Source organism: Notamacropus eugenii, chromosome 6, assembly GCF_028372415.1.
Source record: "Notamacropus eugenii isolate mMacEug1 chromosome 6, mMacEug1.pri_v2, whole genome shotgun sequence".
In the NCBI taxonomy this organism is placed as follows: Eukaryota; Metazoa; Chordata; class Mammalia; order Diprotodontia; family Macropodidae; genus Notamacropus; species Notamacropus eugenii.
The window spans coordinates 299,595,530-299,717,425 of record NC_092877.1 but is presented as its reverse complement, the minus strand read 5'-3'; the positions used below and the strand labels follow the sequence as shown (position 1 = coordinate 299,717,425).

The 121,896-nt window shown below is 37.4% G+C and overlaps 1 protein-coding gene across 5 annotated transcripts; it reads right to left on the bottom strand.

The window, feature by feature from the left end:
- Positions 1 to 865: 865 nt before the first annotated feature.
- ABI2 (abl interactor 2) lies at positions 866 to 115,526 on the bottom strand. Of its 5 annotated transcripts, none has more exons than XM_072617350.1 (11): positions 115,087 to 115,526; positions 77,964 to 78,131; positions 63,890 to 64,066; positions 49,614 to 49,711; positions 45,748 to 45,894; positions 44,833 to 44,957; positions 42,722 to 42,904; positions 38,594 to 38,752; positions 13,864 to 13,950; positions 7,684 to 7,857; positions 866 to 2,184 (listed from the first exon to the last, which is right to left on the bottom strand). In XM_072617350.1, exons 1-11 carry the CDS (start codon positions 115,201 to 115,203, stop codon positions 2,009 to 2,011), a joined length of 1,611 nt encoding a protein of 536 aa, XP_072473451.1. In that variant the 5' UTR covers positions 115,204 to 115,526; the 3' UTR covers positions 866 to 2,008. The 5 variants fall into 5 exon arrangements, with proteins under 5 accessions (XP_072473451.1, XP_072473448.1, XP_072473452.1 ...); XM_072617347.1 differs by having other exon boundaries at positions 44,833 to 44,954; positions 115,087 to 115,385; XM_072617351.1 differs by lacking the exon at positions 115,087 to 115,526 and adding an exon at positions 101,156 to 101,377.
- Between the last annotated feature and the right edge of the window lie 6,370 nt (positions 115,527 to 121,896).

Genomic DNA, 121,896 nt, shown 5'->3' with positions numbered 1-121,896 from the left:
ACCCCCAAAAAAACCCTAGGCACATCAATCCACTTCAGGCAGTTAAAGGGAGTCTTAACTTATCTTAGAGTCAACCACAGATTGGTTCTAAAAAGGAAATAAAAAGCTCAAAGAGATACCCAGTGCTAATGTTGTTGAGAAAAAAAGATTTTTGGTCAAGTTTGCTTAATGAGAGTGCTCAGGCACACGTGAGTAAGCTGGTGAGCACTAATATAGGACTCCCAGCTGTTAGAAGACCTGAAAACAGGGTCACTAAATGACTGGAAAAGAGGCAGGGGGGAGTCTGTGGTTTGTTTGATAAAAGAATTGTATAGCTGGACCTCAGTGAAAATTTTAAAGAAGCCTTGTGGGCAAAGCTTCATGCTAACAGCCTGCACATTTGTCAATCAAGTCCACCGAACCTTGCTGTTTAGTCAGCACAAGACCTCTCAACACCGCACACACCAACGTAGCCTGGCCTAACTCAGTTTTGGCTGAGTATCTAGAATGTGGGTGGATAGAATATGATGAACTGAACTAGTCCATTTACTAGAATCATTTCTTATTCAGGACTGTATCCTACCCTACAATGATTTTGGGTCTTTGGAGATATTTCTTAAAATAACTCAGTAGAAAAAGGAAGGTTAAAGATCTAGAAGCTGAAGTTATATTTGTCATGCAGACATAAGAGTTAAGAATTTCTGCTACAATCCTGTTGAAGTTCCACTAGAAGATTTAGCCCACACAACTAGCAGCACCAGTACTTGACCTACTAAGCTTATTCCACTACTACAATTTTAACCTTAGATAAATCTAAGGTGAAAAAATATTTTCGTAGGAACAGGTACCTTATTTTCCAATTGAGAACAAGAGATTCAAGGGTTTTGTTATTAATTCTTTTTTGTTTTTTTCAATTTTTCTATGAATATAAGGGGAAAGCAGCTTAGACAATGGTACAGGTAAAGCTGGTCTTTAATGATCACAGAGAGTTAGCAATCCTTTAATTTCCACTGTGGAGACTTGCCAACAGATCTAAATACTGCTTGTTCTTTCCAAATAAGACTAATAAGATGTTTCTACATGCTGAAAAATTAAAAGAAACATCTGCTCTGAAGTCATTTTTTTCTCCTCAAAGGTTAATACTTAGTACAAAGTTTTCACCTGGACTGCTAATGAGAACATACGTCATTCAAATGTTAACTTAAAATCTTCAGGCTTGATCCTCAAAACCTTAAGGAAATATAATCTCCATTTCACTATACCCTGTGCTATGACTGACCCTTGTTACAAGTAGTGTGGATGTATAAGCCATAGGTGGCTATGTAGTTTTAATCAGAATGCTAAAGTACATTTGTGGCACCAGTTAGCTAGTCTTAGAAGTCCCTACACACTTTCTAAACTCCACCATCTAAATGATTTAGGCCAACAGTTATAATGAGATAAAAGTCAGTTTTCCATTCCCTTGCTTCAGCCATGGAGTGCTAAGAGACTGCAAATTCTAACTGAATTTAATAAGTAACCAACAACCTGGAAAGCTTTTTATGTGAACTTTCATATACATTCTCTAGATGTTTCATCTTCAGGTGGAAGAAAAAGATGTTCACTGGGTCATACAGTTAACATCATGGTGTTATTATCTTGGCATTCCTAATGCCAAGCACTAAAGCAAGGGAGAAAAACTCTGGGTTAGAAAGGATCCCTGAGAAAGATCCTAGATTCCACCTCAGTCTTATTTCGACTTTGTTTGAGTTATAGATCATTTCATTTTCTACACACCCCAAGATGAATGTCAGCTTATTTACTTCAAAGAGCTCAGCACAACCACCACTAACCATCAGAGGATCCATCTGTTCATCGTTAGGTCACTACTTGCTTTTTTATATTTTTTAAGCCAAAACACATACGTAGTTTTATTACAATTATCCTTATCCTTCATCCATGAGTTCACATGAGTGTATTCCCCAGAGCCTTGTGTAAATCTGGAAAGTCCCTAATCATTCCTTTTGATGCGGTACAACAGCATCAATCTTCACTCAGAATAATGCATGATGGACTCCACATAATTCCCTGGGAAGAGTCCAGTCACTCCGTTCATGACTCCCTCATACCAACCATCATCGTTCTTCTTGATGACATATATGATAGCTCCTTCCTGAAATGAGAGCTCATCCTCTTTGTCTTTTGTGTAATCATAAATCGCAACAACTAGAAAAAAAATGAAAATATGAAATATATAGGAAGAAAAAAACCACGATTGGACAGGTCAACATAAGGACTCTCTAAGTCACTCAAATAATACAGTAATGTTCTAAAAGTAAATAAAAAACATTCTGCCTGTGTCAATTATAGACTTATCTTACCCAAAATGGCAGACTTCACATTTTAACCAGAAGAAACTTAAAATTTCCCAAAGGTCTTCCTGGTTCCAAATTCTCTGGTTATTAGGGCCATTACAATGACATCATAAACATGCCCTAATTACAGTAAGTCAGTCAATAAGCATTTATTAAGTGGCTATTCCGGGACACTGTACTAAGCAAAAAGAAGCAAAAGACAGCCCCTGCCTCCCAAGAGCTCATAATCTAATTACCGAGGATACGTTATACTTTTTTTTTTTAGATTGAAGTGAATTAGAAAACTGTCATTCTTTCAAATCCACCTGAAGAGTCTTCTACATCATCCTGTGGGATGCAAACATTACTCTCTATTACCCAACTTTCTCATGACCTTACCTCAACATCTCTGGAAGTTTTAATAAAAAATTTTCCTCAGTTGCAACATGCATCTGTACTGTGTCATCTTATAAAGGGTTAAGTTTAATTATAAAACCTCAGGCTTCTCAGGAAAATCAGAAATGAACAATAAGTGTTTAAAAGCCCCCTTTCCTCTATGGCTTGTTATGTTGTAGAATATTAGCACTAGTTTATTTGATGAAAAATTTCAAGTTTCTGGTCCATTTGAGCAAAATCTAAATGGTTCTCAATTAAGTTCTGAAATTATTTGTACTGCAGTAGAAGGAGGAGATAAATAATAGTAATATTTTATCTGTCAGTCTATAAGCATTTTAAAGCACTGCTAGGCACTGTGCCACATGCTGAAAATACAGAAACAAAAAGAATACTGCCCTTACCCTCAAGGAGCTCACAACCCATCAGGGAAGACAAAATGCCAATATACTATACAAGTATACACGAAACACACACAAGATATGTGCAGAAATTTCTTTTTAAAAAAATACATTTTGCATTTATATAAACTCCTTTGGGACAGGAATTTAATTTTTTTAATTAAGTTTTTATTGATGGTTTTTGTTTTTACACTGTCAGTAAGCATTTATTTATTAAGTACCCACTTTGTGTCAGGTACTGTGCTAGTCTTGAGAGATATAAAGGCAGTCCCTGCTCTCAAGATCTGCTCACAGTCAAATGGAGGTGACACAAAAATACACACATACACAAATGATATATACAAGTTAAATGGGAGATAATTAACAGAGGGAAGGCACTAGAATTAAGTGAGGATCAGAAAAGGTTTCTCATAAAACATGGAATTTTAGTTGGGATTTGAAGGAAATCTGAAAGTGGAGATGAGGAAGGAGAGAATTAGAGGGATGAGGGATAGTCGATAAAAACTTCAGTCAGGAGATGGGAGCACCTTGCTCAAGGAATATTGAAGAAGCCAATGTCATTGGATCTCAGAGCATGTGAAAGGGGGTGAGGGGAGAACGAGGTGTAATTAGACTGTAAACACAATCAAGGACTAGGTTGTAAAAGGTTTTGAATGTCAAACAGGATTTTAAGTTTAACCCTCAAGGTGGAAGGGGGAGAGGAGGGAGGAAGAAAGAGGGATATGGTCAGATCTTCACTATAGGATGATTAATATGATGACAGATGAGTGGAAGATGGACTAGAGTAGGGAGAAAATTGACGACCACGCCAGAAAGCCATCACATATAACAAATACATTTTTAAAAGAAACAGAAAAAATTGGCAAAGGATCAATACCTCAACAAAGTCTGAAAATGTGTACAGTGTTTGATACTTGTGGACCTTTCACCTCTGAAGTCAGATGGGAGGTCTTCTCGTATCTCTTCTTGGACCAGGCTTATTCTTGTAATTCTGCAGTGTTCACTTGGCTCTTTTGTATTGGTGGCTGTTTGTTTCCATTTTACACTGTTGAGGTCATTCTGCTTAGTTTTCTTGGCTCAGCTTACTTTGCTTTGTAGCAATTCATGTGAATGTTTCTGTATTGATCATCTCTGTCCTTTCTTACAGCAGAGTAATATGCCAGCACATTCATGTGCCACAATCTGTTTGGTCATTTGCCAATCAATAGACATCTACTTCTTTTCCAAAACTTTGATGCCTCAAAAAAAAAATGCTGCTATACTTCAGTGTATGTGAGGACTTTTTTCTTTCTTTCAAAGTTGCCCCTTTGGGTTATAAGCCTAGTAACAGAATCCCTGAATCAAAGGGCACGGACATTTTCATCATTTTATTTGCATAATTCTTTCCTGCTTTCTAGAAGGGGTTCTCTACCATGTCACAGCTCCATTGACGATGTAGAACAAGAGTCTTACGCTGATTACATCCATCTTTTCTCATCTTGGGCAGAAACTGTTCCATTTTTACCTTTTTCACCAGGGCTCAGCAAAGTGCCAAGAAAGAGTACTAATTTAATAAGTGTTTACTGAATGGATGAGAGGCTCCATACTGGCAGCAAGCACTGTTGGCAGGATGTATTTCCCTATTTTGTGCCTTGCTTGTTACTATTGATCATGGAACAATACCTTGTTGGGTTCTATCAAGGAATTTCAAAATGTTCTTAATATACGCGTAGTAAACCCTAAGTTAGAGGAGAGCCTTCCAAGTCACACTTTGCTCTATTGAATCAAAATTAAATCGGGGTAAAAATCTGCCTTTAAGTATGGAAACATGAAAAACCAATTTTTAAAAAAACTGTAAGAAAAGGTAACGAAAACATTATCCATTTTTCATTTGTTGAAAGCAATGGATAACAGGGAAGTGAGCATTTTTAGGAAGCAATTAATGTATATTGTATGTATACAATAATGTATATTCTTTTCAACTAGTTAACTGAATAATCAAGATTTACCTTCTTTGAAATCTATTTGTATGTTTTATATTTTATTCAGAGTAATAATGAAAAAGAAAAAAGATAAGATCATTATACTTCTCCCTGTATAATCTAACTTCCAACTTCATCATCCTCATTGAAACTGCTATCTCCAGGGTTACCAGAGAACTTTTAGCTGCCAAATCCAGTGACCTTTTCTCAATCCTCATTTTCCTTAATGTCTCTGCAGCCTGCCACTGTTGATCACTCTCTCCTCAATACTCTCCTCTTTCTAGGTTTTCAGAATACCATTCTCTCCTGGTTCTCCTCTGACTATTCTTTCTCAGTCTCCTTTGCTGGATCCTCTTGCAGATCACTCTGTTGAACTATATAGGTGGCCCTCAGAGTTGATCCTGTTCTCTTCTCCCTCTACACTACTTCACTTGATGATCTCACCAGCTGCCATGGATGTAGTTACAATCTCTGTTCTGATGATTCTTATATCTATCTTTCTTGCCTTAAACTATTGGCTGACCTCCATCTCCACCTCACATGTCCAGCTAACTTCCTTTCAGACATGTCAAACTGGATGACCAGTGGACAACTCAACATGTCCTGAAGTGAACTCATTGTCTTTCCCTCTAAATGCTTCCCCTCTCTTAACTTAGTAGTTACTGTACAGGGCGACACCATCCTGCCATCCCTTTTTCAGGCTCACAACCTAGAAGTCATCCTGTACTCCTCACTATCTTTCACTCCTCATATCCAATCTGCCGCCTAGACCTACTGATTTCATATTTGTAACATTTCTCCAGTATTCCACACTTCTCTCCTCTGACCCTGCAGTATGGGGCCTCATCACCTCATGCTTGGATGAGTGCAGTAATCTGCTGGTGGGTCTGCCTGCCTCAAGTTTCTCCCTACTGCAGTCCATCCTCCATTCAATTTAGCCACCAAAGTGATTTTCCCAAAGTGCAGGTCTGATCATGTCATATTCTACTCCCTTTCCCATAAACTCCATTACCTTCCTATTACCTCCAGGATTGAGCACAAAATGCTCTGTTTGGCATTCAAAGCTCTTTCCTAACTTTCCAATCTTCTTATACCTTACTCCTAACATCTGCATAAAAGACTAATTTACAGAGAACACACCAGGAAAATATTCACACGGAGGTCAGAAGACACATACAAAGCTCTCTCTTAAGAATTCTGGAATCAAGTGTGAGACATGGGAGAAGCTGTCACAGACCTGCCCAGTATGGCACACCTTCATCAAAGAAGGCTTTGTGCTCTATGAGCAAAGCAGAATTGTGATAGCTAAAAAAACAAAAAAATCCAGGAGATGCACAAATTCAAACATATCCACTCCAAATGTTCATACAGACTATTTGTGCCTAACCTGGGGTAAAGTCTTCCAAGCTTATATTGGTCTAATCCACCACAGTAGGATGTACTGTACTTGGACTCTGACATAGTGATGTCATTTTGGTCTGCTTCAAGAATGAAGGACAACCGACACCTTGCTTCCCAACACATGTACTCTTCCATCCAGATATTGGCCATTTCTTGGATCTGGGTATTTTCACTGTCCCCCCATGCCTGAAATATTCTCCCTCTTCCAGTCTACCTGCCAATCTCCTTTAAGTCTCGACTACAATTCCATCTTTTACTGAAAGCCTTTCCCAACTCTTCTTAACTCTACTTCCTTCTCTCTGTTAATCACTTCCTATTTATCCTACATATAGCTTGTTTTTTATATATTGGCTTGCGTTGCCCACCCCATGAGACCGTAAACTCCTTGAGAGCAGGGACTGTCTTTTGCCTCTTTTTGTAATGCCAATGTTGAGCACATGCCCAGGACATCATAGGTTTACTGACTGACTGATTAATCACTTTGGGAGCAGTTGAGAGATTTGCTTTGTCTGAACATGAGGATACAATCATCTTCCCTGAGACTGCTTTTCTTTCAAGAATCTTTTTTTTGCCCCTGAGCTGAATACTCTCAAAGATATTTATTAGTCATGCTTCCTTGATGGGCAATGTCTCATTAGTTCTTAATTTTCTTATTGATTTCCTTGCTTTTACATTATTTTCATTTCACCTTATTGTTCTGCCTCATATATAGGCAATGATGAACTTTTCCTTAAAAATGCTCATAAATTTACCTTTCAGGTGAACTGTGTTACATGTTTCTTTCTTGGGAGAAATGTTTTTATAGCAATCCTTATTCATAAATATCCTGATTCACTATACTACAAAATAATTCTTTAGAAGCTTAAATGGTAAAAGCAACTTTAAAAAATATTTAAATATTCATGGGAAAAACAGAAGTATAATGTCCTTGTCTTAGATAAAACTAATTACTATTAGGTAAAAGGTGGTATTATATGAAAGATAGATATGCACCTCAATGAAAGATGACCAGAATTTTCAACCTATAGCCTGATAGTGCTTTTTAAGATCACATAAATCTTTAAAACTGACAAGACAATTTGAAGAAGATAACATAAATAGAATTTTACTTGGAAGCAGACTCAAGTTGTCTAATGGGAAGTTGCTTTTAGTATCAATAAAGCTTCATTTCTGTTCAGAATTAATTTCTTTCTCCGCATGTCACTTTATATTTACCTTTTTCTAAATAGGTCCTTGGTGCCCAGGGAGGGTCCTCTTCAGCATAGGGATCGCTGTACTCTACCACAGCTGCCTCCTCCTCCTCATAATCTTCTGGTGGGGGAGGTGGAGGTGGGGACTCATCAAACACTGGTTCTTCTGCAGGAGGTGGAGGGGGAGGAGTGTCTGAAACTAATAAATCATCAAGATGATCACAAAAATATACAACATACAGATCTGGGATGCCTCTCATTCTAATATTGTACTATCGCAGAATTCAAAACTCATTTGGAAATGGATATTACTTTAAAAAAATCAGTTAAGTTAGAAAGAAAAAAGATAGCCCACCAAAATTTTAGTGTCCCAATCTTCAAGTCTGATGTTCTTAACAGAGCAACCTGGGTTCTAAAAGGACCTTCAGATTTACCCAAGCTAATCCTTGCCTGATGCATAAATTCTGCTGATATTATCCTTTGGTAAGTGGTTAATCAGCCCACTCCATTTCAGACAGATCTAACGGACAGAAAGGTCATACGTATAAAGAGGTGTTATATACCTCTTGGGAACTGCTGCCCATGGAGAACTGTTCCTTATTTCCCCACCCCACACCCAGGATACAAAGAACAAATCAAAGCCCTCTTCCATGTTCAAATATTTGAAGACAACTACAACTGTCCTTCCAAGTCTTTTCACCAGGGTATCTTTATGTCAGGGTTTTAAGCTCCCTTGACATCCTTGGACCAACCTCTTCTGAATGTCTTCTAGCTTATCAATGCTTCCATTAAGATATGACACCTGTAACTCACTACAATATTCCAGATGTGATCTGTCTAGGTCACTGTACAACAAACTATTACTTCTCTTAAATATTAAACATGCAGTTTTATTGATGAAATCTTATTTTGTGGTGGAGGCAGGGAGGAATGGGAAGGGACCAAATGGAACATCACATTTTTGACTCATTTTGATCTTGCAGTCAACTAAAAATTCCAAGTCTTTTTTAAATGAACTGATCTCTAGCCACCACTTTCTTAATTCTAAACTTGTACAGTTTATTTTTTTTAACCTGGGTTAAGGACTTTACATATCCTCATCAAATTTTGTCTTTTTAGATACAGTCATCCTTCAAATTAAGAATTTGTAAAGAATTTAATCAAGTCATATGACTAAAGAGTTATAAAATATACTGGCTATTCCTCTAGATTTTTTCATCTGCAAATTTCATAAGCATTCTTTCATCCAAGCCCCTGAAAAATATCAAACATAAAGAAATTACAAATAGACCTGTAGCATACCACTAATAACACATTCCTCCAAGTTGAAACCAACTTCTGAAAGGAGGCAGTGTGGTACGGTAGAAAGAACACTGGCTCTAGAGTCCAAGAACACTGATTCAAATACCATCCTTGATGCTTATTACCTGTGTGACCTGAGACAAAGCACTTAACCTTTCTGGGCCTCAAGGCTTCTCATAAGTAAAATGAGAGGTTTGGACTAAGATCTGAAATCCTTTCCAGCTCTACACCCTGCCTTTGGGTATACTCAAGTCTACTAATTCTGAATCTTCTTAATTAGGTTAATCATTTAATCCATACTTCTCTAATCTGTCTATAAGGACATAAGGAGAGATTTTGTCAACTACCAGACAATATTCTTAGTATCTACTTCAATAGTAACACTGTCAAAAGAGAAATTCAGGTTTTTCTGTCATGATATGTTTTAATGAAGCTGGCTTCCAGAGATCATCACATGGCTACAAGTGCTTACAGCCATCCATTTAATGATCAGTTCTGGAATTCTTCTTTCTTCACTCCAAGCAAAACAGTCCATATCTGGCAGAATTTTTTTGCCCCATTTTGAAGACCCCAATTATCTAGTACTTTTTCTCTTTTCCATGATTCCTTAAAGATCAATGACCTTAGAGATTAAACATGTGAATTCTTAAGGGCCTGGGATTTAATTCATTCAGGAGAGGGGACCTGAACTACATTGGTGAGCAAGTACCTAGTGTAAGGTACACTGTTTCTTTTAAGATCTGTTCATAAGGATCAGTCAGATAAAAAAAGGACAGAAAAAAATGTTTTGAGAAAAAATATTATATTAGTTGTCAAAGGACATAAGGTATTGATCACCATTATGAATATTTTCATGCCTAATGAGTATGTTTTAATATGCACAGATAAAATCTTTGTATGAAACAGCTTTCAACTGATATTTTGGACAGTTTTGTCTTAGGGTGTGGATTTAAGGACTTGGGTTTCTATGTCAACAAGGTAAAATGATACCTTGTGTTAAATGTTGCAAAGAGGCAGAACAGGATCTTTTACTTATTAAAAAACAAGAGATATGTGAAGAAAAACAGCTTTTTAAGGGTACCAAAAAGATAAACAAGATTTGTACCTCCATGCTTTATGATGCTTTAAGACTAACGGGCAAAACTAAGAAAATGTAAGATCGTATCAACACTTGGAGACTACAAGCGAGGTCTCATTTTTAAAGGACTGTCTATTTGATCAAAATTATGTGGGGAGTTGTGACCTTTTAAGTAAAAGATGAATCCCTGGAAGTCAAGAGGCTCTCAGCTCTCATTAAAAGTATTGAGAGGGGTACTAGAAGACAAGAGGCATCTAATCCATAAAGACAGCAGCAAGAAAGGAAGTGGAACATAGTAAGAGTTAAAGATAGTGGGGCACTTAGAGGCAGTTTAATGAGAAAAGACAGAACAGTGCCTGCTTGATCAAGGAGAGAACTGAGCTCTAGGGATAATTACTGCCCTCTTCAACACCATCTAGAGCTGAAGAGGCAGAACTACCTAGGAGGGCTTGTTGCCCTTTGATCTGACCTCTGCCTTAAGAAGGAAAAGCCAATGTTATGGAATCCTTGTGAACTGGTTAAAAGAGTGAATCTGAATTGTGCTCCTGTGAGCTCAGTTCTAATTAGATAGCGCAGCAGATAGTGCAAGAAAGGGTAGGTGAATGACTGGCTAGGGTGGGCTTTATAGCTAAGATATAGACAGTCTGATGAGCTTGGTAGTTGGTTTTATTTAAAATAGGGAATTGTACTGTAAGGTCCCTTCCACCTCTCTACCTAGGAAACTATGTCACCTGATTTGGACCTTGTATTAAGAAAACAAAGATTTCAATAGTTAAAGACAGGGTGCAATAAATTTCAGGCACAGGATGGAGGTAGGAGGGCAAAACAGTGATTCCAGTTTGGCTGAAGCAGAATTTAAAAGAGGCGTAGTGGGAAATTAAGACTGGAACCTATACATGTATGTATAAATAAACATGTGCAAGAACGTGTATGGGTGTGTGGGTATGTGTGATTGGTTCCTTTTCTTTATCAGGATAAATTGTGATTTTTGAGTTAAGATTATCCTTCTTGAACTTTCTCCCCTCTTAGTGTCTCCAGCCATAGCATCATAAATCCTTCCTCCAAACTCCCTGAAACATGTACTTTTTAAGTCAAAAGTATATGTCTATTTTCAACATTCCTCTCCTTAGATCATGCATTCTAAAATAATATGGTGACTTTTTCCCAATGTTCCTATCCTTTCTATTCCCCTATCATCTACAAGGAATACTGATCAAATTTATTGATGACAGTGCAGAGATGGGTGGCTAATATGCTACACAAGAGTTATGGTTCAAAAGATCTTCACAGTTCAAAAGATCTTCGCGGTTCAAAAGATCTTCACAGGCTAGGGTCAAATCTAATAAAATTAATTTAAGAAAGATAAATACAAAGTCTAACAATGTTGGTTCAAAAAATGCACTTCTGGAGTACATTTTTGGGGAGGCATGGTTAAACAGCATTTCAGCTGAAAAAAAATCAAGAGCTTTAATGAAATACAAACTCAAGGAGTCAAAGGTGGTATGGCAGCCAAGAAAGTTAATGCAATCTTATGCAGCATTTAGATAATATATAGATGTTTTACATATACATAGATAGATAGATATAGATAAATAATATAAAAATAATATATAGATAGGTAATATAAAATTCTCCCTTTGGTTTTTAAGGCCTCCATAACCTAGTCCTACCCTACCTTTCTAATCCTGTCACATAGTATACCCCACTCAACTCCCTTATTCTTCAATTAAGTGACAGTGGACACCTGGCACGTCACTATAGGACTTCTCTCCCTTTCCACCATGCCATGTCCCCTTGTAGGGCACCTTCCCTGTACCTCCCCTTCCCATTTGCTTTTCAACTTCAATTTGTGTGTTATCTTTCCCCATTAAGCTCCTTGAAGAGAGGAGTATTTGGGGTGGGGGGTGGGGGATAAATCTAGGGCTTAACAAAATCCCTGGCAAGTAATAGATGTTTAATACATATCTGCAGACTAACTGGTCTTCCTGCTGCTTTTTTAACCCAAAACTCCATTTCTGAACTCTGCACATTTTCACTGACTGTCCCCCAGGCCTAGCACACTCCCACTTTACATCCCCATCTTGGCTTCCCTCAAGTCTCAGATGAAGTTCCACCTTCTACAAGAAACTTTTCCTAGTCTTCATCTTAGTGCCTTGCCTCCAAGATGATCTCCAGCCTGTTTTCTGCTCTCTTCCCCATACCTATTAGACTATGAGCTCCTTCAGGACAAGGGCTATCTTTTGGCTTTCTTTGTATCCCCGGCACTTAGCACAATGTCTAGCACACAGCAGGAAGTAAATAAATGCTAACTGGCTGACTGCAAGTTAATCTAGGATCTAAATTTTCTTAAGAAGACACTAATTTCAAGTGCTTCCTTAGCACAATGCCTGGCACATAGCAGGCAATAAACATTTACTGAGAGACTGATTTCTACATCTGTGAATAAGGTTAAATTCAAAGGTGAAGAAACATAAGTTTATTAGCAGCCCTTCTTCGGACCAAAAGTACATGAGATACTGTTAGAATCTCAGTGAACTTCTTCACTTATTTCTTGGTTGTGAAAGTAGAGAGAGGCCTACTGATGACTTCAAAAGATTTGAAGAGGATAATCTGTGACTATATAGTGTTACTAATTTGCTCTCTAACCTATTCCCATATGGATCAATTTATTTTTTACTATGCAATATTTACAAAACTGTAAAGCTACTCCTCGGTGAAAAAAAAGGGGTTTTTTTTTGAGAACCAAAGCATCTCAAGCTCAATAATTCCAAAATATACTTAATTTCTTTCCCCAAAACCCATCCCTTTCCCTAATTTCAATGTGTTTGCTGGGGCCATGACCAGTCTTCCAATCACCTAGGTTTATAGTCATACCCCACTTTCCCAGTCAACTGATGAATCATGCAGATTTTTACCTCCATGAGATCTCACATGGTTTTTCCCTCCACTTACATAACCATCACCCAAGTTCAGACCCAAATCATCTCTTAGTTGCACTATCCAAATAGCCTGTTAAATGGCCTCCATGCATTCAGCCTCCCCAATTCATCTTTCAGCTGTAGTTGCCAAATTAATATTTCTAAAGCACAGGAATGACCATGTCACTCCCCAACTCAAGAGGCTCCAGGGGCTCTTACTGCTTCTAGAAGGAAATAAAAAACTTCTCTCTTTAGCATTTAAAGCTCCACACCACCATTACAGGTTGGTTACATATTTCTCCATGGCACATTTCTCATACATAAGAGTCATTCTCCTGCCCCTAATTCTGCATAGACTATTCTGCAGGCCTGAGATGCTCCTCCTTTTCATCTCAGCAACTTAGGGCCCCTACATCCATGATAACTTAGCTCCAGAGACAGCTTCAAGAAGTCATTCCCGATTTTCTCAGATTTTTTTATAATACTTCCCCCTGCCCATAACAATTCAAGCTCTCTGAGGGTAGAGACTGTCTTGTTTTGTCCTTGTATACCGGTGCCTAGCAGAGTGACCAGCACATATAAGGAGATTATACATTTCTTGTTCAATTCAATTACTCAGATGTTTGGCCAAAATTATCAATATGACAACAAGTGAAACAAACAAAATTTTAAAATACATACACTTTAAAAACTCAAGAAATCTAGTAACAGTTTTAAGGATTTAGTAACAGTTTTAAGGGATGAACGCCATCTCCTCTGAACAAAGACCACAAAAAAGATATTTAATATGATTCACAAAAAAAGGGGAGAAAGGCCCAATACACAGCAATTAGAAAAGGTCAGTAGGTGACATACAAACACCTTTCATACCTATAATCTGATCAACAGCATAAAGAAGTAAACTTACTATTTTCTTGGACTCTGGCCACAAATCCCATTAAAGGCAACTGAGGAGTTACCTGTAGGATGGATGGAGGAGGAGGAGCAAGAGATGCTGAAAAAAAAAAAAGGAGGGGAGGAAGGTGGGGCTCATTATATTAAAAATAAAAGATAATACAATAAAATTAATGGATAAGGACAAGATGCCACCCACTGTTTAGAAATACTTGGTAAGATGTCATGTGGGCCCTTGGAGAAAGGAAAAAACAAAACCAAACCCCAGGTGGTCTTTTAAAAACTTCAATATTTCAAGGAAGTTGAAGTGTGGAGCCTATGAACTTGGTCTGAGCAGTCCTCCAAGAATAGACACAGAGTCCATCACAAGGTCCATACTCACAACCTTTACAATTTGTTAAAACCTGTCACATCTTGCCCTCCAATATCATATGCTTTAGTACCCAAGATTACCACCATGTCATCATGAGACATCAGAGTAGGGTATTAAAGGAGATTTTTAGACATAGACTTTTAAAATTAAAGTAAAATTCATTTATCATAATGCATTTACCATGAAGGTTTCAACTAGTGTTTATCACTTATTGATAACTCCACACCAAAAGCTACACATAATTTCTTAAATCAAGCATTTCTCTACATTGCTATAAACAGATTAAGACTTTTTTTTGCAGGTGTATGTACATATCAACTTACAGTTCAAATTCTAAGGCTTACAATTATCATAGTTAAAGAAAGGCGTGAAATGATACTGTAGTCTACCACGACATTTTTTTTGTTTTCACTCCCATATTATTAGACAAACAGGTGGATTAAACCATCCTAAGCCTTAATAAGCTACTGCAGAACCAAACCCGTTACTCCTCATACTATAAACTTTTTTTTTCCAGGAAGTCTAATTTCCTGACTTTTCCCCGCATCTATAGCACTAATTCCTGGCTCTATTCCTTCACTCATGCTATTCCCCAATCACCCTCTCCCTTCCATCCCCACTTAAGACCTGGTTATTCTTCAAATTCCACCTCCTCTACAAAGATTTCCCTGTCAACTATCTATTATTAGAGATAAAGGGGAGCCAAAGAAGGGCTAAAGGAGAGCAGTCACACTTAATGCACTGCTGGTGGAGCTGTGAAATGATCTAATCATTCTAGAAAGAAATCTGGAATGACCTCCCAAAACACTCAACTCTTGATCTTATGATCCCACTGTATCACTACTAGGCCAGAGGGACAGAGAGTAGGGAGGAGCTGGAGTGTCCAAACACATCAAAGAAAAAGAGAAAGGACTAATTGGCATAAAAATTACAGCAGCAAAGAATTAGAAACAAAGTGGTTAGCTATCAATTGAGAAATGGCACAACAAATCGTGGCATGTGTCTGTAATGGAATAATGTTGTACTGACAATAGCGACACCGAAACCCCGGCAGGGTTCGCACGGTGAAGCCAAGTGAGTAGACGCAGGAGATCAGTTTATGTAATGTTGACAACGCTGCCAAGAAAGACAATGGTGAACAATTTAAAAATGATTATGAATGCGATGGACCAATTACAGCTTGACATTATTATCGATTGTGGAGCCCACTTTTAGGTGCACAAGTGACGGACTGGAAGTGAGGAGTGAAACACAAATGTTCAGACAAGGCCAATCTGTGATTTGTTTTCCTTAACTGTACTTATTTATAACTAGGGAAGGTTCTGAGGTGGGGCAAAAGCAATGCAGGAGATTCAGGGGATACTTACAGGAAAAAGGAAGAAACAAGAAATGTCAATAAACCATTTTAAAAACAAAGAAAAAGCCAAAAGAAAGTTTAGAAAGGGATACAAGCAAAACAGTATTGGAACTACCATGATAAAATTCATGCATACTTTTTATTAAAAGCTGGAAGAGAGTCACAGTATTTCATTTACATTCCTCTTTCTATTCTTTGTAGGAGGAAATGTTTATCTTTATTGATCTTAAAAAGTTTGTAATAAGTTGAAAATTTTTTATATAAATAAAAGAGGCTCTGAAAACGATGTAGTCTAATGTACTCAATCCATGTGAACAAACCAAGGCCTGAAGAAGTCTGACAGCTTGCCCAAAAGGCCAGAGTTAATGATAGTCAAAATTCACCCTCGGTCGTTCCTGACTGAAATAATAAGTTATTATTTGTAACATACACTTTGGTACTTGATTGCATTCAATTGATCATTTTACTATATGTTATTCTCAATAATTTCACATGGATTTTTTTCAAAGAAAAAAATTTTTAAATAAACCTTCTTAAGGACAGGAACTATTTTTCTCTGATTTTCTTTTGGTACTGAAAAGTACTTAAACACATAAATGTTCCAATAATAAATGCCAAGTAGGCTAAGACTACTCAAGAAAGATGTTCTCATTCTAAAAGCACAGAAATAGAAGGGGGGCAGCAGTTTGTTAAGACATACAGGAACCCAGATCCCCCATAAATATACCCTGAAAAGCTCTAAAAACATACCAGAAGGAACAAAGATGAAGAAAATTAGAAAAAAACCCTGATCGTCAATTCTGTCTACTCCAGGGCTATATAAAATGATTGCAAGGACCCTGTGGAAAAATCTGAGGAGGGTTAACCAGGAGGGACAGAAGATAAGGTCCACAAACAGCTTCAGGAAATAGGGCCAGACCCGTGCTAAGCCCAGGGTCCAAGCAGACCACATTATATTAACCTGAACCCACACCCAGGTCCAAGGCACAATAAGAACCAAAGAGGAAGAAAGGACCAGCGTGACTCCTAGAAAATAAAGAAGCTATGGTCTTACAGGAGACCTGTTATGAGTACAATCAACACCATTTGGGGGGCGGGGGGCCTGTCAAGGGTCACAGCCAGGGACAAAGCCAATTCTGGGTTTGAAAGACTACTGTAAAAAGAAAAAAGAAAAGGAGCCCAATAAGGAATAGAGATCAAAACATAAGTCTGAAACAAAACACTGGAATTCCTGAAGAAGGCAACTAGTTACAGTCCCCAAATCCAGTCCCAAGCAAGACTCACCCATGCTTTCCAAGACTGTGAGGAGCATAGTCTGATCTAAAAATAAAGCTCCAATCCAGAAGCTAAGGCTGAAAACAAGAGAACACAGAGGAAAATGCCAAACACTATGGAGAAATACTACCAACTAAAAGAAGCCCAAGAGGTAAACACAAAGAGAGTAAATCCACAAGTAAAACCTCAAAGAAAAGACTATCCTGACCACAAAGACCACAAGAGTACCTGTATAAAATGAAACCGGAAATACAAAATGTAATATTAAAGGAAATGTCTTCTCAGGAAGAAAGAATGACAAGGAGAGTTAATATCCTAGAAGAGACAGTGATAAATGTACACAAGGATGGAACTCTCTGAAAATTATAAGTGACCAGAGGGCAATGATTCCATAAAATAAGAACTATTTTTTTAAACCAAAAGACTGGAAAAATGAAAATTAGTATATATCATATCAAAAGTAGTTGATCAGGAAAACGATTCAAAAAGGAAGAATCCCCAAATCACCAGATGACCTAAAAATCATGAACAAAATTTGAAAAGCTTGAATATGTTATTTCAAGAAATCATTTTAAAAAACTATCAGAACTAAAGGGCAAAGTAAAAACAGAAAAGCATCTACCTCCTGCAAATCCAAAATAAAAACTCCCAGGAATATCATACCCCAAATCCAAAGTGTGTATGCAAAAAAAAAAAAAAAAATGCTTCAAGCAACCAAAAAAGGAAAAAATTCAAGTACTGAGAAACCAAAGTCATAGTCACAAAAGACTTGACAGTTGTCACAATAAAGAGATAAGCTTAGAATATAATATTCCACAAAGCAATAAAGGCTTACAAACAAGAATAATCCATCCAGCAAAACAAACATAATCTTGGGGGGGGGGGGAGGAAGAGAGAGAATGAATCTTTAATGAAAGAGGGTTTTCCAAATATTCTCGAACAAAAAATGTCAAAATGCAGGAAATGCAAGTGCAGAAGTATTCAATATAAACAAACACCCAGCTACTGGGATACACAATCACATTCAGAAAAAACTGGACAGTGTTGAGGGCCAGGGTGGAGTGCAGTTGACAAGATCAGGAAAGACCTTCGGGGAAACTGTTCTTTGAGACGGTGCTCATTATCATCCAGAATGGCTCTCCATGCCCCCCAGAGGTTGCTGTCTCCCTGAGACAAACGTGAGAATTAGAGAAAACAAGGGATATGTAAAATAGATGTCCTCTAGGCTAACAGTCTTTAAAAACAATAAGACTGGCCAAATCACTGGGACAGGAGATCAGCAGACTGTCACGTAGACTTGAAGTTTCTATCTATATATACCCTAATCCTTGGATCAATAAACAGAATTGGTCTATCTTTTCCTGCCTCCCGTGTCTCTTTTCTTCACCACATCACCGAGCCGTGTATGGACGCGGGCCATCTGCTACAGGACAGCAGCATAAAAGAAATTAAATTTAGATCGATATTTCACATCTCTTACAAAGAAAAAAACAACCCATCAGGTTTTTGTATAATAAATTCTACATTACTTTCAAAAAAGACAAGCAAAGCTTCCCTGTGCTCTTTGTACATTTTCAGAAACTTTTAAATACCCTCTCTTGGGAAGCATCAGTACTGGCAGCTCTCCCCTCCCTTGATCCCTCCCTCACAATTAACCAAGTCAGAGAAAGTGGGGGAAATACTCGTGACAAATAAGCATGGTAAAGCACAATGAAGCCAAGATAGTGGCCATGTCCAGAAATGTATATCTGGGCATCTTCTATCTATCACTTCTGTGAAGAAGCAAATAACACGCCTCCTAAGTCTGCTGGAGACATGGCTACTCATTGCTATGATCAGACTTCATGTCTTTCAAAGCAGTTTTTCTTTACAACCTGTTGTCGTCCTATAAATTGTTCTCTTGGTTGTTCCCATTTCTTACTACTTGTGATTCTGTGAAGTAATATTTCCATCATTTCTTAGAACAGAATTAAGAGTTCATTACATTTGTACACTACAATTTGTTTAGTCATTGTTCAATTATTTTAGAGGCATTCTAGGGCATTTCCTTAGATTCTAGTTCCTTTGTTTTCCTTTTTTCTCCCCTTTTAATCATTTTCAGGATCAAGAAGTTTGTTTTGCTTGTGACTATTATCCCACTATTATACTCCCTCTTAAATATTTCTTCCTTATTCCCTGTTTCCCTGTTAAGTTCGACATATTTCTACAACAAATTGCCAATCTCTTCAATCCTCCATCTTTTTCATATGGAGTATGGGGAAGAAAAGTGGAATAATACCACAAGAAATGATAATAAATTAATGTTGACAGCTTATAATCTACAGATTGATCATACAAATGCTTACTGTAGTAGCAATAATAAGCATCCTTCATTACTTGAGGAAGTATGGGTAGTTAGGCCATGGATCATTATGAAGTGAATTTAAGTACCCCTAGTACTTGTTTCTAGGTACTCAATACCTAGTACTCATGTAGCGTTCCAGGACCAGACACAGGATTTGAACTCAGGTCTTTCAACTCTAGCACCATCTCTGCTCTACCCTGTGGTAAGAGTCACTTAATGCCAAGTTTCTTAACCTCCATTTTGTGAGTTTCCCCAGGACTCATTAACTAGCCACTACATCACACGAGATCATCTTAATAGATAATGGTTTTGCCTCAACTCTTCCATGTGGGTCTGAATCTTAATGATGCCTAGCAGACCAAATCTGTCTCCTTGCTTTAGGATCTCTAGTTTTTCCTCTATGTCTGTTGTACACGACTTTGTGCATTGATGTACAGTTGTCAAGAGGCCCCAGGCTTAACGATTTCCTCCTTTCTTAGATTGTTATTCTTGGGAGCTTACTACTGCTTCTACTGCTATTCTTCCTATGTGATCAATACTCTTTATGGAATATAGCTTGTAGGGTAAAATACGTCTCCGTCCCCTCTCTTTTTTCTTTCTAGTTTAAAGTCTTTTTGATAAAATTGATGAGAAACCAGAAAAATACATTTTTCACAGCCCTGGTTAGATGCACACCCCTAGCATTCTTATATTTTTAGTTATGATCAAAAAATTGAAACCCTACTCTCAAATAAATTTTCTTAACTGCCTTTTTATTTCCCAAATATGCCCATAAACAGCAATGATGAAAACAATGTGCCTCAGTGGTCTTGGCTTTGGCCAAGGCTTCATCATAGTTGTCACTGCTTTAGAAGTTCCTTCTGGCAGTTTCATCTGTATCCATGTGAGTCACCATAAGGTGCTAATAATCATTCCTTTTAAAAAGTCTAGGAATGCTTTCTGTGCTGTCCTAGATGTATGCCTAGAAAAGACGAGAGATCTCTCTACTATTGTTCTGAGGACAACAAATGTGATCAAACTGACAACTTGCTGCTTCTGTCCTCAAAGTAGGGAGCTGCCAATCATTCCTACTCTCCTCTTGTTCCTGTGATCTTAACTAGATGATTTCCCTTTTGACAGCACCTACGTATCTACTGCATCATTCACTGGAAAACAGACAGCTGCTTCTTCCTCCTCAAAACATCCAAATCCCTCTACCCACCAAGGACTTAATGAGGCCCATGAATGCATGACCATTCTCTTTCTTCTGTTTGTGTTTTGTTTATTCTTTCTTGGTTTCAGGTAAAGAAATATAAGTGACTATGACCTTGTAAACTTTGAAAGGTCAAAAGACTCACTAGAAGTCCAATGTTGGGAGCCCAAGGCAGAGAAAGCTGTAGCTGGAAGCAGAGCCAACAAAGAACCATATACATAACTGAGATTCAGTTTCATGTACAATATTCTTTCTGTTCTATTACATATATGTGTGTGTGCATGTATATAGAAACATTCATTGCATTTAGCATTTGCTAAGTTTATAATTTTTTAAGAATGAAAAAAAGAATGAATTGTGGTGCTGCATTAGGAGTGAAAAGATCTGAATTTGAATTTCATCTAGGTTATCTGCTACCTATATCCTCAGGTAACTCACTTAGATCTTCAGTTTCCTTATCTTTAAACTGAGAAGTTTGGGCAAAGTGACCTCTTAAGATTCTTCCACCACAAAATCTATCATAGGTACTGTGGGTTCAGAAGGCAATTGTGGGCAATAGAAGCAGCACTATACCATTCACATGCATAAAATTACACATAGATATGTTAAATTTATAAAAATTTATTATATTTTAACTAGAACTTACATATGAATATGTATATGTTACAATATAAATTGATTACCTCCATTTCCTTTTTTTTAAACATTCTGATGCTTCATGCTTTTACAATGTACCTTCCTAATACATACTGTCACAGAATGCTCCCTTATAACAAAAAAAGTCACACAAATTCAATTTGGTAATGGTGCTAGATACAATATCTCACATCATCCCAGCAGCCAATACCTTTCCATCAAGAAGAAAGAAATCCGTTTCATTGTGTCCTCAGGAAATAAAATTGTTCACTATATTAAATCAGATTTCTGCATTGTTTTCATTCACATTATTTAAGTCACTGTATTTTGTACTCATTTTGATTTCTTTATCCTGCAACAATTCATTTAAGTCTATCCACATTTCTCTGAATTCCACTTTATACACATATAGCAATTTGTTCAATTATTCCCCAAGCAATGGGCATGCATTTTGTTTAGTTTTTTGCAGCTATGAAAACTGTAGCTACAGTTATTTTTATATATATGAGCCCTTTCTCTCACTGAGCCCCTGGAGACATATTATCAATAGTATCAACAGTATCAATCCAGAAAGATTATGAACAAATAGTGACTATATTTTTTTTCTTTTCTTATGTAACTCCAAATCATTTTCCAGAATGGTTGAACTAAACAACTGCCCCAACAAATGGTATATTAATAATATTTGTCTTCCAACAGCTCCATCCAATTTTAACTACTATCTTTCATCATCCTTACCAGGTTTATGAGTATGAAGTTTCATACCTGTTTAAGTTTTTTTAAATCTCTGCTAAATATCAGAAGTTATGCTACTATGTTATAATCTAACATTGAAAGACTACTGTCACTCATAATTTTATTTATTAGTGAGATTTAATATATTTTCACCCAGAATTAATAAAAAGTCTAACAAATATCACTGACTTAACATGTCGGTCTATGCTGAGTCAACATTTCAAAAACTGCCTTTTGGAAAATAGCAACATCACAGACTGAACTCATTTTTCCCCACAATAAAAAGAAATTTTAAAATGTAAAGGTAACACAATCAGATATTTAATGAAATAAATACTTCAAATACTTTCTATTCTTTGGACCAAGTATTTGGTCATTTCAAAAGAAAACACATACATAAGCTGAACACAATCTACTTAGGTAAGTGAATTTGCTGAACTTGCAAGATGGCTGGAAACACCCAATGGCAATGATCATAAGCAAATTACCACAGCTCCAGTGTTTCTAAAATTTTCTACTATAGTTATACAGTTGAGGGAAGGATATGATAGGAAAAAAATTAGATTCTTAAACTGGGACTTTGGCTTCCATAACTGTGTGCTCTTTGGTGGCACTGAAGCTGATGTTTTTTTCTCTTTCTTTTAAAAGTTCAAATGGTCTGGAAGCCAAGATGGTGGAGTGATCAGTAAATGCCCCACCCCTCCCCTTGTTGACCTTGAAAAACTCAGAGAACATTTCCCCAGGAAAAATCTTGCAACAGTGGGATCAAAGGGGTAAACAGTCTCTTAGCCCATAAGGCTAGGAAAATCACAAAGCGGGGAACCCTCTTGCTGGGGCTGAAGAGGAACAGTGCAGGACTGGAGCTGTCACAGATAGCCCCACCTCAGTGAAGCAGGAGGAGATCCTGAGATCCTAAGCCCCAGTAGGGTGGGGCCCACAATCATCAACACTAGGACTCCAGGCGTGCCTCAGCACAGCCAGGGGAATAGGGAAGACACTAGAGCAAACAGGGTTCACCAACCACTGAGTCTGCCTGTGCTCAAGAGAGGAGACCTCCTGTGGCCAGAACACCTCTCCTGCACATCTCATGCAGAGAGCTCCAAGGTAACTCTGGGGAAACTCAAACAATTCACCTGGCCTCTGCTTTGGCACATCAGCCAGCTCAGCACGAGGTAAGCTACAGCATTCTAGCTTCTAGCTGAAAGAACCAGAAGCCACAATACACAAAGGCTCAAGTTCTAAGCACAACCATAGAAAGAGTCCCCTGTGCCCCAGAAGCAGAAATCCACTTTAAAAGACAGGAAAAGGGTTATCATCATGAGCAAGAAGTAAACCAGAAAAAATAAGACCACAGAATCTTTCTATGGGGACAAGGACCAAAACACGAATACCAAAGAGGTCAGCATTAAGACTGTACTCCCATCTGAAACTTCAGAAGGGAATATGAACTGGTCACAAGCCCAAAGGGCATCTTGGAAGAGCTCAAGAAGGATTTTAAAAGTCAAATTGGGGAAGTAGAAGAAAAACTGGCCAATGATTTTAAAAATATGAAAAAAGAAATCACGGAAGAATTTAAAAGGAAAATTGGACTAATGAAAAAGGAAGCACAAAACCTAATTGGGAAGTACAAAAACTAACTGGAGAAAATAAATGCTTAAAAGGACAAATGGAAAAGGAGATGCAAAATTTAACTCAAGAAAACAATTTGAAATAAATTAGAATTGGGCAAGTAGAAAATAATGACTCAATGAGACATCAAGAATCAGTCAAACAGAATCTAAAGAATGAAAAGATAGAAAAAAATGTAAAATATCTAATTGGAAAAACAACTGACCTGAAAAATAGATCCAGGAAAGAAAAACCTAAGAATTGTTGGTCTACCAGAAAGCCATGATGAAAAAAGAGCCTGGACAGTATCTTCCAAGAAATCATCAAGGAAAACTCCCCTGAAATCCTAGATCCAGAGGGAAAAATAGTCAAGAGAATCCATCCATCACCTCCTGAAAGGGATCCCAAACTGAAAACACCAAGGAATATCACTGCCCAATGCTAGAACTGTCAAGTGAAGGAGAAAATACTGCAGGCAGCCAGAAAGAAACAATTCAAATATCAAGGAGCTACAGTCAGGATAACACAGGACCTTGCAGTTTCTACATTAAAAGATCAGAGGGATTGGAATACGATATTCTGTAAGGCAAAGGAGCTGGGACTACAACCAAGGATCAATTATCCAGAAAAATTGAGCGTAATAGTTCAGGCAAGGAGATGGACATTCAATGAAATAAAGAATTACCAGACCTTCCTGATGAAAAGACCAGAGCTCAACAGAAAATTCAATCTTCCAACGCAAGTCTCAAGAGAAGCACAAAAAGGTAAACAGGGAGGGGAAAAAAAACCCTTGTTATTCAATATGGGCAAACTGCTTACATCCCTATGAGGGAAAATGATACTTGTTAATCTTGAGAATTGTATGTCTATTATGATATATAAAAGGGATAAACATAGAGGGAGTGGGTATAAAGTAAATGATGTGATAATAAAAATGTGATTCAAGGGTACAAAGCGATTGTAACAGAAGAGGTAAATTATATCACAGGAAGAGGCACAAAAATATATTACAGTAGAGGGAAAGAGAGGAGGGAGATGAGCATTGTTTGATTTTTACTCTCATATGATTTGGTTCAATGAGGGAACAACAAACTCAGTTAAGTACAGAAATCGAACTAGCTTTATAGGTAGTAGGAAGCGAAAGGGAAAAAAAAGGGAGGGGAGGCTAAAAGGGAGGGAAGAAGTAGTATGGGAAACAGGGAGTAAAAGGAAGGGGGAGTTGAAAGAAGGGAGGGATGACTGAGGGAGGCAGTGGTCAAAAAGTAAAACTCTACTGTGGAGGGGAAGGGAGAAGGGAGAACTGAAAGTTCAAAGGCACACTACTTATCATTGGAGTACTCATAAGGTAGGGAGACCAAGACAGACAGACAAATAAACAAATGAATAAACATCACAAACTCACAGTAGTAAGGACGCAAGAAGCAAGGCCCTCCAATTTTAAACCCAAAGATCAGCTCAAAGCAAGTAAAACAAAGAAGCCACATGATACTATGTGAAGAGTACTGGAATCTGAAAAGATCTCTATGCAAATCTGACCTGTGGCACTTGATGTGTGCATGACAAAAAACAAGTCAGAAATTGTTGAGCCATCTGTGGCTTCCCATCTGTGAAGTAGCATTACCTGCAATATCTACATTAATACAACAGCTATAATTATGATTATTTTTTGAGCTGGGGCAAGAGGCAGGAAAGATACCCTTAATTGGAGAAGGACGATAAAGGAGAAGATAGATCCTAGAACAGGGGCTCAGGAAGAACAAACTCCTGCAGATCAAAGGTAGTGTACAATACAAGGAAACTGAATTTGAAATTAAAGGACCTAGGTTAAAACCTGACTGTTCCCAACTGTGTAATTGTGGGCAAATCATTTCTCAAGGCTGATTGCTTTTGTTCATTTTTCAGTTGTATCTGACTCTTTGTGACCTTTTTTCACAGATAACACACTGGAGGCAGTGTATGGAGGCTGAATTCCAGCCTCTAACAGGTTCACTCTTGATCTAGTTGGAGAAGCAGGCAACTTCAGAGGGGTTAATAAACAAGCTTTATTCTGTTCTAGTCTTCTGAAAGAGCTGGGGGAGAACCAGCTTGTACAGCATTCCCTAATCACCCTTCTTACAAGGGCCAGCAAGAAAGGGGGGGGGGGGGAGGGGCAGGGGAACTGCCCCTACATCTCAATGGGGTCAACTGAAACAGGAACACTTGTGCACCCCCCAAAATCCCCTCAAGTCTCAATGGAAACCAGTTGAGGCACGCAGAGATTCCCTGTGCTTTTTCCCCATATGGGTTTTTCCTCTATGTTTTCCCCCATGGATTCCCCTATAGATTCCCCATTCAGTAACCAATGCCCTCCAGCTTTAGAACCTCAAAGAAGGCATCTTGCCAACATTAAGCCCACAGATTAACTAAAGCAATATTGTCATTCTGCACAAGGGTAATAAATATCCCATTAGGTCACGCCTTATCTCATAGCACAGCCTCAGTAGGACTGTCTTTCACTATAATTCTGGGAATTACTATCTAGAATCCCTGAAATCATTCTGGGAGTTATTATCTAAAACCTGGACATTGCCATGGCAATGGATCCAGATAAACAAAACTCTAACAAGATAACAAAATTATCCTTACGTACAACCCCATCCCCCAGTGGAGTTTTCTTGGCAAAGACATGAGAAGTCCACCAACTCCTTCTCCAGATCATTTTATAGATGAAGAAACTGAGACAAATAGGGTTAAGTGATTTGCCCAGAATCACATTGCTACTAAGTGCCTGAGGTCAGATTTGAACTCAAAAACATGAGTCTTCCTGACTCTGTGCCACCAAACTGCCCCACAATACTTCTGCCTCATTTCTAAAATGAAGGGCTTAGCCTAGATAGCTCCTAAGATCCTGCCCCAGCTCTAATCTATGATCTTATGAACTTGTAGTTCCTAATGCAATCCAAAAGGGATTCCTTAAGTCCCTAGGCACTAGGGATACAGAAACAAAAACAAAACAATCTCTACCTTCAAGTAGTATACATTCTGTTGGGGGAAACAACATGTACATAAAAAATTACCAATAAAAAACATACAAGGGGGCAGAGCCAAGATCGCAGAGTAGAAAGACGCATATACTCTAGCTTCCCACACAGCCCACAAAATACCTGTAAAAAATGACTCTCAACAAATTCTAGAGCAGCAGAAGCCACAGAACAACAGAGTGAAAGAGGTTTCCAGCGAAAGATAACCTGGAAGGCCAACAGGAAAGGTCTATCTCAAAGAGCGGAGCCCAGCCCTGGCCACGCAGCACTGGGAGGATCAGGGCCTGAACAGACTTCCAGGGCAGAATTCCCAGCAGAGAGGGTTCCCAGATCCTTCAACCCACAAGTCACAAAGAAAGCTCCAAAGGTCAGTGTGGGAGGCCTTTCCCAACTGGGTGAGAGGGGAACAGGGTTCCTCCAGCACTGGCCTCAGGTGGCGGCAGCAGCAGCAGCAGGTGGTGGGCAGCTACGCAGAAGCAGCCTGGGTCAGTTGTCCAAGCAGTTCAGCTTAAAGCCTCTAGCAGAACTGAGCAGCTGATCTGAACCTCAGCCCTCAGTGGTGGCCCCGCCCACACCCAAAACCCCTGGAGGAGTTGAGAAGCTAATCTGAATCTCAGCCTTGAGCAAGGCACTGGGGAGAGGAGGAACACTCCTCTTGACAAAGGATTCACAAGTCCAGTAACTGGCTGGGAAAATGCCCCAAAAACGGAAAAAAAATAGGACCACAGAAGGTTACTTTCTTGGTGAACAGGTGTCTCCTTCCATCCTTTCAGATGAGGAAAAACAAGGCATACTATCAGAGGAAGTCAAGGTCTCTGTCTCCAGTATCTCCAAAATGAATATGAAATGGACTCAGGCCATAGAAGAGCTTAAAAAGCATGTAAGTAACCTGGTAAGAATAACCAAAAAAACGCTGAGGAACGTAACACCTTTAAAAAAGAGGCTAACTCAACTGGAAAAAGAGGTCCAAAAAGCCAATAAGAAGGAGGAGGCTTTAAAAAGCAGAGTTAGCCAAATGGAAGAGAAGGTTCAAAAGCTCATTGAACAAAATAGTTCTTTAAAAGAGAGAATCCAGTTCAGGAAAGCTAATGACTATGAGATAAACCAAGCAGTTAGAAAACAAAATCAAAAGTTTGAAAAAATAGAAGATAATGTGAAACATCTCATTGGAAAAATAACTGACCTGGAAAATAGATCCAGGAGAGAAAATTTAAAAATTATGGGACTACCTGAAAGCCATGATCAAAAAAAGAGCCTAGACACTATCCTTCATGAAATTATCAAGGAAAACTGCCCTGATATTCTAGAACCAGAGGGCAAAATAAATATTGAAAAAATCCACCGATCACCTCCTAAAAGAGAAACTCCTAGGAATATTGTGGCCAAATTTCAGAGTTCCCAGGTCAAGGAGAAAATATTGCAAGTAGCTAGAAGGAAACAATTCGAGTACTATGGAAATACAATCAGGATAACACAGGATCTGGCAGTTTCTACATTAAAGGATAGAAGGGCTTGGAATAGGATATTCCAGAAGTCAAAGGAACTGGGATTAAAACCAAGAATCACCTACCCAGCAAAACTGAGTATAATACTTCAGGGGAATAAATGGTCATTCAATAATATAGAGAACTTTCAAGTATTCCTGATGAAAAGACCAGAACTAAGAGAAAATTTGACTTTCAAAAACAAGAATCAAGAGAAGCATGAAAAGGTAAACAGGAAAGAGAAATCATAAAGGACTTTCTAAAGCTGAACTGTTTACATTCTTACATAGAAAGATAATACTTGTAACTCTTGCGATTTTTCTCAGTATTTGGGTAGGTAGAGGGATTATACACATATGAAGTTTTCAACAGGATTTTCCCTGTAAAAAAAAAAAAAGTCCATGTTTTTAACTACAATATTCTTCTGAATGATGCTACATGATTCTAAGTCATGTTATGTAACAGTCTGTAAAATTAAATTTCTATGTCATACAAAGGGCAGGAAGAAGATGCTCAGTGGAATAGACTATTACTAATGAAAAACTGCACAGAAGTGAAATAAAGACATCATCAAAGAGATACTTGACCAGAACAGGAGATAAACTCATTGTGCAGTGAGAGATCAGTTAATTAATCAGTAAACATTTGTTAAAAGTTTACTATTTTCCAGACACTATGCTATCCCTGCTCGGGATACAAAAAGAGGCAAAAGTCAGGCCCTGGCCTCCAAGAGCTTACAATCGATTGGGGGAAACAACCTACAAACAAATATATACAGAGCAAGCTCTATACGAATAAAGAGTAAATAATTAATGAAGGGAAGGCACTGGAATTAAGAGGGGCTGGGAAAGGCTTCCAATAAAAGATGAGATTTTAGTTGGGACTTAAAGGAAGTCAGGGACGTCAGTAATCTGAGTGGAGAGAGAGCATCTGAATGATGGAGACCCCAGAAAGAATGCCCAGAGTCAAGAGATGGAGACTTGTTTGTGGAAGAACTAGGAGGCGAGCATTACTGGAACAAAGAGTATGTTTTAGGGAAGAAAATGTAAAAAGACTAGAAAAGTAAAAGGGGGCTAATTTATGAATGGCTCCAAGCAATATATTTTGTATTTGATCCTGGAAGCAACAGGGAGCCACTGGAGTTTACTGAGTAGGAGGGTGACATCATCTGAACTGGAAAAATCACTAACTTAAGAGAGGGCAAGCATTTAGAGGGAAAGACAATGAGTTCACTTCAGGACATGTTGAGTTGTCCACTGGTCATCCAGTTTGACATGTCTGAAAGGAAGTTAGCTGGACATGTGAGGTGGAGATGGAGGTCAGCCAATAGTTTAAGGCAAGAAAGACAGATTTAAGAATCATCAGAACAGAGATTGTAACTACATCCATGGCAGCTGGTGAGATCATCAAGTGAAGTAGTATAGAGGGAGAAGAGAACAGGATCAACTCTGAGGGCCACCTATAGTTAGACAGAGTGATCTGCAAGAGGATCCAGCAAAGGAGACTGAGAAAGAATAGTCAGAGGAGAACCAGGAGAGAATGGTATTCTGAAAACCTAGAAAGAGGAGAGTATTGAGGAGAGAGTGATCAACAGTGTCAGGCTGCAGAGACATTAAGGAAAATGAGGATTGAGAAAAGGTCATTGGATTTGGCAGCTAAAAGATCTTCAGTAACTCTAGAGAAAGCAATTTCAGTAAAAAGGCAGACTGTAAAGGGTTAGGAAGAGAATGGGAAGTGAGAAAAAAGAAGCACCTAGTATAGATGGCTTTATTTTAGCTACAAAGGGCAGAAGAGATATAGGACAATAGTTAGTGGGGATGAAAGAATCAAGTGAGAGTTTTTTCAGGACAGGGGTAACATAGACATGTTTAAAGGCAATAGGGAAGAAGCCAGCTAACAGAGATTCAAAATACGTGAAAGAGTGGGAAAGACAGAGGAGGCAATTTGTTGGAGGAGATGAGATGGAATGGCATCATTAGAACAAGTAGAGAGAAGGGTTAGCCTTAGTAATGAGTAAGGCCACTTTATCATGTGAGACAGGGGTGAAGGAAAAGAGAGAGGCAAAGTCCTCAACTGAAGAAGTGGAAGGAGAGAGAGCCATGAAATGTTTGAAAAAGGATGAAAAGGTATGGAAGAGGTGCTTTAGAGCGGGAGATTGAGTTGATGAGGCAGGTTTAAAAAAGAGCAGCAATAAAAGCTCAGTTGAGGTTATATAACATAAATATGTAATGGACCCAGTCAGAAGGATTGAATTATTTTCTCCACCTTCGTTCAGCAATACATGTGTAGAAGGGAAGATGGAAAAGATCCAAGGCCAAGGTTTGGTTGAACATAATCAGTGATAAAAGAAAGAGGTGAGGGATTCAAAAGAGGACAGTGTAGAGCTGAACTGGTTCACCAAAGAGTCAAGATGATGTATTGTTAATGTATTTTTTGTTTTAGTATAAACAAGTGCCTCAGACTGAATAATGTGATTAAAGAACATATCCAATGGGCCTGGGAAGATTTGTAGGAAGGCCCACACCTTTTGTTAATGAGGCACTGGTTCTCAAGGGTTGTGATGCCCTCTGACTCTGAAAAATGTATAACGACTCTGAGGTAAGGTTTTACTTTGGAGTTTACTGATTAGAAGGGTTTGTTTAGCCAGATAAGACTCTGGAAAGCTGCTAAGCAGCTCCTCAGCTTTGAAAACCCAGATGCTGGTGCTTCTCTCTCTCCTAACTATGTATGTATGGTCAGACAGTTTAATCTGTCTGTTGATCTGAGATGTATGTATTGCTTATGTCAGGAAGCTGGAAACACTGTGAGCTAATCTGTATTTCTCTGAATTTTCTCTGAAGTTCAGGGTGCTGACTTTTTCCCCTGAAGTAAGTCAATGATACATATGCTTGATTAAAGTGATTGCTGACCCCTCAAAAGTTTCTTTCCTTTTAGAAATGCAGATCTAAGAACCTGTGATAGCAGGTATGTAGGGGTGCTGGCTTTTACAGATAAGGGGAAGAGAGTAGCTAGTGTCTGAGAGAGAAGTGAAGGGTCAGAGGATTGGAGGTCATAGTGAAGAGGAAGAGTAGGGAATATATAAAAGGCAGAGGGAGAGATGAAAAGGTAATAGTCTATATGGTCAGATAAGGAGATTTCAGAATTCATCAACACAGAGATGGTACAGTTGTGGGTATTGGCAAAAACTAAGTATGACCATCCATCCCTGTGGCTGAGGTTTTGTGCAGAAGTAGCTCAAGGGAGTTAAGGAGGTTGAAGAACTGACTGAATAGGTCATTTTAAGGAGAACCAATATGTATACTGAAGTATTCTAGTCTAAGGGCAGGCATTGGGGAGGACAGAAATATTGTGAGCTAGGTATTTAACTTACTGAGGAAGGAAGGGCAGGCATTGGGGAGGACAGAAATATTGTGAGCTAGGTATTTAACTTACTGAAGAAGGAAGGGGGGGATTGGAGGTGGGAGTGAGATTGCAGACAATAGCAACTAGGATTTTGATTAGGTGGTGGATATGAATAGCATGAATCTCAAAGGAAGAGAGGTTTCTGAGGGGTGGAGGAAGGGAAAGAATCTGGAAGTGGAAAAGGAGAGCAAGGGAGCAACTTTCCTGTCTCAACCAGTAAGAAGAGGAGAATGAGTGAAGGTGCATTCAAGACTGGAAAGGGAAGCCAAGGAGGCTGTCATCAGGGTTTCATCAAGACTGTGTGAGTAGGTTTCAGAAAGAGTTCAGTTAGGAGTGTGAGAGGAAGGAGGAATAAGTGGGAAAGGAAAAAATTTAAGATGAAGAGAAGTTGTTGCCTATGGAAAAGAAATTCCAAAAGGCATAGTGGAAGGAATGGGTGGAATTAGGATAAAATTTTGGGAATAAGAATGAGAAATCAGGTGGTAGGGGGTATGTAATGGAATTTGGATGATGATATATAATTCACAATTACTGGGAAGTGAAGAGTATGACCAGGTCTGAGAATGTTCATAATTAACCTTCTACCTTCAAAAAACAGGGATAACAGAGAAACTACATGGCTACACTGTATGCATGTGATATGAAGAGATCTAGAAAAGGAGGGTCCTTTTACCCCTAACATTGGGTGAACTCTAAATGAATGATTTACAGATGACATAGGCAAGAGTTAACCAGATAAGAAGATATGAATGAGTTTACTGAGTACCTACATCAAGTAGGTCCACAGATCCATTTAAGTATCAACAGAATTTAATTATCAGTGACAATCTCTCAAATCTTATGTCCAGTACAAGCTTTTCTAACACTGGTATCTATTCTTATTCACACCCATGTGGCAAGGTAAGGATGAAAGCAAATAAAGAGAATTACATAAGGTCTTTGGCAGGGATAGCCTTGGAAACAATAAGCTTCTGACCTTCCCAAATAAGGCCCTTCTTGGTGCTACTGAATATTTAATTGTGGCTCTGTTCACAGCATTCCTTCCAGTAAATTGTTTTTTAAAATATCCTCATCACTGTTCCAACAAAAATTGGATATTGCAGAACTAAATATCTTCCTCATGTTGCATTTTCAAAATATCTCCAAAGAGTGTGCTAAGCAATATCATAGCAATATGTTGTTGTCCTTATGGCTCCCAGGGTTTGCCTTAATTTGGCAACCCCATAAATCTTAAGCTATCAATTGGCTTTTCTTAATCAGCAGCCATTTTTGGCTGGGTTCCAACCTGCAGGATATGATCAGGAGAGACATATCTGAAACTGCTTTTTTGAAATCTGTTATCAGATGTTTGTGAAAGTATAGGTACTATTTCCTATTAAATAAAACTAAGTAAGGTATATCAGGAGCAAGGTAAGCTATGATTCATAAGGATATTCTAGGGCAAATAAGCTTAATTTATTTATAGCAAAGATATATCAGTCTTATATATAGCCCCTTAGTCACAGAATAACCTAGAGAGAGGGGTAATGGGTTTTTTGAAACAGCAGTTAGAAAACCTGTTTTTTAAAAATTATTGTGTTTGCAAAGCTGTACTTTACTTTCCTTAAAAATAAAAAAAATTATTCAAATTTTCTACGAAGAAGGGCAAAAGTCAACTGGAAGAAAAAGTACAGAAAATTAACTGGATTTACCAAAGCTACATATGAATTAAGCCATTATCTCAGTTCCAAAAACAGAATGAATCATGTACATAATCACAAAACTAGAGCTGGAGACCACAGAGGTCATCCAGCCTGACTCATTTTACAGATAACTGAAGTTCAGAAAGATTAAATGATTTGTCAAAGATCAAATAGCTATTACGGGGCAGAGTCAAAATTTGAACATAGCTCCTTTAACTCCAAATCCAGTACTCTTCCTAATATGCCATGTTTTCCTGCCCCCAATCCCTCTTCTTGTTAAAATGGTGGAGGATGATGGGTCTGGAATATGTCCTCTCCCTTGTGGCTGCTTTTTAATTTGTATTTAACCTCATTATTTCTATCATTTCTATAATTTATTCTTTAACACACAATTTTATTAAAATATCATTTAGCTTCAAATTACTTTTTAATTCTTTAAGGATCTCTTATTAATTACAATTTTTATTACATTTCAATCGTAAATTATTTATTACTTCTGCTTTTCTACATCTCTGAAATGGTCTTCAAATCACAATCATCAATTTTTGTAGATATGCCATGTATAGTTTGAGAGATACATAAATTCTTTTCTATTCACATTTAGGAAACCAAAGAAATCTAACAAATTTTATTTTCTAAAGTTCTATTCTAACTGCTTTCTTGCTTATATTTTGATTAGATTTGTCTAGGTCAGAAAGGGATTATAAGATCTCATACTATTACATTTTTTTCTATCTATTTCTCCCTCCAATTTCATTAATTTTTCTTTTTAAGCACATGTAGATGCTATCCTATTAGGTAAATTATGTATTGATATTGATACATTTATGGTGCTTTAAGCAGCATGTAATTTCCCTGCTTATTTCTTCTTATTATGTCTATATTTACCATAGCGTTTTCTGAAATCATGACTGCTAATTGTTTTAAAAAGAAATTCGGCTGAAGCATAATGGATTTGACTGCAGTCCTTTATTTTAATTCTAAGTCAATCTTTATTGTGTGTGCTTCTTGTAAACAACTTATCAGTAAATTGTTTTCTATTCTATTTTGCTATCCTATTCTCTTTTATGGAAGAGTTAAATCCATTCGTATTCAGGATTGTAATTCTTTAACACGAACTTCTCTCTATCCTATTCCTCTTGAACTTTTCACCTCTCTTTAGACCAATTAAAGTTTTTCACCTCTTCCTTTCTTTTCTAATCACCCTTTAATGTTTCCCTCTAATATTTAAATTTATTTTGCTAATGATTATTATTTTATTTACCTACCCTATGATCCCTCTCACGCCCCCTGTGTTCCTGTCCCCTCCCATTTCTTTTGAGCTTAATGCTATTTCTAAACTAAAATTTCTACATGTGAGGAGATGTGTGAGTGTAATTGTGTGCAATCTTCTTTTATCTAGTCAGATGAAAGTGAGGTTCAAAGGATGCCCATTCCCCCTACCCCTCCCTCCATTAGTACATGCTCTGATCTTATGCACCTCTATGATAGTGATTTCATCTCCCCTTCCTCCTTTCTTCTCCAGTATAAGCCCCTATTTCTCCCATTCTTATCTTCTCCTAAGATGATCAAAACATAACAAAACCACTCATAAGTCCTCTGTAATTCTGTCTTTGTTTATGACCTTAAAAAATTAGGATCCCAACATGACATTTGTTTCTTATTCCCCCCTATTAATATGTAAACAATTTATTCCCACATATTTTCTTCCAATTAAACAAATGTGTGTGCCTTTCTTTTTTTCCCTTGAAACATGCACTTCTATTTCAAAATAGCTATTTAGTACTGGATTTTTCATTAGAATGATGAGGAATCCTCTAATTCAAGAGTCATTTTTTAAAAATGATACCTATATTTACCAATAGCTTATCTTTGCTGTAAGTCTTTATCTTTTGCTTTTGGAATACTATATTCCAAGTTCTCCTCTTCTTTAATGTAATAGCTACTAAGTCTTGTGATCCTTCCTGAGGCTCCTTCACAGGTAAATTCTTTTTGGCTGCTTTTAGTAATTTTCTTTGACCTGGAAACTCTGGATTTTGGCTATGATGTTTCTTGGAACTTTCATTTTGGAGTTTTTTAAAAGACATGACTGGTGGAGTCCTATTTCACTTTGCCTTCTGGTCCTAAGAGTGCTGGCAGTTTTCATTTATAATTTCTTGAAATATGGTATTCAGACATTTTCCGGTCATGTTTTTCAGATACCAGTTCAAAACAGCTTCACTCCTTGGATTCAATTCTATCATCATCATGTTCCAAAGAAAAGCTTTTCTCTAAGAAACTCTCATCTTGGAAACTGCATCAGCTTTGCTCCACATGCCTCCATCTCCTCTGGGTACTATGTCCTTCTAATTGGAGATCTGGAGGGCAAAGCAAAAAACTCCCATATCCTAACAAGGGCTCAGAGCCCAACCACTCCCAGCAATGGCACCTGGATTCAACTTCACCATCATCATGCCCCTAAGCCAGGCACCTTCTCTCTCTTTCTCTCTCTTGCTTTTCAGCCTCCTTTTGTGTGCTACCTTCCTTTATTATATTGTAAGCTTGATGGAAGCTGGAACTGTCTTTTTCTTATTTGTATCCCCATCACCTAGCATAGTGTCTAGCACACAACAGGTACTTAATAAATGTTTAGTGAAATGAACTGAAACTGAATGGCTCAATAATTCAGATTATATATCACCTGTTTTCCTGGCAGGTTGTTTTTAATATACTTTTTAGATTTTCTTTTTCTTTTTTCAACTTTTTATTTTGTTTTAATATTTACTGATGCTTTACTAAGTAGTTTTCTAAGTGGCCTATTCTAATTTTCAGGGCATTTAGTTCTTAGATGAAGTTATTTACCATCAGTTCTAAGATATCACTTCTCCTTGTTATTCTTTTCTACCTGGCTACTGCATTTTGTAGGGAACCTCTGCTGAGAAGGAACACCAGACCAAGCTGTGCTGCAGTAGGTAGCCAGGGCAAGAAGGAACCAGCACACGCTGGCTGCACCCAAGGACCCAGAAGCCCACATGTGGCCTCAAGGCCACTGGTTTCCCACCCATGGCCAAGGGGAAGCCAGCAAAGTTATAAGAAAAACAAATCATCTGAAGAACAGATCAAAAACAGACAACACAAGAAGAATCAGACTACCTGAAAGCTGTGATCAAAAAAATAATCTTGAGACAATAATACAAGAAATAATTCAAGAAAATTGTCTTGAAGCATTAGAACAAGAGAGGAAAGTAGAAATAGAAAAAAGTCCACCAATCAGCACCTGAAAAAGATCCTATGAGGCAAGGGCAAAAGCAGTGAGGCAGGGACTCTGCTGGCTATGGGCACTTACAGGAGGCTGGAGATCTTGGTTTGGGTTGAAGGTCATAAAGGAGAACTGAAAGAGGATATGAGGCCAGAGGCAACCCCCTCCCCATTCTCCAAGGCAAGAAGTGATTACAAAAATTAACCAATTACCAGAAAAAAAAAAAAAAAGCACAGGCAAAGGAGAAAAGACTGGGGTTCATCAGTGAAGCAAAGAAACCCTCTTCTACTCTAATGTCAAATGGTCACCTGCCTAAAAAGAACTCATAGAAGAACTTCAAAAAGACTTTAAAAATCAAATGAGAGACTGATGAAAAACTTTTAAAAATAAGAATAGAAGAAAAGTAAGATTATGAAAAGATAGTTAACCAACTAGGAAAGGAGATCCAGAATCTTAAGGAAGAAATTGACTCCTTGAAAATTAGAATTGGGCCCCTTAATAAAAGGATTTGTTCTGTAAAACTTGAACTTAGTCAAAACGCTAAGAAGGCCAGCCACATGGGGCCTAAGGCCACAGATTTCTCCACCCCTGGGCAAGGGGAAGCCAACAAAGTATAAGAAAAACAACTGATCTGGAGAACAGATCAAGAAGAGAAAACATAAGAAGAATGAGACTACCTGAAAGCTATGTTCAAAGAAATAATTAAAGAAAATTGTCTTGAAGCATTAAAACAAGAGGGAAAAGTACAAATAGGAAAAATTCACTGATCACCACCTGAAAGAGATCCTGTGAGGAAAACCCACAAGAATATTATAGTCAAATTCTGAAAACCCCAGCTCAAGGACAAACTATTAAAAACAACAAGAAAAAACAATTCAAATAGGGTGGTGTCACAATCAGAATCACACAAGACCTAGCAGTAGCAACACTAAAAGACCACAGGTCTTGGAACACTATATATTGAGAAGCAAAAGAACTGCAACTCTGGTCAAAAATATCATCCCCAGCAAAGTTAAGCCTAATCCTGAATGAAAAAAAAAAAAAGGACATTTAATTAATTGTCAGACTTTCAGGATTTTGTTTTAAAAAAAACCCTGAATTTAATAGAAGGTTTAACACGTAAGAGCCAAGAGAACCATAAGGTACATACCAAAGACCAATTACAAGGGACTCAATAAGGACAGACTGTTTACCTTTTATGTATGAAAATTTTAAATGTATGTCTAAGATTATTAGTAGTAGTTGGATAGTAGACCTGTGCATGATATGGCTTCAAAAAGTAAAATAGTTCAGGAACAGCTAAAAAGAGCAATTATCTTAATACAAATGAAGTGTGAGAGGAAGAATCAATACAGAAGAATTAGATGAGGGAGAAAGGTTATTAGTTCTGGAAAATTACTTTCATCCGGAACAGTTCAAAAGGAAATAACATATACACATCGAGAAAAGGATAAAAGTCTTACATTTAGAAAGAAATAAAACACCAAGAGGATAGGGAGAGGGGAGAGGATAGGGGAAGAATCTCTAGAGGGGAGGGTGAGGAAATAGGTTAAAGGGGAATGTGGAAGGGTATTTAGATTTGTGGGAATGGGAGGATAAGGAAGGGATCTTGGGGGGGTAGGTTAAGTAACAGGAGGGCAGGGTAGCAAGTAGAAGTAAAGTAGAGGAATCAGGAGGGATCAGAAATAAGATATATGCACAAACACAAAAACAAAGATTGGGAGTAGAATCTCTTAGGGAAAGTATATTTTATATATGTGTGTGCATATGTATACGTGTGTATATATATATATATACATATATATATACACACATATATATATATCAATGCTTAATTGTAGTGGGGGGAGGGAAGAGGAAGGACTGAAAAAGAACAAAATACAAAATGTACAGCAGAAAACAAAAGAAAACCTACAAGGAAGCAAAGAAAAAATGGACAGCTTTCAATAAATACCATGTGCAGTACTTAATATATAGGCTTTCTGGAAATGGAAATTTGTTGCTATATATTTTGAATCCTTTCTTAGATTCTGCTGTACACATGACTTCTTTTCTTATTTTATATTTAAGTTTTAATATTTTCAAGTTTATGTTTCTTTTCCTTTTATTATGTATTTGTTTTAGCATTCAAGTCTAATATAAAAAAAGATTAAAAAAATTCATGGGAACTGCTTAAAACATTACTTAAAATACTAAATTCCCTCTACTGTATTAAGATTATGATTCAATTCTAAACAAGTGAACCACACATTTCATAACATCACATTACATAAAACAAGGTACTCCAATATTTAAAGCTATCAATTTAAGCAAAGCCTACTGAAAAGAATATAAGTACTTAAAAAGCAGATCAAGTTTCTTAAGTTAAATTGTAAAGAACCTTGAGGATAATCTTACCTGGGTTCTGGCTATAAAAAGGTCCTCCATTCACCTGGTTCTGAAGGCTTGTCTGTGAGGTTATGGAAGGAGGACGTCTATAGGGCAAAGAGCCTCCTATTGTTGGGGGAGTATGCCGAGAAGCAGGTCTGTTCATGCTGTAGAACTGAACAGGGTGACCTGGTTTGGGGGTAAGCAATAATCTGTTAATGGGAAATACTAAAACCTTGATTAAATAAAAAAATTTGAGTAACAAAACTACTTAAAGAAGATGGCAGTGTTAAAATTTAATCAGAGTATTTCAAAAAGTTTAATATTTAGACACGCTGAATGCAAGTTGCTCAGTAATGATAAATAACAATGTAATTGTTACTCTACTTTTATTATTGGCACCTAGGTGATCCAATGAATAGAGTGCTGGCCCTCAAAGTCAAAAGGACACTAAGTTCTAATCTGGCCTCTGACACTTACTAACTGAATCTAGGTGAGTAACTTAACCCTGATTGCCTCTGTAAAATGAGCTAGAGAAAGAAATGGCAAACCACACCAGTATCTTTGCCAAGAAAACCCTTAATAGGGTCACAAAAAGTAAGACCAGACTAATCAACTAAACAACAAACTTTCATTATCAAGTTAGAAAAGCAGGCAAGTAAAAAAATAGCTAAATTTAATAAATTTATTATTTACTCCCAAATGTTTTACTAAATTATGTGTTACATCAGGTTAATATGTTCTTCTCCTACCCATGCCATTTCAAATTTATAAATTGTCAACTAAGTATCCAAAATTGCAAAGGAACAAATGGGAAATTTATGAAATCTCTGACTAAAAATCCAAGAGGAACAGGAAATATATATTGTAGCTAATTCAAAAAGGTGAGAGTGATAATTAGGGTGAAAAAAGCACAATCTGTTATGAGAGAAAATAGAATAAGACATTTCAAAAAAATGATAAAATTAAATCATCAGATGAAAATCAAAAGATTTATTATTTAAGTAAATAAATTAATCATTAGAATTAAATTTTGTTAGAGCATTATGAAAAGACTGAAGAGATTCCTATAAAAAGTAATCGAGAACTAGATGCTCACACAGTATAAAGAAAAGAAACTAGAGATCTGGAGTCCAACAATGTGTTTTCAAAATCCTGTCTCCACCATTTAATGTGCGACCCTGGGCAAGTCATATAGCCTCTCTAGGCCTACATTCCCTCAACTGTAAAATATGAGGTTGGATTATATGGACTCTGAAGTCCCTTCCCATTCTAGTAAGAAGAGACTCAGAGCTGCACAGATCTTTTATCAGTTCTCTTAGTCTTAACTCTCTCCTTTGAAAGATATGCATAATGTAGCCTAAAGAGTAAAGTGACTAGTCCAAGGCCATTCAGCCACAGACAAGTCAGAATTTCAAGGCCAGCACCTCTAACTGTAGCTCCTACACTTTATGCCACGGCATCAAGTGGCCTCCCACAGGTTTCTCTGAAGCCCCTTCCATTTCTCAAAGTCTGTAATTCATGGTTGATTCAAACGAAGAAACTCAAATGCACAAAATTCACTGATATTCTCTCTCTCTCTCTCTCTCACACACACACACACACACACACACACACTCACAAATAAGATGTATCATACACCAAATTCAACATCAAAACTAAACCAAAGGTTTTTTTTTAGTCTATGTTTTCTTTTACAATATAACTAATATGGAAATGTACTGTATGACCACACTTGCATAACCTATTTTTTGGCAATTTGGCAATTGCTTGCCTTCTCAATGAAGAGGGTGGGGTAGAAGAGAGACAATTTCGAACTCAAAAATGTTTAAAAACAAATTGAAAATTGGGGGAAAATAAAATACTAAGTAATTTTTTAAAATACTAAACCAAACCAAACCATCATCACCATCAACAAGTTTTATTCTATTTTATTTTTTACCAGCCAAATTCAATAGGAGATTTTATTTCCTCCTTCATTTTGGGGGGCTCCAGGAGAAGAGGGGAGACAAAACTGAGTAGAACCTTTTTTTAGGCAATTCTATTCAGAACTTCCTAAAAGGAAAAACAAATGTATACTATTCTTTACAATGTCTTGTTTCTTACAAATGAAATTACACCTTTTTTACATCATTAACAAGCGTTTTTGTTTCAATCAACAACTTAACTGGAATCTCAGAGTTTCATAGATGAAAGGGACCTCTGAGACAGCTATTGCAAACAGCACCAGAGAAGAATCTTTTCTATAGTATACCTGGCAACTGATTATCTAACCCACAGGTTCCCAAAGTATGTTCCTGGGATCCCTTAAGATTCCTGAAACCTATTTAGGGAGTGGGAATGGTCAAAACTAATTTCAAAATAATACTAAGATACTATTTGCCTACTAAACTACAACAATGCTAAAGTATTGCCTACTCTTCCCTTTTAAAACTTGTTAGTTTTAATTTCTCGTACATCAAATAGCCACAGATAACAACTCACATAGATAAAAGCTCTTTGGGATTCTCAGTGATTTTTAAGAGTTAAACGGGGTTCTAAGACCAAAAAGGTTTAATAAGTGCTGATTCAGCAGTTTCAGTAAGAACTAATAATTAGAGAAATAAAAATTAAAATAATTCTGAGGTAGCACCTCACACTCATCAGATTGGCTAAGATGACAGAACGCGAAATGACAAATACTGAGGGGAAGTGGGAAAACAGGGTAACGCATTGTTGGTAGATCTGTGAACTAGTCTAACCATTCTGGAGAACAATTTGGAACCATGCCCAAAGGGCTAAAAACTGTGCATTCTTCTCTGACCCAGCAATAGTGATACTAGGTCTTTACCCGAAAGAGATGAAATAAAAAGGAACAAGATATGTTTATGTATGTATGTATGTATGTATGTATGTATGTATGTATGTATGTATACACATATATGTATATATATCAGCTCTTTTTGTGGTGACAAAAAAATTGGAAACTGAGGGGGTGGCCATCAACTGGGGAATGGCTAAGCTAGTTTGTGGTATATGATTGTGATGGAATATCACTGTGCAATAACACAAGACAAAGGAGATAGTTTCAGCAAAATCTGGAAAGATTTATATGAACTGATGCAAAGTGAAGTGAGCAGAACCAGGAGAACAATGTACACATTAACAGCAATACTGTAAGAATAATCACTTGTGAAAGCTTAGCAACTTTGATCAATACAATGATCCAAAACAATGCCAAAGGATTTGTGAGGAAAAATGTTATCTGCTTCCAGAGAAAGAACTGATGGATTCTGAGTGCAGATTGAAACGTATTTTTTTCCTCTCTATTTTTCTTGCTTTCTTTTTTGGCAACACTTCATATGTATAATGGGCACTATACTTCTTGTCTTCTCAATGAATGGGACAGTGGGAGCAAAGATGGAAAGATTTTGGAACTGAAAATTTTCTTTAAATTTCAAACAAAAAATAAAAGACCTACAACAAAGAAATAATGAGATTTCCTTATTTTCCTATAATATAGACAAAAAAGCCCCTCAACACCTCTATGCCATTTAGTGTTATTACAAATAGTCTAAAACTCTCAAAAATCAATTTGTTGACTGGAACAAAAATCTTTATTGTTCAAGTTATAATCCAGCTGAGACATTGCTATATCTACAATAAAAATTCTAATGTGTAAGTTTATTAATTATTTAAAATATATGTGTAGTTTTCTGAACTGCTCAATACCATTTATAACTATAGGAATGATATTTTTTAATCTATAGTCTAAGAAACCAAAACTAATAAAAAAGGGTAAGTTCAAAGTAAAAAGGAATTCCAAGACAAATATATACAACACTTTTCTGAATTTCAGATAGACATGGTCTAAAGCCTCACAAGTTACAATCCTCTGGTTCCATGATACAAACTTTACCATGTGTGATAAGAAAATTTAATGAATATTCAAAAACAAGAGTCAAACTATACTCGCTTTAATTTTATTAAATATCACTAGTTATTTGTTAATGTATTAGTTTGTCATTGTTTTTTAATAAAGTGCTACCCCTCAATGGGAAAATTAGTTTTTCCTTCTCAATCTCTAGCTAGTTTCAAAACCCAATAGAATATTATGCCTTCGTAGCAACAGTAGTCTGAAAATAGGGTTCATCTGCCCCTGAAAGAGCAGACACTCACCTGTAGGTGGAGTGGAAGAAACAACAGAGGGAGTTGGAGAAGTGAAGCCATCAGCAAGGGGCTGAGCGCCTGCAGCAGCACCATCTGGGGCAGTGGAAGAGGGGACAGCAGCAGGAGCCAGAGGGGCAGGGGCAGGGGCAGAAGTGGCAGGAAGGGGAGGAGTGCCAGCTGAGCCAGCAGGGGCTAGGCAGAAAGAGGAGGAAGACGAAGCATTAATAACGTCGTCACTGTAGCCAAGATTAGAAAAAAAGCCTTTTGAGTTGTTAGTGTTAGGTATTCAGGCTTCATTACAAACCAAATGAACACAAAAGTTGGAAAAAAGCAGCTCATGTTAAAGGATTGTTACATGTGCAGCAAATAAGGTACTACTACAGACATAAATCCGTAAAGAAAAAAATAACTTACTTAATGCCCTTTTTACTTGAAAAATACAGAGAAAGATAGGAAGAGGGGGAGAATGAGGAAAAAAGAAGGGGGGGAGAAAGAGAGAGGAGAAGGAAACAGAGATAGAGAAAGAGAGAGAGAAAAGGAGGGAAGGAGAGAAAGGGAATAATAGGATTAAGATAGATTTTTTTTTGGTAATTATCGGAGCTAAAAACAATTTCTTTTTCTGAACCCCAGATTGTAACATTCCATAGATAACTTAGTTTCAATGACTAATAAAAACATTGTAGAACAGAAGTACATAATGCCAAGTTAAAAAAAAAAACAAACCATGAAATTCTTCTTTCTACCTCTATATCGTAAGATTACATTTGATCATGCTAATGCAATAAACTACAATAAATGGCCTGTCTGTGTCACCCCAGTGTCAGTAAACTCCAGTTTTATCCTCCAGGACAAATACAAAATGCTCTACTTGGCGTTCATAGCCCTCCACAACCAAGCTCCCTGCTCCCTTTCCAGTCTTCTTACACAGCTCTCCCCAACACATAGCTGAGCATTCTCTCTGGCTGTCCTCCATTATGTGAAATGCTCCGTCTCCACTCTGTCTACTGACCTCCCTGGCTTCCTTTAAGTCCCAGCTAAAACCCATGTTCTACAGGAAGCTTTCCCCAACCTCTCTTAACTCTAGTGCTGTCCCTCCCCTTCATTATTTCCTATTTCCTCTATACATAAGCTTGCTTGTACTTATCTGTTTGCTTGTCTCTCCCATTAAGACTGTGAACTTCTTGAGGGCAGGGGCTGTCTTTGGACTCTTTTTGTGTCCCCAGTGCTTAGCATTGTGTCTGGGACAGTAAACAATTAATAATAAATAACTAAGTAAATGTTTGACACTGGCACCCACTCATACTGCTTTTGTTCCATGCAATGTATACACATATAAAGTAAACATGTAATATTCACAAAATGAATACAAGGTAGTCTGAGGAAGGAATACACTAGCTGCTAAAGGGGATCAGGAGAGAGGGAAAAGAGGAAGGAAGAAAGGAAGAGAGGAGGACAGGAAGGAAGTGAAGGAAGATGAGAAGGGGGAGAAAAAGAAGGGAAGTCAGGAGGATAGGAGAAAAGGAGGGTGGGAAGCGGAGAAGGAAGAAAAAATAATCCATTTGGCATATTTTTTTGGTTCAGAGAAGATGGGATACTTCTCATAAAAGCTCAGTTTCACAGGTCAAACAAATAAACAGCCCAAAGTTTCTTCCTATCTACGCTGTGATGATCCAACTGTCAATAGGTTATGCACTAAAGAGTTTTGTTTTGTTTTTCGCAACAAAGGTAATATATTTACACTGACAGACTCAGTTGTAACTGTGCCTAATATCAGTCTTTTCCAAGGTAAATAACTTGGATTAGAGATGCCATCTATAACCATGGAACAGAGCAAAGGCAGCTAACCACCTCCTTACAGAGATGATACCTAAAGCCTTCGTCTCATCAGCACTCAGGTAGCAGAAGAAGAAACGCACTTTCTAACCAATATCACTAGATGCCCAAAACCACAGCAAAAGAGGGAAAAAAAAGAGAGAGAGTATATATGTCAATACCACTTGTTAATTTTTTTCCCTGAAAATTTTTTTCCAGTATTTATTCAGGCCTGGTAAACAGTCCTACATAAGAAGAGAGTAATTAAGGCTTCAAAAAGGAAGAAATACAATGAATTCTGGGTTTACCTGGAAAGACACTGGGAGGAGATGGAGTAGGGACAGCTATCGGAACCCCCACACTCCCACTTCCACTGTTCTCACGGCTGCTGCTTCGGCTACTGGGGTGGCTCCCTCCACTACTACCACTGCTGCTAAAGAAATAAGGCCCACCAGAACATTAACATTGATGGAAAATAATAGTTCATCAGAATTTCCCAGAATATAGTAAGTTTCTGAAATATATAGAGCTACTGGAAAAAAAAAAGAGGTAAGACCTTCAATCTTTTTAACATCAATGGTGCAGTTTTACAAATACAGGAAAAGGGGAAAAAAATCTAGGTTCAAGACAATTCCATTGTTCCTGATACTTTGTTTTAAAAGTCATGCCAAAAAAAATCGGACAATGTTTAGGTTGTCAACAAGATTCAATTTTAGAAATATACAGACATAACATTAGCTTTGTTATGTTAAATGTCATTAATACCTTTCCCAAAAAAACCTCCATTTACAATGAAAATGTACTTCCTTAATATATCTGATTTAACTTTAATACACACTCATGCCGTGGTGTGCTAGCCCACACTTAAGTTTTTACCAAGTACAGTTTTTCATCTGTAAAGTTCCACCAAAAAACTTGAAAAATTTTCAACAGTTAAACTTTTTGGTTCACAATATTTTCTCAAGTCACCTAAGCTAAGCTTCCCTCTGCACATTTAAACCTTATAGAAGTTGATAGTTCATTATCTGTTCTTATATGACTTCCTGATTCCTCAAGGTTGTATCAGAACATCAGAAGAGGAAGGTGAGAGCAGATGTAGTTTAGTAAGAGTAAAGTAAGGAAAGGGGATTTGGTACTTTGGAATAAGAAAGATTTAACTGAAGTTATTTGAACAGATTATGGTACTATGGCCACCACATTTTGTGCTGAGGTAGAGAAAATACCTGTAAGTTCGATTTCTTTGATTCACAGAAGCTGTCCTCACAGGGCTCTGCTGCGAGGGAGCCATATTACGTGTTGGGCTAGGTACGTAATCATTTGGTACCACTGGAGGACGCACTGGCTCCAGTGTGCGATAGGGGGAGTGACGCCTACAAAAAGAAGAGCGTATGTATTGCGTAATTAGGCAAATTTAGGCATAACAAATTCAAAGATAGAGTTGCCAATAGTGAAGTACAAATTGTAATTAGATAGGAAAATGTGTGTTTTTACATCATCCAATCACCTCTTCTTCAGGTATCCCTCGCCTCCCACCTATTAAGACATTTAAATGGGTATGGTTTTATGCTTTTTAAGTATTATTTGTGTACAACTCTATTTCCCTCAGCTAATGTAGCTTTCCTTGCATAGTTTACAAGAGTACTCACTACTTTACTTCGAAATAGGCTCAAAAAAAATGCCCCATTTCTTATTCCCATGTCCTCTACTTTTTATTTGAAAACGCAAAATGCTCTCTAAATATTAAATCAAGCTCTTACAAATGCCCCAAAGAATAGGCTGTTGTTATTCTTCATGCCCTCCCCCATACTATAGGTGTTCAAAAGTCAGTGCATAACTAGTACTAGGTTCTGAAACCCAATGATGCCCATGCTGAGTGCTCAAGGAACCAATTTCCATATAGCCCATTTCCTTTTTAAAAAAAGGAATATATGCAAGTGATATGCAATTGTAAACATGAAAAGAAAATTCATATTTTAATACTTAATATTTCTTTTGCTCTTCTATTTTTACAAACTTATTTGACTTTATTACCTTTCTTCTCTGACCACTGGTTATCCATTTATCCCTTCCTTCATTTGGGGGTAAGAGGTAAGCTCTTAAACATTATCCTTCATTTCTTAAGCCTCTTCCTCATTTCCTCTGAGCTAGTAACATAGAAATGAGACTAGATTCTGTTAACATACCTTTTCTTGTTTTCCCTCAAAATTCCCTGTAAAAGAACAGGGTTAGAGGGCCACAGGACACAAAATGAGAATAGGATGATATGAAGTAAAAAAAGTAGCTCATTAGTTCTCTCTTTTAAATGTCCTGAAATTCAAAATGATATAAGGAGATACAGATGATATTCTAACAATGAAAAATTAGAATCTTAGGATGCAAGTTCTAAAGAAAATCCCTCCCCTTGGGGTACTAATACTCTTCTTCCTAATTTACCTTTTACTTAAATGAATCTAAAATAATTCATGAGATGATGTCTTATTTTTATCATTCTATTGGGTCTACCTACTGACTGGCTGGTACAAATCTGCCAAATCCTGGGATGTTATTTATGTTCCTTCCTTTTCTACCGCTTTCCCCCTTTTCTCTTGAGGATAGGTATGCCACCACTTAAGAAATACCCTTTCTATTATACCATGATGCCTTCCAAATTTGAGGCACAGTATCACCAAAACAATTATTTGCTTTGCAAAAAAACTACAGGGTTCCTTTTAAGTATCAGTTTGGCTAATGCATTTAGGTTTTTGTGCACAATGTCTACAATTAAATATTTTATTCCTTTCATTTGGGAAACAGCAAGTGCAAAGGGAGACTGAAACTGAACTGTTAGGGTCACAAACTCAAAATCACTTGGAAATGAAGACATCATCTCTGGAATTACAATGTAAATATATAATGAAAAGTAGGTATGTTAATTTAGATACAACTTTTCAGAAACAGGTTGATTACATAAAACAAGTTACTGAAAAGGGAGAAGAAATTACAGAGAGAAAAGTTACTAGTGATGATGGATGTCATTCAGAGTCTGCCATATAAAAGTACATTCTTTAAACCCTCTTCAAGTAAGAATAACCCCAGATCCCACATTAGGCCAACAAGCCAATCCTTTTCTCCCAACCTGTATACTCCCTTCCAAAAATCAACTGCAGATGTTGGGAAGAGAAGGTCAATCAAATTGCCTTGCTTTGTTTCATCTAAGAAAAGTAGAGGTGAGGGCAGAGGAGTGACAAAATTAATATTGTAAAAGGAGGAGCAGACAGAAAAACAAAAATAGGGGAGCAGGGGGGGAAGAGAGAATAACGGTACTGTGTCAAGGAGAAGACAGTGCTAACACTGTCACCAAATGCCTCTTTGGAGCACTAATTTGAAGCTCCAGGCACCCCTCAGAATTTCAAAAAAATAAAACAAAAACAAATTTTAGAAAAACGTGTGTGTGTGTGTGTGTGTGTGTGTGTGTGTGTGTGTGTTACACACACACATGTAAAATTCTTTCTTAAAGTATGAAGGCAGTGGATGAATTTTATTCTATTAGAAACCAAAGGGGTTTGTAGTAGTTTATATGATTTTTCTAACAAAAAATTTTATTTAAAAAAAGTAAGAGCTTTTATGCACTTTACAGCATCTCTTAAAGGACATAAAAATATTTCATTTGAGGAAATTGTTAAGTCAGTAAATAATTACTCAAGTCCCTGACCAGCTGTGTTTTCTCTTACTGTAATAGCTGCTTACATTTAGACAGGGCATTACACCTTACAAAGCCCAGTTTTGTTTTCCTTCTCTATTCCTCTCTGCAGTTCAGTTGCAGGTTCTAACTTTCAGCCCTTTTCTCCCCTAATCTGGCTAGAATTCCCTTGTCCATCCCCCATTACCTTCTTTGCTAATACTAGCTATACCTAGTTTTTACTTCCGTTTCTCCCAGGGAGACTAACAACCCTCTCCTCCCACTTTAATACATTCTCTTTCCTGTTTTTTCTGTTATATCAGTACACTCTTTTCTCCATCATTCTTTCTCATATCTAACCTCAAGAGTCTCATCTGTTCTCAACTGTTCCAAAGTAGTTAATTCGGGGTTTTTTTTTGGTGAGGGGGCCAAAAACAAAATTGCACCTTAGTCATTAAGCACAATGTATAATGCCAATCTCAGACTTCAAAATGCTATGGTTTTTTTATATTTAAAAAAAATCCAATTTGTCATTAGAATGTGTCGAAAAAGTTAATAGGTCAAATAATACCCCCATTTTACAGATGAAAAAACCGAATCACTGACTACCCAATAATTATGAATGAGTGAAAGAGCTAAGATTATATAACCCTGGTGTCCTCCCTCCCAAGTTCTATTATACTCATTGGAACACAATAAATGCATTATCACAGTAAGCCAAGTTTTCATTATGATGTTCAAGTAGTAACAGGAGTTCTTAACCTAGGGTGGGTGAACTTTGTTTATTTTTAATATCCTGATAATTGTATTCAAATGAATACAGTTATCAAAATATTGATTTGCTTCATAACACTATTTTATTTTATGGATTCAAAAAAATTATTCTGAGAAGGGGTCCAAAGGCTTCACCAGATTGCCAAAAGTATCCTTAATACAAAAAAAGGTTAAGAACCCCTAAAGTAGAAGAATGGCAAATTTCTCCCTGAATGGGCTATTTTTTTTGAAGTCTTAGCTAATCAAAAGTGCAATATGTGTACAGGTTTAAGTTAACAGAAAAATTTGGGTTGTGTAAAGTTTTGGTTTTTTTCCACTAAATATTGTAAGCTCAAATCAAATATAGTAAGAAAGATTCCACAAGCCTGATAAAAAGTTTCCATCAAAATTCCAATGTAGTTTATGTAATAAACTTAAGTCTATGCTAGTATTTTGCCTGCAGTTTAAAAATGGATAGCAAAGAATAGTAGGAGAGTGCTTTTATTATCATCAAAATCTGTTTTCTGAGAAAGGCAACTATAGGACAGAAAAAAATCAGGGAGGAATTTTTCTTCTTCAGGTTCCATATCATAAGAATCACATTCAAATAGGTACTGTTTTATTTTCACATATCACTTGAACTACATGCTGTTTTATAATCATAAATTCTATACTCACCCAAGTGTTCCTTTGCCTGACATTGGTGGGCTGGGTGGTTTCTGAGTAGGTGGTGTTGTACGAGGCAGCCCACCCATCTTCATATTCTGTGTACTCACCTACATAAAAGAGTGAGCAAAACTCAACTTGTAAGCAGTGAAATATGTGGCACCTATGAAAAATGTTGTTGTACAATTTAGGGGAATAGGGGAAGGACCAATAAGAAAAAAAATCAGAGAGGCCATGCACTTCATATGCAGTTTCTACTCTGCTATTATTCTAGAGTTGCACTCAAAGGACTCTTCCTTATTTGGGGTTTTCAAATGACCAATTACGTATATAAAGACTGTATTTGCCATTAGGCCATCACACCAACAACAGATCACTGGCAAGACACATCTGACATATCATGCAAATAGATTCAAGAGGGACTGATTAGATCAAAATATTGTCCTTGAAACAGGATAACAATTTGAATAAATATTTAAGCAGTTGCTTATTTTTAAAATAATAAAAAATAAGATACATTCCCCCAAATAAAATATACAGTGGCCTACATACATACTCTACTATACCTGATAAAATCTAAATTGTAATGGCATTATAAATTATACAGTGTAATTTAGTATTCGGATAATAAATAAGTCAAGTTTGCATCACCAAAAATTAAATGCCTATCAAATGACCTTATTAGAGTTCACTAATAAGAAAACTTTTGAAAACTTAGCTGTGACACAAAGTAGTTTATTTTCAAAATAGCTGGACCAGGACTTGAAGTGTATTGTGTTAAAAATCAACAGTAAGTTCCTCTCTGGCTACCATTCCTAAAGGAGAAATTCCAAGCTTGGAGGCACAGAACCCAGCCAAAGTCTGCATAAGGCCCCAATCCCTATTCCAGCCCTCATTGAACATTCAAGTACAGGAGGAGGCAGGCTATCTGGAAGCACTAGGTTCCATCACAACTAAATATACAGCCCCCAAAACTTGAACACCTGGTCACAGGTTTGAAATAAAAGGTACATGGCCACTGTAAACATGATTCAAGTATAATACCAAGTTCTTTGCTACAACTTGATGAGATTCTATATAGTCTGTATCTAAGGTAGTATGGTATCTGTATCTATGGTAGTATCTGAAAGTAACTACTAAACATTCCTTCTAGAGAGAATATACACACAATGATATTTTGTATAGCTATCACCTAAAAATAACCAAGGAAGCATATTGCCTTTCTAACCAGATTATGTATCCATGTTCAGTTTGTCCTTGCAAAGAATATCTGAAGTGCAAACGACAAGATAATAAATTATAACAATGGAATCTATTTCAGCATAAAATTTATCAGAGTTACTGCTAAAGATGAAAAGGAAAAGGAAAACAGATCCAAAAACTGTGTAGACTATTAGATCTGATGTTAAATATAACCTTGGTGTAGATAAAAAAATCTTAATGTGCTAATGCTACTTGTGCTCACTTTTCTTTTGGAAGTCAATTCTATTTCACAAATATATAAAGCACATATATTTTATTAAAAACAAAATATTTTTCACACATGAATGAAACAGTGAACAAGTTGTGGGGGATGTTAACACAGTCTTCAAAGGTAAATAATACCTTTCAAGATTTTAAAAAATAAAGTTATAATTCTTTATGGTGGTTGCTGCCTTAAAAACAAAGGTAAAATGGAAGATATTTTAGGTATTAATAAAATAAACTAAATCTTGCTCTTCCCCTCATTAGTAATTGGAGGGTATAATAAACCATATCATTGAACTCTTAAGTACTATGAAACAGTATATCCATACTGGAAGAAAATTATAAGTTAAAATTACCGAATTTAAATTTTCATTTTGTCATTTACTTTTATTTTACTGTTGTATTCTTTAATGAAGTCCTTTAAGCTCAACTTTAAGCAACATGAAACCCAAAGTTACTATAAAGAGATGAGGAATAAAAAGAGAAACACTAAACTACATCCATTTCATAGGAGCTGGGAGAAAAAGGAGCAGGGAGAGAATAAAATGAGTGAAAAAGGCATTTTATTCTATATACGGGGCATCTGAAACAATTTTTCCAGGTTGAAATTTTTCTTTATTTGGTTTTTAGAAACTAATGTGTTTCTTTAAATTGCAGTATCTTCTATACATCACTTATCAAACTTGAATAAGTTACTTACCTGTCTGAGTTGTCCAAAAGGAATTAATAATAAATCATTTCATAAAGTTAAATTTGGTATTTATGCTTACACATGTCAAATTTAATAAGTTATAAGATTTCCAGAATGTTTGGCTGCTTCCAAGAGTTTAGTTCATATACATGTGATGATTAATAAAATTTACAAATGAGGAATTCAAGCAAAATTCCCAATTCAATCTGAATTTTATGCATTACCCAATGATAGCCACCTTTATGTCAAACTAAAATAGATTCCAAATTTAATCAATAAATCAAATAGAAGTTTTGGAAATACTAACTTTTAAACACGCAATACAGAACACAGGTAGAAACCAAATATTGCTTTTTAAAAGTCAGATTAAAAAAAAGTAAATAAGGGATGATATTCATGTAATTTGAATGGAAAATGCCTATGCCTTTTATCCAATACTTGAGTTAACCCACAGTTACAATACAGAGGAAGTTGTTGTTCACCACGTTGTGAGATGCCTGAAGTGCCTTACACCTAACCAGAGGATGAAATTGGGTGGATGTATGCTTGGAAAAAGAAGGGAGCAGGCAAGTGGAAAAGAGAGAATAATTGAGTAAGAAGAAAGAATAGTTAGTGAAGATTTGAAAGAAGAGCAGCCATATGAGAAAGTGAAACAGATGTTATGAACTTAGAAAACAATGGGACAGCTAAATAGAGAAGCAATGAGAGAGAATGACAGTAAGAACTTAGAAGAAAAGAGAGCTGTTCATTCATATTTATAAGAATAAGAGCCATTCCCCAGTGGAATATATCTAGAAGCATTGATGGATCAAAGAACATACATACACATAGGTAGTTCTGAAGGAAAAAAAAAATCTAAGCTATAAATGGTTATCTGAAAAAATGCTCTAAATCACTAATAGAGAAATGCAAACTAAACAATTTTGAGTTACCACTTCACACCCATCAGGTTGGCAAAGCTGACAAAAAAAAAGGAAATGACAAATGACAGCAGGGCTCTGGGAAAACAGGTAGAATAATGCAAGATTTGGGCGACTGTGGACTGATTTAATCATTCTGGAAAGCAATTTGGAACTGTGCTCAAAAGCTATTAAACTGTGCATACTCTTTGATCCCGCAATATTGCTAACAGGTTTATACCCCAAGGAGATCAAAGGAAGAAAAAAAGGACTCATATGTACAAAAATATTTAAAACAGCTTTTTGTGGTGGCAAAGAAATGGAAACTGAGGGGGTACCCATGAATTGTGGAATGCCTGAACAAGTTATGGTACATGAATGTGAAGAAATACTATTGCGCTATTAAGAAATGATGAAGGTTCAGAAAAACTTGGGAAGACTTATATGACTGAAGCAAAATGAAGTGAGCAGAACCAGGAAAACAATTTATCTAATAACAAAAATACTATAAAAGACAAACACCTGAAAGACTCAGAAACTCAGACCAACATAACTGAACCAACCAAGGTTCCAAGGACTAATAATGAAACATGCTATATACACTTTTAGAGACAGAGGTGATGGTCTCAGATAGCATACTAAAGGGAAGAGATGGCTAATACAAGAATTTGCTTTGCTTTACTTCATATTTTTAATGGGTTTTGTTTTTCTTGTTTCTTCAACAAGGAAGAAAAGGCTGGAGAGAAAGAATTCAAAACTGAAAATAAAATCAAAATTAACTTTAAAAATGAATTACATTTAACCCTTTATTTAATGAACATACTCTGAGAAATTTCATTGATCCCCTCACAATCTGCTTCTGTCATTAAGTGGATCAATTTTGCTAAGAGTTGTTGCTCAAAAGCAATGCAAGACCTAAGAGCATTAAGGCATAATTAAGACTGTAATAAGTAAGAAATGCTTCTAGTGGCCTGAATACATTCTGTCTCTTCCCAGTCAAATTAAAATATTGTTCTCATTCATTCTCTTATCATCCTTCATCAAGGTACTCACACCACCCTCTTACCCAGGAAGACACACACAGATGGCTGGAAGAGGGAATAGGCTTCCCCAGCAAGACAGTCAGATCAGAAGGGAACAGCCCTGACACATTTCAGCAGTAAAATAACTAAGGACACTCTAAGAAAAAGAGTTCCTTGATAATACAGCAGCTATTTTTGTGGTGGCCAAAAACTGAAAATCGAGGGGATGCCCATCAACTGGGGAATGGCTGAACAAGTTGTGGTATATGAACATAATGGAATACTATTGTGATATGAGAAATGCTGAACAGGAAGGAAGACTTCAAAGAAGCCTGGAAAGACTTATATGAACTGATGCTGAGTGAAAGGAGCAGAACCAGGAGAACTTTGTACATAGCAACCACCACAGTGTGCAAGGAATTTTTCTGGTAGACCTAGTACTTCATTGAAATGTTTAGACTTAAAAAATTTCCAAAGTACTCTTGAGGCAAAATGACTTCCATATTCAGAGAAAGAACTACAGAACTGTATCGCAGATAGAAACAGATCATTTTCTTTTGTATTATGTTTTGTTTTATGGTTTCTTCCATTCATTTTAATTCTTCTAAGCAACATGCATTTAATAGAAATGTAGTGTAGAACCTATACAAGACTGTGCAGTCTCAAGGAGGGAGAGAGGAGGAAGAGGTAATAAGGAGGAGGGAGCGGAAAAAAATCTAAGATATATAGAAGTGATTGTCAAACACTGAAAAAAAATAAAATTTAATTTTAAAAAAAGAAAGCAAAAAAAAAAAGTTCCTTAACAAGGGATCAGTCCCACGGAGATCAAAAGACCACAGGGGACACACTCAAGCCCACCAGTGCTCTAAGTACAAACACACCAAGAGAGGAAGCCAGCAACAAGAGCATCAAATATTATGAAGAAATATTCTGTGTCAAGGAATGCCCAAAAGGTAAACTTAATAATAAAAGAGCAACTTCAGAACAACTACCAGTATAGCCTCAGAGAAAAAATGGTTTGGACACAAGGACTACAAGACTATGTAGAAGAAATAAAATTATAAGTGAAAAAAAAGAAGTAAGAACTGGAAGAAAAATAAATAGCTTAGAATAGAGGATAAGAAACCTATAGTGAATTCCCTAAAAATCAGAACTCAATATCAATAATTCCCTGAGACAACAAGAAATAGTAGAATAAAGTCAAAAGACTGAAAAAATAGGAGAAAAATAAGGTACCTCTTAAAAAACAACTTACTTGGAAAAATAGGCCAAGGAGTAATTTAGGAAGAAGCTAAAATAATAATGAAGTATTTACATTTTACTAAGATAAGCAGAGAAAAATATTCCTTCACAATTGTAATATCCTCAAGGGTCACAAACAAACTAGGAGTGGCTTTTTGCTTCAGTTGTAATGTTCCTAAGAGAGCAAAGAAAATGGAAGAGAAAAGGAACAGACCAGAGAATAAAAAAGAAAGCAAGGAGTATAATTTACTCTTTTCAAACAATGTATATTAAAAGTACAAAAATATGGAGGGAGCAAAATCACATGATCCTCATTACTACCCACTTCTTAAAAGAGAAAAACCAAATTGCCATCATAAAAATATGAAAAAGGTGAATTTACAAGTGAGAAGGAAATCATTAGAAATTATTTTGGTCAGCTCTGTGCCAACAAAACTGATAACAAATGAGATGTATGAGTGAATACTTATAAAAATATAAGACAACTAAAATTTTTTTAAATAGCATAGTTTTTAAAAGGCCAATCTCAGAAATTAAATGAGTCATCAATGAACTCCCAAACCAAAAAGATGCAGGACCAGACAGATTTACATGTTAAATCTACCAAATATGCAAAGAAAAAGTCAATTCCAATATTCAATTGTTCACAAGGGGGGATCCTTCAAAATTGATTAATGATACATGTACACATACAGAAGAGAGAGACAAAACAGAGAAAAGTAACTAATCATCCCAATGAACATCACATTAAAATACTGAATAAAATATATCACAAAGAGACCCAGTAACATATTAAAAAGATTATAGACTATGATCAGATTGGCATTTTATTAATAATGAATGGTTGGTTCAATATGAGGAAAAATGATAAACACAAAGGACTAATAACAAATACAACTAAATATAATAACAAAAACAACAAAACTGCATGCTATATAAAAATGTAGAAAAAATTTTGATAAAAAAACACACGCATCTATTAAAAAAAAAACACTAAGTCGCATAGGAATGAATGCATTTTCATTAGCAGAGTAAATATTATTTATACATAACCAAGAATGAGAATTATATATAATATAGAAATCATTCCAGAGAGATCAAGGGTAAAGGAAAGATGCCCATTATCATCACTATTATTTGATATAGTTCTAGAAATGGCAGTCATTAAGACAAGAAAATAAGCATAAGCATAAGCCAAGGAGGAAAATCAATGCTTTTTGCAGATGATGTGACAGTCTACTTAGAGAACACTAAAGAATGAACTAAAATTAACTGAAACTATAACATCTACAGAGTCACAAGATAAAAGGTAATCCTGTATAAAGATAAAAAACTAAATGTATATTATCAAAAAAAGGCAACAGGAAGAAATGGAAAAAGATATTTCAATTAAAATAACTAAAGAATGTATAAAATACTTGGGAGCTCACTTACCAAGATAAGCACAAGAATTACATGACTACAACCTCAAAATACTCTTTACAGTTCAAAAAAAAAAATCAGACCCAAATAATTGGAGGGATATTACTCATAGCTAGGGCAAACTAATATAATAAAAATAATTATCATTCCTAAATTAATTTATAGATTCATTTCTATACCAATAAAGCTATGAAAGAATCACTATAAAAAACTAGATAAAAACAACTAAATTCATCTAGAGGCACATCAGATCAAGAATTTCAAAGTAAATCATGAAAACAAACAGAAAGAAAAAGAGCCTAACAGTACAAGATCTCTACAAAGTAATAAGTCTCAAAACTATTTGAACTGGTTTAAAAATGGAAAAGTTGATTAGAATAGCAGATTGGATATACAAGATCCACAAGCAAAGGAATAAAGTAGTATAATAAACCTAATGACTTTAACTAGGGGGCTAAGGACTCAGTAGTCAATAAAAACTAAGAAAACTGCAAAGTATTCTGGCAGAAATTTTTATTCCATAAAACATACCAGAATAAGCTCACAATGTATACAAGACAGAGATATAAAAGGTTATATCACAAACAAGACAGAAATGCAGGGAAGAAGCTATCTTTCACAACTATGAACAGGGGAAGAGTTCTTAACCAAACAAGAGGTGGAGAGGTTCAGAAGAGATAAAATGGGCAATCTGGACTACATAAACCTGAAAAGTTTCTGAGCAAACAAAATCAATTGAGTTAAAAATGAAAGGAAAATTAACTAGAAAAACAGCTTCGTAGAAAGTTTCTATGACAGACAATCAAATAAGATATTTGTACTTCATAAACCTTAAAGAAATATGTAAATGCTAGCTATTATTATTACTATCATCATCACATCCAAGATATATAAGGAATTTATTCACATACATGGAAACAAAAATTAATCCCTAATAAACAAATGGTCAGGGGATAAGTTCTCAAAAAAAGAAATCCCAGTTATCTACAGCTATAAAACACTAATACTTAAAGACATTAAATCAAGTCTGAGGTACTTCACACCCATCAAACTGGTAAAGGTTACAAAAAAGGGAAACAACTACTGGGGTGAAAAACAGGCAATTAGCATTGTTGATGGGGCTATAAACCGATCCAACAATTTTGGGAAAAAATTTGGAGCTATGTTCCCCAAATTTACTAACTTATACAGGCCTTCTGACTCAATGATACCACTACTAGGCCTATTCCCCAAAGAGATCAAACAAAGAGGACAAAAATATTCAAAGCAATACTTTGTTGTTGTGTAGAGGACTGAAACCAAAGGGGGTGTCATATGAATGTAACAGAATATTATTTTAAGTTATGAAATGACTAATTGAATAGATTAAGAAAACGGCAGAGATTTATATGAATTAATGATGAAGTGAAGTGAACAGGAAAATACTTTATAAAATGACCGTATTATAAAAGAAAAACAATTTCCAAAGACCTAAGAATTCTGCAGTTACCAACTACAACTCCAGAGAACAGATGATGAAATATGTTGGTACTTCCTGAAAGAAAGGTGAAAGACTAGAAATGCAACAAGTCATAAATTTTTTGAGATGGCCAATATGCAGGTTTGTTTTGTTCGATGATATTTATTTGTTGTAAGGGAGGAAAACAAACAAGTGTTCCTCAGCATCCTGAAGACGCGGCAACAAAACCTTGACAAGTCAGAAGTCTCAATCTGCCTATGGTTTGCATTTCTAATTCTTATTTTGAGAACTGGTCACTCTGTATATTATTCACATATTTCTCTTAGTGGAGAGGTTGTATGTTAGAGAGGAGGTAGAGCAGGAATACAATACTGACTATAACTGACAATAACTAGTTGGGGACCACCAAGAAGTCACAGAAAATCACTAATCTGAATTCCCTAGTTATAAAATGGGAATATTTATAACTATAGTAACCATCTCTTAAGGTAGGTACAAATCAAATAAGTTCCTCCATGTTCAATATTTTGCAAGTATTAAAGTAATATGTAAATATATGCTATTATCATATTCTCTGTATACTGTTCAAGATGCCATAACTCAATATAGCACCCTGCACTAAAACTGTAGACTGTCTTCATGAGTTACAGTAGACAGTAAGTGATGAGTTAAATTGCTCTTCCAATGGCATACAGTCCATCCCATATGTCATGTCATTCTAGCTTAGCCACCAGAGTTTGCACTCCACTGGAATAGGCTTCAAGAGCCCTGGGTTGCTTCCATGCTATGATAAGCAAAACTCAAAATAAAATTTTACTCTATGACAGAGGTGTCAGATTCAGAGTCTGAACCAGACCATAGTATAACTGGAAAATGTTTAACCAAAACAAAACAATGAAACAAAGATGATAAAAATAAATGGTTTTCTAAGTCAATATGCTGCCCATAGGGAACCTTTCTATTTGAGCTTGACACCACTGGTCTAGGCCATGTCCTTTATAATCTTAGAAATCCAAGCTGATCAAGGTAAACCAAAATTCATAACACAGAAATGTATATAAAGTCTTTATCTCAAAACCGTAATACAGTAACAGCCTTCCTGAAAATTAGAAAAGACTAAAAAGAAGTCAAAGACTCCATTTGACAACAAGAAATAACAAAACAAAGTCAAATGATTGAAGAAATGTAAGAAAATGTAAGACATCTTACATCAAAAACAACTAACCTGGAAGAGACAGAGATCATTTAAGAATCACTAGATTATCTTAAACTCATGACCAAAAAAGAAAGTTTTATATATATATATATCACATTTCAAGAAGTCTTAAAAGAAGACTGCTGAGATCTCTTAGAACCAGAGGTCAAAGTGAAAACAGAAAGAATTCACTGGTTACCTTCTTAAAGAAAGTTCAAAGTAAAAACTCCTAGGAGTGTGACAACCTTCACAGCTTCCAGTTCAAAGACAAAGATACTTCAAGTAGTTAGAAAATTTTGATAATCTTAAAAGGAAAAATGAAAAAGTAGGGGAAAGGTTATACTAAGTAATAGATGCAGAATAGAAAAGTAGGCACACATCTCACATAATGGTGGGGCAAAAGTGTGTGTTCGTCCTTCATCACCAAAGAAGACCATGCCATCAGCGAAATAATGACATGACTTGCACTTGACTTTGTTTTGAGTGAGGGAGGGCAGTGCAGGTCACCAGCCTCACTCCTCCTCCAGAGCCATCTGAATCCAGTGACCAGATTTTCATCAGAATGACTGGAGATGACCACAGATGAGGCAATTGGGGTTAAGTGACTTGCCCAAGGTCACACAGCTAGTGCGTGTCAAGGGTCTGAGTTGAGATTTGAACTCAGGTCCTCCTGCCTCCTGCACTGGTGCTCTATCCACTGCACCACCTAGCTGCTCCTGGGGCAAAAGTAGAAGTTTATTCAAACACAGAACGGATAAAGGGAGAAGGTAACACTTGAACAGACAGGAAAATAATTTATATTTTAAGACAACATTGTAAAAACACACAATTCTGAAAGATTTAACAACTCTTATCAACACAGTGATCAGACATAATTTCAGAAGACCCCTGATTTAGAATCATGATAAAGAATGAGATAAGCATTTTTGGACACATTTTGGAAATGTGCTTTGTTTGACTACGTTTGTTGCTAGATTTTTGTTGTTGTTGTTTATCTCCCCTGCTCCACACTCCCCTAAATCTATAACCCCAGAGAGGGAAAGAGGGCAGATGTCTGTTAACTGAAAAAGAAAAGTTTTAATTGATGGGAAAATTGAAAGGCAAGGAGGAGTCTTTACATCTAAAAAAAAAGAAAGATTTGATATAGTGGGATTTCAGACTATGTATTGAGATCTGTATGACATAATATAAATAATACCAAAGAGAATTCTCTTGTTGGAGCTCAAATAAAAAAATCAGGTAGTCAGATAAAACAGAAATTTGGATCAAGGGGATGAGAGGAGAAAATATGAATTAAGCTGCACTATTCTATTTATAAAATAAGGTTTACTTTCAAAGAAAACTAAAGTTGTTTTTCCTTACTTTTAAACAACAACAAAAAAAAGATCTGCCATTTATCTGTAATGGAGTATATTTTTTTCTTTGGCTTACATAAAGTGGTAAAACTTAATTGAACTTGCACAAAGATTTCTTTAAAATTACATCATTCTACTAAATAATAAAAGTTTTCGCACCAAATTCTAAGAACATGAAAGCTCAGGATTAAAACAGATCAGTCTTATAAAGTTAAAAGTATTAAGAGCATTCTTGTAGCAGCATTTTAGGGGTTATAATTCATTTTCCTGTCTACTGTATTATCAACTAAAAATAATTTTATAAATTCATGGAACAAAAAATACAGAAGGAGAGACAGGAAAGGATAAAATGGAGTTAAGTGGGGGGGAAATGAAGAAGAGGAGTGAAAATAATGTTTTATCGAGATCCTACTGTACAATTTCTTCAACTCATCTGAAATTTCTTTCCAAAAAAAAAAAAAATCTAAGTACTGAAATACTATTGAAACAAATTACAAAAGAAACCATTTTCTCAATCTACATTTTGTTCAAAATTTTTAGCACCGTGTGACATTACAACATATTTACAACTTTTTACATTTTACATATCATGATTTTCAATGTTCAGAAAGTTCCATTAAAATAAACTTTATTGAAATTAAGGAAATATAACTATTGTATACCTTAATGGAAAGGAAGGTAGTATTTCCCCCCCAAAAAACTGATACTGCAACTTCAAAAAAAACACAAAAATCTTGAATCACTTCAGTTTCATAAAATGTAAACATCTGAATATTTCACATTCATTAACAATAAATAGTGGAACACAGTTGAAAAATATATAAAGCACACCGTATATAGGATAAAAAGAATATTACACAGGGGGAGAAATAAAACAAGGTAACAGATCTCTACTGCAATGGTTAGTCCTACTGCAAATTCAAGGAAAACATCTTCATTTTGTTAACATTCAATTAGCTTAATTTTTCAAAGGCATATTTTAGAAAGTTTTATTTGTTGTAATTAAATGAATCATTATGAAATACCTACTCATCCAAAAAAATGTCATAGTCTTGCTTACTACCCTGAAGACAGGATATAAAAGACATGATAAAGAACAAGTGATTTCTTTAAAGGATCAGTGATGTATCTTTACTCCCCATATGTAACATTCTGTATAAGAATAAAGAATGGATATCCAGCCCTGGAATCTCTTACCTTAAATCTAAGCAACCACTTAATGCATAAATGGAGCAAATAAAAGAGGTAAGGAAAAAAAGCATTGAAAGGTTAGTTGGAACTTCAGGATATGAAGAGAAAGGAAAAAAAGAAAGAAAAACAAAGTTAAGCATTCAGCATTAACAAAATAATGTTTCAATAGATCATAGAAAGAGTGGTTTAAAGCAGAATGTGTCATGAACAGGAGATTTTAAAAGATGAAACGATTTAAAAGACACTGCTTCATTCAAAACTTAAAAGTACTTAAGTACATACAAGTCCCCACACTAATAGGCTCACAAGTGAAAAATCTGGAGTCCTATAGCACTAACACTTTATTTTGAGAATTAAAACAAGAAATGAAAAGAAATCACACCTTATTCGCTGAAATTGTGAAGCACAAATTCATTACTTTATGTTCTGTGTCTTTTCATTATTAAAATTAAACAGTACCCCAGGTACTTTTACTTGCTTCTTGTCCTTGATAAATCACAAAAGTTTTTCCAAGCTAGATTAAATTTTCCTTATTAATTACCTTTCCAAAAACTGAAATTGCCTGGTTTGCATATGGTTTAGCAAATGTTCTTCATAGAACAACCTAAATATACTCAGGTCTACCTCAAAGCAAAATACCAGATAATTACAGTAAATTAAAATATTTCTAGAGTTATGAAAGTTTTAATATTTGTTTGTTTATTGGGGAGAACAGGAGGTAAGGGGGAATGGTCTCCCTATTCACCCAAACTAGCAGTGAATCATCTACTCATGGACCCATTCTACCACTGATCAGCCTGGGAACTTTAACCTGCTCTGTTTTTCCAATTCACCCCTCTCCTTAGGCACCATCATCACCTCTTAATATTGGGGACTCACCATATTGATTTTGGACTTAACACATGACATTCATGTTACATTTTCACTTTCTGATTCAAACTAAATGGGAAAAGATTTCATTTAATTTCTAACTAGAATGGTATTCATTTTTGTCCAATTACTAACAAAGATTGCATAAATTATATTTATTCATAGTTGCATGAATTGCATATACAATCCTAAGTTTTTATAAAATTAACATGTAATCAAAGTGTTTAAGTGACTATGTTAAGCACTGTGCTTTAAGAAAACAAAGATGGAAGTCACAGAATTGTCTTTTTCTTTTATTTAATCAATGGCTGTATCTATAGCAAGTTCAGAACAAAATGTCCTCATTTTCTTTCACTTTCTTAGCATTCAACTAATTTAATTTCAGTCATATTTTAGAAGGTTATATTTCATGGTGTAATTAAATGAATTATTGTAAAATGGCCACTCACTCAAAAACCTGACATTGTCTGGTCTACTACCTTGAAGGCAAGATATAAAAAAAACTGATTTTTTTAAAGAATCAAAGCATAATAATCCTTCACTCCCCATAAGTAACATTCTATATGAAAATAAAGAATGGCTATTCAGCCTTGGAATCTTATCTTAAATCTTTACACTCTGAACCATTTATACAAAACATCTTTTTAAAAACCTTAAAATTGACAAATTTTTAGTATAAACTTCCAACACAGAGGGTCCCTAGTGGCTAACAGAGTGTACCCTGCATAAGGATGTCACTTAATAAAAATGTATTAAGTGAAACTTGTTGATGGCAGGGACCATGTCTTATATTTCTTTTAATTCTGTACTCCATCCTTATCCTCTATGTTCTCTATGTCTAGACTGGGCTTTGCATAATATGGGAGCTCAAGTATTTGCTGAATGAATAAACCTATATATAAAACACGAAGCTTAATATTTTTTAAATGCCTTTATGGCTTTAAGTCAAAATTAGCATAAAAGCAATTGCAATAATTTATCTACCACATGTACACAATTTTTTTTAAAAGCCTTGGTGCCTAAAAATTATTTTGAAAAAAATTCAAAGTGATCTTTCATCTAAAATTTTTTTTAAACAAATGAAGTCAGAAACTTGGCTAACATTTTCAAATTGGAATAAATATGTCAATCATAATGAATAATTTGTATACTCATTAATTTAAATTCTACAATAGGAAGACTAAGATATTCATATACCACATCACATGAGTTATTATCATAATAGGTTAAAGAAATGCAATTTATGAAAAGAAGACCAATTTTTAATTTGAGAATTTAGGTAACCTTAAAGGACACGCACCAATTAGAAGAAGATGGGCAAAATAAGTAAATTAGCAGCAGGAAAGGAATTTCTATAGCTTTAGCAGGATCAGAACCTGTTAGTATACTATAAGAGGTAAAGAACATAATATTATACGATCAAACTGTTCAGTTTCTGAAACTTTCTCAATATTTTTGACAAACATGGTACATACCTTTACTCCATGCCCAATATCATCTAAAATTGTATAGTCAATAGGTTTTCTAATGTAACGAACTGGTCGTTCTAGGTTGGCTGGAGCAATAATTTTATGGGTTCTGGAAGTATTTTTGTTGGTAGTCAAAATACCAATTTCTCTCCTTGCAACTTTCTCTTTATGAATATCGACTGTCTGTAAAATACAATGTGAACAAAACAAAAAAAAAATCTTTTGTATGTGTGTGCATATAAATACGTATACATAGCCACAAATATAAAATATATTTATACAAAGATTTTATACCAAATGTGAATGTGATAATTTGCTTTGTATCTATATTATGCCCCTCCCCAAATCTTCATGTTGTAAAGGCATCATCATATATAGGTACTGAATTATGCCTATTTTAGGATTAGTCAGAAAATTCTTTTAAACTGTGAGAATAATTTTTCTCCACTTAATAGTCACCAATATACACTAAGGTAGCAAAGGTCAAACATCACAAAACTTTTAGTCAAATTATAGCAAATTCCCAATATATTTCCTACTACTGATAAAATGCCCATTTACTAATAAAATTAATCTAATGTAAGGAGAAAATGTCTATATTCTACTTCTATTTAAAGATGTATTTTAGTTCAACAGATTCCTATTTTTTTAACATAACATTAGTTTAATAATTTCACTCAAGTATACTGAATACTTCATCTACTTGTTTCATTTATGAGACATTTACATTATACTTAGTATGGTACAGAACACATGTTTTTTAAAAGAGTTCTTTCTACAAAGATTTAATTTGCTGAATTTCTATGGATGGAATGAAAGTATTTCTAGAAAAATGATAGGTACTATTATGTCCACCCTTTTCATCCATTAAATCTGATTCTTTTACCAAGTTACGTTTACACACTTTCTCCTCTGCTGTGATGGCCTCTAATCCGATTCCACTTCCTCAGTTGCCATCGCCACTACCACCATAATCCACTGAAACAAATCAAGATGCCCCACCTCCTCAGGGAAATACATAAGAACACTAAATCTTCAATCTGGAACAAGAAGGGCCTTTACAGATCACCTAGTTCAAACCCTTCATTTTACAGGTAAAGGAGCTGAAAGCTAATGACTTACTTGTCCAAGGTCTCAAAGGCATTAAGTGGTGGTCAGTGTTATAATTCAGGTCCTATGACTCCAAAATCAGCACTTACCTTCTAAAACTAACTGAAAATATTATGGTATTTTTTCACAATACAAACCTCCCACATTTTTCATTTATTCACAACTTTATAAATAAACATCTTCCTTACATATATAGCTTACACTGCTGACATGCCTGTCATATATGTCAGGCCTTTGTGAATTCTTAATCAGAAATTGCATTTACTTAATTCACTTTTATCATAGCACCAAATTTAGACAGAGACTTAAAAGTGCTTTTATGATGATAATTATGATGATTTGGTCCACGTTCAGAAAAATGAAAAGAAAATGTTGGGCACCTTGAGCTATTTTGCCTTACTGCTTTCACATTCATATATTATGAATTCACATATATATACATATATATATTATTAAACTATTGGAAGTTTAAAGTTTTTGTTCAAATTTAGGTTTCTAAAATGCTAAAGGGTTATTTTTAACCTGTAAAGAAAACAGCTTTTTTTTAATATTCCCCAATGCTGCATTTTTATGCTTGCCCCAAGATGTTACTCTAAACATTAAAGAAGAAAGGTTTTACTGGGAATACCTCCATTCACCACCATCATTACCTCCAAAAAACAAAAGGAAATAAAACATTCAGAAACATTAAAGCAGGCTTTTTAATAATGAAACATTTAAAATGTCTGGATTTTTCTTAGTAAATTCTCAGAAAAGCAACTTACTAACATATCGTTACCACTTTACAGAAAAAGGTCTTGACATAAAAAAATGTAACCATATACTAGAAAGAAAACATAAAGTGACCATAGTCATATTATTAAGCAGCCCTCCAAAGAGAGCATAAATGTTTGTCATTCAGAGGTTAAATTGTAGCAATAACATCAAAATCCAAATAAGATCAAGCCCACTCCCTGCTCAATTCTCTATATACATAGGAATTTCAAAGCTAGTAAACGTCCAGACCACCCAACATGAATGTATATTTGAAAATCAAAGATTAATAAGCTTCCACTTTAATACTTAAGCATTTAATCATTTGGGGGAGTTTATTTACTTTTAAAGGTAAAAATATAGTCTTTAAAGTTTACATTTGGTTAAAAAAGGCCAGTTGTTCAGCAGAAGAGAAGCTAGAGAGCAATGATACCAGAATACATTTAAGACTCTCCAACCCTGAAGCAGTTGAGGAATATTTGATAATCAGCAGCTTTTGCTGAATTAGCTAATTAGAACCATTTCATTTAATCATCAGAAATGGAATTTTTTTCCAAGAAAAATCTTACTTATTTCAACTACTCCCCCAAAGATGATGATGATGATGATAATGACGACGACAACAAAAACTAGCATTTATATAATGCCTACTATGTGTCAGGCACTGTGCTAAGAGCTGAACAAATAATTCATTTAATTCTCACAACTCTGGGAGGCAAGTAATATTACCATCCCCATTTTACAGTTGAGGAAAATAAGACAAACAGATGTTAAGTGACTTGCCCAGATTCATATCACCCAAATTAAATACCAAAATTAAATTTAAAAAAATAAGCGTAAAATTGCTGCTCTAAAAGAAGAAATAAACTTCTAAAATAATTATGTCCAATTGGTCTATGTAAAATCTAGAAGGGACAAGTATTAAATACAGATTGAACCTCTCAGTAAATTGTCTATGGACAGTTTCTGCAAATGTAAATCTTCCGCAAATAATTCCTAGTTGATCTACCTTATTCATACCATTATAGATAGAAGATAAAGATAGAAAAGATAAATAGTTACACTAACTTAAAACTAACATTTTATCTTCATAATACTAGATCATGGATATTATTTGGTCCAATATAAATGATCAAACAGCAATAAGTTCATGTTATTATTTTAATCATATTTAAATGTACTTCTTTTAAGAATTTATCATTTTATAAAATTAGAAGAACCATTCCATTCAACCTACAAATATTTTATAAACGAAAAAAATACCATTAAAATATTACTGGTTACAATAAAAGTCTAAGGTCACACAAACATAACAGCAAACTGGACCCTAAAATAGTAGCCCATTACAAATAAAAAAATTGGTTAACATTTTCAGTAAAAAGATTAAAATATTTTAGTCTTTTAGATTGTAATATGGAGATGGGCAAAAGCTTTTAGATTAAGATACTATAATTTACCTCAGAACAACTGCACCCTTTTAAGTTGCTTATATTGTAGAACAGAAAATGCTCACTTAAAATGGCTGAAAATTATAAGGTTTTCACATAATTTTTAGTAATTTATAGTCCTGATTTGGTTAAACAAGCATTTATGAGAGAGATTATTCACTTCCATATTTTCAAAAGAAAATAAGACATATTAAAATGTAATTTATTTGAACATAAATAAATTATACGAGAAAATTAGGGAACAATAATTTGCTTTAAAGAAAGAAAAGCTTTCAGGTTATATAGCTAGTTGTCAATTTCAGAGCTATATATAACCACTCCCATTTTGCAGCTTCATAATATTCTGATTTTACTATGCCAATAACATAAGGATCTTGTATTACATTAAAATTTTAAGTTTAAAGTTAAAAATTGACCTGAAAGAAGATGTTTAAATTCCTAAAAACTATGATTACAAATTTATGCTTAATTCCTAAAATCAGTCACTTTTTCAAAGTAAACTTTGCTTCATGTTTAGATCTAATCTACAGATTAGCACACACCTGTGGAAGTAAAAATATGGGTGGCCAGCAAGCAAAACTGAGCTAATGCATTACTCCACTGCTACCATTGCCCTCAAAGGGTCCTTTAACATCCCACTGACCAGAAAAGCTTGGATGGGACCTTGCCTGCAAATGTGCATGATTTCCCAAAACCTGGTATTTACTGGCCATCCCATCCTTCTGACCTCTGCTGCAAAGCCACTTCGCATGCTGCAGGTCTCCTTCCCCTTTACCTCCTCCCCCCACTCTCCAACCACACAGTCCCAGTCCCAGGCTCCTCCAGGACCCTTCTGGCCAAGGTGGCGGGATCATATTCTCACCCAGCTCCCATGCCAGCCTGAGGCTCCACCCCCACCCCAAATACATTTCGACCCAAGCACATGCTCAGGCCACAGCAGATGGTAGGGAGGCTGAAACTATAGTTTTAGGATTATCCATGCAATTGTTGTCTCTCATTACCATAGATAATCGAGAGTTGATTGTACTGGATATCACTACCTCAGATAGCTGCCCATCAGTGTGGGAAAAAATCTGCAATCAAACAGGTAGAGTGGATTAACTTGACTAGGTTTTGGTTGTTTTTTGGTTGTTTTTCTAATCTTTATGTCTCAATTTTAGACCAGTAACTTAATTTTAATGTCTAGCGAATATTCAAATTACAAAAGTACTATAAATTGTAAATTGTTCACCAAATAAATCAAAATTATTCATAATATGAATATGAAATTGGCAGATTATTCATTTTTGCAAACTCAAAGACATATAAATGAAATTAATTAGGGACTGTATAAACTGGACTTTACATGAATAACACTGTTTATGAAATCTACTCTCATTTTTAAAATTTTGCCACCTACACAAATGTGATCTTTTATAAAATTTCATTGGAAGGAACACTGGAAAGGAGACAAACCTGGCTTTAGAGTCAATAAGACCTAGGTTGAAGTCCAACCTCTGAAGTGCATGTCATTTAGCCTTAGTTTCCCCCAAGCAATTCTGAAAAAACCAAGTTACAGTACAGTTGAAGAGCTCTCTAACCTCAAAGAAATGAGAGAGAGAGAGAAAGAGAGGGAGTGGGGGTGGAGGAAGAGCAAGAAAAAGTAAGAAGGAGGAACAGAGAGATAGATGGAAGGAAGGAAGGAAGGAAGGAAGGAAGGAAGGAAATATCAGACTAGAAAGAAATTCACCTAGTTGTCTCTCAACTAAGTACCTGTATTCTTTTTCTTGAGCATTTGCAATTCAAGAGTGCAATAACATTTCACAAAAGGCCATTCATCTAGGGATTCAAATATAAACTCCTCAGTTTGGCATTTAAAACTCTTCTCAACTTGGCCCCTATAATACCTTTCCAGTACCATCACATTTTAATCAACTCTACACATGCTCTAGTTCAGGTAACCTTCTTCCTGCTCCTCACACATGACACTCCACTGCTCATCTCTGTGCCTTTGTATTGCCTGTCCTCCAAGCTCAGAATGTACTTCAATCTCATCTCTGCCTCTTGCAATACTTGGTTTACTTTAGTAATAATGGCACCTATCATGATGCCTCTAGATATCCATGCCACACCTCTCAAGGTCAGAGTACTCTGTATTTGTTTTATATGTGCATTTATACCTGTTGCGTCTCCTGTTGAAATGTAAGCTCTTTGAATCTGGAATATAACAGGTGCTTAATAAATGCTTATGGATCATATGAATTATTTTTAATATTAATATTAAAATCAACCTACATATCCACAGGTATGTTCTTAAAGTTTATGCTAGCAAACCACTACCTTTGGTACAAGGGACCTACCAGCAAAGAAAGGTTTCAAGTATGGGCCTAGCCAAGGAGTATTTTGTCACCTGAGTTCCAGTCTAATTAAGTTCAGAGAGATTTATCACCCATCAGTCAAAGAGTGATGGACTTTTTGGCTATAGCAACCCATGAAGACTCTAGACATATTACATACTATAGAGCACCCCATACAAACACAAGCAAGGAGCTTTCAATATAATTAGAACACATACTCATAAAATATTGCTTATTAATGGAGAAATTCCAGGAAAAAAAAGAATAGCAGAGGTACAATTCAATTTTAACGAACCCTATTAATGTGCCCAGTTTATTATTAGACATATTCGAGGACAAAAAGCCTATACTAATGATGCTTTGCTTAAGTGACAACAGAAATTTTACTAAAATTTTAAATACTTTGAGATATTCATTCACATGCTACAAACTTCATGGTATTCAAATTAGTTATTGTTCTTTTAGAACAGTTACTATGCAAAATTAATCAATAATTTTAAATTTGTTTTTCAACATGTGCTGGTGTTTAGGAGATTAATAAGCATGTGTAACTAAATAGGTACTTGATTTTTCTTTTATTTCTACAGAGGGCTTCTTGCACAACTTTTAAGCAAAGAAGTTGGTAGTTTTAATAAAGTTTCCATTCTCAATCTAAGAATGATTTTGGTTCTTCAATCTGAGAAGGACATTGGGTTGAAGGAGATGGGTTGAAGTGATTTAGTGAAGAGAGAAATCTGGAAAGTTAGAAATATGTACTAGCAAACTCAGGAGTGAGTTTTCAGCAAGAGATAGAAGGATCAGATACTACAAACAAAAAGAAATGAAGGCAGGGTCCACACAAAGAAACTGGAAAATGATAAGATGCTTGACCCTTGGACTAGAGAACAAAGAAAGAAACAAAGCCAGCTGTATCATGTGCCTGACACTTCAGGATCCTACACCTCTCTCTATCCCTAACAAGTCTCTACTCAAACAACCTTCTGAGTTCAAAAATCCCAGAGTTTAAAGAGTATAGAAAAGCAAAGTACAGTGGATAGATTGCTAGACTTCAAGTCAGAAAGCCTGGAATTCAAATTTCATTTCTTATTTTTAGTAGCTAAAAGTCACTTCACCTCTCAGTCTGCTACCTCTTCTCTAAGATGGGGATGATAATACCTGGAAGTACTTCCCTCAAAAGGCTGTAGGAAGATTAAACAAGGATCATGTGTATAAAGTGCTTTGCTAGTTTTAAAGCACTAAAGAAATGTTAGCTAAAACAATCTTTTATCTTCATCTTATCTAACCCCTACCTAAAGCCTGAATCCCTTTATCTATAACAACCCCATGTGTGTATCACCAACTTTTCATTGAAGATCAAAAGTAATGGGGTCTTCCCTTCCTAAACCCACCCTGTCTGTTCAATTCTTCCTCATCCCTCATATACCATTTATTTATTAAATAACTACCACTTATTTCAAGAAATCTTCCCTAATCTCCATAGTTGGCAATGACCAGTCTTCCCCTTAAATATCACATAACATTGTGCACATTCCTCTTTTACATTCATGTACCCTTTTGTATTAATTTTTTTTTCTGAAACTATAAGCTCCTAAACTTTGGAAATCCCCCAGTATTTATCATAATACTCTGCACACAACTAAAAGTGCTCTCTGCTGTTACCAATAATGTCTTAACTTCCAAATCTAATGGTCTTTCCTCAATATTCCTCCTTCTTGACCTCTCTAAACACTGAACATCACTAAATTCTTCTTGGATACTTTTATTTCTATAGATTTTCATGATCTTTCTCTCTTCTGATTCTCCTCTGACCTATTCCACCATTCCTTTTCCCAGTATCCTTTGCTGACTCTTCAGTCATGTTCAGTCATGGTTGTCTCCATTGGTATGCTGGTGAAGATTTAGCAACTAACCTCTCTAGGAGATAGTTTTCAATTTAATCTACATTATTAACATTTTTTCTTATCACTTTCTAAAATGTAGACAAACAATAAAACAATAACTTAATCCCTCATTAGCAGAATTTGCCAATTTCCAAAATGTAAATGCTTAGACTGAAAACTGAACAAGAATCCTCATGAATTGGCTCCAGCACACCCCAGTGGTCCTCTTAATGGTTCTTTCCTGGAATCCTCTTCTCTTTTCCCTTGATGTCAGTGGTTCTCAATATGTGGTCTAATGAATCCTAGGGGTCCCTGAGATCCTTTCAGGAGACCCTTGAGGTCCCCTACAGGAGAGATTAAAAGTAGGGAGACTTTTAATAAAGACTTGAAATAGAGTAGTGGCCATGAGTAGAAAAAAAAAGACTGATACAAGAGATACAGGAAAGATGGAATAGACAAGACTTGGCATCTGATTGAACTGAGGGTAAAGGAAACCAAAAAAGTCAAGAATGATTCCAGGGTTGCACATATGAAGGACCAGTAGTAATGGTGATATTCTTTAAAGAAATGGGAAAGTTTGGAGGAGAGGCAAGTGAATGATAGGGTAGGGGAAAGACAGTGAGTGCAATATTGGCCATGCTGAGTTTGAAAACCTTACAAATCATCGAGGAAATGATATCCAGCTGGCAGGTGATATGACTGGAATTCAGGGAAAAGTTTAGGGCTAGATCCAGAGATTAAATCATCTACACAGAAATTATGCTTGAGTCCATAGTAACTGATAAGATCCCCTAAGATATTTTGAAAAACTGTATTTTGTTTATTAAAATATACACTGAATTTTACATAAATAAAAAGAACACAGTATAACCCCTCATATCATAGCATTAGGCTTCCATTTTACTGAGATTTTAATATAAGCAATTCTGATATCCCATTAGTATTTTTTAAGACAATATTATATATGCATTGGTAGAAACTTCCATACAAAGTTTTGCCATTCTACCTTGAGTTTGAATTTCCCTTTTTAGATCAGCTTCCTTGAATATTTCTACTGATAAATCTATACCATCCCCCCAACCCTATGATCAATAACAGATTTTAAAGTTTACATAGTGCTTTCCAGACATATCCTTTGTATTTCATAACAACCCCATGAGCTAAGTACTACATGTATTATTATACTCATTTTACAGATAAGGAAACTGAGGGTCAGAGACATTAGATGATCTGTCCAAGTTCACACATATTGTGTGTATTTAAGATCAAGATTTCCTGACTCCCTATAACAATTATATTATATGTTAACAGTGCTTTAAACTTTGCAAAACGCTTTTTGTATATTGCTTCTCATGAACCTCCCAGCAATCCTGGGGCAGTTATTATGAGTATTACAAATGAGGAAACTGAGGTTCAGGTGACCGTACTCTCCAAAGCAGCTATTTCAAATCTCTTATCAAGCACACATGCCATGACTCCCCCTTGACTCTCAATAGAGAACCTTATCTCTTATTTCACTGAAAAACCTGGGTCATCTGTGATAAGCTCCCTTTCCTCCTGAACCCCACACGCTTCAATTCACCTCAGTGGCATCTCTCATTCTCTCTTCTGTGGCCCCAGTACTGGGTAATAATGTGATCCTTCTATTTGACAGTACTAAACCTTCTATTTGTGCCCTGGATTCCAACCCCTCTAATCAGGCTGACCTAACTTGTATCCCCTCACACGCTCCCTATTTTCTATTTCTCCTTTATCTAGTGGCTATTTCCTTGCTATCTACATACTTAAATCTTGTCCATCCTGAGGTATCTAGGTGGTACAGGGAACAGAATACTGGGCCAGTAGTTAGGAATAACTGAGTTCAAATCTGAACTCAGACACCTACTAGCTATGTGAACCTGAGCATGTCACTTAACCTCTATTTGCCTCAATTCATCTATAAAATGAGGATAATAAAAGCACCTACTTCCCAGGACTGTTGTGAAGATCAAATGAGATCATATTTTATAAAGCACTCTGCAAACCTTAAAGTGCCATATAAACAACTATCCTTTGAAAAAAAAAAATTTTTCATCAAACCCTATCAAGCCACTGTTCTTTACTTCTCTCTTCTGAAGGAAAGTTCCAAGAAAGAGCTTATTACTACCCATTCACTTCTGAACCCCTGGCCACATGGCTTCTAACAACTGAAACTCCTCCTTCCAAGGTCACCAATAATCTACTAAACCCATTGGTATTTTATCAGTCTTTATATTTACTGACCTCTCTATGGCACCTGACACTGCTGATCACTACTTCCTTCAGCATACTCTCTCCTCCCTGAATTTTAATTTATTTACTCAAGCCTTGGGTCTCTTTTCTCATCATTCTTGTAGCATCATCACTCACATTCTGTCCTCCATGAATGTCTATATCCCCAAGGTTCATCCCAGGGCCCAAGGCCCTCTCCTTTTCTCTCTACACTATCCTATCAGCTCCCACTGATGTAGTTATCATCTCTATGGAGATGATAACAAATCTACTTATCAAACCTTCACTTTTCTTCAGAATTCCAATCCAGCATTTGCAACTGCCTCCTGGATATCTCCACTTGGATAACCCATAATTATCTTAAACTCAATGTGTATATAAGAGAATTTATATCTCTTCTGAAAATCATCTCTCATCCTACTCAGCCAGGTTTACAACCTGAGATTCATTCTCAATTCTCCACTGTCAGGCAAGCCCCAAAACCAATTAAATGTGAAACCCGGTCTATTCTACCTCCTCAACATCTCTCACACGTGTCCCTTTCTCTCCACTGATACCAGATCAAATCAATGGCTACTAATTTAGAACCAAAAGGGATCAAAGAAGTCATCAACTAAAACCCCCTCATTTTATAGATAAGAAAACTGAACCAAAGAGAGGTTAACTGACTTACCCAGGTTTATATTACCACTAGTAAATGTGTAAAGCAGACTGTATTCAATACATCAGACCACCTCTGATCCAAAACCATTCTGGTACAAGCCCTCATTGTCTCTCCCCAACCTACTGCAACAATGTCCTGCCTGTCAGTCAGTAAACGAGCATTTATTATTTTCCCTATATCTAATCTCTTCTTGTCCAACCCAATCTCTGTATTTACCAACTATATAGTTGCTAAATTGCTATGTCTATAGCACAGATCTGCCCTGTTCAAGAAACTTAACTGGCTCCCCACTGCCTCTAAGTTAAAATACAAAATAGAGAGCAACCAATCTGAATCCAGTCTATTTTTCTAGTTCAATTATATATAATTTCCCCTGCACAACATCTACAATCTAATCAAACTGGCTTGTTTTTCACCATTTATCTATAAGATACTATTTCCTGCCTCAGCCTTTGCACACACAGGTTGTCCATCATGTCCTGAAAAACTGAATTCCCTTTGAGACTCAGCCCTAGTGTCACCTCAGTTCAAGAGACCCTTCTTAATTCTCAGTTATTAGTGCCCTCCTATATCCTTGCCTAAAAATTACTTCACATATATTTTATATACAGTTTTATACATACTTATCTGTGAAAACATTGTTTCCCTCAGTAGAATGCAAGCTCCCTCAGGGCAGGTATTAGAACTCACTTTTGTATTTATATGTGCTATGCTAGGCACATAGCAAAAGTAATAAAATTTTTCTGACTGATTTGGCACACCCTTGTTCCTATAGCTAGTGTCAAAGGTAACAATTAAATCCAAGGTCTCTCTGGACTCCTAATCTTTGTATCTTTCTCTCCATTAGACCATGCTACCCTAATCAATTCACAGTTGGTAGAGACAACATGGTATAACTGAAAGAATCATTAACTGGAAATTAAGGAAACTAATTCTAGTCAGGTCTTCAATTAAATCATTTTGGGATTGTGGTCTACTAATTTAACTCTTAGTTTGTCAATTTACTCACCTGAAAAATAAAAAGTCTACTAAAAGTCTATCTAAAGTTCTTAACCTGGGCTGGGGTTACAGACCCCTAAGGAGGCTGTTCAGAGAGATTTCAGGGTGTCTATGTATATGTGGATAACCAGAAAACAAATTACATCTTTGCTTTCATTAACCACTACCTGAAATTTAGTATGTCCCTCAATTACGAATGTGGACAACAAACCACAGTAGGATTATCAGTACCTATGAATCTGTCACCAATAGAAATAACCAATATTTTCATAACACATTACAATTGTTGCAGATATTTCAAAATATTGCTTATACTCATCATTACTTAGGAACTACTGCTGTGGTGCAGCTCAGTGGTGCTACGGACAGAGCACTGGCCCTGGAGTTAGGCAGACCTGAGTTCAAATATGACTTCAGATACTTACTAGTTGTATGATCCTGGACAAGTCATTTAACCCCAACTCTCACCAAAACATTGCTGTTGTCACTAGCCCTGCCCCTAGTTCTTGTCTTCTTGGTCGAGTCACATCACTGTCTTGTTAGTCTTCTGTCTACAGGCAGCATGTATTTTTCAATACAACTGATTTCCTTTGTGATCCTATGAATTTTATAAACATTTAAAAACATGATTATGAGGAGTTCACAGGCTTCATCAGACTGACAGGGAAGAGGTCCATGGCATCAAGAAGGTGAAGTTATCCTGGCCTTGATGATCTCTAGGGAATTTTCAAATTTTAAAATTCAATTCTTTTAGGATTGACAATCCAGGTTGGCAATGGGACAGTCAATTGTCCCTAAAGCTAATACCTACTTCTTTGCACATTTTTGTCACAGAAGAGATATAGAAAACCACCACTCCCACATAGCAATGATGTTACTTCACACCTTCCTTCAGCAATGGGATAAACGAGTAGTAGTCTTCTCTGATCTCAAGAATCTCACTTGACTTAAAAACACTGCCTCAGAATTCTGGCTTGTCATCTTCCTATCTTCTCCACAATGCATGACAAAGTGCTTTATAAGGTGCTAAGTAAACACTCGTCAAATTGAATTAAACAAAGCCTCTATGGTTCACATTGTTCTCCTTATTTTCAATTATCAATCTCTTCTCCTGAGTCCTTGATTACACTATTCAAATAAGCATAAATCTCACAGATCTTTAAAGGCAAAGAGCTTTGTGTAAAATATAAGACTCCTGACTTTGAGTAAAGAAGGCCACTGGGTGGTGTTCAAAGAGAACATACTGGCTATACCTGATACAACTTCATTAGGGAACAAGGCTTGGGTAGAAGTCATTTACCACTGCTATCAAACTGTTTCTTCCACTTCCCCTTCAATTTATCCTAAACAAACCACCATTATAATTACCATCATTATCATTTAACCATTCTCCACAAAATATGCAAATGACTCCTCATATGAACACCTGACAGTAGGCTTGAGACCCTTCTAGTTTTTCATGTCCATTCTTTCCCACTGCAACTCACTGCTGAACCTACCCTATTCTAGTCAGGACGCTCCTTGACAGTCTAAGTATGGAAATTACCCCATTCTCTCAATTTTGAGGCTTGTTCTTACGTTGGGACTGCCTTTTTCTTCTTACAGCACAGCATGTCCATTCATTCTGTCTCTTTTCTTAATTAAGCACATCCCTTTCAGAAAAGCATTTCTGAAAAAAGTATACCTTTCACTCTCATCAGACCTCACTTATCAAATAAAAATCAATATAACAATAAAAAATTATAAATCATATATTTTAGGAAGATATTGGCAGGATTAGAAATGCCAAAATCTGTGAAAGAGTTGATTTGACTACTTTGGAACTAATAACACAGCAATCACTCTGCTGCACTGAGGAACTGTCAAACAAAAATAAAAGGTCTTCCAAAGCAATTATATACACAGTGATTAATAGTTTCCGAAAGATTTTCTGAAACTTCAGACCCTCAAAAAATAGCTGAATCACTTCATTTCTAAAAAAGAAAACTAATCTATCTTTCAATTATACTAGGGCACTTCTGTTCTAAAACTAGGGTTGAAATTAACTCTATTGGCAAGACTGCTGGAGCCACAAAGTTCCAGTCATCCTCAAAAGAAAACTGCAAGGCAGGTAAATAAAAATCAATGATTTTTTAAAAATGTTATTGAAACATCTTTTGATAGAATATACATTTAAAGGTAGCTTAGAACTTTTGCTAGGCATTTATTCATTTTGTTCCAATTATAAAAACTATAACCCCAATAAACATAATAAAAGATTAAAATACAAGTTGCAAATCTACAAAATTTATTTTCAAACCAAATAAGACATACTTTTGATAGAAACTGGAAAGAAAAACATCTTTACTTCAGAGCTGATTCTATTATTTATTATATCTCAACTTTGATAAATCCCAAATAGCTTACGCTAAATTTTTGTATCTTTTTTTCAAAATTACACAGAAGATAATTATACTATTTTAAAAAGGAGAAAGAAATCTAACATTTTGAGTTTGCTTTCCTATAAAGATCTTATACTCTAATTCATATACCTAAGTTAAAAGTTAATAAAATAAAAACATAGTGTTATCCATTTCAATTCTATTAGTAATAACAGCTTATGCTTGGAAAAAATATCATAAGTAAAAAGTTCGGTCTCACTTGGGAAATATGGTTGATAGAAGATTCCATCCGACGTAGCTGGGATGCCTGGATATCCAACATTTGGAGGACATTGTTGGCCAAAGTATTTATCAGATAGGCTACACTTGCTAAGGACTGTGTTGTATAGGCTTTGGTCTCTTCTAGGGCTCGCTGTTTATCTGCTGACTAAAAGAGAAAAACACTGTTAAAAATAGTCAATAATGTGGATTGTCAATTGAAAAGTAATCATTAGTAACTAGGGTTCAGGAATATAAAAATAGGAAGGGATTTTATGAGATCAAAGAACTTATAATATTGACTACCCATCAACTGAGAGATGCTGAACAAACTATGGCATACAAATGTAATAATACTATGCCATCATAAATGATGAATATGAAGAATTCAAAGAAATTTGGCTAGACTTAAATGAACTAAAGCAAAGCAAAATGAGCAGAATCAAGAGAATAATTTACATGATACTCACAATGATGTAAAGGAAAACATTTAAGGACCTCAAAGCTCTAATAAACACAATTTCAGAAAATTTATGAAGTATATCTCCTTTCTCTCCACAGAGAGGTGGCAGAATACAAATGAAGAATAAGACTAATAATTTTTCAAACATGGCCAATCTTTTTTTCTGCATTACTATATTTGTTACAAGGACAGGTAAATAGTGGAAAGTGACTGATTTTTCGGAAAAGCATCAGCAAAACTTATTATCTTCGGGGGGAGAAGACATTATGAGAAAACACCTCCTCTGCCTCTTAGTAGCCCACTAATTATATATAGATATATAACCAAGGCTTCATCCTGGGGTCTCTTCTCTTTTTCCCCTATACCCTCTCCTTTGGTGGTGTCAGCTTCTATGGTTTAATTATCATCCACGCCAATTAGTTCAAATCTAAACATCCAGACTTAGGCTCTCAAGCTCTAACCTCCATCACCAAGTGTCCAGTGGAAAGTTACAACTAGATGTACCATAAACATCTCAAACTCAATACGTCCAAACCAACTCATCTTTTACCAAAAACTCATCCCCTCTTTAGAACTTTCCTATCACTGTCAAAGATATCATTATTCTTCCAGTCACCCAGATTTACCACCACAATGTCTTCTTCAACTCTTCTCTCTCACTCATTCTTTCAGTTTCCAAATTTTGTCAGTTTGGCACAGTGTATCTCCACAAGACACCTCACACTTGTCTTCTCTTCATTCATTGCCACCTAAGTTCAGGCCCTCACATTACCTTTCACCCCAACTACTACAACAGCCTCCTAATCAGTCACCCCATTTCAAATTTCCCCTCACTTTAATCCATTCTCCATATGGCTGCCAAAGTGATTTTTCTTAAAGCAAAGATCTATGTCATTAATCTACTTAAACTTTGGTGGTTCCCTATTGTCTCTAATATCAAATATAAACTCTAGCATTTAAGATTTTTCACAACCTGATCCTTCCCTATCTTTCCACTCTTCTTATAAGGGTCTTCTAGGTCACATGAGCAATAAGATGGTGGACTAGACATTTTCTTTGACTCCCCCATGACCTCTCAAACCTCTCCAAAAACAGGAATTCTGTGCCAAAGATTAAGCAACTTCAGCTATGTCCATGGTCTAAAACACTCAGAATCCAAAAGAAAGAAAGAGAAATTCTCCAAAACGCAGAAACTAACACTCACTGAGCCTGAGCTCACTCAGCACCCCTCCACCCACCTCCCTTGCTATAGACAGAAAGGCTGCACTAACAGACCAAGGATATGACACAGGATTACATCAAAATCCATCCCTGCACCCCATTCCCTCCTCCTCTTTCCAGTTCCATAGAGACCCCAGCTCCATGACACAAAAGTGTATTTGGACCTCAAAAACCACTCTGGCCACAGCCATTCAGGAGCAAAGCAAACAAAGGGACCGTACCCACAAGCACCACTACCAGGGAAAGCAGGCTCTTAACTGCCAATGTCAGACCAGAGAACTGAAAAACAGAGAGTGAAAGGTCACCAAGACAGGATACCATGTGTATGGAGGGCTGTGCAGCACTCCACCAAGCCTCAAAGAAAAACTACAGGGGGCGGAGCCAAGATGGCGGAGTAGAAAGACACACATATGCTAGCTCCTAACACACAGCCCATAAAATATCTGTAAAAAAGAACTCCCAACAAATTCTGGAGCAGCAGAAGCCACAGAACAAGAGTGGAGGAGATTTCTGTTCCAGAGAGCCCTGAAAACAGACACCAAACGTCCGTCACGCTGCAGACCCGGAGCCGAGCCCAGCCCTACCTTGGACCCCACGGCGCCGAGGGGAGCAGATCTGAGCAGGCTTCAGGGACAGAATCTCCAGCAGCCATGAAGGTCCCTCCACCCACGGGCCCGAAAGGTTGGTGAGAGGATCGAGAGGGGAGTGGAGTGCCCCCATAACTCAGGCGCCCTCAGGAGGCAGCAGTGGAGGCGGGAGCAGACCAGGGCTCCCCAAGCAGGCAGGAGCCCAGATTCATTGTTGAAGGTCTCTGCATAAACCCCTTGAGGGAACTGAGCCCCCTGAGGCAGCCCTGCCCCCATCCAAGCACTTGAACTTAATCTCACACTGAATAGCAGCCCCGCCCACACCCAAAGCCCTGAAGCTGGGAAGCAGCATTTGAATCTCAGACCCCAAGCGCTGGCTGGGAGGATCTGGAGGTGAGGTGGGGGTGGACAGGACACTCAGAAGTCAAGTCACTTGCTGGGAAAATGCCCAGAAAAGAGAAAAAAAGTAAGACCACAGAAGGCTACTTTCTTGGTGAACAGGTATTTCCTCCCTTCCTTTCTGATGAGGAAGAACAATGCTTACCATCAGGCAAAGACACAGAAGTCAAGGCTTCTGTATCCCACACATCCAAAATAAATATACCATGGGCTCAGGCCATGGAAGAGCTCAAAAAGGATTTTGAAAATCAAGTTAGAGAGGTGGAGGAAAAACCAGAAGAGAAATGAGAGAGATGAAAGAAAAGCATGAAAAACAAGTAAACACCCTGCTAAAGGAGACCCAAAAAAATGCTAAAGAAAATAACACCTTGAAAAATAGGCTAACTCAATTGGCAAAAGAGGTTCAAAAAGCCAATGAGGAGAAGAATGCTTTCAAAAGGAGAATTAGCCAAATGGAAAAGAAGATTCAAAAGCTCACTGAAGAAAATAGTTCTTTCAAAATTAGAATGGAACAGATGGAGGCTAATGACTTTATGAGAAACCAAGAAATCACAAAACAAAACCAAAAGAATGAAAAAATGGAAGATAATGTGAAATATCTCATTGGAAAAACAACTGACCTGGAAAATAGATCCAGGAGAGACAATTTAGAAATTAGGGGACTATCTGAAAGCCATGATCAAAAAAAGAGCCTAGATATCATCTTTCATGAAATTATCAAGGAAAACTGCCCTGAGGTTCTAGAAGCAGAGGGCAAAATAAGTATTCAAGGAATCCACAGATCACCTCCTGAAAGAGATCCAAAAAGAGAAACTCCTAGGAACATTGTTGCCAAATTTCAGAGATCCCTGGTCAAGGAGAAAATATTGCAAGCAGCTAGAAAGAAACAATTTGAGTATTGTGGAAATACAATCAGGATACCACAGCATCTGGCAGCTTCTACATTAAGGGATCAAAGGGGGTGGAATATCAAATTCCAGAAGTCAAAGGAACTAGGACTAAAACCAAGAATCACCTACCCAGCAAAACTGAGTATAATACTTCAGGGGAAAAATTGGTCTTTCAATGAAATAAGAAGACTTTCAAACATTCTTGATGAAAAGACCAGAGCTGAAAAGAAAACTGACTTTCAAACACAAGAATGAAGAGAAGCATGAAAAGGTAAACAGCAAAGAGAAGTCATAAGGGACTTACTAAAGTTGAACTGTTTACATTCCTACATGGAAAGACAATATTTGTAACTCTTGAAACATTTCAGTATCTGGGTACTGGGTGGGAGTACACACACACATAGAGACAGAGTGCACAGAGTGAACTGAAGAGGATGGGATCATATCTTTAAAAAATGAAATCAAGCAGTGAGAGAGAAATATATTGGGAGGAGAAAGGGAGAAATGGAATGGGGCAAATTATCTCTCATAAAAGAGGCAAGCAAAAGACTTATTAGTGGAGGGATAAAAGAGGGGAGGTGAGAGAAAAACATGAAGTTTACTATCATCACATTCCACTAAAGGAAGGAATAAAATGCACTCATTTTGGTATGAAAACCTATCTTACAAAACAGGAAAGTGGGGGAGAAGGGGATAAGCATGGTGGGGGGGATGATGGAAGGGAGGGCATGGGGAGGAGGGAGCAATTTGAGGTTGACACTCATGGGGAGGGACAGGAACAAAAGAGAATAGAAGTAATAGAGGACAGGATAGGATGGAGGGAAATATAGTTAGTCTTATACAACACAACTATTATGGAAGTCATTTGCAAAACTACACAGATTTGGCCTATATTGAATTGCTTGCCTTCCAAAGGGAAGGGGTGGGGAGGGACGGAGGAAAAGAAGTTGGAACTCAAAGTTTGAGGAACAACTGTCGAGTACTGTTCTCGCCACTAGGAAATAAGAAATACAGGTAAAGGGGTATAGAAAGTTATTTGGCCCTACAGGACAAAAGAGAAGATGGAGACAAGGGCAGAGAGGGATGATAGAAGAGAGAGTAGATTGGTGATAGGGGCAATTAGAATGCTCGGTGTTTTGGGGTGGGGGGAGGGGACAAAAGGGGAGAAAATTTGGAACCCAAAATTTTGTGAAAATGAATGTTAAAAGTTAAATAAATAAATAATTTTTAAAAAAAAGAAAAACTACAGCATTCAGCTGGAGCCACCTCTGACCACCCAAAAGTAACATGAGGCAGGGAACTACGCTGATAAATCATGAAAATTGAAACACTAATGAATTGTTGGTGGAGTTGTGAGCTGATTCGACCATTCTGGAGAGCAATTTGGTACTATACCCAAAGGTATGCACTAAAAATGTGCATAACTTTTGACCCAGAAATGCCACTTCTAGGTCTGCATCCCAAAGAGATCACAAAAATGGGAAAAGTACTCACATGTACAAAAATATTTATAGCAGCTCTTTTTGTGGAAGCCAAGAAATGGAAATGGAGTGTATGTCCATCAATTGGGGAATGTCTGAATAAGTGAATGTAATGGAATACCATTGTGCTATAAGGAATGATAAGCAGGTAGATTTCAGAAAAATCTGGAAAGACTTATATGAACTAATGCTGAGTGAGGTGAGCAGAACCAGAATACTGTACATAGATACAGCCATACTGTGCAATGACTAACTCTGTGAGACTTAGCTCTTCTCCACAATGCAAGGTTCTAAGGCAAAAGGCTATGCTCATCCTGAGAGAGAACTACAGAGTCTGAATGCAGATCAAAACATACTATTTGCTCTTTTTTTTGTTTTGTTTTCTTTCTTCTTTCTCCTAGTTCATTCCATTGATTAAAATTCTTCTTTACAACATGACTGATGTGAACATCGTGTTCATCCTATGATGATAAGACTTGCACTTGACTTTGTTTTGAGTGAGGGAAGGCTGTGCAGGTCACCAGCCTCACTTTTCCTCCAAAGTCATCTGAATCCAGTGACCAGATATTCATCAGGATGACTGGAGATGACCCAGGATGGCCCTTTAGGCCAAGGTCTTTGCACTCAGAGTGAGGTGGACACCTATTCATTGAATAGGCCTCTTTAAGAAGGAGCCAGGGCATGGCCCCTTTAATGAGGCCAAGAAAAAGAAAGACATCAGGCTGGGAGGGAAACAGCAACAGTTGCTACTGATAATCACTCTAAAGTTAGGAGGGTCCAGAAGAGCCCTTAGGCAGGGGCCCACTGGCATCCCAGCTTCAGAGTACAGTAGGTATAAGGTCTTAGGAAAGGAAACTAGCTAGTAAAACCCAAGTCAACTAGGCATCTTTTGGCCATCCAAATTTACCTTCCTTTGGAGAGGAGAAGGAAGGGGAGGGGGAGGCAGACAGGAGAGGAGGAGCTGAGTTACCCAGCTAGCTGGGTCCCCATTCAGCCAGCTGCATCTAACATATGTTTAATATGAATGCATATGTAGAACCTATATCAGATGGCACTCCATATTGGGGAGGGGGGAGGAGAAAGAGAAGAAAATTTAAAACTCAAAAGCTTGTGGAACTGAATGTAGTAAACTAAAAATAAATAAATAAATTATCTCCCACATATGGTAAGATTCCATATGACTGCATGACTGATATAGCCAGAGATGAGAGACATATTTGAAACATATTATTTAATTTCTCTGAGCCTCAGTTTTTTTACCTGCAAAATAAGAAGGCTGAACTAGACAACCTCTAAGATCAATCAATCAGTATGTATTTATTAAACATCTACTCTGTGCTAGGCCCTCACTGAGTAGTGGGGATACAAACACAAATGTAAAATAGTCTCTCTGTCCTCAAGGAGCATATATCCTACAGGGTGAAGGGAATACATACACCTTTGGGTATTTATGGAAGGGTGCACAAAGAGGACCAGGAAAGGTCTGATGAAGAGTGCAGCACTTATACTTCCTGAAGGACATCAGGCATTCCAAGAAGAGGTGAGGAGACAGTATACTTTAGTCATGGGGGACAGAGCCAAGACACGGAGGGAGAAGAAAGAGTGTTGTATGTGTAACAGCAAGCAAACCAATAAGGTTGGATCACAGAGTAAAAGGAGGGAAGTTTAAGAAGACTGGAAAAGTAAGAAATGGCCAGTTGTGAAGAGATTTAAATGTCAAAGAGGAATTTGTATTTAATCCTGTACACAAAAGGGAGCCAGACATTGGGGGGAGAAGAGGGGGTGGGCTGGGGTAGGGAAGGCAGAGGTTCCAGGGGGAACCTGACGTAGAAAAATCATTTTGGCAGCTGTTCAGAAGATGAATTACAGTGAGGAAGCCCTGAGGCAGAGATCCAATCTATTGCTATTGCAATAGTCCAGGTGCAAAGTAAAGAGAATGTGAACTAAAGTGGAAGCTATGTGAGTAGAAAGGAGAGGTATAAGAGAGATGAAATAGAAATACCAATATTTGGCATCTGTATGATTATGTGAGGTGAATCAGAGCTTGAAATCGAGAATGAAACCAAAGTTGTAAGCCTAAGTGACTAGATGGGCAGTGGTGTCCTAGACAGTAATGAAAAAGTCTGGAAGCAAGGCAGGTGGGGAAAGAGGAAGATAGACAAGATAATGAGTTCTGTTTGGGGCATATTGAGTTTGAGATACCTACTATCAGATATCTATTTGGAAACATCCAACAAGCAGTTTGCAATGCAAATCCTTTCCAGCTCTAAAGCTATGACCAGATGAAACTTCTCTAAAGGCAAAAAAGTGCGTGTGTTCGTCCTTCATCACGAAAGACCATGCCATCAGAGAAATAATGACATGACTTGAACTTGACTTTGTTTTGAGTGAGGGAGGGCTGTGCAGGTCTGAATCCAGTGACCAGATATTCATCAGGATGATTGGAGATGACCAAGGATGAGGCAATTGGGGTTAAGTGACTTGCCCGAGGTCACACAGCTAGTGAGTGTCAAGTGTCTGAGGTGAGATTTGAACTCAGGTCCACCTGACTCCTGCACTGGTGCTCTATCCACTGCACCACCTAGCTGCCCAAAGGCAAAAGAGGGAGAGCTTGAAAGAGAATAATAATTGTTTCTATCAAGCTACATATGTGTAATTTATTTAGTATATAGATTAAATACAGAGATCTCAATTTTGAAAGACTTAGTAACCCTGATCACTACAGTGACCCAACATAATTCCATAGGATTCATGATGAAACATACTGTTCATCTCCAGATAAAGACTAATGGACTCAGATTAAAGATTGAAGCCTATTTTCATCTCTTTCTTTTTTTAGATATTAGACATGGCTAATACAGAAATTTGCTTTGCATGACTATACACATTTGTAATTGATGTTGAGTTTTTTGCCTTCTCATAATTGGAGGAGAGTAGAATTTAGAACTGAAAACAAAATTAAATTTTTTTTAAATCACTAAAAAGAGAATACTCCAGGGCTTCATCGATATTGATGATGATGATAATAATAACAGCTAGTATTTACGTAGCCCTTTAAACTTTGCAAATCACTTTATGAACATTATCTCCACTGATTCTCATAACAACCTTGTAAAGTAGGTACTATTATTTCTTTTTTACAAATGAGGAAGCTGAGTCAGACAGCTATTAAGTAGCTTACTCAGGGTCACAAAGCTAGTGTTTAAGGCAGTTTTCAAACTCAGGTCTTCCCACCTCTGAATCCCTCATTCCCCTTACTGCTTCCTGACTCTCAACAATGCTCCCTCTAACTGAAACTAGGTGAAATGTTCTCTCTCTGTAATGAGATCCAGGCCTGCCCAAAAGACTGGCCTAACAAGCCATAGAAGAACTATCAAGTGCAATTTAATTATAATAACTAATCACTTAATTAACTTTTTTTGCTATCTTAAATCTAATGAAGGACTTGAAACACCCAGCTATCTTAAAACAAACCAAAAGAAAAACACAGACATACACATAGCCCTAAGACTTTTTTTTTTCCCATTCACTAATTTTTCCTGTAGGCAAAAACATTCAAAATCACTTGGCTGACCACAAAGCTTCACCAATGTTTTCTAGGAAGCGTTTAATAAAGGTTTGTTGATGATAATGGGGCTACTTGACACCTTGTTAACAGCTATTACACCTAATATAGGCACTTTACACCTAATATAGGCACTTTACACTTTATTTCAAAGACAAGAAACAATTTTCAAGCCATTAAGAGTATTTTAAAAAATCTTTAAGATACCTCATAGGACTGTTAAGAGTTTCTAAAAGCATATACCTGACTAACAGTTTTAAATTCCTATGTGTTAGGACACTAGCTGAAATTATAAGAGTTCTACGGATTTAAGTAAGGGTATTAATTAAGCAACTATGAATGAACAGAATAGGAATAAGATTCATAGCTCTCACTCCTTTGCAGATCAGGGATAGAGAGGTACAGAATACCACATATAACAACAGATACGTTCATTAGTTTTAACTATTTTTTTCTTAGCCTTTAAAAGTAATCTGTTATTCTGGAGAGCAATTTGCAATTATGCCCAAAGGGCTATAAAATTGCCCATAACCTTGGATCCAGCAATACCCCTACTTGGTCTGTATCTCAAAAAGATCATAAAAAAGGGGAAAGGATCCATATGTATAGCAATATTTATGGCAGCTATTTTTGTGGTGGCAAAGAAGTGAAAATTGAAGGGATGCTCCAATCAGTTGGGGAATGGCTGAACAAGTTGTGGTATTTGAATGTTGGTTGGTTGTTGTCCTTCGTTCTCAAAGAGGACCAAAATGGCATCACCATGATAAAGACAAGTTTCAATGTGTCTGACTGGCTGATCAGACCAATACCAGCTCAGAATACTCTACCACAGCTTGGGCACAGATAGTCCATGTGAACGTTTGGGGTGAATATTCCAAATTTGCATATTTACTTTGTGCTGTCTCAATTCTGCTTTGATCATAGAGCACAGCACCCTTTCTGATGTAAGCACGCCATGCTGAGTGGTCCTGTGCCAGTGTCTCCCATGTCTCTTGAACACACTCTATACCCCTATTTGAATGTAATGGAATACCATTGTGCCATAAGAAATGATAGAGCAAGCAAATTTCAGAAAAATACCTGGAAAGACTTAAATGAAAACTGATGCTGAATGAAGTGAGCAGAACCAAGAGAACACTCTACACAGTAACAGTAACACTGTGCAATGACCAACTTAGATAGACTTAGCTCTTCTCAGCGACGCAAAGGTTCTAAGACAATTCTAAAAGACTCATGTTGGAAAATGCCATCCACATCCAAAGAGCTATGGAGCCTGAATGCTGATTGTAGCATATCATTTTCACTTTTTTATGTTTCTTCTTTCTTGTGGTTCTTCCCTTTTGTCCTGATTCTTCTATCACAATGTGACTAATGTGGAGATATGTTTAATATGATAGTACAAGTACAGCTTATATCAAATTGTCTGCCATCTTGGGGAAGGAGGGGAGGAGGAGAGGAAGGGAAGGAGAAAAAAATTCGGAACTCAAAATCTTATAAAAGCGAACGCTGAAAACTAACAAATAATTAAAAAACAAAAGTAAAAAAAGCTAAGAACACTTATTACAAGTTTATAGAATTTTGTATGAATATGGTTCTGCATAAAGCTAAGTTGGACTAGATGACTTAAGACTCCATCAAACTTTGAGACTTCATCTCCTATGCATTAACTAGGAATCATATTTGAACTTCTAGCTGTTCTTTTTTTATTATTATTAATTTATTTAAATTTTAACGTTCATTTTCACAAAATTTGGGGTTCCAAATTTTCTCCCCATTTGTCCCCGCCACCCCAAAACACCAAGCATTCTAATTGCCCCATCACCAATCTGCCCTCTCTTCTATCATCCCTCCCTTCCCTTGTCCCCATCTTCTCTTTTGTCCTGTAGGGCCAGATAACTTTCTATACCCCTTTACCTGTATTTCTTATTTCCTAGTAGCAAGAACAGTACTCAACAGTTGATCCTAAAACTTTGAGTTCCAACTTCTCTTCATCCCTCCCTCCCCACCCATTCCTTTTGGAAGGCAAGCAATTCAATATAGGCCGTATCTGTGTAGTTTTGCAAATGACTTCCATGATAGTCATGTTGTGTAAGACTAACTATATTTCCCTCCATCCTATCCTGCCCCCCATTGCTTCTGTTCTCTCTTTTGATCCTGTCCCTCCCCAAGAGTGTTGACTTCTAATTGCTCTCTCCTCCCATTGCCCTCCCTTCCATCATCCCCCCAACCCTGTTTATCCCCTTCTCCCCCACTTTCCTGTATTGTAAGATAGGTTTTCATACCAAAATGAGTGTGCATTTTATTCCTTCCTTTAGTGGACTGTGATGAGAGTAAACTTCATATTTTTCTCTCACCTCCCTTTTTTTTCCCTCCACTAAAAAGTCTTTTGCTTGCCTCTTTTATGAGAGATAATTTGCCCCATTCCATTTCTCCCTTTCTCCTCCCAATATATTTCTCTCTCACCCCTTAATTTCATTTTTTTAAGATATGATCCCATCCTATTCAATTCACTCTGTGCTGTGTGTGTGTGTGTGTATAATTCCACCAACTACCCAATTACTGAAAAAAGTTTCAAGAGTTACAAATATTGTCTTTCCATGTAGGAATGTAAACAGTTCAACTTTAGTAAGTCCCTTGTGACTTCTCTTTGCTGTTTACCTTTTCATATTTCTCTTCATTCTTGTGTTTGAAAGCCAAATTTTCTTTTCAGCTCTGGTCTTTTCATCAAGAATGCTTGAAAGTCTCCAATTTCGTTGAAAGACCAATTTTTTCCCCTTTAGTATTATACTCAGTTTTGCTGGGTAGGTAATTCTTGGTTTTAGTCCTAGTTCCTTTGACTTCTGAAATATGATATTCCACACCCTTCAATCCCTTAATGTAGAAGCTGCCAGATCTTGTGTTATCCTGATTGTATTTCCACAATACTTGAATTGTTTCTTTCTAGCTGCTTGCAATATTTCTTCCTTGACCAGGGAACTCTGAAATTTGGCAACAATGTTCCTAGGAGTTTCTCTTTTTGGATCTCTTTCAGGAGGTGATCTGTGGATTCCTTGAAGACTTATTTTGCCCTCTGCTTCTAGAACCTCAGGGCAGTTTTCCTTGATAATTTCATGAAAGATGCTGTCTAGGCTCTTTTTCTCATCATGGCTTTCAGGTAGTCCTCTAATTTTAAAATTGTCTTTCCTGGATCTATTTTCCAGGTCAGTTGTTTTTCCAATGAGATATTTCACATTATCTTCCATTTTTTCATTCTTTTGGTTTTGTTTTGTGATTTCTTGGTTTCTCACAAAGTCATTAGGCTCCATCTGTTCCATTCTAATTTTGAAAGAACTATTTTCTTCAGTGAGCTTTTGAACCTCCTTTTCCATTGGGCTGATTCTGCTTTTTAAAGCATTCTTCTCCTCATTGGTTTTTTGAATCTCTTTTGCCAATTGAGTTAGCCTATTTTTCAAGGTGTTACATTCTTCAGCATTTTTTTGGGTCTCCTTTAGCAAGGTGTTGACCTGCTTCTCATACTTTTCTTTCATCTCTCTTATTTCTCTTCCCAGTTTTTCCTCCACCTCTCTTACTTGATTTTCAAAATCCTTTTTGAGCTCTTCCATGGCCTGAGCCCATGGTATATTTATTTTGGATGTGTGAGATACAGAAGCCTTGACTTCTGTGTCTTTGCCTGATGGTAAGCATTGTTCTTCCTCATCAGAAAGGAAGGGAGGAAATACCTGTTCACCAAGAAAGTAGCCTTCTATGGTCTTATTTTTTTTCCCTTTTCTGGGCATTTTCCCAGCAAGTGACTTGACTTCTGAGTGTCCTGTCCACCCCCACCTCACCTCCAGATCCTCCCAGCCAGCGCTTGGGGTCTGAGATTCAAATGCTGCTTCCCAGCCTCAGGGCTTTGGGTGTGGACGGGGCTGCTATTCAGTGTGAGGTTAAGTTCAAGTGCTTGGGTGGGGGCAGGGCTGCCTCAGGGGGCTCAGTTCCCTCAGGGGGTTTATGAGGAGACCTTCAACAATGAATCTGGGCTCCTGCCTGCTTGGGGAGCCCCTGTCCACCGCCACCCCCGCTGCTGCCTTCCAAGGGGCCTGAGTTATGGAGACACCCCACTCCCCTCTCGGCAAGCCAAAAAGACTCACCCCCGGCGCCTGTGAGTGGAGGGACCTTCATGGCTGCTGGAGATTCTGTCCCTGAAGCCTACTTGGATCTGCTCCCCTCCGGCCAAGGCAGGGCTGGGCTTCGCTTCAGTCCAGTGCGTGACGGACCTTTCACATCAGGTTGTCAGGGCTCTCTGGAACAGAAATCTTGTCCGCTCTGTGGTTTTGTGTCGTCTGCTGCTCCAGAATTTGTTGGGAGTTCTTCTTTACAGATATTTTATGGGCTGTGTGTTAGGAGCTAGCATATGTGTGTCTTTCTACTCCGCCATCTTGGCTCCTCCCCCCATCTTGGCTCCTCCCCCCACTTCTAGCTGTTCTTAAGGCATAATCTCACCAAATTTCTAAAAACCGAGTGCTGCTTCTGTAAGGAAGACTTCACACCCAAAACATTAGCAAAAAGCACAGAGGTAAAAAGGGTATAAACCATAGGAAAACAAGTTTTTCAAAGTGAACAAGTGGTTTCATTATTATGTATAGATGTATGTCAATTTGTAATTATAAGGGGATGCTACTTCTAAAAGTTCCCTAACCAGGTAACAGATAAGGACCAAGCATTGGCAAAATACTACTATTAATCCAAAGACTGTGCATTCTACCCAACACCAAAGTGCACTTAGGAAAAGGTAAGGAGTAAGTGACTTACAAATTCCTCAGCTCTGCTCTTTCCTGGGAAGGAGGGCTCATCTTGTTACTATATATGTAGCATGTATAGATTTATCAAAAGGATCCCTAGGCTCCTGCACCTCTGACTAGGAAACTCTGCCCTGTTACTGGTACATTTCCGTTTCAATGGACCCTGATCACATTAGCATGGCACATCTGGGTCAATAACATAAGTTGAACTATATATAGTCTTAATAATTATTTCTTAAAAGGTAGGGTTTTATGGAACAGGTCACTGGGAATGGACAGAAGAGAATATCAATAAAACATTTTTTTTAAAGTATACATGGTCTCTACTAATGAACACAGATGCAAAAGAAGCAAATATATTAAACAAATAACCCATGGCAATCTGTTCTATCCAAGAATAAACATGAAAGGGGGCCTAAAAGTATTGGTGTTACATTTTTAAACTATATAGATATAGATATAGAAACACAATGCTCTGACCACCACATGCTGTCTACTTTTACTTGCTACAAGCTCCACTAAAGCAGACTCACTGCAATATCATCACTAATCTATCATCAAGGTTGACTCAAATTTGTTATCCTCTTCTCTGCAGTTCCAGGATAACCTGGAAAGTACAACGGGAATAAAAGCTTGTTGATAACTGTTTAGTACCTTAGATTATTAGCAATTCGGGTACACTTATGAGATGAGAGACAACCTGGCTGGTTAGATAACTGGATGTTGCACTTGAAGTGAAGTTGTTGTTGCTCTATCCACTGTTCCACCTACCTGCTCTCCAAATCTCTCCTAATACATTTAAAAAACAGTTTATTGGCATGTTTTGTTTTTACATTACAAACATTTATAGATCACTAGAGGTCTCTAGTAACAAAGTAAAACAATAAATTAAACGTAGCAACCTCATCTAAAAGTCCATCAAAATCAAATTCCCTTTGTTCCCTGTATCAGTCATAGACAAAAATATCTATTCTGCACCTTCAATCTATCACTTCTCTTATCAGCAGGTGGATAATATGTTTCATGCTCAGTTCTCTGGAAACAATAATCACTCTGTACTGATCACAACTGTTACAGCTTTCAAAGTTGTCTTTACAATGTAGTTATTGTATAAACTGTTATCTTAGTTTTCCTCATTTCATTCATTTTTCATTAGTTTATGCAAGTCCTACAAGGTAAGGTGTTGATTTGTTTAATGCTGATGTAATAATAGAAACTGACTTCTTGGCTTTGCTTATTTTGCTCAGCATCAGTTCATACAAGTCTTTCCATGTTTCTCTAAAATCATTTCCTCATTTCTCATAGCACAACAGTTTTCTTTCATATCCACATCTCACAATTTATCTCAAAAATAGGTTCACATGGAAAATGCTATTACACACCCAGAGAAAGAATTATGGAGTCTGAGTGCAGATCAAAACATAGTTTCACTTTTATTTTGTTTTTTCTTTCTTGTGGTTTTTCCCTTTTGTTCTGATTCTCTTTTACAACATGACTAATGTGGAAATATGTTTAATACAAGTGTACATGTATATCCCATATCAAATTGCTTGCTGTCTTGAGGAGGGGTGAGGGAGGGAAGAAGGAAAAAGCATTTGGAACTCAAAATCTCAGAAAAGTGAATGTTGAAAGCTATCTACATGTAATTTGAAAAAATTAAATACTATTAAGTGGGGGAGAAGGGTCATAAAAATGGACCTGCATCATGGGACTTCTTTGAAATTCATTATGAAAAAGCAATATAGCTATGCTTTTAGAGGCTGCTCAGTAGTGCAGTGGATAGAGTGCTGGGCCTAGAGTCAGGAAGACGTGAGTTCAAATATGACCTCAGACATTTACTGGTATGACCTAAGTTAGTCACTTAACCTATGCTTCAGTTCTCTTAACTGTAAAATGAGGATAATAAGAGCACCTACCTTGCAATGTTGTTGTAAGAATGAGATAATATTTATAAATTTATATTTAATTTACATTTATAAATTTATATTTAATTTAAATTTATAAATTTATAATGAATGAGATGATATTTATAAAGCACTTTGCACAATGCCTGGCACATAGTAAGTGCTATATAAATGTTTGCTATTTATTATAAATAGTTCAGTAAAGAATCATTTTTCCTTGAAATAGATTTAAATTTTTTATTTTTCTCCAAGGTGTCCTTTGTGATTTTCTCTTTCTAGATCTTCACCAAAGCCACATAATCAATTCTTGTCTTGAAATCAAAATCAGAGACCTAGAGACAATTAAAAATCCAAAACATTTTATATATATATATATGTATATATATATATACACATACATATATATAAACTCCTTTTAATGTCAAAAAATTTGTGCCTCAAACAATAGTTGGACTATTGTTGTCTATTGAATGAGAATACATATGACAAAAAGCTATGGATTTTAAAATGCTTTTAAATTTATTTATATTTTAATAATCACAATAGCATCTATACACTCTTGAAAAAAGTGATATTCATTTTTATTTTGTCCATTTAGTTGGAATCAAAAATCAGCATACAATACTTGGGGTGTGTGTGTGTGGTCACCTTTAAAGGTTTGAACGTAATTTCTATGGTCCCTTCCACCTTTAATATTCTGGACTATAGACACAGATTCACTTGACTATATCTGAATCTCTCAATCTGAAACCTAAAGTGCCTTTATTCTTTTTTTTTTTTTTTTTTACCTTTGTCTGGACTTGTGATTTCCAAATGTATGCGAACTCCAGGGTGAGGAAAACTGCTACCAACACCAATTGGCAATTGTTATATAATTCAAGAGAACAGAATGAGTTCAAGGGATATCTTCTAATCTAATATCCTCATTTTACAGATTAGGAAACAGGCCCAAAAAGATTAGGAGACATGCTCAAAGTCACACAGGTGACGACAGTGTTGGTATCTGAATCTATCCTCTGATTACAAAGCCAACAATGTTTCTTCTACATACCCTTTGCCTTCTATATACCCAAGAATGATCACTGAGAGATCATGTTATTTTACCAAGGTCAAAACACCCCCAATCTGAGTTCTGATTGAACCCAATCCCAACCCCCACCACTACCAACCTCCCCTCCTATCCCCTCTGCTGGTGTACAGGAGCCTACACAGGTAGTCTTGGTTAAAATTTGCTGATTTTCTATTCGGTTCTACAACTCAATGGATTTCTGTGACTCTTCCCATGTTAAATTCTAATTTGCAATCAAAACATCTGACAAGATAGTTTCTGATTAAAACCATTAAAAATTTAAATGGGAGGGAAGCCTCAAGAAAGACAAATATAGTAAGATTATTCAATTTGACCAAATGTTTGCCACCCACAGACTGAAAATCCATCTGGAGTCTATGGTACCAAAGGCAAATTGAAAAAATTGTTTTGTTTCTTTTTAGTGTATGAATATGATCTCTAAGATTTTCCAAGTGGACCATCCCTATGTTACTCTTTCATTCCCCCAGAAATGATCGGCTCCCCTCCTCCTAAATTTGTCCCACCCTACAAATAAGACCCATTTCAACTTTCAAGATTTCAACTCACTACTTCTATTAATGTATCAATTGTTGTAAAAATATAATTTTACCCTGAAATGAATATTTTCATCCTATTTTCTCTATTTTCTTTGTCTTATGGATAAAAAAGAAATGTACCGTATCAATTCGTGTAGCTTGATCCTCCCAGGCATCCTTAAATTTCAAACCCTTTAATGTTAATAAAGTACTTTCTTAAACCTGGAAAGACTTATATGAACTGATGGTGAGTGAAGTGAGCAGAACCAGGAGAGCATTGTACACAGTAACAACCACAATGTGAGATGACCAATTTTAATAGATTTAGCCTTTCTCAGCAATGCAAGGACCTAAAATAATTCCAAAGGACTCATGATGGAAAATGCCATTCACATTCAGAAAAAGAACTACAGAGTTGGAATGCAGAGCGAAGCAGACTATTTTCTTTCTTGTTTTGTTTTCTTTCTCATGGTTTCTCCCATTTGTTACAATACCTCTATGCAACATGACTAATTTGAAAATGCCTTTAATAGGAATGTATGTGTAGAGCTTCTATCAGGTTGCATGCCATCTTGGGGAAGGAGGGAGAGAAAATTTAAAATTTATGAAAATGAACGTTGAAAACTAAAAATAAATAAATTGAAAAAAATTAATTACTTTCTTCAAAACCAAGATTACTGTCACGCAACAGTGGCTTCTGTTTAGGACAAAGACATAAATTGCTCTTCTTCTTTTGGCACCTCACAAACTATAGTTTGCACCAATTATGAATATGAAAGGTGATTAGCTGTTAGTCTTTTATGTACATTTTGAACCACATGAACATAAAGCTTCAATATCTGTAAAGCTCTTGTAACTCTTTTCAAAACCAGATGAGGAACAAATAAGCAAAAAAAATAAAATTGTCCTTACAATAAGCGCTAGCAGTTTGGTGAAGCAGTTTGATAATCAAAATGACGAGAAAATTACAGGGGCTTAAATTTCTATCACAACTCACTTAACCTCTGGGATTCTATTTGATCCCCTGTAAAGAGAGATGTTAGACTCAATAGCTAAATACTTTCCAGCTTTAGCACTCTATGATGAGGAGCAAAGAGTCTAAATTACTATAAACACACATATAGTTTGTTTTTATCTCATTCCTTCCTTTAAATAAATTCACATTTTTTTTTTTACTATTTCATCAATGTTAAAGAAATACTCTTAAATGGCTTATGCTTTCTTACACTATAAGTACTAGATCTCTATAATTTAGTTCTTGTGGTAAATGTACCCTAAAGACCATGAGATCCTCCTTCCATTTGAATTGTAGCTGAACTTTCAAGAGGTGTTGTCTCTCCCCCTTAGAATGGAAGCTCCTGGAAGGCAGGAGTAATTATTAGAGTAAATATTACTCTAAATTTGTGCACCCTATGTTTCCTTTGAGCTGTTTCAATTCTGCTCTGCTCATAGGACACAGCACCTTCTCTGAAGTGGGCGTGCCATGCTAAGTGCCAGTGTCTCCCATGTCGCACAATAAATTACAAAGTTCTCGAGAGAGATCTTCTGACTGTCCTTGTACCACTTCTTCTGACCACCATATGATCACCTGCCCTGTGTGAGTTCTCTATAAAATGGTCTTTCTGGCAAGCATGTGTTTTGTATTCAAACAACAGCCCATGGGAGTTGTGCTCTCTGAAGCATGCTTTGAATGCTTGGCACTGTCTGGTACTTTATCCTGCCAGGTGATCTTCAGAATCTTCCCAAGACAATTCAGAGGGAAGCAAGTCAGCTTCCTGGCATGGAGGTGGTAGACTGTCCATGTTTCACAGGCAAGCTCTATAGTCCATCAAAATGTCTTTCCACATTCATTATTGGACTATGGTTTCTTATTTCATGTGAATTTTGATGGGAAATAAGGGATGACTTTAGCCTGAACACTTCACATATTGATTATATTAATGAGATATGTCCTTAAGAATGGATTCTCTGATGTGAGAGAAATGATTATTTCTCTCATATGAATAACCAATTATTGAATTAGGACTAAGTTTTTTCCCCTTTCTATTTCCTCATTCAGAAATTAGCTCCTGTAAATGATTCAGTCAGCCTTTGATGGGCAGGGCTGATGATAAGATGAAATCTTTGGCAAGACTTAGTCAAATAGGCAAGTTTAAATCAGAATAAAATTTAAATAGATTTTAGTCTAGGTGAATTCTGGCCCATTATGTTTTAGTCAGACAGATCTGAGGAGAAGAGGATTCCCCCTCTTGTCTAGTTTGCCCTAGGAAAGGGTGATCTGGAGAGTCATGTTCCCTCAGCACCTCATTAGAATAAGTCCACCTCTCATTACAATTCTCATTCTCATTAAGTTTTAACCAATCAGAATTGATTTAAGCCTGTTGGTAACACCCACTTATCAAAGGGCATATGTGTTGAATGAAGGGCCTTCATGATTCATCTTTTGTTTACAAGAGATAGCTAAAAGACCATTCTTTAATTAATTACTCACTAGCCATAATTACTTACTTTTGCATTTGTATCTCTAGCACTTAGCACAGTGCTTCTACACACATACTTAATAAGTATGCACTTAATTCCTTCATTCATCAGTAATCAAAGGTAGCTTGGTGGCAATGGGGATAGAACACTGGATCTGAAGTCAGGGAGACTTGAATTCAAATCCAGCCTCAGACACTTACTAGCCGTATGACTCTGGCTGGGCAAGTCACTTAACCCAGTCTGCTGCAGTTTTCTCAACTGCAAAATGGAGATCATAAAAGCAACTATTGTTGAGATGATAAAATAAGGTTGTTGAGAGTATAAAATAATATTTGTAAGGTACTTGTAGTACCAATGCCTGGTACATTAATATTAATTATTACATTAATAATTAATGCCTGACTCTTAATGAACACATTTTCCTTTCCTAACCAAATATTCAATAAGATGTCTCTGTTTAAAACTCAAAAATAACTTAAAACAAGGAGAAGTGTCAAGGAAGAACAATAATATTAACTCAAAAAGAATTCAATTTGGTCAAATGTTTAAATCAAATTTAACCATTCCATAACACCAATTAAAAATTTAAATGTGTTAAGAGAGGGATAGTGAAGTTGAATATAATTCTAATAGTTTCTTTGTTTATGCCTCTCATTTTTTCTCAATTACATGTGAAAAAATTTAACATTCCTTTTGTAAAATTCTGAGTTCCAAATTCTCTCCCTCCCTCATCTTCCCCCCCTTGAGAAGGCAAGCAATTCAATATAAATTATACATGTGAAGTCATATAAAACCTATTTCCATATTAGCCACATTGTAAAAGAAAACAGACCAAAAAACAAAGAAAAAAAGGACAGTTTTTAAAAAGTATGCTCCACTCTGCATTCGGACTCCAAAAGATCTTTCTCTGGAGATGCGTAGCATTTTTCATCATACATCCTTTAGAACTGTCTTACATTACTGTATTGATTACAACAGTTAAGCCATTCACAGCTGATTACTGTTGCAATATTGCTGCTATTGTGTACAAAGTTCTGATTCTGCTCACTTTGCTTTGCATCAGTTCATATAAGTACTCCCACATTTTTCTGAAACCATACCCCTTATAATTTCCTATAGCACAACAGTATTCTATCACAATTATATCACAATTTGTTCAGCCATTCCCCAATTGATAGGCATCCCCTCAATTTCCAATTCTTTGCCATCACAAAAAGAGGAACTATAATTATTTTTGTACAAAAAGGTCCTTTTCCTTTTTCTTTGTTCTCTAAGGGATAGAGAGTTAGTGGTAGAAGGGTATGAAGTTTGGACATGGTTCCCAGTTGTTCTACAGAATGGTTGGATGCCTGGAAACACCAATGGCGAATTAGTGTCCCTACTTTTCCACATCCCCTCCAACATTTGTTATTCTCTTGTTCTATCATCTTAGCCAATCTGATGGGTGTGAGATTGTACCTCAAAGTTAATTTGCATTTCAATCACAAATCAATAGTAATTTAGAGTATTTTATATGACTATAGATAGTTCTGATTTCTTCTGAAAATTGTTCATATTCTTTGATCATTTGTCAACTGCGCAATGACTTATATTCTTATAAATTTGAGTCCATTCTCTATAAATATTTGAGATATGGGGCCTTTCTCAGGGAAACTTGCTGTAGAAATGTTTTCCCAGTTTCCTGCTTTCTTTCTCATCTTGATTGCAATGGTTTCATTTGTGCAAAACCTTTTTAATGTAATACAATCAAAATTATCCATCTTTCTTTTATTCCAGACCTGTGATTTTATCAAAATAGGGACACTTCACAATTTAGAAATTCTTCTCATAAATCATATTGGCAAATTATATGAAATGTTAGAGAACTTCCTGAAAGCTCAAAAATTTCAACAGGTTGCCCAGAATCACATAGCTAGTGTAAAGGAACTTAAATCCATGTCTTTCTGACTGAAATCAGCTCACTAACTCTCTACTCTGCTGAAAGAACAATACCAAAAAAATGAGAAGGTGATTTCTTCTCATCTTTATAATTTAATTTACATATACTGCACTCAATTTCATTCAGTAAATACTGAGTTTTATCACATACATAGAATGATATTTAGATTCTAAGAAAGAAAGAAAGTTGTTTAAGATAAGGTCACAGGAATTTAAAATTTAGTTGAGGTGACAAGATACCCACACCACAAAAAGTTAAATAATGCTAAGAGAATGAATTAGAGTTAAGTGACATGGTCATTAAAAGCTACTAAAATTCAAAGAAATGATAAATTAATGTGAGAAGAAATGACAAGGGAATGTTTTAGGGAAAAGGGTTGGTTGGACTTGAGCAAGACTTTAAAGGAGAGGCAGGACTTTGAGGGAGAAGGGGACACATTCTTGTCAAAAGAAACACTGAACACAAGCAAAGAAGTTAACATAAGCAAAGTATGTTTAGAGGATAATGACTCCAGACTAGTCTGACTGGAACTGAAGGTTTTAGTGGAAGAACACTGGGAAATAACACTAAACAAATCCATTGAGATCAGATCAAAGACCTTTATGGCTAAAATATATCAACTTTCCTGTATACAAGATGATAATTTTTTACCATGGAAAAAATTAACAAAAATAGTGTTTCCATAAGAACAATATAAACACCAGCATGTAGGGTAACATAGAGGAAAGAGGTATTAGAGGCAGAAAAATGTGCTGCATAAAGGAAAGCAAACTTGTAAACTATACTAAAGAATCTTGAAAAACATGAAATTCACAAGCTCTAATTATTTCAATCTCCATTAAGCAGTTTAGATTAAAATCACAAATGCAACCACATACCTTAAGCTATACTGATGAGCAGGCAGCTTTTACATAAAAGGCAAAATAATTCAGACAATAAATTCAATTCTGGATATCTTAAAACTCCACGATTCTTTAGCCTGCTCCAAATGCTACCATACATCCAAATATTTACTGATGATTTAATATCAATCAATTCCAATTCACATCTCAATATGAAAACGTACTAACATTGCACAAAATCTTACATTTTTAAACTATGAGAGAAATAGAAGCTAGCTAAATCATATCCAACGTAGGAATACAAGAGAATTCTGTCTTTTATAGCTATTATCACATACAGGTAAGGTGATCCTGAACCATATAAACCACTCAACTGAAGACAAATGGATTAAGGCACTTACCCACACTTACAGAAGTAGATTGTTATACTGGGCAATTCAATTCAATAAATATTTATTTAGCACCTACTATGTGCCAGGCGCTGTGGTTTACCACTGAGGATACAAATAAAAGAAAGACAGTCCCTATCCTCAAGGAGTTTACAATCTAATCAGGAAGACAATACATAAAAGAAAGCAGGAAGAAGTTAAGGGAAGGACAACAGGGGGTTCCTAGCACATCTGTTCAATGGTGTTCAAACCAGGCAATGCTTAAGATGTTAAGTAGAGACTAAGTCCAGATCCCTGCCATTTGTAAAGGAAGGCTACAAGAATTAGAAGGGTACTGAGTATCTAAGGCTAAGTTAAATATCACGATGATAAGATTTCAGGTGACTGGCTTATTCTGGGAGGGAATCTGATTCCCTGGAACTCAAACCAAGCAAAACTTAACATGGAAAGTGGAAAATGAGCAGCAAAGTACTGAAAAGAGAGTTGGGAAGTCAAGATTTTAGAAATTCTGGAGGTGAAATTCATTCATAATATCGAACAACAACTACTGAAGTCCAGTACAAAGGTGACTTCTGGGGACAGAGCCAAGATGGCAGAGTAGAAAGACACACAAATGCAGGCTCTCCCCACACAACCCATAAAATACCTGTGGAGAGGGACTCTCAACAAATTTTGGAGCAGCAGAGGTGGAGAGCAGCTGGGTGGAAGAGATTTCCAGGGTGACCTGGGGGGCCCACGGGGGATGTCTGTTGCACCAGCATGGAGCAGCAGAGCCCAGCCTTGGCCACAGGGCTTGCAGGTGGCCCTTGGGGGCACAATCTCTGGTTGCAGAGGGCCCGGTTCCAGTGGCGGCGGGTTTGCGGATCCCTTGGCCCACAGGTGACAGAGGTCAGTGACAGGGGTTTTTTCAGCTGGCCAAGAGGGGAGAGGGGCCTTCGTGTGGCTCCGGCCTCAGGCAGTGGCCACGGAAGGCCACATCAGGCAGGTGGCAGCAGTTCCCACCTCAGCCCCTACAGGAGCCCACTCCACCTCAGCCCCTACAGCAGCCTGCATCCACTGTTGGATCATAAAACCTCTGAGGGCACTGAGTAGTCCATTCTTACCTCAGCCCTGGGTAGAGGCCCTGAGGGAGCTGGTCTTTGTCTCCCACTGAATGGCAACCCTGCCCCCACAGCTTGACTGAATCCCAGCCCCCCAGTGCTGACCTGGCAGAACTGGAGGACAGGTGGCCGTAGAGAGGAAACTGCTAAGATTCTTGGCACAAAAATCTCTTCAAAATCCCAGACCAGTATACACACTTGATTTTGCCCCCCCTTAGAGGAACTGAGATCTTACAGGTTCCCTGACTATACCGTACTCTTGACAAAGTCAAGAAACTGGTTGGGAAAATGCCCAAAAAAGGGGAAAAAAATAAGACCACAGAAGGTTACTTTCTTAGTGAACAGATATCTCCTCCCATCCTTTCAGATGAGGAAGAACAATCCTTACCACCAGGGAAAGACATAAAAGTCAAGGCTTCTGCATCCCAAACATCCAAAATAAATATTCAATGGTCTCAGGCCATGCAAGACCTCAAAAAGGATTTTGAAAATCAAGCAAGAGAGGTGGAGGAAAAACTGGGAAGAAAAATGAGAGATATGCAAGAAAAGTATGAAAAGCAGGTCAACACGTTCCTAAAGGAGACCCAAAAAAATGCTGAAGAAAATAACACCTTGAAAAACAGGCTAACTCAATTGGCAAAAGAGGTTCAAAAAGCCAATAAGGAAAAGAATGCTTTCAAAAGCAGAATTAGAAAAAGAGAGGGGAGGAGCCAAGATGGCAGAATAGAAAGACACACATATGCTAGTTCCGAACCCAGAGCCCACAAAATACCTGTAAAGAAGAACTTCCAACAAATTCTGGAGTAGCAGAAGCCACAAAACAGCAGAGTGGAGATTTCTGTTCCAGAGAGACCTGAAAACCTGACGCCAAAGGTCTGTCGCGCCCTGGACCTGGAGCGGAGCCCAGCCCTGCCTTGGCCACACAGTACCAAGAGGAGCAGATCCAAGCAGGCTTCAGGGACAGAATCTCCAGCACCCGTGCAGGTTCCTCCACCCACAGGCGCCAAAGGTCAGTGAGAGGGTCTTTTCAGCTCGCCGAGAGCGGAGTGGGGTATCCCCATAACTCAGGCCCCCTCAGGAGGCAGCAGCAGAGGCAGCAGCATACAAGGGCTCCCAAAGCAGGCAGGAGCTAGGATCCATTGTTGAAGGTCTCTGCATAAACCCCCTGAGGGAACTGAGCCCCCTGAGGCAGCCCTGCCCCTACCTGAGCACTTGAACTTAATCTCACACTGAACATCAGCCCTGCCCTCGCCCAATGCCCTGAGGCTGGGAAGCAGCATTTCAATCTCAGACCTCAAGACTAGCTGGGTGGATCTGGAGGGTGTGGAGAGGAAATTCAGAAGTCAAGTAACCCACTGGGAAAATGCCTAGAAAAGGAGGAAAAAAAATAAGACCACAGAAGGTTACTTTCTTGGTGAACAGATATCTCCTCCCTTCCTTTCTGATGAGGAAGAACAATGCTTACCATCAGGGAAAGACACAGAAGTCAAGGCTTCTGTATCCCAGTCTACTCAATGGGCTCAGGCCATGGAAGAGCTCAAAAGGGATTTTGAAAATCAAGTAAGAGAGGTGGAGGAAAAACTGGGAAGAGAAATGAGAGACATGCAAGTAAAGTATGAAAAACAAGTAAACACCCTGCTAAAGGAGACCCAAAAAAATGCTGAAGAAAATAACACCTTGAAAAATAGGCTAACTCAATTGGCAAAAGAGGTTCAAAAAGCCAATGAGCAGAAGAATGCTTTCAAAAGCAGAATTAGCCCAATGGAAAAGGAGATTCAAAAGCTCACTGAAGAAAATAGTTCTTTCAAAATTAGAATGAAACAGATGGAGGCCAATGACTTCATGAGGAACCAAGAAATCACAAAACAAAACCAAAAGAATGAAAAAATGGAAGATAATATGAAATATCTCATTGGAAAAACAACTGACCTGGAAAATAGATCCAGGAGAGACAATTTAAAAATTAGGGGACTATCTGAAAGCCATGATCAAAAGAAGAGACTAGACATCATCTTTCATGAAATTATCAAGGAAAACTGCCCTGAGACTCTAGAACCAGAGGGCAAAATAAGTATTCAAGGAATCTATAGATCACTGCCTGAAAGAGATCCAAAAAGAGAAACTCCTAGGAACATTGTGGCCAAATTCCAGAGTTCCCAGGTCAAGAAGAAAATATTGCAAGCAGCTAGAAAGAAACAATTCAAGAATTGTGGAAATACAATCAGGATAACACAAGATCTAGCAGCTTCTACATTGAGGGATTGAAGGGGGTGGAATATCATATTCCAGAAGTCAAAGGAACTAGGACTAAAACCAAGAATCACCTACCCAGCAAAACTGAGTATAATACTTCAGGGGAAAAATTGGTCTTTCAATGAAATAAGAGGACTTTCAAGCATTGTTGATGAAAAGACCTGAGCTGAAAAGAAAATGTGACTTTCAAACACAAGAATGAAGAGAAGCATGAAAAGGTAAACAGCAAAGAGAAGTCATAAGGGACTTACTAAAGTTGAACTGTTTACATTCCTACATGGAAAGACAATACTTGTAACTCTTGAAACTATTCAGTATCTGGGTACTGGGTGGGATTACACACACACACAGAGACAGAGTACACAGAGTGAATTGAAGAGGATGGGATCATATCTTAAAAAAAATGAAATCAAGCAGTGAGAGAGAAATATATTGGGAGAAAGGGAGAAATGGAATGGGGCAAATTATCTCTCATAAAAGAGGCAAGCAAAAGACTTATTAGTGGAGGGAAAAAGAGGGGAGGTGAGAGAAAAACATGAAGTTTACTATCATCACATTCCACTAAAGGAAGGAATAAAATGCATACTCATTTTGGTATGAAAACCTATCTCACAATACAGGAAAGTGGGGGAGAAGGGGATAAGCAGGGTGGGGGGGATGATGGAAGAGAGGGCATGGGGAGGAGGGAGCAATTTGAGGTTGACACTCGTGGGGAGGGGCAGGATCCAAAGAGAGAATAGAAGTAATGGGGGACAGGATAGGATGGAGGGAAATATAGTTAGTCTTATACAACACGACTATTATGGAAGTCACAGATTTGGCCTATATTGAATTGCTTGCCTTCTAAAGGGAAGGGGTGGGGAGAGAGGGAGGAAGAAAAGTTGGAACTCAAAGTTTTAGGATCAACTGTCGAGTACTGTTCTTGCCACTAGGAAGTAAGAAATACAGGTAAAGGGGTATAGAAAGTTATCTGGCCCTACAGGACAAAAGAGAAGATGGGGACAAGGGAAGGGAGGGATGATAGAAGAGAGGGCAGATTGGTGATAGGGGCAATTAGAATGCTCGGCGTTTTGGGGTGGGGGGATGGGAGAAATGGGGAGAAAATTTGGAACCCAAAATTTTGTGAAAATGAATATTGAATAAATTTAAATAATAAAAAAAAAAGGTGACTTCTTAGAAGAATTAGTGTAACTAAACAAGGACAAAAGGGATAACCATAGCATGACATTATAGACTTGGCTTCTGAGTAAGGAAGACTTGGGTTCAAGTTCCAACTATGACACATACTGGTTGAATGACTTTAGGCAGGACACTTAAGCTCTCAGAGTCCCCCAGGAATACTCTACAAATATAAACTGTGGAGCAATTATAGATCTACACTGGGAGATTCCTAACCATAAGTTCTCTACACCAATGAAATCACAGATTCAGTCAAAAAACAGAAACAAAAAACTTCTACAGCAAAAGTTCTTAACCAAGAGGTCCCTAACTTTTGCATGTGTGTAAGGATACACATGCATATATAAAACTACAATTAGCTTCCTTTGTGATCCTATGTGTTTTACTTCATGTTTTTAAAAACATTATTCTGAGAAGGGGTTCATCATAGTCTTTACCAGACTGCCAAAGGGGTCCAGGGTATAATAAAGGTTTAAAACCCCCCTGCTCTGTTGCATCAAACATACTCCTTAAATCTATGCTAAATGTTTGGGCTAGATACTAAAGCCCCCTAAATGAGATTCATAATCACTCAAAAAAGTCTGCACTATATACACAAGAAAAAACCAAGTAAATGAAGAATGTCCATTGTCCACACACTATGACTGTACAGTTAAATATGTATATGAGGGAAAAATCAATGAACTGGTTCCAGAAGTGAATAGAAGAGGAAACTGAATTGTCTTTGGATAATTTCACAATACTTTTAACGATCTCAAGCTTCTCCCTGAAACAAAGGCTCATCTTTATAGCATAAAGATTCTTCAGTTATGTTTTATGGCTCCAACTCATGGAATACTACAGTCTCCAAATAATTAAAGTTGAAAATCACCCAGAGGACAAGAGAGACACATGGTAGTAATGAATAAGTTGTAATATATTACCAACAAAGAAATGTGCAAGAGGAAAGAATATGATCATGGACATGTATGACTAGTGAAGAAGCTGGACAACTACACAGTAAGAAGATGAACAGTCTCTGAATCCATACAGCATAAAGAAATTCCAAGAAAGGACAGCAGAATAGTGGGTGGACCCCTTGTGGAGGACATATGGGAAGACCTGGACAAGATAACATGTGAATAGTTATCTGTTTTAATGGTGTTCCTTATATCAAAAAATCCTTGACCTACTGAAGTTAGTCAAGAGACATGAGGAGAGAAAGAAGAGAATTTTATCATAAGAAACATTTCAGGAGACAATAGACTGGTTTGAGAGACCTTGGAAAAGAGTCTTAAAGGAACAAAACAAGAAGGAAAAGGATAGTAAGAAGAACTTTGACTTTCTACAAGGCAGATATTAGAAAATTATCTTCACTGGCATACAATACAGAGTTATAAGATCAGAGTGGTGGCAAATCCTGGAGCAACAGACTGGGGGTCTGGGGAGAAAGTACCAAAAGGACAAATCTGGAGTCCAAAGTTTAGCCAGAAAGGTTCCCCATTCAGGTACCATTTCACTTAGGAAGCAAATGAGGAAACTGTAACACAAATGTAAATATAACTCTTAAAAGATATGGAATGACAGTCATAAGACTCCCACTTTTACTCTCCAATCTTTTGAAGACTCAAAGATTCAATTATTTAGAATCTTTACGCTATATACCCTAAAAGAGGACCTTTCTGCACATTTTTCACCTCAATAGAAATATTCAGGTCCAAATACATTAAAAATTATTTTACAACAAAAAATATCTGAGTGATCCTTTGGTGCTTTATTTTTAATAAATCCAGAAGTAGCCTAATCTATAAGTAAAAAAGCAAAGTAAGACCTCCACTATTCAGAAATAGATATAGTTTAAGATTTGGAGTCAATTTGCCAATTTCTCTTTGTGGAAAAATCCATGTTTATAACTTTGGTCCCACCCTATTCTGTGCAAGTGAGATTTGACATACGACCCACAGAAAAGTAATCATTTTCTTTACTTAGCATAGGATCAAGCTGAATACTATATATATATGCTTTTGAATCCTGATGTCAAGAGATATTTTTTACAACAGTACCAAACACAAACTTCCCAGAGAAATCCATCAAAGATATGACATTAAAAGTAAAATATTTCAGTAAGAAATATGGACCTTCAAGAAAGAGACCTGAATTTTTCCAAATATTTGACACTAAATAACAGAAATTCATTCTTTGTTAATAACCTTTAAAATCTGATTTCAACTCATCTGCAAGTATTTTTAATATCAAGGATAATAAACCAACATCATCTAAATTTCTTCTTCCTCCTTAATGATGTTAGCCTGTTCACATCTCTCTCACAACACCGATTACAGAATGCAGAGTTGAAAAAAACCACAGAAATACCCTGGGCCAACTCCCTCATTTTCCAGATGAGGAAATAAAAATCAATCTGATCTGTTTAATAATATAGGTCAGTTTTAATTACAACTTCTCACTCTCACATTTCAGAGGAATGTAGCACAATCATGTTTATTTGATATTTGATGTTAAAATAAGGCCTTTTAGGTTATCTTGCTTTACGAAAAATTGAAGTCAAATCTTAAAATAGCATCAATTGCATCTTTAAATTGAGAAATAACATTTTGTAAAGTGCAGGCTAACTGTAGGCTTTTCTTCCATTAAAATTGTCAAAATCTGATTACTATGAAATTTGTTGGAATCTTCTCTCCACTTTATTTTATGACGGGGTCTCCAATCATGAAATACAGTGGTCACTCACAGGCCCAATCCCACTACTGATCAATATAGAAGCTTTGATGTTCATTTTTCTGACACACTCAGGCAGCTTACTGTATCAGAGTTGGATTTAGTATTGACCCCCAAACAGCTCTACCCCAGAGTGGCTTATAATTCCCCAAAATCAAAGAATCTACCAGCCTCAGCCTCCCCAATAGAGATTACAGGGGTGTGCCACCACACCTAAGGAATGCTTTTATAGAGGTAATCAAATGGTTCTCTAATCTCATCTATTTAGAATTTTCCTCCAACACTCCAGTTCTCAACCTATCCATGTCTGCCATCTTGTGGGACTCATGTCCAGGTACTCCCATAATGTTTTACCATGAAACAGAAAAACATTTGGGTCATAAGTCTAATCAGATCAATAAACATTTGTTAAACACCTACTAGTTGCCAGGCACTGTGCTAAGTGTGGAAGACACAAAAAGAGACAAGGGACAGTCCCTGCCCTCACAGAACTTAACACCCTAGTGAGGGAGAAAATATGCCTACAAATACATACAAAGCAAGCTATATACAAGATGAATAGGAAATAACTAACAGAGAGAAGGCACCAGAATTGAGAAAGGTTAGCAAAGGCTTCCTTTAGAAGGTAGCATTTTAGTAGGGGCTTAAAGGAAGCCAGGCAAATAAGCAGTCAGAGTGTAAAAGGGAAAATGCTCCAGACATGGGGCACAGTCAGAGAGAATGCTCACAGCCAAGAGATGGAGTGTCTTGTTTGGGGAACAGCAAAGAGGCCAATGTCACTAGTTTGAAGAGTAGATGATGGGGAGCAAAGCGTAAGCAGACTGGAAAGGTAGAAGGGGAATAGGTTATGAAGGGTTTTGGATGCCAAACAGAACATTTTGTATTTGCTCCTGGATGAAATAGGGAGCCATTGGAGATTACTAAGTACAGGACAACATGGTCAGAACTTGCACTTTAGAAAAATCACTTTGGTGATTGAATGGAGGATGAACTAGAATGGGGAGAGACTTGAGGAAGGCAGATCCCTCAGCAGGCTATTGCAATAATCAGACATGAGGTGGTAAAGGTCACCACCAGTGTGGTAGCTGTGTCATAGAAGATAAAGGGACATACAGTAGAACTTTGGTTTACAAATTTAATTCGATCAGAAATTCTGTTTGTCATGCAATTTGTTTGTATTGCAAAGCGAATTTTCCCATAGGAAATAATGTAAAGTCGGGATGATGGATACTACATCCGCAAAAATATTCATATAAAAATAATTATTCATAATTTTAAGTTTTTTGTCCCTAATGCACCTGAAATACAATAGCAATGATTAGTACACAATATAAACCAAAACTAAAATAAATTAACCTGCACTTTACCTTTGAGAAGAATCATGGCTGGAGTGAAGGAAACATGAAGGAGAAGGAGGAGGAGGAAAGGTTACTGCCTTCACTTATTTTTCATTTTTTAGAACCACTTCCATGTTTTGACTAATTTTTTTCCTTTACATTTGCTCTTGACTAGCAATCTAACAACACTTGCTTGTGACACTTTTTCAGAATGTCATAGAAATGTGACATTGCATTATCGTTAAAAAATATTTGTGGCTCTCACTGTGATGTTTTTCAACAAAATTTTGATGTTCATACTGCAAATTTTTCTTTGTCCTGCAAGAAAAATTTTGCAAAAAATTTCTCTGCATCCAGTGAAGCATACCTAAACCAGGTTACTTGTAAACCAAGGTTCTACTGTATTTCAGAGATGCCGAAAAGATGAAATCAACAGGTCCTGGCAACAGACTGGATATTGAGAAGGGGGAGTGAGAGACAGGGAGGCATCCAGGATGACTCCAAGCTTATGAGCCTGAGGGAATAAGAGGATGGTGTTGCCCTCTACAGTAATAGGAAAGGAGAGGAGGGTTTAGGGGAAAAGATAATGAGTTTTGTTTTGGATATACTGAATTTTAGGCATTTCCTAGACATCCAGTTTGAGATGTCTGAATGGAATTAGAGATGAGAGAGTAGAGGTCAGCAGAAACACTGGGGTAGGAAAGGTAAGACTTGAGAATCATTAGCAGAGACAGTAATTAAATTTATGAAAGCTGATGAGAGAGAGAATAGAAAAAGTTAGGAGAGAATGCTTAGGGGCACCTATGGTTAGAAAGCCTGATCTGAAAGATGTATTGGCAAAAAAGACCTAGGAGTGATTAAACAGGTAAGAGAAGAGCCAGTAGAGTGGTATCCAAAAAGGAGAGTACTGAGGAAAGAACAGTCAGTACTGTCAAAGGCTGCAGAGCAATTAAGGAAAATTAGGATTGAAGAAAGGCTACTGGATTTGGCAGCTATGAGATGTTTAGTAACTTTGGAGAGAGCAATTTCTGTAGAAGGTCAATAGTCAGATTGTACAGGGTGAAGAAGAGAGTGAGAGAAGAGAACGAGGAGGCACCTGGTATAGATGGTCTTTTTCAAGGAATTTAGCTACAAAGTTACTATTATGAAGGTGTCATATAAAAGATATAGGACAATAGTTACTGGGGATGAAAGGATCAAGTGAATGTTTTTTCCAGGATAGTGGCAACATGGGAATGTTTCTGGCCATTAGAGAAGAGTCAGAAGACAGAGAGACTGAAAATAAGGGAAAGAATGGGAATGACAAAGGAGGAGGAATGGAATGGGATGGCTTGAATAAGCAGAGGACTTCTTATTCTTTTGTAAGGAGTAAGCCCACTTCCACATGTGAGACGGGGTGAAGGAGGCATCTGAGGAGATGAGGAAGAAGCTCAAAGTGAATGGTCCCACTTTTTTTCTGTAAAATATAAGGAAAGGTTTTCAGTTGAGAGGTTAGGGGGAGAGGGAGCCAAGAGAGGTTTAAGTACAGATGGATGAAAAAGTGTGGAACAGTTATGGAGAATGCAAAAGTTAAGTTGATAAGGGAGGACTGCCAAGCAGCAGGTAAGGCCTAGTTGGGGTTAGAGTACAAATTTTGGCAAAAGGACAAAACTGAATAACTGTCGTTTCTCTTCTCATTTTTAAAAGTAGAATATTTAAAATACTGGTCTATATATTTTCTATATTGTTCTATATATTTTCTATATAATTTGCAAATTTTTGACATAAACCTGAAAATCTATGCAGTAGAAAACTGAAAAACCACTTATTGTATCTAATCAATAAGTTTCTCTTTATTGCTTTCATTGCAGAAATTCACTTTTCCATAGAACAAAATGGAAGCTATCTTAGGCTGGGCAACCAGGCCTCCTGACCTTCTAATTTACCAAATCCAAGAGTCTTTTCTTAGTCATCATCCTTTCCGACCATTCTGTAGTATCTTATAGTCTTAATTATTTGATATTCTCTTCTCCCCCGCCCGGGCTTCCTCACCATCTCTCTTGGTTTTCCCCTCTATTTATATGACTACTCTCAACTGATCCTCTTTACTGGTTCTTCTTCCTCCTTCCCACCCCCTTGATTATGTGTGTGCCTCAAGACTTACACTTCCATCCTATTCTATCTCTATACTTTCTCCTTTGGTAATCTCATCCCTGGCTTAATTGATTGCTTCAATTATCAATTATTTGCAAATTATAACAGCCAATAATAGTTAATATCTGTATAGCCCTTATTATGTGCTAGGCACAGTGCTAAGCACTTTACAATTATTATCTCATTTGATACTTATCCCCTTGGGGGAATAGATGCTATTTTCCCCAAGATAAGGAAACTCAGGCAGAGGGTAAGGGACTTGCCCAAGGTCACAGAGGTAGTAAGGGTCTGAGACAGGATTTAAGCTCAGGTCTTTTGGGCTCCAAGTCCAGTGCTCTATCCACTGAGCCTCCTAGCTGCCCAAAATCTATATATCACTCCCTGTTCAGCCCTAGTCTCTCCTCTGATCCAGTCCCCCATCTCCAATTGCCCATCCTAATGGCATCTTAAATTCAGTACATCAAATACTCAACTCACTATTTGCCCTTTACACCTCCCATAAAAAACCTGATGCTCTTCTCAGCTTTCCTATTACAACTGCGGGCATGTTAACCTCCTAGTGACAAAAGCTTAAAAACCTTTAAATTACTTGACACTGTCTGCTTTCCTTTACTCTCCCACCAACCACCCAAGTCCTGTCAATTCTACCTTTATAATATCTTCCATCTACTCCCTCCTTTATACATACCCTGCCTTCACCCCAGTTCACAAGGTCATATGACACCTTCCTAGTTAGTATTCCTGACTGGAGTCTCTACTGCTCTCCAATACAGAAGCTAAAGTCTTCATTATACTATACTACTATACTAAAATCATTATACACGTCACCATGCCACCTCCACCTCAAAAGCCTTCATTGGCTCCTGGTTACCTACCTTATGATAGACTACAAACTCCTTATCCTGTCATTTAAAGTCTTCTAATTGTATCAGAAGTAGCCAGGGCATGGCCCCTTTAATGAGGTCAAGAAAAAGCAAGACCTCAGGGTATGTGGGAAACATCAACAGTTACTACAGATAATCACTCTTAAGCTAGCAGAGTCCAGAAGTGCCCTCAGGCATGGCCCCAAAGGAGTCCCAGTTTCAGAGTGCAGTAGGTTTAAAGTTTTGGGAGAAGACAGGACAGGACGGAGCGGAAACAGGAAAGAAGCCAGTAAAACCCAAGTCAACTGGGCATCTTTTGGCCATCCAAGTTCACCTTCCTTTGGAAAGAAGGAAGGGGAGGGGGAGGCAGACAGGAAAGGAGGAGGTGAGTTACCCAGCTAGCATTCAGCCAGCTGCTTCAACTCACAGGAAAACCTCCTCTGGACCCTCCTAGCTTGAGAGTGATTATCAATAGTAACGGCTGCTGTTTCCCACCCAGGCTGATGTCTTTCTTTTTCTTGACCTCATTAAAGGGGCCATGCCCTGGCTACTTCTTAAACAGACCTATTCAATGAATGAGCGTTGCCTCCCCCTAAGTGAGTGCCGGCAAAGACCTTGGCCTAAACAGCCCAAGGTCTCCCAGTGCATCCTGGGTCATCTCCAGTCATCCTGAGGAATATCAGGTCACTGGATTCAGATGGCTCTTGAGGAGAAGTGAGGCTGATGACCTGCACAGCCCTCCCTCAAAACAAAGTGAAGTGCAAGTCATGTCATCATTTCTCTGATGGCATGGTCTTCTTCAGCAACGAAGGACAAACACAATTGTAGAATTGTAGAAGGAAGGAGAGGGGGAGGCAGACAGGAAAGAAGGAGGTGAGTTACCCAGCTAGCTGGGTCCCCATTCAGCCAGCAGCATCTACTACTGTGAGTAGATGTGAACATATGTTTAATATGAATGTATGTGTAGAGCCTTTGTTTGAAATTTGATCACAAATCTACCAACTATTTCTGGTGTCCCAGTGTCAGGATAACAATTTAATATTTTGTAGCTACACTGGTCTTTTTTCAATGTCTTTAGCTAGACGAGTACAAAATTTACCGTACAGCTTTCACTGGCAACAGAATGAAGAGAGAAGGAAGATTTCTTGGAGCATCAATGACTCATTTAACCTCTAAGCTTTATTATTCCATATAAGTTTACCTTTCACCGACAACTGTAATTCATAAAGAAATGAAACTTTTTACTCTAGAGATCTTCAATAAAGAGAAGTGGAGGTTGGAGGCCTGACCCAAAAGGAAAAAAAGTCATTCTCTTCTTTCCCTCTTCTCAACCTTTATTTTCACTTTATAATAAACTCCTAATCACAAGAACATTTTTTCCTTTTTTACCAATCCTGCAACCTATCCATCTATTCAGTGATCCCTCGGAAAATGCTGATGATTTCCTTATTTTCAATAGCATGTTACCAACTCCTCCAAAGTGGGTACCAATAGTCCTGTCTACCTAAGGCTATCCCTCCAATCCACCAAATCTCTTCATAACCACTATCAGTTGAAATTTCTTCTGTCCCACAATTCTTTCCTATTGAAAAAAAAGACTACATAGTAGTGTTTCCCAGTAATGTTTCCAATTCTGACAAGACTTTTCTTCCAACTATCTCTGATCACGAGAAAAATCTTTTGGTTTAAATCTAATTCAGTTGAGTAGAAATGTTCCCTATAAAACACTGTGAAAAGTCATTACATATGCTAATAGACTAGTTAAAGTTCACATCTACAATTCTTTCCTATCCTTACAATCACATATAACATCCAAAAATCGGTGAACTTATAAATTTTACCCTGAACTTCTCTTTATTAGTTTTATATTGTACCTGAAGGTTAAGGGCAAATGCGAACAAAGGGAATGGAAAAAACACAGGGAGGAAACATTTTCCACTACCACCTTTATCCCTGGAGAACATAAAGAAAAACAGAAGACCTATAACAAACTATACGGTAAGCGAAGGATATTCAGTTCAGGAATTCTATATTTAACAAATTTTTCCAAACAAACCATTCCTTAAGGGGGGGAAAGGGCTTTTTAAAAGGTATCTGTGCTTTCACATAAACCCAAGCATTATCACAGAAGTATCCGGATTCCCTGTCTCCCACCATCCAGTCAGTCCCCAGTTGGAAAACTGAAAGAAATGATGCCATGAGGTTCCTTCCTTTCATAATAATGTGTGTCAAGTATGTACAGTGTTCCTTCCCAAAGGGAAAAAATCATCATTTAATTTAACTGAAGAGAAGATTCTTTATAGTGCGGCTTCCCCTTTTCCCTTTTGAGAAAAAAAATGACAACTTTCATCAAGAAACTAGTGTTTTCCCATCGTTTCCTTGCAAGTCCTAAGAAGAAAAGAGAAGAGAAGAGAAGAAAGCCCTTCGGAGAACCCCCGAGCCCAGCGAACGGGGTCAGGCACCCCGCGGAGCAGCGACCTCCACCCCCAGCGCCGACCTACAGCGCAGGCAGGGGAGCAGGGCGCGGGGCTCCCAGAGCCACTGACACGAATGAGAACGAGAAAGAAGCCCCCACCCACCGAGGAGATGGGGGGGAGCGCTGCCCACGCCGCTCAGCCTCCCCCGCCATCCCACGCGCCGGGCGGGGGGTCAGGCGCGGCTCGGGAAGCGCTGCCGAGCCTCAGCCTCCTGACCCCCGAGCCACCCCCCCCACCCAGGACAAGCCCCGGGAGGCAGAGCCCCACAGCCGCCGTCACAGCCCAAGACTAGGGGGCGGAGGGGGGAGGGGAAGGGGAGGGTGGGGGAGGGGGAGCAGAGAGGAGAACTGAGGGGGAAGGAGCGGGGGAGGAGAATGGACGGGGGGGAGGGGCAGGGATCCCTAAGGCCCCCGAGCTCGCTCCCGCCGGGCAGCTTCGGCCCCCGGGAGCACTGCGGGTGCCCCCCCGCCCCCCGAGCGCCCCTCCCCCAGCCCGCCGCGGCCCGGGGGATGCCGACCACCTGGATGTAGTTGTTCTCGCAGTAGTCGGCCACTCGCTCCAGGTTAGTATAACTATCGAACAGGGCCCGGCGGCCCCCCGGGATTTCCTCCTCCAGCAGCATCTGCAGCTCCGCCATCTTCACATCCTCCTCCTCCTCCTCCTCCTCACACCGAACTGCGGCGGCGGCGGCGGCGGCACCAGGGAAACCCAAGACCGGAGAGGAGGAGCAGCGCCGGCGGCGGCGGCCACTCGCGGAAAGCGAGAATCTCCCCCCTGCTGCGCGCGAGGCGGGGAGGGGGAGCGAACGAGGGAGGGGGAGGGGCCGGGGGCGGGGCGCGCGCGCGGCCTCAGGCCGGTCACGGGGGCGCGAGGGAGCGGGGGCGCGAGAGAGCGGAGGCGCGCGCTCCGGAGCCCTCCGCTCCCGGCTCCCGACCCCAGGGCCTGAAAGCCTGATTCCCAGCCCCCGCCCCCTTCCCTCCACTTCCGGCGTCTCCTAGCAACGGAAGGAGGCGGGAGCCTGGGATGCGCTCGGGTCTTCGGGTCGTAGGGTTAACCCTTGGCGGGTGCCGAAGGTCGAGGGAGGGGAGCGCTCCCTCCCCGCCCCCCCCGCACCCCGACCCCCCCAGCCTCCGAAAGCCGAGCGCAGGCTCTCCACCCCCTCCCCCGGCGCCCCGGGCCTTCCCGTGGAAGCCTCAGGGCCCACTTCCCACTGGCGCTTCCCAAGCCGAGGATCACCCCGTCCACTTTATCGAGGTGAAGACTGAGGCCCACCAGAACGGTGACTTGCCCAGATCGGGCCCACCCCAACCCCCCAAATCCTCGGGATCCAGATCCCGTGCCAGGAGCCCTGCCCAGGCCTTCCCCACTACCCTGGGAGGAAGGGGCTGCTGTCCCTGTTTACGGATGAGGAGACTGAGGCAGGCAGCACGCAGCTCGGGTCTGGCTCCCCCGGCCGGACAGCCGCCCCGGTTCCGGTTAGAGAAGACTCCCCGAGTGTCCCCTTTCCTCCCTCCGCGTCTTGGCTTCTCTCACGGCCGGATCTCCGGCCCTCCGGAGCCTTCTCCTCTCCGCTGCCCGCTGTCCACGTTCCCGGCTCGGCGCTCGGTGAGTCGTCGCCCCCCTTGCCCTGAGCTTGCCTGGGGGTCCGTCACTTCTCTGCCGCCTCCCGCCGGTTCTCCTCAGGGAGTTAGCGCTGAAAACTTGCAGAAACAACTTTGCTGGTTCAGAACTTCCTTCCTCCAAGAGCGGCTGGGCAGAAGTCCCTCGGAAAGTCCAGAACTGCCCCCAAAACGCAGGGCAGACGAGCTGCCGTTGGTGAGAGTGGCCGTAGAATCCGCCTGACATGCTCCAGGAACGACCACTTGAACTGATTCTAAAAGGGCAAAAAATAGAATTGGTCACAATGTATCTATTACATTTTCTTTCCCTCCTTCCCAAATCCTGACTCTTTGCCCTCACCTAATTAAGTCTGTATCCTCTTGGCACCATGGAGAACCAAAGCTGAGGAGGCTAAATCCCTAACATGCAAGTTTACAGTTTAGATCAAGTCTCTTTTCTTCCTCTTTGTATTGGTACAATTCTTGCTTTTAATCTGCCAAGATCTTACAGTTGTCCCCAATCATAACTTCCTTTTCTCTGGCTGACTGTTTAAATCCTCATGCGATTATGCTTCCCAAAAGCAACCACCAACTTTAATACCTTTTCACCATAAAGTTTTTTCTGAAACAAATCCTGATTTGAGAAGTGTACCATTCTTGGGAAGTTCATTGGTGGCCATGTACACAGTCAGGATCAAAGAAGGGAACCTTGGAAGCTATCTGTTCTAGCTTCATTTTACAAATGGGGAAAATGAGGCCTGAGAGTTAGTTCCACGTCCAAGGTCACGCACATAGCACATGGCAGCAGAGCTAGCGATCAAACTTGTTTTCTTCCTTCCACACACAGCATACATGAAACTAAGCGTGATATAGGCAATGACCTTTCTGTCTGGGGATAGTTTTATTGCAGTGCCTTTCTCTATTCCCAGTGCTTTGCATGAGAGACTTGGAGAACTGGGCAGCCATAGGTGAACTTTTGTTAGTTTGCTGGAAAAGAAGCATCTAATGTATGCTGACTCGATAAATTTAGCAATCAGAAACTAAACAGAATGACGTGGACTTTCTAATCCTAAGTCATAGCAAGGCCTCTGACAGAGAACAAAGATTTAGACCCCTGATAACTAGAAAATACAGTTTTCTAAAACAGAGATAAAACTTAAAACATACACTAGCTAGCAAGAATGGCTCTGGCTCTCTGTTCGAAAGAATTTAACCTGGAGCATGGAATCTTCTTGTGGAGAGGAAGTATATATTCCAACCAAGGCTTAGAGAAACAGGAGTTTTCTTCAAATGGGAAGAAAAACCACTGAAGGCTTTGTTTTGGTTTTGATGTTTCCCGTCTGATGACTGAATGTGTTAGGGAGTTAGCCTTTCAAAAAAAGCTGTATCTCTTTCTGAGGTAGCACCTCAGCTGAGGACTTTAGGGAAAGCTAGGGAAGGGCTCCAACTTCTTGCCCAGCGGCCACAAGCCTGGCAGTAACCATCAGAAAAGTGGAGGCCACACAAGGCTAGCAGGAGTAGACATCTGACAGAGACTAAATGCCACACTCAAATACCAGTCAGAGACAACACACTTGGCAGAGACCGCAGAAATGTGAGACCAGCAAGGAGCAGTAAAGCCCTTCTGCTGTGCAGTGCCAGTATGAAGCCTTTCCTTGGCCACATACATTCCCTTTATATATGCATCTTGACATGTGTGCCATACGTATATCAATTCTTACCATGGATAGTGAGTATATTTGGGAGAGAGTGTATCCCAGGCTTATGGAGGAAGCATACTCCTTTTTAATGTAATTTCATTAAGTGCCTTTGCTGGGAACTAATTATGTCCTCAGAAGAAAAAGTGGGAGGTTATAAGCTATGGTTTTGAGTGGATACTTAGGTAGGCTCTTCTAGATGACTGTCCATGAGATTTGGGAGGGGATGCTCCCAGTTTACCATATGTTATATATATCATATAGCATGTGATATGAATAACATATTAAAGTTAATCTGAATCAGACTCTAGGAATTCAAATGAGAAGGTTCTGATTTACCTTGGACACCTTTACTCCTCCCTTTCTTAATCACATTCCATGGTTCATGGAAAACATTCATTCCAGGATTTTCTGAAGATAAAATTTCAGTTCGTTGTAATCCACAAAAGGTTAAAAAAAAAAAAAAAGAAATTGGTTCAGTGAGAAAAAGTACTAGATTTGGAGTCAGAGATCCTGGCCTCAAATTTCAGCTCTACCATTTACTATTTGTGTGACTTAAGTCATTTTACCTGCTGGTCTCAGTTTCCTTATCTGTAAAATCTAGGCATTGTATTCAATAGTCACTAAATCCCCTACAAACTCTAAATCTGTGATTCAGGAAAGGAATAGTGAAATTTTTGGACTATTTTTATGTTTAAGTAATTACAAGTTTATCTAGTATAATATAGAATTCAGACTTTTGTGATAGGGCAACTACTGTTAATTAAAAGAAAAAAAATTTCGCTAACGTGAACAATAGACTTTCATGGGTAATATAATGCTTACGTAAACAAACAAGTAAATTAAAAATAAATCACATCAAGGACATTTTATATGAGACTAAACTTATTTAGATCGAAACAGTGGATCAAAAAAGATAAGAAACACTTAAGTTTGATCCGATCTTTCAGTCTGTATCCTATTACACTCAGCCTATCTAATTTCAAATGATGACTAGTAATTAGCCCCCTAAGTTGAGCTAAGGGAATGGTTCATCAACCTAATTTGTAACAGCTGGAGATCTCTGGTGTCCAGAAAAGAGCTTTTAACTCCCAGATTGTTAGAGAATCCAAACATCCACCGTTATGCCTCTGTTGCCGAAAAGAAGAAAAAAAGGAAAGAAAAGAAAGCGATAACAACTGCAAATTCCAAAAAGGTCTAGTAGTTATCATTAAGAGAAAAGGAAATATAATTATGCTACACATAGTTCCTCCACTAATTAACAGTACTGTTTAAGTTGCTGAAGGAAACTGAAATTTGTTCATATCTACAGATGAGTCCCTATGTAATTGTATCAGATGAACAGGTAAAATAGGAGCCATTTGTTATGCCCCTAAAGAGTAACAATTATAATGTTAGCAAACATTTCATGAGAACCTTATGAGGAGTGAGTCTAGAGAGAACCATTCATAGGAATGAGGACTTGAGAGAAGCTGAAAAGATGGTTTCACCTGCCTTAGCTGAACATGAGCTGGAAAAGACTTGTGTCTTCAGAAGGTGGACATATCTTTTATTGGATATTTCTTTCTTTATGAAACCATTGTAACCTTTATCTTATGATGAGGATCCTTGTGAAGAGACTATTTGTTATTCTAAAAACTAAATGGTACAAAATGAGACTGTTTTCTAATAAATGAAGTCATCTATCATCATAGGGAAGGTGTGAGATGATTATTACTTTGTGGGAAAACACAGCTAAAATATTGTAAATTATTCTGTCTTTATTTTATTTATTTGTTTGTTTGTTAGTTAACTATTTAATTCAGTAACTTTAATGCTTATTTAATCCTAAGGGACTTACTACATAGAGAATTTAGTAATAACCATGAGGAAATGAGGTTTCTCCAGTTTATTAAATAAATATTTTTCAATGAACTGTAATGAGAGCCCTGAGCTTAGCCCTGAAAATATCTTGAAATTTTAGTAATGATCTAGAATGTATAGAGAACTGAGTCAGATGTACAACAATACAAGTCATTCCCCAGTTGATAAATGGTCAAAGGATATGAACAGGCAATTTTCAGAGGAAGAAATTAAAGGTATCTATAATCATATGAAAAAATGCTCTAAATCACTTTTGATTAGAGAGATGCAAATCAAAACAACTCTGAGGTACCATATCACACCTATTAGATTGGCAAACATGACAGAACAGGAAAATGATAAATGTAGGAGAAGATGTGGGAGAGTTGGAACACTAATTCATTGCTGGAGGAGCTGTGAGCTCATCTGACCATTCTGGAGAGTGGTTTGGAACTATGCCCAAAGAGCCACAAAAATGTGCATACCCTTTGACCCAGCAATATCACTTCTAGGACTGTATCCCCAAAAGAGCATAAAAATGGGAAAGGGTCCTACATGTACAAAAATATTTATAGCACCACTCTTTGTAGTGGCCAAAAACTGGAAATCAAGGGGATGCCCATCAATTGGGGAATGACTGAATAAATTATGATATATGAATGTAATGGAATACTATTGTGCTATAAGAAATGATGAACAAGAAGACTTCAGGGAGGCTTGGAAAGACTTATATGATCTGATCCTGAGCGAAAGGAGCAGAACAGGAGAACTTTGTGCACAGCAACAACCACACTGTGTGAGAGTTTTTTCTGGTAGACTTGGATCTTCATAGCAATGCAAGGACGTAAAAAAAAAAAAATTTCCCAATGGTCTTCTAAGGCAAAATGCCTTCCACATCCAGAGAAAGAACTATGGAATTCAATCGCAGAATGCAGCAGATCATTTTTGTGTGTGTGCGTGTGTGTATTATGTTTTGGTTTGTTATATGATTTCTCCCATTTATTTTAGTTCTTCTGCACAGCACGACTATAGTGAAAATGTATTCAGTAGGAATGTATGTGTAGATCCTATATAGAGTTGTATGCTGTCTTGGGGAGGGAGCGGGGTTGTGGGGGGTGGGTGGGGGAAAAAAATCTAAGTTTTATGGTAATGATTGTATAACACTAAAAATAAATAAAATGAATATATATGTGTATATATATACATATATATATATAAAGAAATTTTAGTAATGAGTAAGGAAATATCCAAATATACCTGAGTATTACCCTACGAATCTGGATGTTAAGATTAAATATGGGAACAAATCAAGTAGCCAGCTGATGAGTGACAGACAAATGAGGTTGACAAACCTAGTAATCTTTGCAGGTAAATACAAAAACTACAAGATAATTTGGCAAGGGGAGGCACTAGCAACTACAGACATTGGGAAAGGCTTCTTGTAGAAGGTAGTAATTGAGCTGAGCCATGAAGGAAGCTCAGTATGAAAAGAGAGAGGTTCCCAGTACAGGAAATGGTCATTATTCCAAAGACACAGAAACAGCAAGTGGTATGATATGTGTAAAGAACAGTAAGAAATGTTAGATTGGCTGCAAAGGGAGGACTGCATGAAAAGACTGGAAAGTAGGTTGGGGACAGATTGTGAGAGGCTTTAAGACCAAATAGAGTTTATGTTTGATCCTAGAAATAATTAGAGGCTACTGGATTGTACTGAATAGGGGAGTGACATGGTCAGATCTGCACTTTCGGAGAATCATTTTGGCAGCTGTACAGAGGTTTGATTGAAATAAGGGAGGGATTGGACAAAGGAAGACCAATAAGTTGCAAAAGTGTTGGCTAGAATTCTAAGGGCTTGAACACAGGTTTCAGTTATACATTCTTAAATGTATCTGTTGATTAAGTTATAGCATGCAGCCCAGCTTGACACAGAATGTCTTTGAAAAAATTAAAATTTATTTAGATTATAAAAGTTGATCCAACTTTAGCATATAAATGTGCCAAGTATATTATAAAATGCCAGTGTAAAACTGAGTAATATATATGACAGACATCTTTTCCCTAGAAATTGTAAATCCTGTGCATGAAGTAATATTTCCTGTTTTCCTAACCCAGCTGGCCAAGTAATCATTGTCTGCCGGTCAGAAGGCCCACTCATATTGTGACCAGGTGACTCCAGCTTTCAAGATTTCTTCC

What these genes read in the sequence shown, in the direction of transcription:
- ABI2 (XM_072617350.1), bottom strand. Translation starts at nt 115,203, where the DNA reads ATGGCGGAGCTGCAGATGCTGCTGGAGGAGGAAATCCCGGGGGGCCGC. An exon ending in TCCTCCCAGTGTCTTTCCAG is followed by an intron (nt 42,905 to 44,832) that starts GTAAACCCAGAA and finishes CTTTCTGCCTAG; the next exon opens with CCCCTGCTGGCTCAGCTGGC. An exon ending in TTTTTATAGCCAGAACCCAG is followed by an intron (nt 13,951 to 38,593) that starts GTAAGATTATCC and finishes TTTTTTTTTCAG; the next exon opens with CATCTCTTGCTCCTCCTCCT.